The sequence below is a fragment of the Uranotaenia lowii genome, chromosome 1, assembly GCF_029784155.1.
Source record: "Uranotaenia lowii strain MFRU-FL chromosome 1, ASM2978415v1, whole genome shotgun sequence".
In the NCBI taxonomy this organism is placed as follows: Eukaryota; Metazoa; Arthropoda; class Insecta; order Diptera; family Culicidae; genus Uranotaenia; species Uranotaenia lowii.
In genome coordinates, this window is record NC_073691.1 from 116913312 (window position 1) to 117057490 (window position 144179).

At 37.3% G+C, this 144179-nt stretch overlaps 5 protein-coding genes and 5 long non-coding RNA genes across 14 annotated transcripts; 6 read left to right on the top strand and 4 right to left on the bottom strand.

Moving 5' to 3' along the window:
* The first annotated feature begins 3021 nt into the window (after positions 1 to 3021).
* Positions 3022 to 40361, top strand: LOC129739302 (MOB kinase activator-like 1). The gene is made up of 3 exons (XM_055730710.1): positions 3022 to 3416; positions 38780 to 38940; positions 39008 to 40361. The coding sequence occupies exons 1-3, from the start codon at positions 3403 to 3405 to the stop codon at positions 39478 to 39480; spliced, it is 648 nt and encodes a 215-aa protein (XP_055586685.1). The 5' UTR covers positions 3022 to 3402; the 3' UTR covers positions 39481 to 40361.
* LOC129739303 (uncharacterized) lies at positions 4558 to 11974 on the bottom strand. 2 transcript variants are annotated; one of them, XR_008735813.1, is made up of 6 exons: positions 11722 to 11974; positions 11545 to 11616; positions 11373 to 11473; positions 11220 to 11305; positions 10844 to 11160; positions 4558 to 5379 (listed from the first exon to the last, which is right to left on the bottom strand). It is a non-coding gene; the product is annotated as an uncharacterized LOC129739303 (long non-coding RNA). The 2 variants fall into 2 exon arrangements; XR_008735812.1 differs by lacking the exon at positions 4558 to 5379 and having other exon boundaries at positions 10132 to 11160.
* LOC129739300 (retinol-binding protein pinta) lies at positions 40203 to 41890 on the bottom strand. The gene is made up of 4 exons (XM_055730709.1): positions 41341 to 41890; positions 40827 to 41153; positions 40664 to 40759; positions 40203 to 40600 (listed from the first exon to the last, which is right to left on the bottom strand). The coding sequence occupies exons 1-4, from the start codon at positions 41562 to 41564 to the stop codon at positions 40405 to 40407; spliced, it is 843 nt and encodes a 280-aa protein (XP_055586684.1). The 5' UTR covers positions 41565 to 41890; the 3' UTR covers positions 40203 to 40404.
* A 4964-nt stretch (positions 41891 to 46854) lies between these two features.
* LOC129739310 (uncharacterized) lies at positions 46855 to 54304 on the top strand. The gene is made up of 3 exons (XR_008735816.1): positions 46855 to 47235; positions 53572 to 53714; positions 53774 to 54304. It is a non-coding gene; the product is annotated as an uncharacterized LOC129739310 (long non-coding RNA).
* A 6071-nt stretch (positions 54305 to 60375) lies between these two features.
* LOC129739305 (FAST kinase domain-containing protein 4) lies at positions 60376 to 62782 on the top strand. Of its 2 annotated transcripts, none has more exons than XM_055730715.1 (6): positions 60376 to 60567; positions 60696 to 60930; positions 60986 to 61164; positions 61260 to 62310; positions 62375 to 62444; positions 62504 to 62782. In XM_055730715.1, exons 2-6 carry the CDS (start codon positions 60696 to 60698, stop codon positions 62715 to 62717), a joined length of 1749 nt encoding a protein of 582 aa, XP_055586690.1. In that variant the 5' UTR covers positions 60376 to 60567; the 3' UTR covers positions 62718 to 62782. The 2 variants fall into 2 exon arrangements, with proteins under 2 accessions (XP_055586690.1, XP_055586691.1); XM_055730716.1 differs by having other exon boundaries at positions 60376 to 60541.
* A 696-nt stretch (positions 62783 to 63478) lies between these two features.
* Positions 63479 to 91534, bottom strand: LOC129739304 (uncharacterized). Of its 3 annotated transcripts, XM_055730711.1 has the most exons (5): positions 91216 to 91534; positions 91067 to 91151; positions 84531 to 91006; positions 84382 to 84466; positions 84266 to 84321 (listed from the first exon to the last, which is right to left on the bottom strand). In XM_055730711.1, the coding sequence occupies exon 3, from the start codon at positions 90912 to 90914 to the stop codon at positions 84849 to 84851; it is 6066 nt and encodes a 2021-aa protein (XP_055586686.1). In that variant the 5' UTR covers positions 90915 to 91006; positions 91067 to 91151; positions 91216 to 91534; the 3' UTR covers positions 84266 to 84321; positions 84382 to 84466; positions 84531 to 84848. The 3 variants fall into 3 exon arrangements, with proteins under 3 accessions (XP_055586689.1, XP_055586686.1, XP_055586688.1); XM_055730714.1 differs by lacking the exons at positions 84266 to 84321; positions 84382 to 84466 and adding an exon at positions 63479 to 63536; XM_055730713.1 differs by having other exon boundaries at positions 84531 to 91151.
* On the top strand, positions 81844 to 83866 carry LOC129739308 (uncharacterized). The gene is made up of 4 exons (XR_008735815.1): positions 81844 to 82428; positions 82499 to 82837; positions 82899 to 83213; positions 83263 to 83866. It is a non-coding gene; the product is annotated as an uncharacterized LOC129739308 (long non-coding RNA).
* Positions 91535 to 96222: 4688 nt separating the features above from the next.
* LOC129739306 (IQ and ubiquitin-like domain-containing protein) lies at positions 96223 to 124959 on the bottom strand. Its single transcript, XM_055730717.1, has 7 exons — positions 124098 to 124959; positions 115549 to 115694; positions 114741 to 114803; positions 108097 to 108364; positions 97629 to 97975; positions 97400 to 97563; positions 96223 to 97317 (listed from the first exon to the last, which is right to left on the bottom strand). The coding sequence occupies exons 1-7, from the start codon at positions 124541 to 124543 to the stop codon at positions 97279 to 97281; spliced, it is 1473 nt and encodes a 490-aa protein (XP_055586692.1). The 5' UTR covers positions 124544 to 124959; the 3' UTR covers positions 96223 to 97278.
* On the top strand, positions 109369 to 110068 carry LOC129739313 (uncharacterized). Its single transcript, XR_008735819.1, has 3 exons — positions 109369 to 109442; positions 109540 to 109787; positions 109876 to 110068. It is a non-coding gene; the product is annotated as an uncharacterized LOC129739313 (long non-coding RNA).
* LOC129739311 (uncharacterized) lies at positions 120189 to 121155 on the top strand. Its single transcript, XR_008735817.1, has 3 exons — positions 120189 to 120688; positions 120753 to 120848; positions 120906 to 121155. It is a non-coding gene; the product is annotated as an uncharacterized LOC129739311 (long non-coding RNA).
* Positions 124960 to 144179: the final 19220 nt, after the last annotated feature.

A 144179-nucleotide genomic window follows, 5' to 3' on the forward strand; every position in this document is an offset into this window, starting at 1 on the left:
TATTTTTTAATTTTAGTAATAGTTATTCATATTTTCCCACAGTTTTGTATTATTTTTGTCAATATTACTTAAGTTTTATAACACTTGTTATATTTTTGTTTATTCTTTTCAGTGCTTTTTTGCAGTTCTCTCAAAATTTTTGTTAAATTTTTGTCAGTAATTTTTCATCTACTTTTTTATCCCTTTTACTGATTTCTTATATTGTGGATGGACCTTACGATTTTCAGTTATTTATTGCATTTTGAATTAAGCGGAAACCGCCATCTTGTATTTCAAAATGGCGTCGGACAGCCAAATTCGACTTCTACTTATTGAGTACTTTCATCCAATACCCATATTGTGGGTCAGTCACTTCCAGCATTTTAAAGTTGAGTGAAAGGGGCCATATTGGATTTCAAGATGGCGTCGGATAACAAATTCCAACTTCTATCCGTTCAGCCCCTTCACCCTATACACATATTGTGGGGCTTTCATGCCACCGGTCGTTTATTGCCAGTTATAATTTGTTTCAATAGAAAAAGACTGAAACCGCGTTTGTTTCGAAAATCCGCGCTAAAAAACCGTGCATTTTTCATTACCAAAACAGAAACGGCAATGATAATTAAATAAATAAACTTTTGAAAAAAAAATTTTTGATAAATCATTTTACGATAAAAAATATCCGAGAGAATATTTTCAGTGTATGTCCGGATGAACAGGATGAATTCGCGCGATCCAGCCAGGTGTTCGCACGAAAATTCGCTTGCACTGTGGCCGGTCGATGTTTTTTTCAACGTGTTTCAATGAGAAGCGGTTTTTCGCGCGAATTGGAAATTCGCTTCGCACTTCGCACCGCGCTCACTGTGAATTCGACCTAAGTGGATGACTTACAGTACATTTTCTCAAGTGTGTGTTATTAAATTCTAATTAGAATAGAAGCTGCCTTCAGTCAGCAACTTTTATTTACTATTTCGAAAAATCGTGTTAAACGTTGTGTTTGTTTTTTTGGTAATCTCGTGGATTCACGGAAACCTGGAACCGTGGCCTTAATTTCTGGCACTCAAAGTTTCAGTTAATAATAGAATAAATTCTGCCTCAGTCCGTGAGGTGGTTCTTCAGATTGAAAAGTTCCGGCAACTCGAGAAGGATGCCATAATCGGTAGACCACCGTTTAATAGCTTCAAAAAAGCGTTTGCATTTTGGTGAGTTCGATTAAAGATATCTTTTCAAATCTGTTTCAGTATCTGAGTATTCAATATTTTTCAGGCAAGTCAACTGTACTAAATTGGAAACAAACCCAATAGAAATGAAGGCCAGTTTCGTGTACTCCATCCATAAATTTCACAATAATTGTGATAGTGATAAGTGGTAGTGGTTGTGTTGAATAATTTGGGTGCACGTATCTGGTCGCTTCGATGCTGTATGTTTTTTTATTGGTCCTGAAGCGGTGTCCGTTCGGTGCCCTGGAATTTGTTTTTTGTTGGTGATTATTGAGATTATTTTTGTAACGAAAATTTAAACAAACCCTTTACTTTCCATGATCTCTCACGGATTTGATATGTTCACTCGACAACTTGATTGAGTTACGTGGAATATAATCAATTTTTTTAAACGCGTTCGACTCCGATGACTACCGTCGTTTTTAAAATGGCGACGAAAAAACGCCAAATTTTTCAACCATTTTGTGGTTTATACTCGAGAAGTACCAAAATGGTTGAAATTCATCTTGAGAAAATTAATAAAAAATAACCATATTGGCAGTTTTAAGGCAAATGTCATAAAATGGTTATTTTTGAACAGAATATGGTTAAATGGAAACGAGCGTGTGATGTTTGACGAAACCACCTGGCACCCCTGATTGCAGGGATGCCAGGTGGCGAGGAGTACACGCTCCTTTTTTTAAATTCAAAATTAAGTATGACCGAGGTTCAAAACATAGTTCGATTCTATGAACTTAAAGTTAAGTACCCTTTTTCCTCCTCGCGATTGTTCAAAATGGAGTTCGAACTGCGAACTCAAAACTAATCCCATTCGTACCATTTTTGCCGAGCCGCATTTCAGGTAGCTACGAACAAGGGCATAAAAAACGGTTCAAAAAATGGTACTCGCTTTTGAACTTAGTTTTGAGTATGCTTGTCAGAACTTAGTTTCGCTATTGCCCAATCAAACTCAAAGCTGAGGGCTGCCACTGAACTGCTGTTTGACCGTGGTCAAATCATAGTTCGATTGTATGAACTAAAGTTGAGTTCCTTTTTTCCTCCTTGCGATGGTTCAAAAGGAAGTTCGAACTAATCCCATTTTTCCTTCGGCGAAGGAGCAAAACTGAGATCGATCTAATGAACTAAAAATTGAACCCTCCTCGCGTGTGTTGAACTGAAAGCACTTAGCGAGTTCGGCTGCGAGAACTGCATTTTGGGTAGCTACGAATAAAGGCATAAAGAAAGTTCAAAAAATGGAACTCGCTTTCGAACTTAGGTTTGAGTATGCCAGTCAGAACTTAGTTTCTGCGTTTGCTCAGTCTTACTCAAAGTTGAGGGCTGCAACTGAAGTGCTGTTTTGAACCAAAACTACTTAATTTTGAGTTTAAAACAAGGAGCGTGTAAAAATCTGGGCAATTTTGAAAAAAGTCTGTGTTTGTCTGTGCACAGGGAAGATCACAAATTTGGTATTAAACAAGACATTTGACGGTGCGTGTGGGCGGGGGGATGGGGGGTTGTCCTGTGGTATTGAGGTTATTTTCGAACTGAGAACACTGTTTCCTACCACGTACCACGTTGATCTTATTTAAAAAAAAGAATTGGTAATGAATGCTTGGTGAAATACCAATGAATACAAGCGAGATTTCAGTCTAATCTGGCACTTACGGATCAAATCCGATCCATAAATATTGGTTTCATCACTCAATTTTGAAAATCTGTAAAATCTGGGCACTCTCAGCAAAAATCTGGGCAAAATCTGTGTCTGACCAATATCTGGACGAAGGGTCAAAAGTCTTGGTTTTACAGACAAATCTGGGCACCTGGCAACCCAGCCTGATTGTCAACCATCGACGATAGAGAAGAACAAGACGTGAAAGAAGTCAGAGAACCTGAGAAAAAAGTTTGATATTTTCCTCACATTTTTGGAATTTGTCAAAGTGCGATTGTTATTTAAGTTTTTTTCTGGTAATTTTACCTTTGAACGTCAGTTTTTTTGTGTTCGTCGGGTAGTTTTCTAATAGTCCATAGGTTCGTCGACGAGGATCGCCAGGAGCGGTTCTCCGAAAGGTGGAAAGCGGATATTATTTTTGCCGAGCTGGTTTCATTTGCCCTTTTCCTACCTGAGTTTGCTGTTCGTTTTTTTTTTGTTGACGGAACAGTAGTTCTCAACCTGTGCAGCTACAAACATCGAGCTTCCGCCGCACCCGCGCCGAGATCAACAAGAATGAGTTTTCTATTGTAAGTAATTCTCACATCTATTAACTTTAAAATATAAGGTACACCGGGGCAAGTGCAAACTGCTGTTAATTTTTTTTCTAGAAATGGTTGTTTTGGTCTAAACGAACAAATTGACATAGATAAACCAGGGTGTCCACTCATTGGGTAAAAAGTCGGGATTTGAAATCCATCGGGAAAAAGTCGGAAATCGGAAATTTTTGACTAAGTTCACGCAGCGAAAAGATTTTTATTTCAAAGGAAAGTGCCGCAAAAACAAAGGATTTTTTCCTTTGATTTTGGGATAAATAAAAATTCCTTTGATTCAAATGCAATTTCCTTTGTTCCAAAAAATGTTTCTTTTGAATAATCTTAGAATCAAAATATTAATGTTTTGAAACAAAAAACAGTTCCATTTGATGCAAAGTTTTCTCGTTTGCTGCAATGTAATTTAGATTTAGATTTGAAAGGATTGCTTCATTGAACCATTTTCCTTTTTTGTTCCAGTTGGAAGAAATATTTTCTGTTGTCTGAAGTTCCTATAAGTAATTTTGAATAATAAAAAGAAAGAATTTACATTTTAAATTCATTTTTATTAACAGAATTAACACTAACACTGGTTCACTATAATTGAATCATCCGGTCCTAATTTTGGCCTGAGGGCATTCTTTTAGGGCCGCTTAATAGAATTCAAAAACGCTTACTCAGCTCCATCATTGATATAAAGTCCGTTCTATGCAGCTCAAAATTTAAGTTCTTATTGATACTTTCAAGTTCCAAAACTAGTGAACCTTCATAAAAAAGAAGCGACATGTGATCCCTCTTAATCTAAAATATCTGGCCACATCGCCGAAAGCTGGGACAAAGAAATCTTCAGCACCGTTTTGTTGCTCAATGTTCAGGCTCCAAAGTGAACGCTCAGTAAATCCCACAAAACAATATTGAAATTTGATGCCCCTTAGATCGCGATAAACGGTATGAATGACTTGAATTTTGTCAACAAACACATAGGCCGATGACATAGTGAGAGCGATGCGATGCGAATTTGCGAACGCGGCCAATGCGAACTTGAGTGGCGGAACAAATTGACATCTGCTTCGCCGCGTTGAGTATGTCAGGTTTAAGCGATTCACATACATTTTCATCAAATGTGGTTCGCCGCATTGAATCGCATTCGCCGGTTCGCATCGCATCGCACTCACTATGTCACCGGCTATAGTTTTCAAACTACGAACACGAACCACCAGTGGAAAAAATTGCTCCTAAACATAAATTCATATGACGAGTTTAAAAATTATTTGCTTGAACCACAACAGCAATCACAATACTCTTCTTGGTTGAGTTTTCAATTAGAAAGCTAAAGCTCCACGACAAAAGCTCGGATCGATTGGAATCGCTTTTGACAGTTCTTTTGTATCCATTGGAATTTTGTGTTTCAGCCGTCGCTTCTCTTACATATAGGTTCACTATTTGTTATTTATTTCTGATCAACGGATCACATGTTGATCCAAATGATATCTTAAAATTAAAGTTAAAAACAAAACATTTCAATCTAACTATGGGGTTCTCAAGGCCCTAATCACTTTTCTTCGGAAAACATCCCTCGAAATGTCGAAGTCAAAATGCTCCGAAAAACGGTTGAACGATTTCATTGCACCGCTGTTAGCTCCGTAATTGTTCATTCGAAAGGGAATGTACAATTGAAGATCCTGATTCCTAAATCCACAGGGTCGTACACTAAGCGGAATATCCTCCAGAAGCGTGGGACAGTCGATTCGCGATGTCAGGAGGTCGGCGACAATTGAGGCATGTGTTGCTTGTCTGCGGGCTTGAAGAGTGTCGATATCTATGAGGCGGCATCGATTTTCGTAGCTGGGCAAGCGAAAGGGGTCTTGCCAGTACAGGTGTCTAAGGGCATATCGCAAGAATCGCCGCTGAATGGCCTCGAGCCGATCGACACCGTTCTGGTAGTAGGGACACCAAACAGCTGAAGCGTATTCAAGGATGGAAAATCTGAATTAGTTTTTTTTTTCTGTAACCGTAGATTTGTTACTTCATCAGTTATCAACGATTGATTTCGCTGAAAACTGATACATTTTAAAGCTTATAAACTCCATACCACCAAAACGGAAGGTGATAGTCAAAATTTGACACAAAATATTCGAGTTCAGGACGCTTAAATCTACCAAATCAATCATTCAATTATAGGCATCGAAATGCAGTTCCTTTAAGTCATCAATTAAATTCTTTTTTTAAATCTTCTTAGAATGGTTGAACGAGTTTAATGAAAAAAAAAATCCTTCTAAAATTAAAAAAAAAACTAATCTTTTTCTTTTTCATATTTTGTTTAAATCAAAAAACAGAATTTTCTAGTAAAAAGTTTGTCTTCGTTTTTCAAATCTGAATTTTTGAGTTCTGAAAACATAATCTTCTGCCTTTGAAACTGAATTTTCAATAAGAAAAACTTAATTTCCACTTTCTGTCATTTTCAGGACCCAATTTTCCAATTGATAGCGACAAAATATTCAGATCTTAAAATTTTAAACTTCAAAACTGTCGATTAAAAATTTATAAAAGTTTTTCTTATTTTTATTATATTAAATAATGTTTTTTTAATCGACCATGATTTTTAATTTATCTTATCTAAAGTTGATTTGATTCAAAGTACCAACTTCAAAGTTAAATTTTAATGCGCAATTTTAACCAAATTTTTATCATCTTTGTTCTTTGAATATTTACAACAAAACTTGGAATTCATTATTTTTATTTCATCAGTTTCAATTGATAATTTCTCAATCTGTAATTTGTGAATAATTGAACATGTTTTATTATGAATATACGAATAAAGTTATTATTTTGAACTTCATTAGTTTGTTTGCCTTTTATTACTGGACAAATTTTTATATAGAAAAGGGATTTATCTTTGACTTTGATCACTGGCAGTCTTGAAAAAAATTTAAATATATTCTTCTTTTTATCAAATAAAATTTAATTATGTTTTTCCTAATCGGGATTTCACATTTCTAATCGTGATAATTTTTCCAAATTCAAGATACAGTGGTTTTTTTTAAATCAATCCTTCCATTGAAAATGAAGAAATATTGATTTCAAATTTGATATCTAGACTGCTTAGAATTTATTTTCAGACAAATTTCTAGTTCAGAATAAGGAACATAATTTTGAATGATTTATCAATAACTTACGGGAAATAGCATTGGTTTGGTTTGGAACATTCATCTTGATTCGTTTTGAAAATGTTGATTAATTTTATTAGTAAAATGTATTATTTTTTGAGTTTGTGTGATAATTATTAGCAAAAAAAAGGTTTAGAAATCAATTTACTTATTTCTTGTGTATTTTTGGAATTGTTATTATTTTCGGCTAAATTTAAATTTCGAAAACCCCCCCCATGGACGGGTCGTTCGCACGGGCCTGGGAAGGTGGCTCTAACTAGCGAAGCTTGAAAAAATGAGCCGAATAGGGGTCAGCAAAACATTCATAAAACTTTTTAAAAAAGCAGCTGGTATCCCGTCTGGGCCCGTAGAAAAGGAGTTCTTAAGCTTCGCTGCTGCTCTAGAGATGACTGCTTCCTCGATTTCAATACCATTTATTGAAAAGCCCAATGGCAAAACGTTCCTGAAAGCGCTAGTCAAATGTTCTGGGGATGTTGAAGCTGATGTGAAAATACTGGAAAATTTTTGAGCGAAGAGATCGCAGATTCCACGGCCAGAGTTCGCCGTCATGCCGTCCAAAAACATGTTTGAAGGTATACCAGGTTCTTTCCGCTGACTATTTACGTGTTTCCAAAAGGATTTTGGGCAAGACTTGAGGTTACGTTGTACGCGACGTAGATAGTTATGGTAACAACGTTCACTGGCTTTTTTTTATAAACGGAGTTAAGTTTACGATATATATCCCTAGTGTAGGATGATTTTTGCTTCTTGGAGTTTCGAAGAGCACATCTTTTTGCCGTCTTCAGTTGTCGCAGTTCAGTCGTGATCCAGGGGATTCGCGTGTTTCCACCGCTAGAGCGTTTTGGAACGTGGCGATCGATGACATAATTCAGAATGTGTGAAAAGGTATCAGCTGCAGCGTTGGGATTTGAAAGGTCAAGCTCAGATACCCAGTCGATAGTGCCCAGAATGTTCAAGATGTCGTCGAAGTTAGCGTTCTTGAAGTCAAGGGAAGGTCGCTGGTTTCTCTACTGTAGCGTTCAGCCTAGTTACTTCAAGCCAATAGAGCAGGGTGATGTGGGACTACTTTAACAAGCGGTGCAGGAGCGAAGAAGAAGAAGTCGTTTGTTTATGTTTGCATTTCATAGTCCTTAATTTATCAATACTGATGTTATGAAATCGCTTGGTACATCTTTGTACCTGAAAATGATCACATTTTCATATGTGATGAAAGAAATTAGAGAAACATGAACTATCAAAGAACGAAAGAACATAAGCCGTAAATATCATGAAAATTTCGAAAAAGATACAACGGCTCACCGACAGGACTTGAACCTGCAATCTCCGCTTCGGTACAACGGCGCGTTAGCCAATTCCACCACGGTGAACGTGATGGAACCGGCGAACACGAGCAATCGAGCTCTGCCGATCAACTGCTGGACCTTCTATCGAAACACCATGTATATCCCGCATGTGATCTTTCCCTCTATTGATCTCTCTTGTTTCTCTAACCCCACCCATCGACTCGGGATTTTAGCCGAACGAGCACATGGTCGATTGCTTCGGGTTTGCCGCAACTTACGGTCAGATGAAGAAGCAATCAGTGCCGCTCAAGGTTCCGAGCAGACCAGTTACACAGGGAGGTGTTGCTCTGTTGAAATCAATACTGATGTTATGAAATCGCTTGGTACATCTTTGTACCTGAAAATGATCACATTTTCATATGTGATGAAAGAAATTAGAGAAACATGAACTATCAAAGAACGAAAGAACATAAGCCGTAAATATCATGAAAATTTCGAAAAAGATACAACGGCTCACCGACAGGACTTGAACCTGCAATCTCCGCTTCGGTACAACGGCGCGTTAGCCAATTCCACCACGGTGAACGTGATGGAACCGGCGAACACGAGCAATCGAGCTCTGCCGATCAACTGCTGGACCTTCTATCGAAACACCATGTATATCCCGCATGTGATCTTTCCCTCTATTAATCTCTCTTGTTTCTCTAACCCCACCCATCGACTCGGGATTTTAGCCGAACGAGCACATGGTCGATTGCTTCGGGTTTGCCGCAACTTACGGTCAGATGAAGAAGCAATCAGTGCCGCTCAAGGTTCCGAGCAGACCAGTTACACAGGGAGGTGTTGCTCTGTTGAAATCAATACTGATGTTATGAAATCGCTTGGTACATCTTTGTACCTGAAAATGATCACATTTTCATATGTGATGAAAGAAATTAGAGAAACATGAACTATCAAAGAACGAAAGAACATAAGCCGTAAATATCATGAAAATTTCGAAAAAGATACAACGGCTCACCGACAGGACTTGAACCTGCAATCTCCGCTTCGGTACAACGGCGCGTTAGCCAATTCCACCACGGTGAACGTGATGGAACCGGCGAACACGAGCAATCGAGCTCTGCCGATCAACTGCTGGACCTTCTATCGAAACACCATGTATATCCCGCATGTGATCTTTCCCTCTATTAGGTTCAAGTCCTGTCGGTGAGCCGTTGTATCTTTTTCGAAATTTTCATGATATTTACGGCTTATGTTCTTTCGTTCTTTGATAGTTCACACACAAAATTTTCGAGGCCGGAATTTAGCAAAATTTTGCTCAAATTTGACCAGCTAGAAATTTAGCAATCAATTTAGCAATATTTTTTCACTAAAATTTTAGCAAACCAGAGAAAAAGTTAGCCGCCGCAATTTTTACTCAAATTTCTAGCAAAATCCGAAGAAAAAAACCGCCAAGAATTTTTATTTACAAAATTTATAATTTTTCCTTTAGAAACGCAGGGAGGCTATCAAATTTAAAATAAAAAAAACACTGATGCTTTCACCTTTTACTTTAATTTATTTTCTGGATTTACACTTGTCCACCAGCGTTGTGAAAACTTTTTCGAACTTTGCCAATAATTACTTTTTTCTGGCGCCTGGATCGGGTTGTTCCGGATGTGGGTAGGTTGACCGTTCGTTTCCGGATGTTTCCATCGTCGGCCAACATTAAGCATGTTCCTTTTTCGGAGACTTGGCAACCTCTTAGGTGAATCCCCGGCTTTGGTGTTGTATTCGCTGGGAGCGCCATCCTGGTAAAAATGGAAAATTTACATATGAAAAACTTAAAAAGTTTGTTTGCGTCTAGATTGGTCTTTACCTGTTTGCTTTCCAGTATAGATCCGCTTGGTCGTCGTCCGCTTGGTCATCAAAATCACCGCTGGCACCGAATTTCCGTAACCGAACTTATGTTTTCTTTTCGGCGGTAAAGGCGGCTGTTATTCAAAAGAAAAGCGGCCAGAAAAATTAGTTTTTACTCAAATCAAGCAAATTTAGCTTTTTGCTAACTCTAAAGTAAAAAAATAGTTTTGCTAACGGGAAGTAACAGCGAATTTTTGCTAAGTGGAGCCCCGAAAGTTTTGTGTGCATGTTTCTCTAATTTCTTTCATCACATATGAAAATGTGATCTTAATTTATCGTTTTTTTAATGTTTCTATAAGTTTAAAAATTTTAAATTTGTAACGATTGTCCTTCTAAAACGTAGCCTACTAGAAAAAGCTTGAAGTGTTCCGGTAAAAAGATACGCTAGAGCAGAATACTGCTTCGTCGAAATAATTGTAATCCCGCCTTAGCGAAAATGGTTGACTGCTGCAATTTATGTGCAACATCCGTTCCTCGAGAGCTAGCCATCACCTGTAAAGGGTTTTGTAAGTCTACGTTCCATTTAAAATGCGTTAAAATTTCCACTGAACTGCACGAAGCTATCAAGCAAAACACCCAGATTCGTTGGATGTGTGTTGCTTGTAACAAAGTGATGCAAAACGCAACTTTCACAGCCGCATTAGCATCCACCAATGCTGCTGTGCTGCAAGTGGAAGTACAACACAATCGGATCCTGGAAGAGCTAAGAAATGAAATAAAAATAAATAGCGAAAAAATAAATGCAATTCTCGATATAACTAACCCTCGTACACCGAAGCGCCCGGGAAGCTTCACAATGCCGCCTCCCAGCGCAAAACGTAATCGTACGATTCATAATTCGAACCCTTTCCAATCAACTCCAAGAGTACAAACCGAAGGTAGTAAAGTTGATTCGGGAGGTTTGATCAAAATTGTTAAAGACAATCCGAAATTCTGGCTGCATCTGTCTAAGTTCGACCCTCAAAAAACAGTTGATGATATAATTAATCTGGTCAAATCGAATTTGGGTATTGATTCCGAAATAGAAGCTGTTAAATTGGTACCTAAGGGAGCGCGTTTAGATGATTTAACTTACGTGTCATTCAAAGTTGGAATAAATATCGAAAACAAGGAAAAGGCCCTTTCCGCCTCGACTTGGCAGAAAGGAATTTATTTCCGTGAATTTGAATTCAAATTCACTCGCAGAACAGATATTTTTCGATTCGGTCCACAAAATGCCACCAACGTCACCACCGCCGCTGTTTCCATCGCTCAACCAACAGTCAGCGATAAACAGCCAATCGTCGATTCCTTTTTGCCACGGCGCACGGATCAAACAATGCAGCTATCGTTCTGCCAGCAATAACGTTTCAGCTGATAGTTCCTCTCGGTTTCGGGCTCGCATTAATCCGCCTGTAATTAGAGAAAACAATTGCTCGCTGACCAAACAGAATAGTTTGAGTATATATTACCAAAACATGAACAGCATTCGCAGTAGAAAGAGACTCGAGGCTGTTTTTTTGTCTGCGCTTGAAAACGATTATGATGTATACGCATTCTGTGAAACAAATTTGGATGAAACTATCAATGAACGAATGATTTTTCCTGGAACGTTTTCAACTTACCGCTGTGACCGCACATCTGCGAATTCAGATAAGATTTCCGGAGGAGGAGTATTGATTGCTGTGAACAATCGTTTCTCCAGCACAGTGATTAATGAATCGATCTGCAACGAAGAAGTTACCGTGAAAATACTTTTGAGCGGAACTGAAATTTTTATCTGCTGCATCTACTTACCTCCTGGCTCAAGCTGTGATCGTTACTGTGCTCATACGGCAAGTATAAATGCGCTAGTTAATTATGCACCGGCTGAAAGTAAAGTGATGGTCATTGGAGATTTCAATTTGAAAAACACAACTTGGTATAGAGATAAAGAAACTGATCTTCATCTTTTGCCGAATAATGTTCGCTTACCGGAAGAAGTCGTCCTTGTTGATGATATGGCTGCATCGGATCTGCTTCAAGTATGTGGAATACCTAATCAAAACAATCGGTTTCTTGACTTGTTATTTACAAACGACGAGGAAAGCTGCCAATTAGAGAAATGCGTACCGCTGATACAAAACGAATTGCACCATACTGCAATGGTTGTAAGTGTCAATGTTGACAAACTGCATTACGCGGACACAGGATCGGATCAGGAAAACAAGGTAATGATTGATTTGAAGCATTTCGATGATGTAGCCGTTTCTCAATCACTGCTGGAGATTGAATGGAATAACGTGTTTATGTCGAATGAAGATTTTTGCGATGATAGCGCTAAACAGCGTGCTCAAAATATGTTCGAATTTTTAAGCAGTCTGGATGTCTTCGATAACGTTGCTGAAAGTTCACGCTCCGTTGAAAGTTCTATTGATTTTAACGTCTTGTCATTCTACTATGTTGTTTACGGCATATTGCTAAAACACTGTAGAACATTCATAGAGAAACCGAATCGAACCAAATATCCGGAATGGTTCAACGCCGAAACAATTCGTCTTCATAAAGATAAGAAAAAGAAATATAATAAGTATCGTAGAAGTAAAACTCAGCCGGATAAAACTGCTTACCGATTTGCGGCCAATGCTTTCAACACTATGCATAGAGCCCAACGTATCACGTATTTAAACGAACTTCAAAGAGATATTCAAACAGAACCGAAACGGTTTTGGAAGTACGTCAACTCCAAACGTAAGACGAATTTAATCCCGAAAAATATTTCTTTCAACAACAAAAAGGCAAATACTTTGGATGAGGCTTCAGAATTATTCGCCGAATATTTTCGCTGTATTTACAGCGTTAACGATATAAATACAGAACTACGATTCCAAGCCGCAACCGAAATTATTCCTGAATTGACAGTATCGATCACCGACATTCAACGAAAAATTTTATTGCTCGATGAGTCCAAAGGAAGTGGACCTGATGGAATTCCAAATTCATTTCTCAAAAAGTGCGTAACCGGCATCGAAGTGCCTTTGCAATTGTTATTCTCAGCTTCAATTCGTGAAGGTCAGTTTCCAAAACTATGGAAGATCTCACATATTTTACCGATTCATAAGAATGGTTCTAAACTGCCTGCTGAAAACTACCGTGGGATAGCAATTCTCTCTGCTATTCCCAAACTGTTCGAAAGCATAATTTACGACCAAATGTACCCATGGTTAGAAAGAAAGATGTCAGATTTTCAACACGGCTTTTTGAAAAAGCGTTCAACAGTAACGAACTTGGCGGAATTCGTTTCTCGCACTACTCAATGGATGATGCAAGGATTACAAGTTGATACCATATATACCGACATGTCAAAGGCTTTTGACGTGATCGACATTAATGCTCTCCTGTCTGTCCTATGTAAAAATGGAATTACCGGTACTTGCCTGCAGTGGATTGGTTCATACCTAACAGAAAGAGTACAATTTGTAAAGCTTGGAAATGCGAGATCCAGCGTATTCTCGGTTAACAGTGGTGTACCACAAGGAAGTCACTTGGGACCCCTTCTTTTCATCACTGTTATGAACGAGTTTCCCGGAGTGTTGCGTGACGTGTTTGTTTTGATATACGCAGATGATCTGAAAATGTACCTTCCAGTTCGAGATCCCAAGGATTGCTTGACTCTTCAAAACGCTGTATATAGATTTTCTGAGTGCTGCAGCACGTTTGGATTGAAAATTAATGCCTCAAAATGTAGCACGATAACCTTCTCTCGAAAGATGAATAACATCTTGCATGAATATCGTCTCGAAAACAGCAGTATCATTGCTAGAAAATCTTCGGTGAAGGACCTAGGCGTTGAGTTGGATGCGGAACTCAATTTTTCAAAACATATTGAACAAGTCGTTGCCAAAGCAAACTCCATGTACGGTATGGTAAGTAGGATTTGTCACGAGCTGGACAACCCTTACACCATTGTTTCGATTTACGTCGGCCTTATCCGAACTGCTATCGAATACGCCAGTATAGTGTGGCAGCCATACTACAATGTACATAAAAACAGAATTGAACGAGTCCAAAAACGATTTCTGAGATACGCCCTAAGGAACCTTGGTTGGCATGACGAAATGCCGGAATATCGCGCATTATGTATGCTGGTAGGATTGGATGCACTGGAAAATCGTAGGAAATCAATCGACGTGTTGTTTTTTAAAGATCTTAACAGTGGAAAATATTTTTCACCCTATTTGTTGTCACAAATCTCACCCAACGAAGGACGTAGCAGTTTGCGCAGTATAAGACCGTTTCAGCTTACAAACCGTATCCAGAACTACGCTCGGAATGAACCTATTTATCGAATGATGGCGCTCTACAACGCTCATGCTAATGTGATAAAGCTAGAAATGTCCAGAGAACAAATCAAAAATAGATTTAAGTTAGTGTATTCTTAAATAATTAGTTAAAACTAGTAAAGATTAAAGGCTGAAGCCTAGGATCAAATAAATAAATAATGATTTTAACATAAAAATAAACACGCAAATTTTTAAATAATCATGGTTCTTACGCGTTTTTTTAGTAACGTGCTTTTTTGCGCGAATTTTTTTTATTAAAATGGATTTTTACGTGGATTCTCGAATTTTGGGGTTTTTTTACGTGGATTTTCGAATTAACGAGTTTTTTTTACGCGGATTTTCGAATAAACGCGGTTTTTTTTACGCGGATTTTCGAATTAACGCGGTTTTTTTACGCGGATTTTCGAATTAATGAGGATTTTTTTACGTGGATTTTTTTATGCGGGGCGAAATACCGCGTAAAAAAAACTCAGTGTACATGGTTTCGCCATGATGCCACGCACCGGATTCCAAACTCGACAAATTGCTCAATTGCTTCTTTCCTACATTTCCTACATATATCGCATCAGAATGGTCACTCAATTACCAAATTACTTATTGAAAAAAAAGTAGCCCAGCTTGGGGGTCGAATGGTGAGATGGGAACACGCTACAACAGACCACGCCTAGATGTTGTTCTAACAAGAACTAAAACTCGATGTGGTGATTTGAATTTGAAAGCACCCCAACACGGAGAAAAAAGTATACACTCAGAAAAATACTATTATGTCTATAATAAGATTCTCTTATAAAGTGGCGCCATAAGAAAAATCTATGAAATTCATAAGATTGTCTTATGAAGCGAATGAATTCTTCAGATGAACACCTGCTTCAATGAGAGGTTGTTGCTTTTCATAAGAGGGTCTTATGGAAACTGAAAATGTTAGCTTTAATGAGAAAATATCGAGATAATTGATGTAAAAACATTCAATTTATTTTCTGGGTTATTTTTTACATATTACTTCATGATAACCATGAGCAGCACATCAATGCCCGATTCTAACAGTCATTCTGCCGCACCCCGTCCCCTTATCCTTTCCGCCGGCGAACATGCTGAAAGAAAACAAAAAAAAACCTCTATAAGTTTATAAATAATTTAACGCTCACTAAAAATAAACTTACCCTTTAAAATAACAAAATCACTTTTAACTTAAAAAAAAACTGGTGGCTCCACAACAGGTTAGTACTTAGTATGTTGACGAAAAAATGACTGATGGAATGAATTTGTTCATTGTATTTTCACAATGCCACTTCTTCTATTTTTCATAAGAACTTCGTATGAAAATTGAAAGAATTTCATAAGACTCTTATGAAAAATTATTTTGGACGCAAAAAAGTGGTTCATAAGACGCCTCTTATGAAATTTATAATAAGATTTCCTCTGAGTGTAGTATTTCCAACAATAATCCACTTATATTCAATATAATTATAGTTAGCCGAGAAGCAATCAGTTATATGATTAATCATATATCTGATTGATTCTCGGCTAACTATAATTATTCAAATTTCAGCAATACATATAATAGACAATCTGATTGATTTCGTACATTTAACAATGTATATAATACATTCTACTATAGTTGTATGATAAATTTTGTGCAATTAAACTATAAATATAATAGATTCAACACGATTGATGTTATACATTCATCAATAATTATATTTGAATCAACTATAATTGATATGATTGATTTAATTATAAATATGATAGATTCAACTATAATAATATAATTGATTGAATTATAAATATGATAGATTCCATTATAATAAGATGATTGATTTAATTATAAATATGATAGATTTTTTTTGTCTTTATTATAGAGATTTTCAACTTTTGTTGGTTCGTCTCTTTAATATGATAGATTAAATTTTATTTCTATGATTGATTCACTAAGGTATATGTATGTATGTATGTTGGTTATCCACCATGGGTGCACGGATTCACCGTTTCTGCCTAAGTATGTGCTCACATGCATTCTTTAGATTATTAAGTTCGACAAATTTTAGAGGGAGGATCCACACCGATTTGCGAGCAGTGCAACACGAGACTTACGGTAGAACACATCATCACAGAATGTCCCGGTTTCCATGGCACCAGAAAAACATACGATATTGACCAATCTATCCGCAACGCACTTTCCAATGACCCAGTGAATGAAGAAAAATTGCTAGAATTTCTCAAAGAATCAAGTTTGTATAACGACCTGTAGGGGGAAGTGTTCCTAAATGCGCATGTTGGGTAATATGCGCATACAGCTGATTGACGATATGGCTAGAGATTCATCATATCTAATCAGTGGAGTTTGAGGGTAATACGCTTTTAACACATGGCATGAAAAAATTAAATTGTTATATAAAGTCGAAAAAATTTAAAAATTCAAACAAGATTTTTGCCAGTTTTATTATAATATATTGAACTTTAATTATTGGGCGTACAGATTCTGTGAACAAAAATTTTAATGGTTTTTCTTCCTTATTCGTCTGGAGATCGGAAATTCAACAAATTGAAGCTTTTGGCAAAGTTGTAGATGATAAAATATTGGAATAAGAGACAGGTTCTGAATGCCCATATCAAGGCAGGTTAAATGCCTATATCAAGAAAAATAGATTATTCTTATAAATTTTTTACTCTCTATCATTTAAACATTGAATCTACGCTCAAATCACGATCTTATAGCGAAAAAAGAAGAACTTCATACTGATCCGATATAAATACAATATGAACAAAATATTACCATGAAATATGACCATATGGCATACTTAACTATGTTTCATGCAAAAGAACTAGTGATGTAAAAAATTTCACCAAAATTTCAGCCTTGACGTATGCTTAACATCCGTTTCTACCATTTTCAACTAAATAATTTCAAAATATTGCAAGTGTAAATGAAATATAGCTTAAAACATAAATATGCGCATTTAGCCCGCCGGTTTTGGAAATTGGCTATTTTGACTTCTTTTATTATAAAATTATTTTCACAAAAACTGTAAGAGATTTTAAAAGAAAAATTGCTCTTACGTATAGAAAACAGATGTCCGCTCATGTGCATATAGTTTTTAGACTCCTATCTATCGGAGTATAGGAGAAAATGAGTGTTTTCCTTAATATGCGCATATAGCCCGCCTCTCCCCTAATTCTTAAGTATATAATACAACTTTTACAGAGGCGAACCAGCCTGCGGCTGAAAACCTCTTAAATAAAGACAAAAAAAAAAGTTCGACAAATCTCCAATGCAAAGGGGGACATCATACCCGGACCCCATGGCTTCGTATGAACTGTTATGGATGAATGTATTGTGTTGATGTAGGTGTATTTTGGAAGAACGAGTCAATCAGGTGGGCTAGTTTACTTACAGGTATACCGGCATCCGTGTATATACCTGGCCAGCTGGCAACTGATTGAACATTCTTATCATATAGTCAGTTTTATAAGAGTAAACACATCTTACCTGTCGGCCATTCGAACCCAAAAGTTTTCTTGCCGATACCGGGAATCGAACCCAGTACGCCTGGCATACCAACACTAGACTCGCGCCAGCCTATCCACTAGACCACATTGGCGCTCGCTATGATTGATTCACTGAGGTCAACTATAAATATTGTACATTTAATTTCGGTTTATATTGGAAGTTATCATATCTGAAGCACTTTTTCGGAATAATTTTATGGCTACGTTTTATTTTCTATTAATTTATTATTTCAGCATTCTGCATCTAGTTCGTTTTAGCCGCCATGATGCTATAAAACCTGACCGGAAATCCCGATATCCACGTCCTGGTGCCTCCGCTGTTGTTCTTTTTGCACCTTGATGCATGGTTGCCCAGGAGATTGTGCGTCTTAACTAATCGGTGCGGAAGACGTCCGTGCTTCTGCACCCGGCGAAGATTGACCTTGTGGGGGGAAAATTTACTCAATAAAGCATGGATCACTACAAATCTGGACGCATTAAAACGGGTCTATCTCGGAGCTATGTAAACGAAATAAAAATGTTTTGTACTTGAAATGTAGGGTTTTTATTGCACTTTAAAGGAAAAACAATAAAAAAATTATTCCGATGCTGTTTTGATGAATTTTCGAACTTTTGGTTGAGTATCACTCATTATAGTTTGAACACCCTATTCGCTGACCTCAGCGGCCATTTTGTCCCACAATCTCTTCATCTCTGTTGCTTCCCGAGTCGTCCTACCATTCTTCTTCATCTTCTGCTTGACAATTGCCCAAAATTTTTCGATAGGGCGGAATTAAGGCAGTTGGGTGGGTTGATGTCCTTTTCGACAAAATCCGCCCGTTGGCCCAATACCACTGTAGAACCTCCTAGCTGTGGTGGCAGCTTGCCAAATCTGGCGGAAACTTAACTAGTCCTTTGTGAGATCTAATGTACGAAAAAAAAAAGTTTTTCAGGCATTCCTCCTTGTAAATTTCGGAGTCCATGGTCTTGTTTTTCACAAAAACCGGAATTTTTCGTCCGCAGCTGCAAATACCTTGCCAGATCAAACACTTTCTTGCACACTTATCAGCAAAAACGAATTTGAAGTTGCCGGGGACATCACCATGACCAGTGTAGTGCACCAGTGCAGTGGCTTTACATAATTTTTGGCCAGAAAGCTGCCCAAAATCCATCTTCACGTACGTTTCGTCATCCATGAGGATGCATCCGTCGAACTTCGTTGGAATCTTCTTGTATAACTTGCGGGCACGTCCTTTGGCTACTAAATTCTGCTTCAATGTCCGGTTTGGTTGCTTACTGGTCCGATAGGATCGTATTTCTTCGCGTAGACGAATTCTGCTGACGGTGCACCGGTCGGCGTTGAATTTCTTGGCAATGTCATAGTCCGACTACCCTGTGTTTTCCTTGATCGTTCTCAACACCTTCAAATGCAGTTTCTGATTCTTAGGTCCACTATAACGCTTGGTATGAACCTGCTGATCTATAGTACGCATCTCACGGAAACGTTTGAGAACGCTATACACGGTTGATATGACAATTTTTAACGATTTCGCGATTTTTGAACCCGACCACGTCGGGTTTTTGACGTGGGTGTTCAAAATTTATTTTCATCTCGCGGCTTCCATCACGTGTAACTTTTTTGAAACAAAGCGAATCGTAATGAAATTTTCAGCACTGGTAGAAGAAACATTCCTCTACAAAGTGCTGCCAAGAAATTCCAGATCCGACAACTAGGAGCACTATGGTAAAATAAATAGTGCGTCCAGATTTGTAGTGATCCATGCTTTATCATGACATAAATCTATCATACGCTGACTTACCATAATGCTAGTTTCCTGTGGGATCCTGCCAGGATTATGTAAAAGAACGTTGAGACCTACGTCGGTTTCCCGGGCAGCTAGAGTAGGTGTACTTTTCCCAATTCCAGGAACTGGTAGAGGAAAATGTTTCCCCATCATCGGAGAGCGCTTGCGTTTTGCCACCGATGTCAGGAACTATCGGCTAAGCCCCAAAACAGCGATACGATCGCTACAGGGAACACCTATTGGGTCCCACACTTACTATTTTTTTTTTGCTGATGAACACTATAGTATTCAAGTAACACACAATCTATCATAACAATATAGTTTTATTTACTATATTTATGGTTCAATACCTAGAATCAATGATACAATTGTAGTTGAATCTATCATATTGACAATTAAATCAATTATACCACTACAGTTGAATCTATCATATTTACAGTTGAATCAATTTTACCACTACTGTTGAATCTATTATATTTATAGTTGAATGCCTAAAATCAATCATACCATTGTAGTTGAATCTATCATATCTACAGTTGAATCAATTATACCATTACAATTGAATCAATTATATCATTACAATTGAATCTACTATATTCATAGTTGATTGCATAAGGTCAATCAGCAGTTTGTAGTTGAATCTATTGTATTTAAAGTTGAATGCATAAAATAAATCATACAGTTGAATGCATTATATTGATAGTTGATTGCGTAAGGACAATTAGAAGTTTGTAGTTGAATCTATTATATAAGAAGTTGAATGCGAAAAAATCAACGTAATTCATATTTGAAGATTTAATTTATCGGCCTAGCGGTGAAAAGTGATGTCCTTTTTAGTAGGGACATCTAAAGATTATGATTTTTTATATAGGTGGATAGAAGGTTAGATGAAATGAAAGATGTTGAAAATGAGCGGGTAGAGTTTATTTAGAAGCATATCATCACATATCAAATTTTTGTTCCTCACGGGCTTACTACTATGAAGCGGTAGATACAGATAGAGTTGCATCTACCACCACACATTGGTAGGCCAAGCGTGGTCCGCCCCACAAGGGAAAACTTGCAGTTTGTCCGCACTGCAAGTTTTTCATAATCTTTAGATGTCCCTACTAAAAAGGACATCACTTTTCACCGCTATGCCGATAAATTAAATCTACAAATATAAATTACGGTGATTAATCCTTCATAAAATTGAAATAACTTTGGCCAAAAAGAAATAAAAATCAACTGCATTTCGATTATTGGCATAACAAGCTGAAATAATTGGAACAACTGTCGTCTTTTTTCTCCGTGAATACACTTTTTGTGACTTAGTAAATCCCGTTTTGAGCACTTTTGTGTCCATTATGTGACTTAAGTCCCATACAAAGTACATATAAATCACTTTTGCAGCTTTCAAGTTCATTAATGAGTACATATAGTTCACTCATGGGAATTAGGCAAAATAAGTCACATACAACGTACATATAAATCACTTTTGCAGCTCTCAAGTTCATTAATCAGTACATAAAGTTCACTTAAGGGAATTGGGCAGTTGATTCTCTTTGTCAGCCAATATGTAACTTTCAAAGCCTTCATTGGATTAAATGTGTGACTTTTGGTTGCTTGGGTAGTATTTCAAATATTACTGTTATTTTTTTTTTATTAATTCTTAAAATATATATTTATTAAGGCCGTTTACTTTCACAGTATTTTTGTGCCGAGGGTTTCCACTTAATACTAAATGAGGAGTAAGGTAAAGGGTAAAGGGCAAGGATATTGGGGAAGGATAGGAAGAACAAAATCACTTTTTGATGTCGATGCGCGATCGACTTCGAGTTGCTCGAGCTCCTCCTGCAGGGATAGAATTGGGCTCAGTGTTAAGCTCATCATCATGTGCACATTCACGAGTTGAAGGTACTTGAGATGAGGGCTGAAGCAAGGCGGGGTTTCGTTTCCTAGGGGGCGATTCGAGCTCCAAATTGCTCGTTGCCTTTGGAGCTTCGGCTGATGGTCGTTGATGTGATGCAGTGTTTTCTATTCTCGTGCGTTTCTGTTGACTGATCTGCTGTTGGTTTTCTTCTCGTTGTTGCTGCTGTTGGTTTGATTGTTGCGGTGGTAGATGTTCGGTTCGGAGTGTTTTATCATTCGGCTGGGCAACGTTTAGCTACTTGTGCGTAGCTCGTGCTGCTGCTGTTGGTTTGGATCATTTGTCGAGCTGTGACTATAGGTACATTTTGGTTGGTGCTTATTTTTATCGCTGCCGTTTCAGCTGCCCACAAAGGGCAAGATCTGTCGATAGGACCATGATTTCCTTTGCAATTGTGGCAATAGCTTGGAGATGTACAGTTTTCTTCTTCGTTCTCGTAGATCTTGGAGCATTTTTTACAAGTACGTGTCTTTTGTTGGCATTTATTTTTTGGATGACCATATTTTAAGCATTTCTGTCGTCAATGCAGGGGTTGTGAGTAGTAAGGACGAGTACGAACTCTTAGCAAACCAAAGTTAATAAACTCTGGAATAATTGTGCTGTTTATTGATAGTATCAGTGTAGGTGTGTCTACGAACCCTGAAGCTGATTTCTTGGTGATACGTCTAACGTCTATGATTTTTTGTGGTGCTAATTCGGTTTGTAATTCCTGGTTTTTCATACCATCCACTTCTCTACAAGTTACTACACATTTTCTTTGGTTCAAATGAGGATAACACCCAATAAAAATCGGGGTACCACCCAAATGGGTTAATTTAGCAAGTAGCCTTATTTGGTCCTTATTCCTTACTTTCAACCCGTACCAGTTATTCTTGCGCTCAACAAAACCTCCTTCAATAGTCCCAACATGATCCGCGATAAATCGAGATATCACAAAGGGATTTTTGGGCAGCTCGTGTCCTTCCGCAGCTTTAAGGATTAGGTAGTACAGTCGACCGTGTAGGTTCTGGCGGTCTAACCATTCCGGAACAGTTCAACCGGGATAATCCCCGGGCGATGGGCTCATCGCGAGCAAATTGGTAGTCTAACACCAGTTAGAAAAAAACTTATCATTTGCCTTTAGTCTCAATATCGAGAGAAAGAAAAAGCCGTCCGATACCGACGAAGGCGGAAATAAAACTGTGAATATTACTGTTATTCGTTATATATATTTTTTTCTTTTTTGATAGGAGTTTAACCCGTTAAGGTCATTCTTCCTCGACGGTTATTCGTTATATGAAAATGAAAACTAGAACAAAATTTCGAATAGTTTTCGTACCAGTCAATCTCGATCCTTTGACGTGTTGCCCGCACAAGCGTATTTAAGTGCCGCTTAAATTCCGCAATCAACGGAAGGATTTCTGGCAACCCTGCCGTAGTGATTGTGTTTACATTTTCATCGGAAGAAAATGTTGTATTTTTTTTGAAATTTTCGAGTATTTCAATGTGATTTTGTATTCGTTCCATTCTTTTAAGTGTTTTGCATCAAATGCAATAGATAGTTTATTCGCGTTGTGATTGTAAAGTGCAGAAATTGTATGCAAAAATAAGAAAACCATTTCTCTTGTTCCACTTTCCATTTTGTCCCCCGGTGATGAAAGCGTGAGCCTTTTCGTCATTCGAGCTTCGTCAGTTTGTGCAAATGATGGTGTGAGTCTTAGATACAGGGTAGGTTCCCCGCGATGCGTTATCAGTAGTGCATGAAATGAAACGCTTCCAGAGATTAAAAATTCATGAGGTTAATTTTCATGGTTATGAAAATTGAAAATCTACAGCTGATTTCTAAATATTCGAAATCTGATCGATCAAACAACGAATTGCAAGATAAGTATACATTTCATTATTATTATGTTATCTGAGTGAACTTGTGGAAGATGTCGGTAATGAAGCCTTTTTGCTAACCGTTGGTAAAAAAGCAAATGTAGATAGCGCTAGTAAAGCTCGAAACTGCTGACATCTGGTGAATAAAAGTTTTCATTATTCACCGACATCTAATGAGTAAATTTTTCTGTTATTGACGTCTGGTGGAAGATTCGAAAAACATAACTGATTCATAGTTGAAAATTAAGATATAAACTTAACTTTTAAAGTCTGGTTTCTGCAAGGAATAGCGATATTATACAGATACAACAAAATAAGTAAAAAATTGCACTCAAACATGTGATTTTTAAATGACTAGGAATACTAGGATAACTCTCAGATTGCCATGGAGCATATGATGTAAATGTGATATGGTGCTACTGTAATATTTGCAATGAAATTGAAAAGACTCGTCATTTTGTCTTATAACAGATCAGTTACAGTAAGCCTGAGGTAAGATTGAGCGAATAAACTGTGAATATCTGTGGTTATTTTATCTTCAACAATTGTAACTATGTTCATAATATTTATAATATTATTTTTTCAGCTCCATCGATCAATATTAAATCCTTTTTATTTGTTATTTTTACCCATCATATTTATCTATTAGTTCATAGTTTAGTAAAAGACATATTTTTTTTTACCATCCACTAAATACACGTCTATCTTGTATTGGGTTTTTTAGGGTACTAATTAGAAATAGTTGCAATTATATCTATTTAGTACTTGGATGTGCCAACAATATAAGATGGAAAGTCTAATCATAATCGCATGACCCATTTGGACATGTGGCTGTGATTGGGCGGGGCTTATTGACAAGGAAAGTTACCTCGGAATGCGCAGCTAGGTCTCTGTCATTCTGAAATGGGTTCCTGGAATTGCAATAGAGCTAACACCACCAGCACGCGCAACTGAACAAGTTTAATCAAGTGGATTAAAATTGATTCTTTTGTATAACATACCTGCCAGCTCAGGGGGTCGTTGGTTGGATCATACACACACACACACACGCTTAAATTCCGCAATCAACGACAAGAATATGGAAATATCCGAACTCAAACAATTGGTAGCCTTTCTCATCACCCTAATTGAGAAACTCACAAGCCAAGTGAAAAACAAAAAACAACAGGACCCAAGATCACACGAGGAATCTGATAGCGACACCGACATGACCAGTAACAGCTCTACAGTTAGCACAATCTCTACACCCAAGCGCTTTTGGAAGTCATCCTCCGAAGACTCCCCCACCGGAGGAGACCCCATAAAAAGCCAAACAAAGGAACGACCCAAGAAAAAACGATCGCGCGGTCCGAAAAATCAAACTCTTCCATCCACTCCGCAACCCACCCAGCCAGGTAAAGGTAAACCACCAGACCCCTTCAAGCAGTCCGGTAAGTCACAAAACCAAAACCGTTAAAATAAACCTATCCCAAACAAATATGCATACACCGTCAAGCACACTAAATAGAATGCAGAACCAATCTTACAATACCACCATGACTAACAGACCCGCTCAAAAAAATCTTAAAATTTTGCCATCCAATGGAACACTAGAGGCCTCACAAAAAGACTTCCCGATATTCAAGTCCTCCTTTCAAATGCTTCACCAACTATTTTTGGCATCCAAGACATACTAACGAACTTCAAAATCCCACAAAACATCATAAAAGGATACAATCTACATACGACATCCGACACATCATCGCGCCAAGGCACCGGTCTAGCCGTAAAAATCAACACCCCCTACAAACTTCTCAATATCAACACCACTTTAAACGCAGTCTGTGTCAGGCTGATGACATAGTAGGTGATATGAAAAAAACCTAGCAATTGCTTTTGCTAAACTAAATCGAGCAGTCGCTTAAAGCAATTGCTTCGGTTGATATGAATAAAGTTTTTTTTGACAGCTGTTTTCTCTGTCAGGAGCTTTCACTTTTAGAACAAGCTAATTTGGTATGAATAAAGCCCAAATTTAAAGTAATCGCTCGACAAATCTCCTAGCAATTGCTTTATTTTCTAAGCATGCTCGGTAGCAGACTTTTCCAATAAAAAATTCTTTAGCAATGTCATGAATTTATTAAATTAGCAATATTACACTTCAATACAATTCAAAACAGCATTTTCAACATAGATAAAGAAAAGTCGAAGTGATAACCTAGCTTTTTGCATATTCCTGTCGTTGTATGAAATGATTCGTCTAAGATGAAACTAAACAAATCAATTAGTAAATATTCCAAATTAAAAAAAATCCGGCTATAGTGGAAGAAGTCGCAATCGGCTCGAAGTTGGAAGAAAATTGTTATAATTTAAAACATATTTCAGACTTCCATATTTACGTGATTTTTTTCTTTCTAAGATTTAAAAAAAATATTTAAATTAAGATGCGCGCCTATTGCCTATTTTTTATACATCGGATTATCGCGATCCGAATACGTGTGGGAGAGCTATGATAAATGTTAAAGTTAGGCCATTTGTTGTTTGACTATATTCGAATATGTATTCATTTTTCTTTAAACATCAACATACGAGCACGCATTAACCAAAAACTTTCCGGTCGTTCTTACACCCACCATCCGCACCGTCGACTTCATGGCTATTTTAGCCGTACTTTTCAATTTTCTGATCGTCTTCTTTCATTTAACTTTAGAAAACTTCAGATTCTGCTGGTTGGATAGCTCTATTTTTCGAAGCAAAAGCTATGTTCTAAGACTTTAGTACACATCCGCTAAGCAAATGTTTATTCATACCAAACTAAGCAAATGCTTTGGGCTTTTACTTTGCTTGATTTCGAGCTAAGTAAAAGCTACCGAAGCAATTGCTAAACCTTATTCATACCACTAAGTGAGAGCGATGCGATGCGAATTGGCGAAAGCGGCCAATGCGAACTCGAGCGACGGAACAAATTGACATCTGCTTTGCCGCGTTGAGTATGTCAGGTTTAAGCGATTCACATACATTTTCATCAAATGTGGTTCGCCACATTGAATCGCATTCGCCGGTTCGCATCGCATCGCACTCACTATGTCATCGGCCTCAGAGTCCACACACCGATAGACATAACCGTCGTGTCTCTCTACATTGCTCCTCAACTGCCCTACCATCAGTTCACAAGTGAAATAGAGTATCTCTTATCCGAGCTTCCACCCCCTTCATCATCATGGGTGACCTAAACGTCCACTCCTCTAGATGGGGCAGTTCCCAGACCACCAATAAAGGCTCTTTTTTGGAAGACCTAGCCTTAAGTCGAAACTTGACTATATTGAACAACTTGCAACCAACCAGAATGGATCCTGCCTCCGGCAATATGTCCGCTATCGGCATCACACTGGGCTCATGGGAGCTCGGACTAAAGATTGGTTGGCAAATTTTTGATTAAGCTCGAACACCCTACACCTAAATCCGCGACCAGACCACGCTGGAAGTACGACGAAGCAGACTGGATAGGATACCAAATGGAAGTCGATAAATCCCTAGCCCTTGAAACATCGTTATGCATTCCCTACTTCACAAAAATACTTTTGGAAGCAGGAACTAAAACATCCCGCGGACCAGCGGCGTCCCCGGCAAGACTGCAGTCCCTTAGTGGGGTCCAAAAGTCCGCTCTGCCATCAAAAAAGGTGGAAATTTATTTATTTATTTATTGTCGTCAATCAATTGTAGACCGTTTCATTTACAAATACGTTTATAACTAGTTATATACTATGGCTAATTAATCCGGAAGAAATGTTTTTTAAGTTTATTTCTGTTCATTGTAACATCTAGATTTTCATAATACATATTATAGCAGGATATCATTCTGTTAATTGGTACATTTTTGGCATAATTTGTTCTGTGACTATTGATATAAAATAAATTCCGGTTTCTTAAAGATCTAGTGGGAGCATAAAAGTTAAGATTTTCTAAAATTTCAGGAGCATTTACTTTTTGAGTCACAGTATCATTTATGAAGGCTATCATTGCAAACTCTCTTCGTTTTTTCATTGTATTTAAATTAATAAGCATGCATCGAGATTCATATGATGGAAGGGGTAAAGTCGTCCAGCCTAATTTACGCAAGGCAAACAACAAGAATTGCTTTTGTACTGACTCAATACGATTTATGTGAACTTCTTGGTATGGAGACCACACTACACTGCAGTATTCAAGGAGGGGCCTAACATAAGTTACATACAAAGTTTTTATTGTGTAAGGATCATTAAATTGTAGACTAAATCTTTTGATAAAACCAAGCATATTACTTGCCTTGTAGATAATATTATTAAAATGGACAACGAAGGTTAGTTTAGAGTCCAATAAGATTCCTAAGTCTCTCACTTGACTACACCTTTCAACTTTATTTTGACCTAATTTTACTGATTCTTGTCTCATTAGTTGCTTTCTCGAAAATGATATTGAGTTACATTTTTTTACATTAAGCTCTAGTAAACATTTTGAACACCAGGTATAAAAACAATTTAGTCCACGTTGAAACACTTCAATATCCGATGGTTTACGTATTTCCAGAAAAATTTTCATATCGTCTGCGTAAATTGAAACATTTAAATCTTTTAAGATGTAGTCAACATCGTTAACAAATAAAATAAACAGTAACGGGCCAAGATGAGAACCTTGAGGAACACCTGATGTTACATTTACAACTGGTGACAGACTTCCTTCAAATCGTACTCTTTGTGTTCTACCAGTTAAATATGACTGGATCCATTGCAAAAGTCTATGATTAAACCCAAGCTTAGCTAACTTGAAAAGTAACAAAGGAATGTCGACCCTATCGAATGCTTTACTAAAATCAGTATACAATGTTTCAACATAATTGCCGTTTTCCATCGCTTTTATAGTAAATGTTACAAAATGTAGTAAATTAGTGGTCGTAGAACGGCCTTTGAAAAAACCATGTTGTTTATTTGAGATTAATTTTTTTACTTGTGAGAATATATTTCTATTAATAATGGATTCGAACAATTTAGGAATGCAGGATAATATAGCAACTCCACGATAATTTCGTACATCGGATTTGATGCCACTTTTAAATATTGGAACCAAAAAAGATTCTTTCCATATTGCAGGAAATTTCTTTTGACAGCAACTTTAAAAATTTTGGGGGCAAACCATCTGCACCTGGCCCTTTTGATGAATCTAATGCATCCAAAGAAGCAAGTATTTCACTGAGCAATATGTTATTGACATCAACATTTAGTAACGGATCACCAAGATATGAGAAATAATCAAAATCTCGATCATTGTCGTCATGTGTAGTATAAACTTCTTGAAAAAAATTTGCAAATAGATTACTGATTTCGTTTTTAGTATTCCCTATTTTGCTTTCAAATTTCATTTGAGATTTTTGCTTTTCTTTGACAAAGTTGAAAAATTTTTTAGTGTCCTTCTTTATATTATTTTCTATCAAATTGTTGTAATGCTCGAACGAATTTTTGATTTCAATGTTCAACTGCTCGCAAATGGCCAAATAATTTAAGCGATTCACATCACAATTATCTTTTTTGTAGGCTTTATGAGCTTTCTGCTTTCTATTTTTGAGATTTATTATTGTTCTATTGTACCATGCTGGAATTTTAGATCTTTTCTTTATACTTCTTTGTTTTTTTTGGTACTGTCGATTCTAAAATATCATATATAATTTTGTAGAAATCATCCACTGCTTGTTCTGGGTTTTGGTTTCGAATTAATGATTGCCAATCTACAGCATTTAATTTGTTCTTAATACCTACGTAATTGGCTTGTTCAAAATCATAGTATTGCTCAGATAAACCACTATCCAACACTGTGGAGTTTTCATGTATAAATATGGAATATTCTATTGCAGTGTGGAACACTTCGTTTTTCCACAGCGCAGTAAGTGACTCAGTCACACAGAAATCTTCAGTCATATTAGTAAAAAGTAAATCTAAATAGCAGTTATTTTGATTTCTGATATGATTAACTTGATTAAGACCTAACTCTGCGCATTTGCCAAAAAGGGTTTGAAGCGTTTCATTTTCTCCTACAATTGGGATTAAAAGTGATTCATTTTCTTCATCATTAATAAAATTTGCCGCTCGTTGATTGAAGTCCCCATAAATGTGTACATTAGTTTCAGGTTCAAATTTTGATAATATGTTTTTAGCAAATTCAAAGAATAGTTCATACGAGTCTTTTTTAGCGCTTTCTGGAGGGAAGTAGACTGAGGCAAAAATATGTATTTGATTTTCGATTACTGATTTGACCCACACATGATCAAACTCTCTAAATTTACTTGATGAAATTGGTACTGAATTATAATCTGTAGAGACAGCAATTAACACTCCTCCACCAGACTTTTTCTCAGATAGTGATTTATCTCGATCACCTCTGAACACATTAAATCTATCAACAAAAATTTCTTCACTACTCACGCTTTCGTCCCAACTAGTTTCAGTGCCTAAAATAACAGGGAAAAAACAACCGGACACCTTTTTGAAAATTTCATTCATCTTAACGGCACTTCTCATCCTATTAAAATTTTGACAATATATAACTAACTCTTTAAACTTGTTGCTGTCATTTTGGCCCGAAGAAGACGTAACATTGAAATTATTCAAACTTCTATCAATCTCTACAATGTTATTGGTATCGAAATTTGATACTTCCTGTATGTTATTGGATTGGTTGGAATCCTCCGAGGGGTTCGTCCGAGAGTTTAAAAACACGAATGGCCACAGGAACAGGAACACGCTCGGCATGGTATAGTTGATGAGGTCCCCGGTGCCATCCAATTGGGTTGATGTACTACTGGAGGTGATCGAGCGTCGTGCCTTGGAGGGTTTAGTATTTCACCCCGTTGAAAGTTGGTCCAATTTTTTCTGGTAGGTGGCTGGGAGAAAATATTTTTAGCAGCGGCTAGGAGTTCACGATCCGGCGGTAGCGAGTAGTTATTGTTGTATTTGTTGTGATTAAAATTGTAGGAGTTCTTGGGGTAGTTGGAGTGGTCCCGATTATTGAATATTTTTATGTTTGAATTCCTGTTGATGTTTTTGTTATAATTGTTGCGGGTGAAGTAGTGTGAGTCTTTGTTATGGTTGTTGTTGTTTTTTGTAGTTTTTATTATTAGTACTGATGATATTTTGATTGCGTTGTACCTTCCGTTGACGGTTTCTTCGTTTTTTCGCTTTGTCTGCGATTTTTTGTTGTTCTTTGCGACGTAACTGACGGGCATCAAACTCTGTCCAGTCAGCTTTCCAAACCTTCTTTTTACCCAGAATTCGCCAGCCTGAGTCATTTAACTTTCGGTTGAGCTCCACTTCTAAACTTGGGTAATCAGGTGTCGGAGGTGAGGGAGTAGGGCAACGGGCAGAGGCTATGTTAGCCGACAGTGACTTCAATTCGTCAAGTATGTCGAGTTCCAACATTGGATTTGACGTAATCGTGCAACTTGATGCGATTTCCATGGACAACTGTTGCAATTGAAGCAGTTCCTCATTGATGTTGCGCAGGTCATTGGATAAACCTGACGTCACCGAATTTACCGACTTCGACAGGCATTCTTTCGAAGCAAACATAGCCGAGTCGAACAGAGATGTCGCATGGTTTTTTAGCGCCGCGACTGATCCAGCTAAGGTGCTGTCTTTACTGATGGTCACAAGCTCTTGTTTCATTGCTTGTAACGTTGATTCCATACCCTCGATCGCTTCTAGGATCATGTTCGGCTGATCATGACTAAGCGCAAAGCGGTGCGCCACTTCCGTATTTTGGTGAATTTGTTCCGCAAGTTTTTTCTGTTGCTCGACTAAAAATTTGAAATCAAGTTTAGCCTGTACAAACTCCTGGCATGATTCGCAACACGGTAAGATATATGTACCGGGATCTGCTTTTTTTGCTCCGCAAAGAGTTCCTTTGGGTAATGATTCCCACGCAGGATGCATGAAAACTTCGCGGGCAACCGATACACTTCCACATTATCGAATCCGTAGCAGAGTCCAAGGTGCAAATATCACACTTTATGCTGTTCATTTTGTAAGCAAAAGTAATAATCGGCAAAAAGTAATAATCGTCGCGGGTCGCAGACAAATAAAAACACGTACGCGAAAACAAAAAAAAAACAAATGAACACAAAGTGTAGAGGAGCGATTAAAACACGTCCGAACTGATTGATGATCGATTAGCGAAAGCACTACGATACCTGAAAAAAATTCCAAACGATGATCCTAGAAAACAACAAGCACTCTCAGAATTCAAGACAGCCCGTTCACAAGCCAGAGCCGTAGTTCGCACTGTCAAAGCCAACAGCTGGCAGAAATTCACAGAAGAGATTCATCCAAACACCATGTGCTCTGGAACAAAATAAAAATACTCAACGGCGAAACCGAAGCAATCCCTTCCATCTTCTCCTGAACCAGAAATACACAAACGACCCTTTCACCACTCATTTTAGTGGATTGTGCCAACGTAAGAACTTTTAACTACACAAATAACACACGACGTATTAAAGGACACGACACTTAACGTTCTTACTAACGGAAAAAAGGAACTAAAATTACCTTTTTGTCGACTGGTTTCGGGCTCGGTGTTGCCCATCTACAGGATGATGTCCGACCGTCGTGTGTCGTGTCCTGTAATACGTCGTGTGTTATTTGTGTAGTTGACCCTTTCACCCTAGCCAACTCTTTCTGCTCCCATTTTGCATCCATATCGTCTCCTTCAAACACCACTATGCAACTTTTGCCAACAAATCCATCCCTGAACGGAAGGATCTATAACACCAACTTCTCTTTCGACGAACTTGAGACAGCTTTGAGGAAAGTCGAGGGCCTCTTAGCTGGCCCAGACGATATCGGCTACCCCTTTTTTAAAAATTTATCATGATTTCTCAGGAAATTTTCAACAAATTTGTGTTTTCTTGGTTGAATACGTTACTTTATTGCTCAAACCGTCCAAAATTTTGAAAAAAGTTTATGGTAGTGATTATTGTGGGTAATTTATGTTGCAACACACGAGATCCGATTTTATCGTAAATATATACTTATTCCAGAAAACACAATTACTTTTCCCAACTTTTCATGATCTGAATGCTAAATAAAGCTAAATTGTATTGAATGAAGGATAGAAAATTTAATAAATATCTAAACATCAAGTATGTATAAAGCCGTCCCCACTTACCCCAGGTAGGGTTTGGAGACAAAATTTTAGATTTTTGCAAATAAACCCTTTTTTCTCAATTTTTAACCTTCGTTTCTTTTCCTAACTGGTTGTTTCGAATGTTAGGACTGTTTCAATGTAGAGTTTTTCGTCAAGAGCTAGCTAGTTCACGAGAAATTTGCGATTGGAAAGATGCATATCAACTCCACATCGTAGTTAAAAAAATCCGTAGTAAACATCCTTTATTGTCGGAACCGCATCTATTTTACAGTTATTGGATAGATGTCAAGTAAATTTAACATTATGCATTAAAAGTTTGAAAAAATAGTTAACAGTATTGTTTTAATAGCTACCGTCCCCAATTACTCCGTGTCCCCATTTACCCCGGTGTACCTTAAATTAATGTTTTTGGTATCAAATTATTGATTTAAGTAAATACATTTACTACATTTTCTATCTACAGTTTCCTACTCTAGCGCTGAATTTTGGTAATGGGACTCATATTCGAATATGTTTCACATGAGACACATCACTGCCGTGCCCTAATGCCACTAATGCCAGATAATAAGAATGATAATATAATAAGAATGATAAGAAAAGCTCGATAAAAAATAGTTTTTAGAGGAGTTTTAATGTATGATTATTTTTTTTTCTTTTTGATAATTTTCTTACCAAATAAATATTTGAATTTTTGAAAATCTTCTTCTCATTTTTGAAAGTGGAATTATTCTCGTTAACATGAAATAATAAAACTCAAGTGCATAGCTTTAAAAATAAATAATACTATAGATTTCACCCTAAAAACAAATGTATATGTAATACAATTTGAAATTCATGAAAAACAAGTTTTATTCTACAAATGATAAATAATTTCTTTAGTTTTTAAATTAATGTAGATGTTGCAGGGCGGTAGGAAGAAGCGACTCATGGGGGTGTTTTGGTGACAATGTTTTTTCTATATCATTTTTGCTTGAACAATGCATACATAATTTATAGTAAAACATTACAAAATTTTTATTCAGGTTTGAGTCAGGTTACATTAAAGGTTACATTAAAGTATTCATTTTAAACACTAACTTTTTAAAAAATAAGTCCTAAAAATTACAAATTATTTTAATGAAGTTTAAAGAAGTAAACAAGACATTTGAAGGTATCATTTAGAAGAAAACTTTATTATTTACTCAAATTATAATACAGCAAGTTATAAGCTTATACTTTTAACCACAAAAATAAACATTTTGCGGTTCAATTGAGATTTATTTTCTACACTTGAAAACTCGATTTAAATTCAAGATTTCAGTATGAAACTTTTTTATTCTCATGAAACCCATAGAATATATTTTCAGCTGAATTTTCACTTAAATATGTACAAGTTCTTTCACCAACAAAACTTTATAATTAATATTTTTTTTTATAATAAGAATCTTGTAAATATTTTTGGTAATTGAAATCTAGATTTTTCAATGAACTTAATTTTAAAAAATGAATTCAAACTTAATTTTATATTTGAGATTTCTTTTGGTTTGTGGATCAAAACTGACTCTGATTGAATATAAATTTAATTTTGAATCCTGAATGAAAATTATGAAACAACAAACTCATGCTATTTGAATCCGTAATAAAATTTTGACATTGATATTTCAATCATGATTATAAAACTTATCTTCAAGTTGAATCTGAATCTGAGCTGTTATTTTTTTCCGAGTCTGAACCTCACCTCTTGAACCTTAGTTCAAATCTGAATACCGAATTTGAAAACGATTTTTGAATCTAAGTTCCAGATAACATTTCCTAAATAATAAGAATGAACCAAAATGCGTATATTGTCTCAGAAGTCAGAACCCTTATACGAAATCTCTTATTTGGATTATGAATTTCTAGATTTCAATATGATTCATTCTTCAGTTATTTATTCGAAATTCAACTTGTGAGTTTAAATTAAAATTGCGAATAATATCACCGCTTCAATTCTGGATCACCATTATGAAACTTTCTGAACTTCCGATTCTGCATAAGAGTTAGATAAAAAATTTGAATCCAAATCTCTTTTATATTCCAAATTGATGAATTTTATTTGAATAATGAAAATACAACTAATTTAAGTTTGAAATGCAAAACCAAGATTCGAATCATGATTTTGTGTCGATGATAAAAAACTGAAATTTTAAAAAGACATACACCGTCTAAGCCGATTTGGGCTTACAGACTGAATAAATGACGCGGACAACTTAAGATTAACATTTAACACCCAGTACCGAGATGGGAATCGAGCCCATGCCATCAATAGACCAGCAATTACCGTCTTACCACGCTAACCACTCAACCACCGAGACGTACTGTAGAAGAATTGTAGACCTAGGATAAGATTTCAAGGTTATTGTTTAAATTCTGAGTCGAGATTGTTACCTATTATTCATTTTGGTCGTTCATCTAGATTTGATAAAAAAATTTAAATTCGAAAAGAGCACTCTCCTGTAAAAGTTTAACATCAACCCCCATGTTGACAATTGAATTCAAATTTTATTTACACGGAAAATAAAAAAAGGTAAAAATTACCTTTTTGCTAGGTGATTTTTTTCCACCCAGCTTTCTCGGTAAATTTTACCTTATTTTCATTCACCTAGCAAAAAGGTGAATTTTACCTTTTTTCAATTCACCTAGCAGAAAGGTGAATTTTACCTTTTTTGCATTCACCTAGCAAAAATAGTAAATAATACCGTTACCCCACCCTCTGATTTCAAAGGTAAATGTTAACTGGTTTGGTTGGTTGCAAAACAAAACGAAATTCGTTCAAGAATTGGTATTTATTTAAGATAATAGGGACCTTTACCTTTATAGTTAATGTTGGAATGCAGAGAATTATTGTTGTTTCACGGTCACCTTCTTCGAGTTCTTCCGAGGAACCTTGGCCACTGAATCCTCTTGCATTGCGTTGACATTCATATCCTTCCCCTTCGATTGATCCGGTTAGGTCCCGTTTTCCCGGAATGATCTGTGGGATGTTCCGGAATGTTGGCCAATCTGTAACAAAAGCAAAGTATTATGACGAGAACCCGCACTACCATCAAGTCACCATTCACCGCCCAGACACCATTTACCGCCCAAAATCACCCTTTTGTGTGTATTTCGAAAAAACTGGAATTTTTTCTCCAAAAAAAAGACCTGTGTTCTGTGTCGGCATCATTGTTCGACCATTTCACTGAAAAATCATCACTTAATTATGCTAACTATAGCCAGAAATAAAATATTTGGTTTTTCGTTTCCGGTCAAATTATTGAATTCGACGCCTGTTAGCGAACTAAGCATAACTGTGCTCCTAGGGAAAAAAGGGGTTTTGTTTACTAAATAGTACCTATTTGTCCTACAATCGACTTGAAACGATAGTTTGATTTTTGTAGAATAGATTTGCGTCGGAAAATTTTCGATTTTTTCAATAGTTGGTGTTTTTTGAAGCGTTTAATGATGGGCGGTAATTGGTGTATAAATAAAAGTGTGGGTTCCTAATTACCGGTCACGCACAATTTCTTTGTTTTTAACGCATGTATTGTGTCAAAAGTGTAAATTGTAAGAAGCATATAGTTTGATTACGTTAGAAAATGATGTTTTATCGCTGAAAGTAACCGATTACTTGAGGCTGTTTGCCGGGAATCATCATTTTGTCAGTCAACGCACTTTGTTAAAATTTGTACAAAATTTGCGGGAAAGATTTCACAAAATGTATTCTCTTAAGATCCAAAATATGGTTTTGACAGCTCGTTACATGGACAATATTAAAAAGAACAGTTTCCGTGTTGTTAGATAGTTTTTCCTTAAGAAAACATTATCGATACCCGAAAAAGTCGAGTGGGCGGTAATAGGGCCAGTTGAACACCTCAACGTTTAGTTAATTATTTTTAAAAGCGTACATTTTTCGGATTCCACTAAATTTTTTATTTAAAGTAGAGCAGTTTTGAGATGTATTGGAAAAGAAAGCGAATAAAAATCTGCCGTCGTTTTTTTATTACACATGTTAGAAGTTGAAAAACCGCTTAACTGGGCGGTAGATGGTGACATGATGGTACTAAAGAAATATAAGAAAACATTTACCGTTCTGTTCCGATTTTCACATATTGGGCACAAAGCAAAACTTGTTCCTGAATGACAAAACAGCTTAACCTCAATAAACGAGTTCGGCAAATTGTTACTTTTTTCAAGATGAACTGTACCTTTTTATTCAGCTCAATTCACCTCACTACGAGGTAAGATTTACCTTTTTGAATTCACCTTTTTTCTCGGTGAATTTTATCTTTTTTACAAGCTCGATTCAGGTAAACTTTATCTCGCTGTGAGGTGAGTTTCACCTCGAAGAGGTACACCCAAAATAATTTGCACGTAGGGACTACGTGAAGAACTACATAATTTTTATCCACTTGATTTTCACGTAGATGCTACGAAATCAATATGTAAACGTGTCCCTATAAGAATTTGTGCTTCATGGAACGCACCTAAATTTTACGTGAATTTTTAGTGAGTTCAACGCGGTATGTTTATGAAAGTCACGGGGAATGTTTTTATTATCGGAATGAAAATAAGGGTGGTTTTTTTACTTCTTATTTTTCATGATGATAAAAAAACGAAATTTTGTTATGAATAATCTTTATTTTTACATTCTTTGCACAATATAACACTAACACTACACTTTTTAAGCACTAAAAACACTTTTATTTTTGGACATCCTGAAAAAAAAAAATGAAAAGTATGCATTAATATAAAAAGTTGTATTCGAATAAAAAATATTTTACCTTGTCCGTTGTTCCGTGAATGGTGGTCCGTTGATCATCTTATTCGGAAGTCCCACCAAAGAACGAGAGTTCCAACAAGCACCGCATCCAGAGCCATCGCTATCAGAAAAATGAAAAAAAAAAACAAAAATTAGCTGATTACAATTAAGGAGATCATTATCACTTACCAAAACGACAATTCCAAAACAAATGAATATCCGAACAAATCCTCCTTGCTAACATGTTTAGCTGATGACAACAGACACAACGGCTTAAAAAAAAATCACATCAGCTAAAAAAAGTAAGCCGACGGAACACAATTTCATTTTCTAATATGAATTAGCCACCACACACTGGAGAAAAATGCACAAAACGGATTTGAAATCATCCACTTAGACTTGACGGGAAATTCATGAGTCAGTTATGTGGAAGTAAAGTAGTTGCTACTGGGGCGTTCTTGCTGCACTGGGGTTACTACAAAATTCACGTAGAATCGATATGATGCATCAAAATCTTAGTTTACGGGAAAAATACCGTAGAAATAATTTTCAAATTATTTTGGGTGTAGAAGTTACCTTTTTGGCTTTCACGGGCGTTCATCTTTTTATCTCGGTAAATTTTAACTTTTTATTATTTTCCGGGTAGCAAACAGGCTCGACAACTTCGTTGTTAGGGACCCCTGTTTTGAGGAAGGGGGGGGGGGGCTTCTCTATTTAGTTTTAAACAGATCGTCATGTTCAAAAATGAGTTTTTTTTCTAAATCTGAGGAATGTCGCTGAAAATTATATGGGTTATTGAAATTGTTCTGTATCAATTCCAAGAGCGCTTGGATATGCGTCACTTCGGCGTATAAATCGCACTTTTGGCGATTTGTTTTTCTCGATTTTCTTTAGATTTGTTGAAAGCATTTGAAAGCTCATAGGAAAACACACAAAATGGCGTCAAAAAGTCAACATCGAAACAAATGGATATGCGTTACTTCGTCATATCACGGCAGACCAGGGGTCATATTTTTTTGGAAATTTTGCGAACAAACTTCGAACAAAAATCTGTTTTCTAGGTAAATTGGACCTCAAGAATCCGTTTTCCATCGAAAACTCAAAAACGATGAAAATACATATGGGACTCATATGCGAATAGGGCCAGTAGAATATTTCTTAGCGTATTACCAACACCGTAACCTAGCCCTAAAATAAAAGTGCGACAGACTGTCACCGCGGAGTTCCAATCGAACTGTCAAAAGTCGTTACAATAACGAGCATAACCATTTTTACCATTTCAAATTCGTGGGAGGTATTGTAATCTGTGTGACTGTGACTTTCAATTTTTTAATTGAAATTAATCAAAAATGCAGAGAAAATTCATTGGAGCAAAACGGAAAGAAGCACTTCATTTTTATTTTAACAATTGACACAACGGAGAGCAAATTAAATAATATTCACTAAACGAAAATCAACTTCACAATCTGCAACACAGCTGCACATCTTCAAGAAGTCATGCGAATGTTTAAGTTATTGGCAGTGTTGAAAGATTATAGAAGCTTTTTCAGTGCTGCCAAGTCGGTGAGAAATTCAGTCATAAAAATATCTTTTTCTATTGTAAAAAACTCGATAAGCATATTTATTTGCATATTTTGGAACACTGAAAATCATAAAATATCAATCTGGATTTGGAATTTTCACAACATTCAACGTAATTAAATTGTAATTAAAATGAAGCAACACATTTTTCCTTCTATTACAGTCGGTCCAGCAAAACCTTCAAGCCCAAGAAAAACATACCAGAAGGCACACATCAGTATGACTTGATGAAACATGCAGCTGCCACTTTGGGATCAGGCAATTTACGCAACGCAGTACAGCTACCCGATGGGGAAGATTTGAATGAATGGGTCGCTGTCAATAGTAAGTAACAACGGCTACAACACTATTCTGGATACATGTTAAAATAGATGTTTTTTTGTTATTCCAGCTGTAGACTTTTTTAATCAAATCAATATGCTGTACGGCACAATAACGGAATTTTGCACTGAGGACTCGTGCAGCATCATGTCTGCTGGACCGAAATACGAATACCATTGGGCTGATGGACAAACGGTGAAAAAGCCCATCAAGTGTAGTGCTCCCAAATATATAGATTATCTTATGACTTGGGTGCAGGATCAACTAGACGATGAAACGCTGTTCCCTTCGAAGATAGGAGTACCCTTTCCTAAAAATTTCATTCAAATAGCCAAAACAATACTAAAGAGGTTATTCAGGGTGTATGCCCACATTTACCATCAGCACTTTTCGGAAGTTGTACGACTTAGCGAGGAAGCTCATTTGAATACTTCGTTCAAACATTTTATCTACTTTGTACAGGAGTTCAATCTCATAGATCGACGAGAACTCGCTCCATTGCAAGACCTTATTGACAAACTTATCACTAAAGACGGTCGATAAGTCGCCACTGTGGCTCAGAATACAGATAACTAGGGTTGACGGTATTGTGAATAACGGATAGTGATGGCAAGCCATGAACACCTACCTGCAAACTTCACTACAGATAACCATCTACAAATGATACAAAAACACCTAAAAATTATGATTTTTACAATCATCCACTCAATATGCTAGCCAAAACAAACAGCCTTATTTAAGCATTTTTGGCAAAGCGTAGTATTTTGCCGATCCTCTGTCCACATTTTCACAATTTAGTTTTTTAATGAACTATTTTATATCACACTTTATTTTTAGGTTGAATTTATTTTTGTGAGTGATTAATCACTCGTCATTCAAACATTCTGAAAGAACTGTTTGACTCGAACGCGTTTATTTGAAGGAAAAGTGTACATGTAAATATTTATTTTCCAACACAAAAAGCAACTTGATTTTACTTAAAAAGTAAATCTCATTGAACGTAAAGAGCATTCTTACCGTCTATCCGATTTACGGTCAAGCTCATATTGTCATACAAAGAAATTATAGTTCTAATTTAATCGTTACGCTTCTGAATGCAAAATATCCTTAAATTAGAAAAAACTAATCTCGGAGCGTCATATCTCAGAATGAACAGCAGTCCAAATAGATTTTTACTCAGTTGCAATCAATGGCCGTTTTCTTTCAGGAACAACAATTTTTTTTAAATTTTTAGAATATTAACAAACAAGTTTATTTTACATGCTTTTGATATGTCGAAAATTTATCACCACAGAGGCATTATTACAACTTATAAGAACTGCATACAAACAATAATGTGTAACGATCAAATAGCATGATTTGATGTACGACGACTGATACTGATATGTGAAATGAAAATATAAATTTGTATGGTAAAAATAACAACATAATCAACATCAAGTGAGAACAAAAAAAAGAAAGCCGTTACTACGCTTGTTGCTGATGTTCATTTTCTGCGAACCAAAATGCATGATCTTGAACCTTTTTTTTCCAATACACCGTTAGATCGTGATATGAATCTCCAGTGCCTTCTAGCTCCGGAGGCAGGTTGACTAGTTGACCAATTTGTGTACCCCGATTAGAAATTTTAATACGGGTCTTCATCTTTTCACTCATAAAACTCCTATTTTAACAGCAATAAAAACGGATTAGTAGATGGTTTGTAGAAATATTCTGCAGAACTTACCGGAAAATGTTGAGTACCACACTCACATGCATAGGAGCGTTTACAAACTCGAGTAATTTGGGACGGCAAGGGTAATTTTCCCAGCTAACGACCGTCCTACGAAATCAATCACAGATCATTCTGATTAGATTATTATACGACCTATTAACGTATTTCTGATCACCTTTTGATAAGTGCAGCATTCAACTGTAAAGCATGCGCAAGGCGAACGTTTTTCATATCAAATACTGCCACGATCCCGTAAATTGAGATGGTTTCATCCAAAAATAGAAGCAAATCCAGTATCATTTTATCTACCTTGAATACATTGTTCTGCGTATGATACTTCGGATTATGGGCAGCTGTGCGGATGATGACCACTTGGCGATTGTGTTGGTCCTTTTGCCTCAACGGTAGAAATATACCCAAATCAAGTAGTTCTAAGATGTCGGTCGCAAAAGGGTCGCGATTTTTGAACCATTCTACACGTTCGATACGTATTTTACAGTACCTAAGAATGAAACACGAATTACTAAATTTATCTTTGAAACTGGAAATGTCTTTCTTTTATTTCGAATAAACGAGATCCAGTTTCGTATTTTGTTATGATCCAAAAGCTCTATTAATCGCATTTTTCGAATTTCGAAAAACAAAGCAACAAGCGCCGAATTCAGTGTTATCTTTACATTTCTACTCACATCAATATCTTCTGTTTGGCCTTCTCGATATCATATTTGGTGGTACGCAAAAAGTAGACCAGATAGCGCACATCGTTGTTGATAGTGATCTGCTGATGTTCTTGGGCAAGCCAACTTTGCAACTCATTGACACTTTCATCCCGTTTCACGGTTGTTTCACCTAGGAGGTTTTCAGCATCTATGTAGCAGGCTTCAGGAAGAGTTTCAACGTACGACCGCTTCATTTTATTTCTTTTTTATTTGACTCCTCCAATAAATTATGATCTTATCAGCACAATTCCTGCTTGGTCAGATTCACAGTCAGAACGCTTGAAATGAACATTATTCAAGCTCATTGATAGGACGATTGGACTATGGTTTATATGATACTAATCCAATGATGTCGTTCGCCTTTCGAAGCCAGCGTTTAAGGTATACGTAGAGAATCACAGTTTTGATAAGTAACTGATAATCAAGATAGGTAGATGGAAGGTATAACATTGCGCTTTACCTCAATCGACAGAGCTGTGTAAAGGCAGGATCAAAAATAGTTATGAAATTTCGAACGATTTATATGGGATTTGAAATAAAATTACAATTTATGGAACATTGTAATCAGTAATCAGTCACATTCTTTGAAATAACATATGCAAGCAACGAAGTAATATACCTAGCATGTAGCTTTCCTGACTGATAATAGAGTTGTTTTTGACATTTCTTACGCACACTTGCTGAGCGTGTACAGATGAGACGGGATAATTAACCTCAAAAACTCTCGGTACAAAAAACGAACAGCCGGTCGACACACATGATCGTTTTTGAGGTTTATTGTCCCAAAACTGAACAGTAGACTGCCCCAAATTTGTATGGGAAATTCAAAACCTGTGAAATGTTATGCGCTACAGGCTAAAATTGATCCTTGGCCTAGTACAAGATCTCATGCCAAATTTGGGCCAGATCGGATCACGGGAAGGGGTCGCTCAACGAGCCTTAAGTTTGCATGGGATTTCGAGGCATTTTGTTCGGGAGAAACATGAAAAACCAGTTTTTCATCAATAACTTTGGTTCCCGTCTGCCGATTTCTTTCAAAAACGGTTTTTCTTAAAGCCTAAATTATGAAAAATATTTCATCTGAAGACTGCATTTCAATTAGAGTTAAGATAAGAAAGATATAAGGCTTCAAAAATGAGCTAACTTTTTTAAGGATGGTATTCATCACTGTTAATGAGTCGAGGCGGTCGAACATATTGACGCCTCATTAACAGTGCTGAATACCACCGTTAAAAAAGTTAGCCCATTTTTGAAGCTTGATAACTTTTTCATCTTAACTCTTATCGAAATGCAGTCTTCGGATGAAATATTTTTCATAATTTAGGTTTTAAGAAAACCCATTTTTGAAAGAAATCGGCAGACGGGAACCAACGTTATTGATGAAAAACTGGTTTTTCATGTTTCTCCCGAACAAAATGCCTCGAAATCCCATGCAAACTTAAGGCTCGTTGAGCGACCCCTTCCCGTGATCCGATCTGGCCCAAATTTGGCATGAGATCTTGTACTAGGCCAAGGATCAATTTTAGCCTGTAGCGCATAACTTTTTCAAAAGTCGGGTCATTTGGGGCACTCTACTGAACAGGCTTGGTGAAACAACCAGCATATTATCACGAACACTACCAGCGGCAAACAGCGTTACCACATATACAGATTTTTCTGTAATCATACAGATTTTTTAGCAATTTTGTCACCAAGAATCTGTATATACAGATTACAGATAATTGAAAATTTATACAGATTTTATACAGATTTTCTACAAATCAAAAAAATTCAAAATATTTTGATTAACATTCCAGGTAATTCACTCCAATGATCCAACGTCCAAGCCAGCTTCAATTGTCATACCCGCAAATTTAAAATATTTTCAAGACTAGACATCGGGACCGTAACAATACAGTGCTTACCACGACAAGCAAGGGTTTGCATGCAAACAGTTTTGAAACCTGTGTTGGAGAATCATATACCAGTGCATATACTAAGTCTTTACAATACACGAAATGTTACTTTCAATGCAAGTTAAATATCATTGACTTATTATAGCGGCTGTGTACATTTTCCTCCAACTTATTACAGAAATTGGCTTGCAACAGAAACCTTTGCCACAGTTTTCTTTCTAAACTGATTGTTAAATCGAGGAAGGACACAGGTTTATTTTATTTTATAGTTAAGGAAAAGTATCGAATTAAAACTTTTTATCACCGCATATTGCCCGGATTGAAAGATTGATTTCTTGAATTTTTGCGGATGCAGTAATTAGAACAAAGTTTAACCACAGAAAAGCGATTCGCGTGTATCAAAATAATATGATTAACACTTACTTGATAGTTCGCAGTTATCAGAAGCGCAGTTAAATTTAGTGTGCTATTAGAAAAAGGTTATCGTAGGGCAGCATTAGTACCCGGAATCAAAATTTTAGATACAGATTTCAATACAGATTTTTGAGATTTTAAACAGATTTAAAAGATTTTTTGCATCAAAAATACAGATATTAATGTGGCAACGCTGGCGGCAAATAGGACTATAGGGTCCGCAGCGTTCGCAGGGTTTGAGGACAGGCATCGACATTGAACTTTCATCTACTCAGTTCAGAGTGACGGTTACTCAGAGTTATCTGTGCTCACACACAAAATTTTCGAGGTCAGAATTTAGCAAAAATTTGCTCAAATTTGACCAGCTAGAAACTTAGCAAAAAAATTAGCAATATTTTTGAACTATAATTTTAGCAAACGAGAAAAAAAGATAGCCGCCGCAATTTTTACTCAATTTTTTAGCAAAAACCGGAAAAAAAGATCGCCCGGATCTGAAATTTCAAAATTTATTGTTTTTTCTCTGGAGAATCAGGGAGAACGTTTGATTATGAAATAGAACTCACAAATTTACTTCACTTTCAATTTATTTTTAATTTTTTTTTAAATTTAATTTCACGTTCGATCAACGGAAATTCCGGTTCCAGCGGGCGAAACTTCAAGCCATCTTCATCGACGAATGCACCAGAGTGTGTGCCGGATGCAGCTCGTTGAAATTCCAGCTGTGGTCCCCTTTATTTCTGGTCTGATGGGGGTTTTGTGTTGCAGTTGTAACCTGAAAGAAAAACAAACAATTTTGGATTTAAAAATCGGAAAATTTGTACAATTTATAATTCGCCCTTACCTGTACGCATCCGGTGTCGATTTGGTTAGTATTTTGTTGTTGACTTAGCCACCACTAGAACCACTAGCATCGAACTTTCGGAACCGCGCACAATCATGTCTGTTTGTTATTTTTCTTAAAACCCGCGGCGGCTGTTGTCTGTGCACAAAGCGGCTAGAAAACCTTTGTTTTGCTAAAGTCAAGCAAAATGAACTTTCTAATTGCTAAAATCAAGTAAATTTAGCTTTTTGCTAACTCAACAGTAAAAAAATATTTTTGCTAACGGAAAGTAACAGCGAAATTTTGCTAAGTGGAGCCCCGAAGGTTTTGTGTGCAGAGTCAGTTGTCGCCAAAACCGTACTTACTCAGTTCTGACTAAATGGCCTACACTGTAAATTTTTGCCTCGATTTCCAGCAAAAAAAATTGCTGGAAACGTTCAGCAATCCAAATTTTTGCTGGAAACCAGCAATCGGTTTTCGAATTGCTGGATTTTTCAGCATTCGGTTATGTGCTTGTCATTTTTTGCTGAAAAATCAGCAATCGGTTTTCAAATTGCTGGACTTTCCAGCAATTGACCTAGTTTGCTGGAAAATCAGCAATCGAGTTGTCAATTTGGAGTTTGTTTTTGTTTCGTACGCTGAAGTAAGGTGAGATTCTATTTTACGAATTAAGGTTAAATTAATATAATTATTTTATTTTCCTCTATATTCTAGCAACCAGGCATCAAGTCAAGGGTAAGTTTTTATTGTACAGGTAGATATTCCATAGAAGATACTCATCAAAACTATTTTTACAGGTGGCGGATGATCAACATTTTGGCACAAAGCGGCCACCCCAGAGCCGGTGTGAAAGTTGTGAAAAAAAAGTTTTTTTTTGGAAAATAAATTAATCCCTTATTGAAAATGGGAGAAAATAATTGTATTTATTGCTTATTATATGCACAGCCAATATTAAACTTTAATTTTGAATTGAATATAAATTTCATACTAAATACTGCCGGTTGTGTTGAAAGAAATAGCTGGTTTCCAGCAATCTGGATTACTGATTTTCCAGCAATTTGAATTGCTGGAAACCAGCATTAACGTTTGCTGTTTTTTCCAGCAATTTAAATTGCTGGAAATTTTGCTGGAAAGTCAGCGGGACAAAAACCAGCAAAATTTTGCTGGTTTCCAGCAAAAAAAAATTTGCTGTGTATATTGTATACTCAGATCTGATAGTGAACCTTCATATAAGAGAAGCGACATCTGATCCCTCTTAAAATGAAATATGTGGCAACATAGTCTAAGTCTTGGGCAAAAAAATCCTTAGCACTGTTTTCTGGCTCAAGCTCTAAAGTTAACGTTCCTTCAATCCAACAAAACAACATTGAACTCGATGCCCTAAGTATAGCGATAAACGGTATGAATGACTTGAATTTCGTAAACAATCAGATAGTTTTTTAACTAGGAACACGATTCACCAAAGCATTATATTGGTGCATATGGTGTGTATATATTCAGGAGGTGTTACCGAATATCGAATTCCCGATTCAGCCATTTTGGCTATGTAGGCTATGCAACTATGCGGAACTCATGAAGTTTGTTTACCAACAAACCACCGAAAAGCTGAGCAAAAAATAAACAAACTCATTGAGAGCCCCGCTCACTCCTCGCCTACATACTGTGAAAGTCGGAGAACCTAGTGTATCAAAAATCAAAAGACCTTGATACCTTCCTTGGTTGAGTTTTCAATAAGAAAGATAAAAGCTCTGCGACAAATGCTCGGATCGATTTTGACAGTTCTTTTGTATCGATTGGAATTTTGTGTTTGAGACGTCGCTTCTCTTACATGTAGGTTCACTAATACCGGAATTTTTTTCACGGAGGCAAACCAGAGGCAACCTAGGTTCGCTCTAAGGCCGATGACATAGTGAGTGCGATGCGATGCGAACCGGCGAATGCGATTCAATGCGGTGAACCACATTTGATGAAAATGTATGTGAATCGCTTAAACCTGACATACTCAACGCGGCGAAGCATATGTCAATTTGTTCCGCCGCACGAGTTCGCGTAGGCTGCGTCCGTAAATTTTCCGCCAATTCGCATCGCATCGCACTCACTATGTCATCGGCCTAACTGCTGCCATCGTGCTCATTTATTGCTCTAGAGGCAACCTATAGGTTCGCTCGAAAAACGGACGGAGTCGCCCTGAGAAGAAAGTCAGTTTTGCGAGAAGTTCACCAATACTCTCAACGTTGTTGTCAAAACATTAAACAGCTGTTTTTGGCTGAACGCAAAACAGTTGAAATAATGAACGGGAAAATAATTATTGCCGCGATTTTGAACCTCTCAGCCAAGCAAAATCGTAATATCTGCTGTCCAGTGCAATCCGGACTCGAAAAAAGACAATCCGGATGTGAAGAACCGAGTGAAGAAATCCAGAAGGGAGAATAAAATGACAGCTGCATGTAAACATTGCGCTCGTTCTCACGCACACCTACGTATGGAATAACTCGAAACCCGAAAGTCGTTTTTTTATTCGGACGGTTCCAGAGCCAAATCCGGAATAAAAAAAAAAAATACGCCATAAGATCTGACTAATCGCCCTGATCAACATTCACTCAATTGTCGACTTCAAGCACTCAAATTCGCTGAGTACCAACTTTCGTGTCGTCTGACGGCGTGTTCGTAAATTGATTTTTTCTATCGAAGTGATTTTTTTTTATCGATGCTGGCGTTCGTGAATTACAAACAAACGTATGCAAAAGCCAAGGGGCTGAAGAAAACAAAAATTCCCGTACCAAGTTTTCAGTCAAGAAACCCGCAGGAAGAAGAAAAACGAAACGAGTGAAACACGTATAGGGGCAACATGGCGCCCTCATTGCGAAAATTTCAACCAGAGGCAATTTTTTTAATAATCCTTAAAATGATATCTGCGGCTCGGGAATGTCAATCAATGGGATCTTTGGTAACATTAATAAACTATGGTTGGGCACAAAATGCAGAGTTTTCAGCATAATCCTCGTTAAAATTGATTCTTAATCTGCAGTATGACAACAACAGATGCGTTTGGCAACCAAAATGTTACCCTATTTCGAGTCTGTTATGGGGTGAAGTGTTTAATTTCGGGAACCACACTGACGTTCTGGTACCAAAAATTTGGTACGGGGTACGGAGTGTTTGTATGCGATTTGACAGCTGGTTCAGTCCTCTGGCAAAAGCATTGGGAAGTGATTTGACATCTACTTATCGACTGATGCATCACCCAAAAAAACATTTTAAGAACGCGCCGTGAGTAGCCGTTACTCGGAAAAACTGAGTCGTTTTAGATCAAGCAACGGCTGCGTCATTTAGTGGTATGAATAAGGTTTAGCAATTGCTTCGGAAGCTTTTACTTTGCTCGAAATCAAGCAAAGCAAAAGCCCAAAGCATTTGCTTAGTTTGGTATGAATAAACGTTTGCTTAGCAGATGTGTACTAAAGTCTTAGAACATAGCTTTTGCTTCGAAAAAAGAGCTATCCAACTAGCAGAATCCGAAATTTTCTAAAGTAAAATGAAAGAAGACGATCAAAAAATTGAAAAGTACGGCTAAAATAGCCATGAAATCGACGGTGCGGGTTGTGGGTGTAAGAACGATCGGAAAAATTTAAGTCAATACATGCTCGCATGTTGATGTTTAAAGAAAATTGAATATTATCAAACAAAAATTGGCCTAGCTTTTTAACATTTATCATAGCTCTCCCACACGTTTTCGGATCGGGATAATCCGATATATAAAAAAAATAGGCAATAGGCGCGCATCTTAACTTAGATGTTTTTTTTTTAATCTTTGAATTATAAAAAAAATCATATAAATTTGGGAGATCTGAATTATGTTTAAAATTATTACAACTTTCTTCCAACAAGCCGATTGGGACTTCTTCCACTGTAGCCGGATTTTTTTTTTAATTTGACATATTTACTAATTGATTTGTTTTGTTTCATCTTAGACGAATCATTTCATACAACAACAGGAATATGAAAAAAGTTGGGTTATCACTTCGACTGTTCTTTATCTATGTTGAAAATGCCTTTTTAAATTGTATTGAAGTGTAATATTGCTAATTTTATAAATTCATGACGTTGTTGAAGAATTTGTTTATTGGAAAAGTCTGCTACCAAGTATGCTTAGAAAATAAAGTAATTGCTAGGAGATTTCTCGAGCGATTGCTTCAGATTTGGGCTTTATTCATACCGAACTAGCTTGTTCTAAAAGTAAAAGCTCCTGACTGAGAAAACAGCTGTCAGAAAAAACTTTATTCATATCAACCGAAGCAATTGCTTTCTGCGACTGCTCGAATGCTCGATTTAGTTTAGCAAAAGCAATTGCTGGGGGTTTTTCATACCACCTATTAACCCTCATCCGCATTAGATTTCATTACCCTAATCAGCACTAGGAGTGTCATTTTGACACTCCAAGCTAAAATCGTCATAACTTTCTTAATATCTAACGGATTACAATGAAACTTATATCACTAGAAAGCTTGTAACGTCAGTAAAATATGTTTAGAACATTATATATAGCTAAAGCTTCTAGTTTTCTCGTTATTCAGCATGAAAGAAAAAAAATCCGAAAAAACATGCCTCACGAAAACTGCTGTAGTTCATATGTTACACGTCCAACAAAAAAATTTGCCTTTTACATATGAAAGCTGAAGTTAATGTCTACATCATGGAACAAAGAAATATTTTTTTAATTTATTTTGAATGAAATGGTCACAAAAAGTTCAAAAAAGTGGTCTGAAAAACCTACTTTTCATTCGATTGCTAGTAAATACTGTTTGAGCGATGGTAGAGTGTTTTAAAAAATATGACTACAAACTTTATTGAAATTCTAACATTTTGCTGTCTTTAGATTTCCGATGCAACAAAAATTAAATTTACTGGAATTTTTCAAAGTTGGCTACTTTGCGCGATTTTTTCAATAATTGAAATTTCATCTGTTTTTGTGGTCATCCGTCAGGTTGTACCCAGATTTGCAGTGCTTTTACTTTGTTTGGACCAATCAAAAGTATATTCATTGGAAAGCACATCTAAACTACATTCTAGTCAGGTGCAACAATTCACGCTGTAAGATTTCACAAAAATATGAAAATTATAAACGTAAAATCATTCCTGAATTTCTAGAACTACAAGCAGCGGTCCAGCAAAACGTGTTTGTTTGCTCTCCGAGAGGTACGGTGGGTGGTTATTCGGACAGAGAGCGAAGCCGACAGACCAAGAAATGCACGACACGCATCGTTATTTCGTCTGTCGGCTTCGCTCTCGGTCCGAATAACCACCCACCGTACCTCTCGGAGAGCAAACAAACACGTTTTGCTGGACCGCTGCTTGTAGTTCTAGAAATTCAGGAATGATTTTACGTTTATAATTTTCATATTTTTGTGAAATCTCACAGCGTAAATTGTTGCACCTCACTAGAAAGTAGATTAAATTCCCTTTTCAATGGATATAGTTTCAATTGCTTCAAACGGCGAGAAAGCACTGAAAATCCGGGAACAACCTGACGGAAGACCACAAAAACAGATGAAATTTCAATTAGGGAAAAATCGCGCAAAGTAGCCAACTTTGAAAAATTCCAGTAAATTATATTTTTGGTGCATCGAAAATCTAAAAAGAGCAAAATGTTAGAATTTCAATAAAGTTTGTAGTCATATTTTTTAAAACACTCTACCATCGCTCAAACAGTATTTACTAGCAATCGAATGAAAAGTAGGTTTTTCAGACCACTTTTTTGAACTTTTTGTGGCCATTTCATTCAAAATAAATTTAAAAAATATTTCTTTGTTCCATGATGTAGACATTAACTTCAGCTTTCATATGTATAAGGCAAATATTTTTTTGGACGTGTAACATATGAACTACAGCAGTTTTCGTGAGGCATGTTTTTTCGGATTTTTTTTCTTTCATGCTGAATAACGAGAAAACTAGAAGCTTCAGCTATATATAATGTTCTAAACATATTTTACTGACATTACAAGGTTTCTTTTGATATAAGTTTTATATGAAGTTCATAACAATTCAAACGACTTAAATGGATTTTACTTTTGGAGTGTCAAAATGACACTCTAAGTCGGAAAAGGGAGTTTTTTTGTCCAGGCTTCCAGGGTTCGTCTATAAATAAAGTAAAGATGCAAAATTAAAGAACTTTTGAATTCATTTAGGGTCCCCGAAGAAATTTTTGTTTTTTGATGCTTCTGAAAAAAGTTACAAGCATTCAAACTTGAAATAGTGTCAAAATGACACTCTAATGCGGATGAGGGTTAAAAGAGGCGATGTCTGATACCGTATTTTTTTTCACCTGGAGGCAAACTAGAGGCAACCTAGGTTCGCTCTAACTGCTGTCATCGTGCTCATTTATTGCTCGAGAGGCAACCTAGGTTCGCTCGAAAAAGGGACGGAGTCGCCCTGAGAAAAAAGGCAGTTTTGCGAGAAGTTCACCAATACTCTCAACGTTGTTGTCAAAACATTAAACAGCTGTTTTTGGCTGAAAGCAAAACAGTTGAAATAATAAACGGGCAAATGATTATTGCCGCGATTTTGAACCTCTCAGCCAAGCAAAATCGTACTATCTGCAGTCCAGTGCAATCCGGACACGAAAAACGGCAATCCGGATGTGAAGAACCGAATGAAGGAATCCAGAAGGGAGAACAAAATGACAGCTGCATGTAAACATTGCGCTCGTTCTCACGCACACCTACGTATGGAATAACTCGAAATCCGAAACTTGCTTTTTTATTCTGACGGTTCCAGAGCCAAATCCGGAATCAAAAAAAAATACGCCATGAGTAAAATGCAGTCGGGCTCTGGGTATTTCAAAATAAGCGATAACGCACACTCATTTTGCGGAACCCCTTAAACTTGTAAAATTGACCCGTTATTGGGAACGTCCATGATCTGTCAAATAATGGGTCATTTGTAAGGGTCAATATTACACATGTTTTGGAAAAAGCACGAGTACGCTTAAAAACGTGTAGTCTTTGATCTTATCAAAATTTCGTCAGTCATTCGATAAAAAATGGTGGATGAAACGAACGAGGCGCGATATATTGCAGCAAGTATTTCAATATTTGTAATTTATTCATAAAAATTCTTTATTTTAAATAGTGAAACATTTATAACTTTAGTTATTGTTTTGCAGGTCTGAAAAAAAAACAATGTGGCCGAACATTCCGGCATTCCGACGGCAACCTGCGGACGTGATTCTTAAGAAAAAAAGGACAGATCTTCATTGCAGCAAAAGAAAATTTCGTCTTCCAATGATTGAGGTGAGTTTATTTATAAAATACTTGAATATTCCTAAAATTCTTTATTATGATTAAATTGTCCTCCACTTATCAGGGATACAATAAGTTTAAAAAAATTAAACCATTACTAATCAGTTTCAATTTTTTTCAGATTCCTGCATTCCTTTACCCGCTGTGTTGCTATTTTTAATTTAAAAAATTAAAGGCCGACAAAATGTATTAATTTCCTTATATGTAATAAATAATTTTAATTTGGTGAAGTTGACTTGCTTTCTATTTTATTATTCTTGCACGCAACATTTCATATCATTCCAGCATCTGCTCACATCTCCACCGGGAGCAAGCGTTCGAAATAATGTGTAAGAGCAAACGCACCAATAAGTGAGTATACGCGGCCCGGTTTTGCTCATTTCAGCGGACCGGTTTTGGGATACACACTCTTTCGCGCACCGGGCAGTAGCATAATTATTTTTAAATTTAGCATTGCACTGAGAAAACTTTTGAAGAAAATCTTAATCTTAAATTAATACGGACCGAGTAAATTTTCGGAGTCGTCCACCAAACGGCTCTTCTTAGTTACATGATCATTTTTTGTCATAAAATACGATGCTTCGAGTTTGTTTATCTGAAATTGAGTGAGAAAGGAAAAAATGTTATCAAAATTTATAGATAGAAAAAAGTCATAAACAATATAAAATACAAAATAAATAACTCACCATCAGAACCAGCAATTGCACTTTCTCGTTCAATTCCTGGATAAACCCGAAAAATGTAACGAAATTGCGAATTCAACTGGTTATTCAAAAAAAAAATCCATCCACAATTTTAATCTCATACGATTTTTTTCTTAAAATGAATATCATCAAACATCCACGCGACGTCGTTTGTTTAATTCTGCTTAAATCTTCAACTCCTTTTTCTATCCAACGTGCTGACTGAAATAGTTGCTGCTCCGAAAAACTGGGCCCCATTAGTTCCAAACTTATTGAGAGACCTCGTTTCGAAAGCCGAATTCGGTAGGGACAGTAATGGAATGCCACCCATACGGTTGGATACAAAAATCCTGCATAGCACACTGGTCTCGATTATTATTACTCCGAGAAAAATCCTCGAAGCTTCACTCAAGGTTGTGGGAGTCAGTAAAATGTTGTCCACGTTTATTCAGTCTGTGAGCCTAAATCGGCTAAGACGGTGTATGTCTTTTAAAAAAAAATTCAGAAAGCAATCGTCGAACTTGAAGGGCTTTTCGGAAATATTTCATGGAATTAGTTTTTGCGCAATTAAAAAAGTTTCCGCTTTCCGTTCGTTTGTTTAATTCTGCTTAAAACGGTAGAATTTTTTCAGTGCATGTTTGATCTCGCCCCTTTCTAGTGAGCAAATTTGGTGATTTTGTCGGTCCCGACGGCAACGGCCCTATTTTGCTCACCTTCATACTAACCCCCGGTGCGGTATGGAAGTGATTAAACTCGTGAGCATTTTCACTATACTCGCGATTGCTGCGGATGCCCTAAATTTGACCCGACGATATGACGTACAGCCTATGTACCCTATAAAGGGTACAAGGCCTGTACACCAAAAAGGAGTTAACCCAGTCTTATTCGATAACGGATCAAAACTACACTATAAGGGGTTGCGCCAGATGAGTGTGCGTCAACCGGCACGCAAACAACCAGGGCTATTACATAGGGTGGTGTAAACTGTCAAAAAGGTCAATCGGCCATACTGAAATGACATTGTTTACAAATATAGCAGGGATCAATGCATCAAGCGCAGGTAGTGTTTTCCATATCTGGTTTGTTTATTTCAGCAATTCAAAGGTGAAAATTAGATAATTTAGATAATTTTCGAAAATGAGTGATTATCTTAGCTCGGTGGCTCTACCGCGCATAAAACAGCACCAGAATGAGTTGTCAGGTCAAGATGGAAGCCCGAGCGGAACCCGTATACAAGGTAAGTTAATCAAAATAATTTAAAACAACAAAACCTTAAGATGAGTTTTCAAATTTCAGCAACCTTGATGTTTGCATTTTGGACAAACTAGGCTGGGCCAAAGGCAAAGGCCTCGGAAAACGGAAGACAGAAGTTAACTTAAAGTTTTTCACTGTGGAATCCAGCACACTTCACTCGACCCGGAATTGTACTCTTAATTAGTCGACATTCCCTCACTTCCATCTGTACCGTTGAGCCGTCAACACGTACGCCGGAGCATCGTATCGTTGCTGTGTACCTGCAGGAACATTTTTACATTATTTATTTTTTCCTTACCTGTTTTTCAATCAGCACTTTTCAGTGCTAAAATTATTTCTATTTTCTTTTATTCATATTTTTTTCTTTTCTTTCCAGCATGGGGAAGTCTTCGGCCGGCTCAAGGGCCGGAAGAAAACGGATTGCTGAACCTAATCCAGGGCCATCTGCCAAAAAAGTTGAAATTTCCAATTCATTCGATGTCCTTCATAACATCGGTGATGAGGAAATATTCATATTTAATTCTGATAAGAGTAATAAGAAACCTTCTTCTTCTAATACTCTTAAAAATGAAAAGGTTCCACCAATTACGGTCACGATTTCTGACTTCAATGCCTTTCGAAAAGAAATCGTCACTTCCGTCAAGGATGTGAAGATTTCTTTTCAGATCGGTCGAAGGGGAACTGCTCGTATTTTGGCGGAATCTTTAAATGATTTTCAAAAAATTTTAAATTATTTGAATAATAAAAAACATCAATTTTTTACGTACGACACTAGAAGTGATCGTCCATTTAAAGTTGTACTTCGTGGTCTCACCGGCGATCAGACACCGGATGAGATCACATCTGAATTAAATTCTTTGTTAGGTTTTTCTCCAATTCAAGTAATTCAAATGAGGAAAAGAACCAACACGAATAATATCAGTAGTGTTGGTTTTGCTCCTGAGCTTTATTTGATCCATTTTAAAAAGGATCAAGTTAATAATTTGCAAATTCTTGAAAAGGCTCGTCTTATGTTTCATTGTCGAGTCAAATTCGAACCTTTTCGAAAATCTTCAACCAATTTCCTTCAAAATATTACGCAATGTCGTCGTTGTCAAGCTTTTTGTCACGGCACTAAAAATTGTAGAATGAATGCCAGATGCATGCTTTGCGGCTCATTCGATCATGAAAAATCTAAATGCCTTTATGGTGGTGATAAACCAAAAACAGAATTTTTCAAGTGTGCAAATTGCGCAGGTAATCATTCCTCGAATTCGCTAGACTGTCCCATCAGGGCAAAAATTATTGCTTCTAGGAAAAATCCCAAAGTTTCCAGAAAAGTTTCTTCTCCTCCTTCCTCTTTTTCGTCTTCACACGTCGGGCCGGCAAACAACCTGCCTGTTCGCATTCAGCCTCGGTCTACATTGGAATCACGGCTGGGTAATACCCGAAGCGATTTTAATGTTACCTGTGCTGAATCTGCGCCACAGACTCGTTGTTTATCGTTCTCAGAGGTGGTTGAAAATGGGTTGCCCTCTCCAGGCATAACTAATAAAAATGGGAAAAAACCAAGTCTCAACGTTCATGCAAAGGCTTGGGAAAATCCCCGAAATTCAAATACTTGTTCTTCTCCTTCATTTTCTGATCCTAACAATTTTGTTGATTTGGGTGAGATTACTGAGGAAAAATTAAAATTTTTGCATCAAAATTTAATGGAAATGATGCAACTTATGTTGAAAGCAAATTCGATGTTTGAAGCTTTCCAAACTTCTTTTAATTATGCTAACAAAATTATTATGACTTTGCGATTCCCTCATGGATCCAAATAGATGTTTAAATATTATGAATTGGAATGCTAGATCTTTGCTGGCTAACCAAGATGAATTCTTTTTATTTTTGAAAACTCAAAACATACATATTGCTGCCATCACTGAAACTTTTTTAAAGCCAGACATTAACTTGAAAAGCAATGCTTTCTTTAAAATTTTGCGAAATGATCGACTTGATCGACAAGGTGGGGGTGTAGCTATTGTCATCAATAGTCGTATTAAATTTAGACTTCTTCCTTCTTTCAATACAAGAGTCTTAGAAACAATTGGAATTGAATTAGAAACTTCTATGGGGAAAATTATAATTGTTGCCGCATATTTGCCTTATCAATGCAGCGGTGAACAGAAACATTTTTTGAAGGGAGATTTACAAAAACTCACCAGAAATAAATCTAAATTTTTTGTTATTGGTGACTTTAATGCAAAACACCGATCTTGGAATAATATTTCATCAAATTCCAATGGGAATATTTTATTTAATGACTGCTCTGCAGGTTATTACACTGTTGAATATCCTAATGGGCATACTTGTTTCTCTTCGATTAGAAATCCTTCCACAATTGATTTGGTTCTAACGGATTTAGGCGAGCATTGTAGTCAATTAGTTACTCATGCGGACCTCGATTCAGACCACCTTCCAGTAACTTTTTCTTTATCCCAAAGTCCCATTGAAAACCCTTTAAAATCAACTTTTAACTTTCAAAAAGCTGACTGGGAGCGATATAGGAATTTTATTGAACGTAATTTGAATGTAAACGTTCCACTGAATTCAATTGAAGATATTGATTTGGCTGTAGAAAATTTGACAACTTCAATAGTCAATGCTAAAGCCGCTTCAATACCCAAAGTTAAACATAAATTTAATCAACCTTTAATTGATGATGATCTTCAGTTTTTGATACGACTGAAAAACATTCGTCGACGCCAATATCAACGTACTAGGGATCCTTATTTGAAATTTATTTATTGCGACCTTCAAAAAGAGATCAAACGTCGTTTAAATTTCATTCGGAATGAAAATTTTGCCAAAGCAGTAGAGGACATAAAACCCTACTCAAAGCCATTTTGGAAATTAACTAAAATTCTGAAAAAGCCCCAGAAGCCAATTCCTACTTTGAAAGACGGGGATAAACTTCTTTTAACGAATGCAGAAAAAGCTCAAAAATTGGCCCAACAATTTGAGTCTGCTCATGATTTTAATTTAAACGTTGTAAGTCCAATCGATGCTCAAATTTCCCTTGAATTTGATGATATTCTTTCTAAACAAAATGTATTTGAAAGTTCTTGTGAGACAAGTATTGATGAACTTAAATTGATTTGCAAAAAATTTAAAAATATGAAAGCTCCGGGGGAAGATGGGATTTTCTATATTCTTATTAAAAAGTTGCCTGAAAGCACTTTAAATTTTTTAGTTAAAATCTTCAATAAATGTTTTCACTTGGCTTATTTTCCCAATAAATGGAAAAATGCCAAAGTAACTCCAATTTTAAAACCTGGAAAAAGTGCTTCAGAGCCTTCAAGTTATCGACCAATTAGTTTGCTTCCATCTTTAAGTAAACTATTTGAGAGAGTTATTTTGAATAGAATGATGATTCACATTAATCAGAATTCTATTTTCCCTGATGAACAATTTGGTTTTCGTCATGGACATTCTACTACACATCAACTTTTGAGTGTAACTAATATGATTAACGCTAGCAAATCTGATGGTTATTCAACTGGTGTTGCTCTTCTTGATATTGAAAAAGCTTTTGACAGTGTTTGGCACAAAGGTTTAGTAGCTAAATTAGCTCGATTTGATTTTCCTGTATATCTCACCAAAATTATTCAAAATTATTTGACTAGCCGAACCTTACAAGTAAGCTATCAAAATTCATGCTCTGAAAGGACTCCCATTAGAGCTGGGGTCCCTCAGGGTAGTATACTTGGGCCAATCTTATACAATATTTTTACTTCTGATCTTCCTGATGTACCAGAAGGAAAAGGTAGAAGATTATTTGCTGATGATACTTTGCTTTCAGCCAAAGGTCGAAATTTACGGGTGGTACGCAGTAGATTGCAACAAAATTTAAATTCCTTTTTGAATTACTTGAAAATGTGGAAAATTTCTCCTAACGCTTCCAAAACTCAACTTATTTTATTTCCCCATAAGCCAAGAGCTCAATTTTTAAAACCTAATGAAAATCATTCCATAACTTTTAATGGGGTTTCATTAGAATGGTCTGATCACGTGAAGTACTTGGGACTTACACTTGATCGGAATCTTACTTTTAAAAATCACATTGAAGATATTCAATCTAAGTGTAATAAATATACTAAATCTCTTTATTCTCTCATCAACAGGAAATCCCGGCTGTGCCTGAAGAATAAGATGCTTATTTATAAGCAAGTTTTCCGTCCAGCGATAATGTATGCAGTTCCGATTTGGTCTAGCTGCTGCGCGACGAGGAAGAAAGCCATCCAGAGGATTCAGAACAAGGTTCTGAAAATGATTTTGCGGCTTCCTCCTTGGCACAGCACCGAAGATCTTCATCGGATTGCGGGCATTGAATCGATCGAAGAGATGGCCAACAAAATCATCTCCAACTTCAGAGGCAAATCGATGCAGTCTTCCATCGCAGAGATTCGTTCTCTTTATAACTAGTTTAATTTTAGGATAGTGTTTAGTTTTAAGTTTCAAATATTTTTGCCATTACAGGATGTTCTCCTACATTAAATACTTAATTGCGCTAAGCAAATTTAATTCTTACAAATAAATTTTTAATATCTAGTTAACTATAGGGCTCTGAACAGTTCATTATTGAGCTGAACACCTTATTTAATGAAAAAATGTAATATAAATGTAATGATGAATTGATACAAATAAAGACATATTAAAATAAAAAAAAAAAAAAAAGTCGACATTCCCTCCAGATGGAATTTTTCGCCACTTGGGAAACCATCGCTGGAAATGGGGCCGTAAACGAGACGAGCTATATATTGACCCCTCAACCCTATGGAAACGTGTGCTGGCCGATGGCTTTGTCCACCTTCAGCCACTACTCACTGTTCCCTATCGCTGCGAGCATGTACATGTTGCATAGTTTCTCGCATGACGCCGTGGCCACTCTTCCCGGGAAACAGTTGCTGGGTATGTACCTGAGAGCCGGTGTGATACCTTCGTTTGCCAATCACACTATTGAAACTGTTACCCGGCAGACAGATCTCTCGCTGGAGCTTCCGGAGCCATCATGGCCGTTCTGAAATTCCTTTGCACCCTGTATCTGGGCATCAAGCTCAGCAATATTTTCCTACCGATGTTCATCTTTTCGGCTGAAGTGGTAAGACGTTCGATATTGCTAATTGTTACTGTTTGTTAGCATTCCTTTTATTTTTTTCAGGCCATCAAAATCATTATGGGTTTCGATTTGGCCAGCGTTATTCAGAGCGGAAGATATTTGACCACAGGCGCCAAGAGTACAGCAACAAAGCAAAGCCTGGAGAATCACAAGTTCAATCAGGATAGGCTCAACGGAAACGGCAATGCTGCAAAAAGTAATTGCATTTCTGGACATATCGTTGCTTTAACTTTTCGACAAACGAGTTCGTACGCAATATAGTAATAAATGGTAATCCTTAAATTCAGTGCAATACACTTTTCCTAAGAGTTGAGAAAGACTGTTTTTATACTACCATTGCATTTATTAAGGCTTATTCATTTTAAAGTGCTTTTTTCAGAACATCGATTATTTAAAAATTCATCGATTCAAAAATCGGCGGCAAAAAATTTTTATTAAAATAATTTTTTTACTGAATCGTGAAATGTGCCATAGTAAGAAATCCCTCATTTTAGTGATAAACTAAACATTCACAAGATAACTCCCGACTTTTTCCGAAATGAGTGGCACGTAGTGTGACCATTTCAATCGAATATTGGTCTGCTGTTTTTTCGATGCGCTCGGCTTTATGGTCGGGACCGCCGCTAGGGCAATACTCAGCAGCAGCAGCACCATGAGAAGAGAGCGGACTGGGTAATTTTGCCGATACCTTTCGTCAACAGCAACTGGATCTTCTTCATCTGGCTTATGAGATCATGATTTTGGCTCTGCAGGATTTTGATTCACTTAAGCAGGGTTTTATTCTCCTCAGTACATTGTAAGACCCTGGGGGAACAAAATTATAAAAAAAAAGATTAATATCGCATGCATATCAAGCTTCACTTCTAGTTTTTACCAAAAAGTATGAAAAAGTCATACCTTTCCTCGAGTCCGTCGACGTACTCCTTCTTGCACTTACGCGAATCCTGAGCTTAAATCTTGTTCCCGATCTTTCACCGGATCCGTTTTAGCTTCCGTTCTTCATGCATGGTCAGCAAATAACACGTCGGCACTGGCAGTCAAATACCTTCCTTGGCGAGCAGGTTTCTTCAATATCATCATCGCCTCCATCCTGCTCAACGTCGCTGTCGTTAATCAACTGCTGCTGCTGCTGGTGCCTCTTCAGTCTTGAGTATTACCTGTGTAATAGCCGAACTACTCTGCTGCATTATATCCCCAAACACGAAGCTCTCGTAATCCAATGAAGCTGGGTACCATCGCTCTGTCACCAGTTGATTTTGATCGTTATTTTTATCTAGTTGACGATAGTGACGTCATACAGTTCACTACTACCAAAGCATGACTGATTCATCGTTACTTGTTATTAATATTCTTTGCAACAAAACGTAAACAATGTCATAGCCTGTCAAAATTTCGGCTTCCGTGCCCCTTCTCCACCGCGCTTACTTTCTGTCAAAGTTGTTCCACCCTCATATAATCGCCCTGGCAAACAACAACGTCAAACTGCAACAGCAACAAAAACAACAACATCATGATGTTGACATTTCTAATTTTCTTCTGTTGAAAATGTGTTTCGCTGCGGTGAATATGAAAAAAATTTCGCTTTGAAATAGTGAAAAACACATTAAAATCTTATTTTATCTCGCATAATTTAAGTCTTTTACTGCCGGTCGATTAATACAAAGGTAGAAAACGATAAACGTTACTTACGGTATGTTCCATTATTTTGAAGCCAGATAGTTTTTAGATTGCATGAGGGGTTTAGGTTACATAAATTTTGCTTCTTATTACATTTCTGGATAACGATTGTATGGATCGTTAAAATTTGTTTGTTTATAGATGATTAACCTTCCGAGAATTGGTCAGCGACTAGGATTTAGTGTGTTCAAGCGGAATTTCAGTGCACCAGTGGCTCCATTCGCGTCCCGGGTTCCTTCCGACGAGTCTGGAAGCAATCGAAATTTGGACGCTGATCTTACTAAACCTAGTGTTACCAATAACAAGTCGCGGAATCAAGTGGTTGGCCTGAATCCTGGAACGAGTACATTATCACAAGAAGCAGCATCAAGCAAGAGTATGATTATGTTTTTAATGAATCACTAAGGTGTTAAAATGTTTTTTTTTTAAAGATCCCATAGTAGCTGCTGCGTTTGCTTCTCTTCTCCAGGAAGATAGTTCAGATGACCGGATTGTAAAATCAGGATCTGTAAACGCCGATGTAGATGAAAAAATAATAAACGCATCTACAGTAAACGATTTGTTGATTATTCCCAGCCAAGGACGGATTACCCGAAAACAAGCTCTAAAGGTAAACAAAAAAAACCAAAATTTGTCTGTTAAACCATATGTGAACCAATTATGAATATTGCTCTTATCTTAAAGATGTTTTTATTATTATTTTAGATTGTATCAATATTGGCCGAGTGGAGCTCGATCAAGAAGGTGAAATTGGCTGACTTTGAAAACGATAATAGATTTCTTCAACTGTGTAGTGTTCTTGGTCGTACTAACAATCGGAACAATGGCACAAGGGTCCCGTTACGTTCCTTGGCTAATGTTCAACAATCGTCGCTGCCAGTGGACGACCTTCAAACCGTATTGGGCGTAACGGCCAACGATGAAGCAGCTAAATTAATCGCCGGCCTTACGTTGCAGCAGATGATTAAAGTTATGACTTCGTTGTCGCAGAAGAAAAAACGAAGCACTCCTCTGCTACGAACACTAGCATTCAACATAAGCAGCAGTACCAGCAAACTGAACCTGAAAGAATGTGGTGATTTGCTATATGCAATGGCAACTCTCAATTTCCGCGATACTGTATTGACAGCACGTATTTGTGGTGACGTAGAGACAGAACTGGTCAAGAATGAAAACAAACCAGCTCCAGTAAGTTCGATCCTCACCAGCTTGAGTCTATTACGATATCGGGACTCAGCTATGTTAGATTCACTATCGGACTGGGTTGTGAAAAATAATAAAATCTGCAAACCGTCACATGTCAGTACTTTGTTACTTTCGCTTGCAACTCTGAGCTACGAACCTTCCAACATGGATCAATTGAAATCGGAGTTGATAGCTAGTTTATCGGAAAGTGACTTTATAAAACCAATTGATTGGCTCAATACAGTTTGGTCGTTAGCGGTTCTTGGGAGTGCATCTGAAAAAAATTTGGCTTCGGTTTTAAAAACTTCGTTTATTGCAAATCTAGAAAACGATCGTAACGGCGAATTATCGCCATCTATCAAGATGAAACTATTAAATTTGAATGGATGTTTATCAGTTACAAACCAGAAAACTGATCTGAATGTCAGTGATCCCAAATTTTTCGTTCCTTTAGACGCCTCCAAAGATAAGCGAATACTGATTGCTGGAATGTTGGACGCATTGAAAAGTTTAGTTCCTTCGGAAAGCCATGTTAAAATCAATACCAGGACAAAAATGGGGTTCTCAATAGGTAGCATTTTATTATGATAGTGATATTTTATGATTAATTTAATCATATCTTAATTTTTTCTCAGATGCTGAATGTGTGCTGGATTCTAAATGTTTACCTCTTGCTGTGGACAAAGATCATCCCGATGCTAAAAGGTGAAGTTTACTTGGTTTTTTTTATTAGTTAAAATAATGGAATGTTTCTTATACCTTAGAATCGCCCTTCTGGTACACGACTATCACGACATGTGTCAAGGACCACACCCAGCTTTGAATGGAGTTCAGACGCTAGTTTGTCGATTACTGCAACAAAGCGGTTATTCCGTGTTATCGATTCCATACACTGAGTTCAATACCAGTGATAAGCTATTGAAGCGAGTCGAGTATTTGCAGAAAAAATTTAAAACAATTGTAAATGTAAAGCCTTAGCGGTATAGGAGTTAGTAATTTGTTATCGCTCGCCGTTGTAGAATAAAATTGATCGGAACATTCAAGCTAAACTGCTTTTTTACACAACCCTGCGTTCCACCAGGTTCCCGATTCTACAAAGGCTTGATCGATTTCTCGCAGCTGTCTAAAACCTGACCGGGCCAGAGCGTGTTTGTTTTTTATATCCTTTATAATGCTCTCCTCGTAATAATTGGATAAATGAACAATTTTTAAATGAGCCCTCGCTTCACTTTCCGTCAAACATATACAGTTCCATGGTGTCCAATCTTTAGAAGCGTTCCAACGGGGCAGCCTCAGCTCGGCTCGAATCGTTTCATTTGAAATTGCCGAATGACCATGCCAGATGTTTTCAACAATATATTTGATATCAGTATCCTGGATAATAAATGCATAGGACGAAAGAGCTGCCCTTTTCCTCTCATCTCTGCGAATAGAACGAAGTATAGATCGATAAATGGAAATATCTACAGCAGGACCGTGTAGATCGGTACACCGTTCACAAACACTCGCTGACTTCTGGCGAGTGTCCAGAGGAAATCTTCTTATGGGTTGCACTGTGCTACATTTTTTACACAATCTGGTAGGTTGCTCTGAAATATAAAACAAAATACAATATCAAACTGTTTAATTCCACTATGCGTGTTAAAGAGGGTTACCATTCTTTTTTTCTTGCTTGAACTTGTCATACTGAATTATGTCCATCATCAGGATAAGTTGCCGTTTCCTCAACAAATCCATAGTGCTTTCGCCAACATTACATAACAGCAATTGTCTCTCACGGTGTAGAAGTGTTTCAAGCTGAAAAAAATTAAATAACGAGAGTATGAAAACTTAGAACTGAGTACGACGAAATTAAAAGATTTCTGCAATTTAACCTTCTCACGCCGTTCGCAATATTTGAAACAAATTATTTTTCGATCGTTTTGACTAGTAAATTGATTTCGTTCCCCTGGTTACATATCTCGCTCGACCGATATTTATGGTTTTAGATTCATTGTTTAGATAATTTACTCAAGATTTGAATCAATTTGACTTAGTCTCTATAATAAAGGAATAAAAAAAATTGACTTAGTTGATGACCTATAGAAAGCTTTGAACAGAAAACCTCCGAAAAAAGACATCATTTAAAAATTTACATATTTGCTGAGTATTTTGGCGTAAGTAAAAAAATTATTTTATAACTTTTGAAATTTTGAAAAATAAATTTTCTCAATTATGTAGGCGAGAGTGGGGTAACGTGGGCCATGGGGAAACGTGGGCCACTTTGAATATCTCAGCTGTGTGTTGAGATAAAAATATCAGTCCAACTGTCATCGTCGTCGCTTTGCGTAAGCATGTTTTTCTATATGTTGTTGACTTATGTACGTATCATATGCTTCTTTTATTTAACTAGCCTAGAAAAATATACTCACATAATTAAAAAAAAGCACCCGCAAAATTCCATCCGTTGGAGACCTAAACTGCCGCTGCTGGCAAGTCTGTCCCATTTGCAAAAACAACGAACCGAGAAAAACGGCTTTAGAGATTTTTATAAACTTTCGTGGATTTCTCGGTTGAAACTTTACCTATTCTATTTTTTTCTTCGCAGATATTAAGATAATTGTTGTAGAATTTCGTCCAATGTTTTTTTGCTTTGGAATTTGTTGATGCGGAGGAGAAAATAATGATGGGACAGCCTTGCGAGTATATTTCGTATGCGTATTAAATGTACCCGCAAAGCTGTCCCACATTTGGCTTTTCTTTTGTTAGTTGATCATTTGATTCTCTCTAACTGCGCTTTATTATTCATTTTACTGGTTGTTTACTGATGAAAATAAGTTTGAAATGATGTTTATGACATATTTTTATAAAAATAACGTAAGTTTACCGTAACAATTGAGTAGGTCTAAAATAAAATGAATAACAACGTTCCATTACTAAAACAACTTGTACCTTCGTCTTTTGGAAAGTTTTTCGGTCGATTATCTTTTTAGAAAGACAATACAAATTAAATTAATGCTGAATCAGAAACAGCAAAGCATCTTGGCTGCAAATATTTAATGAGAAAAATCAATACCATATGACTTACGCGTGTGCTACCAGGTACGCGTATTTTGGTTCATAGATTTTACGAAAGTCCAAGCAGCAAGTAAGTTAAAAAATGGCTTTGTAGCTAACTATTTTCCATCTTTTACAACAAACAATTCAATAAGACTCGTGCGAATTGAAAAAAAAAACAGTTTCAATGGTGGAATTTACCCATTAGGCTAAATTTAGCTTGTAAAAATTATGGAAATTGTTATTTTTGACTTTACTGTACCGTTTTAGCTAGTCTTACTCCCGTAATTTCAATGAATGCTTATTTTGTCGCACACATTTTATGAATATTTGTAAAATTATCGTAAATTAGAGGAGCAATTTAAAAGCATTCTGCAAAAAAAGGACATATGGGACAGCTTTGCGGGTACATTTCATATGGGACAGACATAACTTGGTATTTTTTTCATATATGTTGAGAACAAAGTTATGAAAGTTTTTAGTTTAAATTGAAGAACTAACTGTATTTGAACGATTTTTGAGATAAACTGAAAAATGACGAAAATGCATATGGGACAGTCTTGCGAATAGCGGCAGTAAAGTACATAAGAAAAAAATGCTCATACGCTTCTGATCTTAGTTTTGTCATGTTCTTTCACGTGGAAAAAGAGTTTTTGATGAAACATCAATAAATACCATGACATGAAATTGACAGACATTTTTGACATGTTGACCATGTTGACATGCTTAGAATATACAGTGGTGTTCGAAATAATAGCAGCGGCTCGGAAATTGTTTAAATAATTTAGGCATTTTTCAGTATTGTCACTTTTATTTCAATTCTCTCTTGGTTTAGTAAGCATATTAGTTATACATTAGAAATACAAAAGATTTAGGATCAGAATATCAATTGCAGGCTGAGAATAATAAAAAAAAAAAGATTTTGCCCTGTTCGAAATAATAGCAGCAAGAAATAAAATATTTTTTAAAAACAAATAATGAATTCATACCAAGTCTTTCTCTATGTGAAAGTCATATATGACATCAATACTTCGTAGTGTACCCGTTATTTCTGATCACTGCAGCGCAACGGCGTGACATAGAGTCCACAAGCTTTTGGCACCGTATGACAGGTATTTCTGACCATGCACGACGAACTACAACCCATAGTTGCTCTGCATTTGTCGGCTTTGCCTCGAAAACTGCCTTTTTTATGTCTCCCCACAAATTTTCGATAGGATTGAGGTCCGGCGATTGAGCCGGCCAATCCATCACATCAACGTTATTGTCCCTCAACCACGCTTTTGCTCGTCTGCTGGTATGTTTCGGGTCATTGTCCTGTTGGAAGATCCATTTCTCGGGCATTTCCTCTTCTGCGTATGGTAGCATGATATTCTGCAGAATTTCCACGTAACCAACTGCGTCCAAGATACCGTCTATACGATGGATGAGCCCAACACCGTGGTACGAAAACTCCCCCACACCATGATTTTGACAACACCATGTTTAACCGTTTTCACGGTGTACTGGGGTTGGAATTCTGCACCTGGAGGACGTCTGACGAACATTCGCCTACCGCTGGAACCAAACAACTCTACTTTGCTTTCATCAGTCCACAAAATGTTACGCCATTTTTGGATGGGCCAATTGACGTGAGAGTTGGCGAAGTTCAAGCGGTTATGAATATGTCGTGAAGTTAGTAGGGGCACTTTCCTCAGGCTTCTAGCTTGCAATTCAGCTTCAATCAGACGTTTTCTTACTGTTGAGGTACTGATGGGAAGATCCAACTCTTGTTTCAGTGCTCTTGATGATATGTGTGGTTGCATTTTCACCAACCGAATCATCTTCCGGTCGGTTCGTGAAGCTGTTGCTCGCTTTCTGCCACGAGTTTGACCCTTTTCCTTCCAGTGCAATGTTTTTCGCAGAACAGTTAAGCAGTTCCTGAACTTCACGATATGTTTTTCCGCTTGCAATCAGTCGTTTGATGTGATTTCGTTCTTCGAACGTACAATGCTTCGAGCGACCCATTTTGCTGAAATATTGCAGATTTTCGGTAAAGTCTAATCAACCAAAACTCATCATGGAACATTATGTCTCTTACCACAACAAATTCACATCGAAAACTATGAATTTCTTCAAAACTTCAGCGATTTAGTGCACTTTGTAATCTGTGCTGCTATTTTTTCGAACAGCCCAAGAACGATATGTTTTCAAAATGGCAACCGAATAAAGTAAACAAGTGCGTAGTCCATCGAAATAGTCGAGCGTTGCACTCATCACTCATCAATACACTAACATGCGTAATATATGTTAGCAGAGGACAACACTCATACAAGTACGCGGTATAATTTGATGCGCTTCACTTGCGCTGCTATAATTTCGAACACCACTGTAGGTTCTTTAAAACACCTTCAAGTATCTTAATGGTACGTATTAGAATGTTACGCGAACGTTATCGACCTTCTTGAAAGTAGTTCCATTGAATGCGCTTAGAAGTTCCGTTATCGATAGTTTATCCTTTCAAAGGGCGATAGAAGTTCCTGAGTAACTTTTACGCGACAAGAGTTACCTGAAGTTCCCGTAAAACATTTTCTCAGCCAAATGTGAACTTCGGAGTTCGCAGTTAAGTAAAAACGCGACTTTTGGTTGCTTGGGTAGTGCCTCTTTTCGCGACCATTACTCCTATATTATTAGTATTGGCCGTAGAAAGAACAACACGCAGCGAAAAGATTTTTTATTTCAAAGGAAAGTGCCGCAAAAACAAAGGATTTTTTCCTTTGATTTTGGGATAAATAAAAATTCCTTTGATTCAAAGGCATTTTCCTTTGTTTCAAAGAATTTTTCTTTTGAAAAATCTTTGGATCAAAATATTAATGCTTTGAAACAAAAAACAGTTCCATTTGATGCAATGTTGTTCTCGTTTGCTACAATGTAATTTAGATTTAGATTTTATTCCAATTGGAAGAAATATTTTCTGCTGTCCCGAAATTCCTATTAGGAATTTTGAATAATAAAAAGAAAGAATTTACATTTTAAATTAATTTTTATTCACAAAATTAACACTATAACTGGTTCACTATAATTTTGGTCCTAATTTTGGCCTGAGGGCATTCTTCTTGCGGGCCGCTCAATAGACTTCCGGAAGCAGCTCCGGTTGCTAGCTTTAGTAATCATCCAACTGGTGATTACCGCTGAAGATCGGGCCGAAGATAATCAGACCGCTGGATTTGGGGCGGAATCTGCGGTGGTCCTGTAATGCAAGAGTTTACATAAAATCTTAAACATTCACTTTTTGATTAATGAATTAACACACACTTACCATTCTTCATCCTGAATCCTCCTAAAGCTATCTCTGATTCACTAGTTTTGATTTTTAACACAACCGGACAAACTTTATTCGAAATTCGGTTCTTGCTCAATCCAAAATATCTTCTAAGTTTAAAATTTTAATTTAAAGAAATTATTCCTTCAGTTGAAAACAATTTTCTTTGGTTGAAAGAAAATTTACTTTGTTTTTAACGAAATGTGCAATTGCACAAATTTCTTTTGAATCAAAGAATTTGTTTAAAATCAAAGTCCAAAATTATTCAGTTCAAAAAAATAATTCTTTTTTTCAAAAATTATTCATTTGAATCAGAACGATAATTCATTGATTCAAAGAAAACAGGAGTTTGTTTCAAAAAACTGAATGTTTTGAATCAAAGTCAGTTTTGTTTTGTATCAAAATCCAAGTTTTCTCTGCGTGAACTACTTTGGTTTGATAGTTTACAAAGAATGAATTGAATTTTATTCTGCTCTTGTTTTTATACTACTAAAATCTATTAAACGATTGCTTTGATCAATTATAAAATATTTAAATGGAACAACACGCCTGCTACTTCCGACACTCCTCCTCGAGTTGATCCGATTTAATTCCGATCTCTCCACGCAGCTTCTCCAGACGAACTCGTTGCAATGGTTTTGTCAGGATATCAGCAAGCATGTTTTCGGTAGGACAATATTCCAAATTTATCAGCTTCTTTTCTTGCAGATCTCGAACGAAGAAAAATCGCGTTTCGATGTGCTTGGTTCTCCTCTCAAGGCGATCACTTCCAACCATCTTGATGGTACTCTGGTTGTCCTCGTATACGGTGGTTGGATCCTCAGTAGCCTCGCCGATTTCCCGTACAAGTCGCTGCAACCAGATGAGTTCTTGGCATCCTTCAGCCAACGCGATGAATTCAGCTTCTGTTGAACTCAAGGAAACGCAGGTTTGTTTCCGTGAGCCCCATGCAACTGCACCTCCACCGAAGAGAATCAGAAAGCCAGAATTCGACTTCCTGTCACGGCAATCTCCAGCCCAGTCGGCGTCGACGAACATCTTGAGATCAGCCTTCGATCCTCCGAGCTGAAGATGATGACCCTTTGTTGCGAACAAGTAACGCAAGACTCGCTTTGCTTCCGTCCAGTCTTGCTGAGAGGGACAACTTGATTTTTGGGCCAAGATTGAAACGCTTACCGCTATGTCAGGACGAGTATGAACGGCGATGTACAGTAGACCACCGATCAAACTTAAATACTGTTGATTGTTGTCCAGTTTGTCCTGCTCCTCCTTCTGCTGTAGATAGCCGACATCCAGGGGGACTTTGGACGGCTTGGCGCTTTCCAAACTGAAACGGTTCGTGAGGCTTCCTGGTTCAGTCTGTATCCGGTTTCAGTCTTCGTTACCTCGATCCCAAGGAATTGCCGAACTTCGCCGAGATCCACGACGACGAAATTACTTTGAAGTAATTTGAAGATGGTTTGGAATTCCTTTTCGGTTGGGGTGACGATAATCATATCATCCACGTAAACTAGGATGAATTCTCGATTACCATTGCGCATGTACAGGCACGGATCGGACTTGGACGGCTTGAACCCCATCGCCTTGAAGACTTCGTTGACCTTCTGGTTCCAGACACGTGCGGATTGCTTCAGGCTTACTCCTTAAACGGCATACGGAACGTTCGTCTCCGCTGTGATAACCTTCCGGCTGGCGCATGTAGATGGTTTCTTCCAGATGCCCGTTCAGGTACGCTGTCTTCACATCGACGTGACGAACTTGGAAACCGCGGCGGCTGGCCACAGTCAAAAGTGTGCGAAATGTCACCTGTTTCGCAACCGGCGCGAACATCTCGCCGTAGTCAACACCGAACTTTTGCGTGAAGCCCTGTGCAACTATTCTCGCTTTGTGCCGCACAATGTTGCCTTTTTCGTCCTCCTTGGTCTTGAACAGCAACTTCGAACCAATCGCCCTTTTGCCAGGGGGTAACTCGACAAGGTCCCACATCTGGTTGTCGAGTAAAGCTTGAAACTCTTCGTCCATCGCCTTCCGCCAGAGATGAGCATCGCTGCCACGCAATGCCTCCGCCGGGGTTCGCGGATCGCTCGATGTTTTCGGTTTCGCACGGCCGGTGCTAACCTTTAGACCTTGACGGCTGCTACTTGGACCATCATTGGGAGCGGGTGGTACTGAAAAATTGTGATGCGGAAAGCCATTGTTCGGTAACACAAAGTCATGGTACTTGCCTGGAATAGCGCGCTCCCTTCCGCTGCGCCTCGACACCTGTGACAAAGGTGGATATGAGTTTTGTTGCGGGGGGAGCGCCGTGATGGTCACGTCACCAACTGCTTCATCAGACAAATCGCTGCTGCTAATTTCATCCACCTCCGAAAAATACTGAGACACGTCTGACTCAGATTCGTTCTCCAGCTCGACCACGAAATTGTGTGCGGCCTCAACCACACTGTCTCCTGCATCAGGTATCGGTAAGCTGTCTTGGAAATCCAGACTGACATTGGCTGCTGATTTGAGTACTCCGGCTCGCTAATTATCGTCACATCTCGACACTTGAACACGTCGTTTGTCATCGGATTGTACAAACGGTATGCCTTGGTTTCCGTTTCGAATCCGACGAGAACTGCTTCAAACGCTTTCGGATCCCATTTTTGCCTTCGCTGCTTGGGCACGTGCGCCATCACTTTCGAACCAAAAACACGGACGTGGGACAAATTTGGCTTTCGCCCACTCCATACTTCCTCGGGTGTTACTGTTTGCCCCTTGGTTGACGAACGATTCGATAGGTACGTCGCTGCCCCAACTGCCTCAGCCCAGAACTGCTTCGGTAGGTTTGCCTCAAACAAGAGACATCTGGCCTTCTCGACGATTGTACGGTTGAGTCTCTCCGCCAGCCCATTCTGTTCGGGGGTGTAACTTGCTGTCGTCTGGTGCCTTATGCCGAGCTCTCTCAATCGCCCTTGGAACAACCTGTTGATACACTCTTTTCCGTTATCAGTACGAATTACCTTTATTTTCCGACCAGTTTGACGTTCAGCTTGGTTGCAGTAATCGTTGAATGCCCTCAGCACCTCGGAATCGGTTTTCTTCTCCAGGAAATAGATCACCGCCCGCCTCGTCTTGTCGTCGGTGAAAGATATGTAGTACCGATGTCCGCCAATGGATGGCACCTCCATCGGCCCGCAAATATCGGAGTGCATAATTTCCAGGACCTCATTGGCGCGACTCCCCTTCTTCGGAAAAGGTAATTGCTGTTGCTTACCCATACAGCAAACTTCGCGCGATTCAGCTTCTTCATCCGTGAAATGGATTCCGGATGCAAGACCACTTTTCAGCTGCTTCAGGCTGCTTATGTTGAGATGGCCCATCCTTCTGTGCCACGTTTTCTGGTCAGTTGAGGAAACTGCAACGGTTGCCATTTTTGTTCGCTCAGAAAATTTGAACAAACCACTTTGGACATCGTGCTCGCCGGTTGCTATGGTAACTCCCTCTGGATCGATGACTTTGACGCCTTCGTTTTGAAACGGAACCACGTGGCCGCGTCTCACAATTTGACTGACGGATAGCAAATTGCTCGACATTCCTGGGATGAATCTTACGTGATGTACGGATATTGGGGGACAATCCGGTGTACATTTTGCTGCTAGCTTCACTCTTCCGGTCGATACGATGTTCATGTTGGCGTTGTCGGCTGCCTTCACCGCACCGCTGGCTGGTCGCACGTCACTTAACACTTGCTGATCCTTGGTGAAATGTTCTGACGCACCGGAGTCAAAATACCAGCTGTTGTCGTTCACTCCGTCGTTGGTGGACAGCAATGTACAGAATGCTGAACTTTTCTTTGCGCGACATTCCCTCGCGACGTGACCGTACTTGTTGCAAAATTTGCACTTCGGTCTGCTGCTGGACTGCTGCTCTAGTTTGGATTCAGCCTGCGCTTGCTTCGATTTCTGGGGAAAATTTTTCCTACCAACGAACGCCGTCTTCTCGGAGGGGGAGTGAATTTCTTGCAGAAGCTTGGTTTTAATACTGTCGCCAGTTATCGGAGTCCCTGAATTCTCGAGTGCCATTATCATGGGTCGGAATTTTTCGGGTAAACCGGCTAGTAAAAGCGTTCCTATCCACTCCTCGGTGATGTCGAAACCAACTCCCCTGAGTTGATGAGCTGTGGACACGATTTTGTTGACGTAGGTTTCCATGGTAACGGAATTTTCGAGACTCGTAGTAATTAATTTTCTCAGGAGCCCTACTCGCCGCGCCAGACCGTTGTCCTCGAAAGCTGCCTCCAGTTTAGCCCAGACTTCTTGAGCTGTCCTCGCTTCCTTAACGTGGACGTAATTTTCTGGTTCCAGCAGAAGGATGATTTTTGCACGCGCCTTGCGATCCTTCGCCGGATTCACCACTGGTCGGACACCGTCAGCATCTGGTTCGGGCTTCACCACCTCCCAGAGTTCTTCCAACTCCAGGAACGTTTCAACCGCAAACCTCCACGTGGCCCAGTTGCTTCGCCCAGCCAAACGCTCGATGGATGGTAGGCTCGATAAATTCTGGACCGGACCGGTGTTGCTTCCTCCTGTGGTGGCCATTCTTCTAAACTTGCTGGGACCAAAACCTATTAGTATTGGCCGTAGAAAGAACAACTACTTTGGTTTGATAGTTTACAAAGAATGAATTGAATTTTATTCTGCTCTTGTTTTTATACTACTAAAATCTATTAAACGATTGCTTTGATCAATTAGAATATACTACTAAAATCTATTAAACGATTGCTTTGATCAATTATAAAATATTTAAATGGAACAACACGCCTGCTACTTCCGACATATATAATCTCGAAAGCAAACAGAAACCTAGGCTTTATGACAAGGCTCTCGAAAGAATTTCGAGACAGCTACTGTCTTCCTGGGGGAGGAAGACTGAAATTCGCTGTATCGTTTTCTGTATCGTTTTTTTACTGTTCGGCAAAAAGCCAACAATTGTTGAAAAGATTTGTAATCGTAAACTTTAAACTATATAAAAATTTTGTTCGATCAATGGGAACTACCCTGAATCTAAATCTGTTCTTTAAGCTATTTTTAAGAACGACCATTAATCAAACAATTTTTATTTATCAGCTTCAAAAACTTTAACAAAATTTGAGCAACTCAATACGCCTGATCTGCAGAATTCGTCAGAGCAAAAGAAAAACCTAATTAAATCATTGTTTCATGCAAAACAAGTGCTTTTCAGCATCAAAAAAGTTTTATTGAAATTCACTAAATATGAAAGTAAGATTTTGAACCTTCGCACTGGTCGGTAGATTGATGAGAGAAATTTGACGTTTGAAAGATTTTTTTCTTTTTTTATTCAGCCTTCCTCCCCCAGCTGTCTCCTATCTCTAAACTTCTCTCTAGTGAGATCAATTTTAGAAACTGCATCGATAGTCTGGAGCCCACATACCTTGTACTGGTACAAGAGAATTGAAGCCGTTCAGTCCAGATTTGTTAAATACGCCTTCCGTTTCCTCCCATGGAACTGCGATAAGATCATCAGAAAAACTTTCGAATCTAGTGAACCTCATAAATAGGCAAGCATTTTAACTGTTAGGAATTAGTTTTAAATTTCATGGAGACGAAAATATTGAACTAAGTAACCCGTTGTTATTAGTTATAGTTAGCAACCAAATAAATTTTCATTCCATTGTAAGACTTCCTACAAACCACACGTGTTTTATTAGCTCTGTCTATCAGGTTATGGGCCTGACCGTTTGGTAGGAAGATTTTTTTTTTCGGAATTCAGCAAGAATGTCTTCAAGCGTCTCAAGCACTTCAAGCATCCCCGGAATCGAACGACTCATAGGTCGCGAGAACTGGAGCACCTGGAAGTTTGCGGTGCAAACTCTTTTGGAACCCGAAGAGTTGTGGAGTACGGTCAAGCCGGAGCGCAAGCCGGATGGAACCTACGAAGCCGTCGACGGTGCAAAGGATAGGAAGGCACGAGCGAAGGTGATTTTGCTGATCGATCCCATCAATTATGTCCACGTCATGGACGCCAGGACTGCTCGAGAAGTATGGGAGAAATTGGAATCCGCATTCGAGGACCGTGGACTGGACAGAAAAGTTGGTCTTCTTCAACGATTCGCAAAAACCGATCTGTCAACCTGCGATTCCATGGCCGACTACGTGAACACCATCATTTCGGCTGGTCATCAACTGAACAACATCGGTTTTCAAATTTCCGAGGAGTGGATTGGTTCCATGCTCCTGGCAGGGCTTCCGACGGAGTACCGTCCCATGATAATGGCCCTGGAGAATTCCGGGCTCCCCATCACTGGAGACGCAATCAAGACAAAGTTGCTGCAAGAGCTCCAAATCCCGACGGTTGATGCGGCGCTTTCATCAAAAAAGCGATACGATGGCGGTGGTCGAGGCAGCGGTAGCAGCAAGCAGACGAAATCGGTTCCCCCCAAAGGTCCAAAGTGTCGAAAATGCCACAAGTACGGACATTTAGCGAAGGATTGTTGGAGCACCAAATCGGACAACGTTTTTTTCACTGGTTTCTCTACGCATCAAGATGTGAAAAACGACGAATGGATTTTCGATTCTGGAGCGAGTGTCCATATGACGAAAACTCGCGAGCTGCTGGAAAACATCAAGCCCTCAAGCGGAACGGTGGTGGCAGCAGACGGAAAAAGCATGGAAATCAAAGCAACAGGTTCAGTTGTTTTGCGTCCACGTTGCCATGGTGACGATACTCTTGTTAGAGAAGTTCAGTATCTACCGGAACTATCAGTCAATTTGCTTTCCGTCAACCAAATCGTCAAGAAAGGCCACCGAATGATTTTCGACAAATCAGGCTGCAAGGTACTGAATCAAGCCGGCGAAGTACTAGCGACTGGAAAACGTTCCAGCGATATTTTCAAATTGGAGCAACGTACAGGAAGCGTGCTAGCTTGTTCGTCAGTTGGCAGTTTGGATGTCTGGCATCGAAGGATGGGCCACCTACACCTTGATGGAGTCAAGAAACTTGGCAACGGTTTGGTCCACGGCGTCAAGATCACCAAGGAAACTGAAGGCAACTGTACGGTATGTCCGATGGGAAAACAGCATCGCCATTCATTTAACAACCCAGGCACAAGAGCGACGGACATCCTGGAGCTGGTCCATACTGACATCTGTGGGCCGATGGAGGTGAAGTCGTTGTCACGGGCACGTTACTATATCGTGTTTGTAGATGACAAAACTCGCAAGATGTGGGTGTATTTCCTGCAAAGCAAGTCAGCAGAAGAGGTTCTGAGAGCATTCAAGATTTTCCACGCTCTGGCGGAACGACAATCCGGAAGAAAGCTCAAGATTCTTCGCAGCGACAACGGCAAGGAGTACGTCAACGGACCAATGCAAGCGTACCTGAGAGAACACGGCATCCGGCACCAGAGGTCAAATGATTACACACCTGAGCAAAACGGCATGGCTGAGCGAGCGAATCGAACGATTGTCGAGCGTGCAAGGTGCATGCTGTTCGAAGCTGATATGGCAAAGCGTTTCTGGGCGGAAGCAGTGCAGACGGCGGTTTATCTGGTTAACCGTTCCCCCACGCATGGGCACAAAGTAACCCCAGAAGAAGCCTGGTCAGGTAAGAAACCTGATCTCTCCAACGTTCGAATTTTTGGGACCGTAGGTATGGTCCATGTTCCGAAGCAACAGCGAGCGAAGTGGGATGCAAAATCTCGGGAATGTCGGCTTCTCGGTTTCGACGAAGAAACAAAAGGCTACCGGATGTACGACATGAAGGCCAAACGTCTATTCAAGAGCATTTCGGTTGATTTCATCGATGAAGGTAAAGTGGTTCTCGATACGCCGAGCGACCGCAAACCAACCATGGTGCAGTTTGAAATCGAAGAGGTCCCCCGTACTGAATCAGCACCACATCGACGAGCATCTGAAGGCAGCAATCAGGTTCCGGAAACAGATGACGAATTTTTCACCGATTGCGAAAGTGTTGCCGAGGTATCAAGCGACGAAAACGGTAACTTATCTGATGCTACAATTGTTGATGTGACCCCCATCACTGTGCTCCCCCCGCGCAAAAATTATCAACCACCTCGGGCACAGGTGTTGAGGCGAAGCGGTCGGGAGCACAAGATTCCAGGCAAGTATGATGATTTTTCGATTACGTGCAAAGGTCTACCTCGTCGCAATATTTCACAGGCATCATCTACTACTGGGTCGTCCACTACCGCTGGTCCGTCTACTGAAGGTGGAAATTCGCAACAGCTGGGTGCTGTAGCAAAAATCGTTCCGAAGGCCGCGGATGTCATGCTTAATGACGATCCGACAACGCATGCTGAGGCTCTGGGTCGAGGCGATTCTGCGAAGTGGAAACAGGCGATGCAGGAGGAGTACAACGCACTCATCGAAAATGGCACGTGGTCCTTGACTGAACTTCCGAAGGGGCGGAAGGTCATCCGGTGCAAATGGGTCTACAAGACGAAGCACGACGCCGCAGGGAACGTTGACCGTTACAAAGCTCGCCTGGTCATCAAAGGATTCTCTCAGCGAAAGGGGGTGGACTACGACGAAACCTACTCACCCGTGGTTCGTCACAGTTCCCTGAGATACCTTTTCGCCCTGGCATCCAAGCACGATCTACACATCGACCAGATGGATGCAATCACCGCGTTCCTACAGGGTGATTTGGAAGAGGAAATCTTTATGGAACAACCGCCATGCTTCGAAGAACCTGGACGCTCTGGACAGCGGCCGCTAGTATGTCGCCTGAAAAAGGCGCTGTACGGGCTCAAGCAATCGAGCCGGGTATGGAACCGGAAATTGGATGCAGCTTTGAAAAAGCTCGGCTTGGTTCCATCGAAATACGATCCGTGTTTGTACCACCGCTGCAAAGGTGGCAAAATGCTGTTCGTTGCCATTTATGTTGACGATGTCATGATTTTCGCAAGCGACAAGACCGAAAAAGATGACATCAAAATGAAGCTAAGCAGTACGTTCCGAATGAAGGATTTGGGACCAGTGCGGAACTGCTTGGGCATCCGAGTCACCCGACTGGAGGACACCATTGCGTTGGACCAAGAGGCATACATCGAGACCGTTCTGGAAAGGTTCCAGATCCAGAATGCCAAGCCGGTAGCTACCCCGTTGAATCCTGTTATCAAGCTTACCAAGCAGATGTCAAGCGATGGACGTGATGGCGAGCGTATGGAAAAGGTTCCATACCAAGAGGCGGTTGGCTGCTTAATGTATTTGGCACAATGCACCCGACCCGACATCCTTTTTGCGGTCAATATGTTGAGTCGCTTCAACCAAAATCCATGCAGCGCTCACTGGGAAGCTGTGAAACACGTTCTGCGGTACCTGCGTGGAACATCTTCGATGAGGCTCGAGTATACGAAGAACGGCGAGTCAAAGTTGGTTGGATTTTCCGATGCGGACTGGGCGGCGGACATGGACGATCGCAGATCAACTAGTGGATACGTATTCCTATTCCAAGGTGGAGCAGTATCCTGGGCCTGCAAGAGGCAACCCACCGTGGCACTTTCGACATGTGAGGCGGAGTATATGGCTGTCTCCGCTGCAGTTCAAGAAGCGTCGTGGTGGAGAGGATTGTTATCCCAATTCGGCAAATCAGAATCCGTTCGTTTGTTTTGTGATAATCAAAGCACAATCTGTATCGCCAGAAACGGTGGATATACGGCACGCACGAAGCACATCGATATTCGCCACCACTACATTCATGAGGCGCTGGAAAGGAAAATCGTGGATCTGGATTACATTTGCACAGAAGAGCAAGTAGCTGATGGTCTTACGAAACCCCTGCAACGTGTGAAGCTGGAGAGAAACCGTGAAGCGATGGGGATCAAGAAACAACCGGTTAAGGAGGAGTATTGAACTAAGTAACCCGTTGTTATTAGTTATAGTTAGCAACCATATAAATTTTCATTCCATTGTAAGACTTCCTACAAACCACACGTGTTTTATTAGCTCTGTCTATCAGAAAAATGTCAAGCGTAGTCCACACTAGGCAACATGAACTGCGATTTTTGTTATGAGACGAACTTTGTTGTCTGTTGTTGTTGTTGGAAACCTGAGACGGTCTCAATGTCTCCCGAAGAAAATGGGAGACGCTGAGACCGTCTCGAGACGAACCGTCTCCTAGTGTGCCCAAGCAACATTTTAAACACCTCAAGGTTTTATTAATTAAAACGTAGGTTTTTTAATGGGATTGAAAAAGCGTCCTTGGTTGTGTAGCATATTTTCAGAAGAGCTCTATATAACTCATTTTAGTGGTTTGTGCCAACGTAAGAACTTTTAACTACACAAATAACACACGACGTATTACAGGACACGACACTTAACGTTCTTACTAACGGAAAAAAGGAACTAAAATTACCTTTTTGTCGACCGGTTTCGGGCTCGATGACATCTACAGGACGATGTCCGACTGATTCCGCAGAAGAAGGTGTTAGTGTTTTTCTTCTGCGGAATCAGTCGGACATCGTCCTGTAGATGGGCAACATCGAGCCCGAAACCGGTCGACAAAAAGGTAATTTTAGTTCCTTTTTTCCGTTAGTAAGAACGTTAAGTGTCGTGTCCTGTAATACGTCGTGTGTTATTTGTGTAGCTCTATATAAATTGGCTGCAGGATAGTTACAAAACCATAACACAACCTTCTAATAAAACTCAACATGAATTCAGCAAGAGTTCTATTAGTGATTTTTATTTGGGTTTACAAGACAACTATACAGCACTTACAAAACCTTTCGGTGCAACCTAAATTCGATCCATTTAAGACGTCAAAATTTTAAAGCAATTTGGTCGTATAAAAAGCTTCTGCAAGACCAAAACCAAAACGAAATGTCAAAAGTTTGTATACGATGGTAAGAACAAGAAGACATAATTTTGTTTTCTCATCCATTCGTAACACTTAGAAGGTAAATTTTTAAGATTTGATCATCTTAATCTTGTTAAAAATATACTTTTATCCATTTCTGTAGGTCATTTTCGGAGTTATGCAGCCAGTGCATCTGTTGTCTAAACTGGTCGTCCGCAATTCGGTGGTTCTGTCCCGGACATACAACCCATCCCACATTGTCCGGGAGTTCACTTTGATCGATTTGCCGGTTCCGGAGGATGGTTTTTCAAATTACACCGCCGGTTCAATGCTGTGTTGGCTGCCGGAATTGCCAGCTGAAATCTATGGCCGTTTGCAGTGATTATTAATAAAAAGTGATACATTTAAAAACCTTAAAGTGAAGCAAATAATAAATTAGTGTAAATGGTGTTCACTTTTATTTGAAGTTGTCGTGAATAATAAAATTATTTTTTTTATGTTGTGTAATATGTTTCAATTCACTGAGCTCTGAGAAAGATCAGGGAACAGTTTATTTGATCTTGTAAGGAGCAAAATTAAGAGATTCTGGACTCATAAATGTTTTCTCTAACGCAAAGTGGTATTTGTAATGAATCGCCATTTTTAATGGACAATTAAATCATTAATCGAATAAATTTTCTCATCAAACAATTATGTGCAATGAAATACTTGACGGAAGACCACTCAAACCTACAAAATTTATATAAAATACTGACGTAGGGGACACGAATCAGGTTATCCTAACGTAACTTTTTTTAATGACCAAAATTTTTAATAAACAGACCTTTCGTTTCACAAAATTCATGGGGCGCATGTTTTATTTGGCTGTATCTCGAAAATCTAATCGGTGAATTTTGAAGCGCAACATTTTTTTCCAGTCGTTTAGCGAAAAACAATTTACTTAACAAATTAATTTGATCGATAACACATATTTTTTGTTTTTTGAATTAATAGAACCATTTTATTTTATATGTCATTCAGTCAGAATATTTTTTCTCAATCAAATCAGTGTTAAAACCGCTGTTCGGAAAATAAACATTCACGCAGAAAATTATTTACTCAAACAAAAATTTGACATCTCACATCAGCTCTTGATGAGACCTCCAAGGTTTTATAAAGTACTTGAAATGTGTTCTTCAGAACCTCCTGTAGGTGGGCCTTTTTACACTGATAAGGGTTTTATAAATGTTTTAATGCAGTTTATATGACTTGACGTTGTTTTATAACAAAGTTTCATAGCCAGCTAGCAGATTAGTATAAAACTAAAATTGTTACTTGGGGTGGACTAGGCTTCAGATATTTATTCATCTTATTCATCAATAATGATAATAATAATAATAATAATAATAATAATAATAAGACCTGAGACTTGAGACCATGATGGAATCTAGATATGGTGGTCTCACTTTGGCAAAAAGTAGACGAGGGTTGGATGCGGAGGAGGGGGCGAAACGCAGCCGAAATTTGACAGTTGGCTGTTTGGCTGCTGGCTGGCTGGGATGCCAGGTGCTCTGATTTCTTGTAAAACACGAAGTTTTTCCAATCATCAACCCGCATAATCAAATATCATACACTAAATCTTTGATATTATTCTGTTCTGATTACATGTATCGTAACTATTCGTGTAATCATTCTATAATCTTCAAATGTTCACCAAACTTTTCCACTTTCGATGCGTCTTCGCTATAAATGACAAAAAAATATTTTTGAAAGATACGAGTAATCATCCTAAAAATTTACTCAGTATTGGTGCATTCGAGTGTGTCGTGTGTCCTAACTCAATGAAGAAAAAAAAACTCGTGGTGGTGGATTGGACTGGAGGTGCTTTTGTGAGGTGCGAAAATTCCCATGTTTTTCTAAAATTATCAGCTGAAATGTAAGTTTTTATTTACTTTCTTTTGCATGAAATATTTTTGAATAGTATCAACTTTCTTTTCCAGGGCTAAAAAACTAGCAATGCATACAGGACCTGCAAGCTGAAAGAAAAAGAAAGCAGTCCGGAAGGGAAACCAACTACCATTTGTTTTGTGGTTTTTGTGAAAGATCCGGATACGAATTCCCAAGATGCACCAGAAGCACTGCTAGAAGTGAAAGTTGGGGTTGTTCTCTGGCCAGGAGAAGGGAGGGCAAGTGGGAAACCAGGGCAGTTGAAATCCTATGTTGTATGTTGATCATCCACCATGGGTGCACGGATTCACCGCAGTTTTATCAAAGTATGATTTCTCTAGCATTTCTTATTAATCATACCCGACACCATGGCTTCGTGTATACTGTTGTGGAATGAATGTTTTTCGTGTATCTGTATGAGTTAATATTGGAAGAATGTTTCAATGAACTACAGAACTTGTTAAAAATTTATTAAATGGAGAGTTTTATAAATTTACTGCAGGTATTCCGGCATCCGTGTATATACCTACCTATTAAATTTTTCAAAACTGTTGAGTATCTTACCATCATATTACTTCTCCAGCCTTCTTACCTGAATTTATAAACCTACCCCACAAAGTGCACCTAAAACCATCCACCCCCATCTCCCCCACCCATTCAAACAATTTTCACGCTAAACTTCTTCTTATCGTCATATGGAACACTTTACCCCCGTACAACCAACCCAAGATAGCCTTTTCTCTAACAAATTAGTACTTATTCTCACTTTCTTCTTGTTATTTTTTCTTATTTTTCATTTCATTTTTACCTCATCCACCAAAAGTAGAAAATTGAATCGACTTGAAATCACCAAAGTAGGCCGCGCGACGCATACTTGAACATATCGAACTAGTACCGTCAGAACCCTTTTCGCATTTTCCCTCAGCGCACACTACGCAAGTGTGTGCGTGTCAGGCTGGAGAAGTAATTTTCCAAACGCTCCTCTTTGAAATAACCACCACTTCTCAGACATTTCAAATTGCATTCAGCACCTTCTTTGAAAAAAAAAACCATCGGCGTTGTAGCACATTTCTAGAAAAACCCTCTCTCATTTTTTACTGAGAGCAGGAGACACTACCCCAGACATGCATCTTTATCTTCACTGCCTTTTTTCGACGCCCATACACTCACACACACGACAGTAAGCACCGAGCAGCAACTTCCCCATCATTGATGCTTTTTTGCATTTATTTTAGCAACACTTCATCAACACTATTTTCCTATTCTCTTCTTTCTTCCACCCTCACACCATAATAAAATTGATCAATCTCACCACACGTATTGAAAATATAACCGCATTGGACGCATCTAGCCGCGTAAATTTGAGCGAGACACATCGCATCGCCACTTATTTTTTCTTTCCCATTCCAATAAATTTCCTCCGAAAACACTTGTGCGAAAAATGCCGCAATCCAAGATGGCAGCAATTTGTTTAATTAACTAGAACACCTCCATGCGCCGCGCAAATCAACATAAAATAATCGGAAATGTATATTCTTCGGCACTGAAGACTTTCCACCATTAAATATTAGAAACCACCGGAAACTTCCCGAATGTAGTCAACGATTGGTAAATCTTTCAATTCGCTCGCGAAGACGTCGCCAGCTTTATCCATTTCACGTTTTTCTTGATATTCTAGACTTCATTTGCAAATATAGCCACATCTTGTCACTTTAATTTTCAAAGTTAAGCTGGCCACTCAAGCATCGAATAAAAAACTTCAAACATTAAACGTTTGAGGAAAAATCAAACTCCCGCTCGACGCCGCGCCGACGAAAACGACCCGACTCTCTCGGTTGCTACTAAGGAACTGGAAACCAGGGCAGTTGAAATCCTCCGTATAAACTGCAACAGCGCAGAGTTGGTACCGGGGGAGATTGTGGTTAGGCAGAAAATTCGATTGCCTCAATCCTGGATCATATTAGCAAAGAGTTCCTGAGAACCTGAATCGAAAATCCGGATGATCAGCGCGTCTACCGTAAGTATATTATCTGTTTATTTTTATTTCCCTAGTTTATAACCTCATTTAATTTTAACAGTGCTGGTGCCCTTAATGATAAATTTGGCAACTGTTGACTGCTATTGCCAACCAAGACGGCCACAAACTTTGGCGTCACGCACAACATGCCGCAGGTTGATGTTTGATGCCGTTTTCTATCGGTAAGAATGGACCAAGGACAAGCAGGGAACCCTGAAAGTTGCAGCGAATCGTAACCAAATCTGGTCTCTGGGGTCTGGCTTCAAAGTCCGGAAAAGAATTTCCAGCATCGTTCCACGCAACTGAGCATCTGAATTCATAATGTTTATTGTCTCCAACCCGAAGGTGGCCAAACTAGCGGATTTTTATCGGATTGGTAAAAGAGTGTTCAAATTCACATTTATCGATTTGACCATTTTTTTTAGTTGTAGATCGATGGGTGGCACTGCGGAATACGAAACTGCCCACGATGGAAGTTTCACACGTCAACCAATTGTCTTTACTATTTGGTCATGGAACAACCTGAAACACCAAGCAGAGAGGAGGACGTTGCAATTCAGGCCAACGAAGAAACTTGAGCTGATTTGTTCGATACCACTTTAGAGAACTAGGAATTCAAGCACCCAAAATAATCTACACGTAGCGGCTACGTGAAAAACAACATAATTTTTATCCAAATGATTTTCACGTAAAAGCTACTAAATGAATATGTAAACGCATCCCTATAGGAATTGATGCTAAATGAAATTCACCTACAACTTACGTGAACTTGTAGTCAGTTCAACACAGTGTGATGGTGAAAGATGTTTTTTTTTTTTTTTTTTTTGTTTCGATTATAGTCGTTTTACCATCTTTATGGCATTCGCGACTTTATCAACGTTGCAGTTGGCGGATCGTTATTGAAAAACTATCCGGGTACAACTGTGTTCGATGTTTACTCTTGGGCTCGAACTCGTGGACATCGGCTCAGGAGGCAACAGACTTGCCAACTGAGCTATATCACAAGCCCCATGGTGAAAGATGTGTGAAATATTGGTCGATTTGATTTTTTCTTTCTCGTTTTTCTTGTTGTTAGAAATAATAATAAGAATAACAAACATGAAAATAAATATCAATTTATTTTATTAACAATCACAACCACTAAATTAATCACGTTCACTACAGCAATCAGTATCACTTGAATGAAAAAAAATATCTGGATTCCGGGAGGTTGATCAATGCAGGTTGGTTTTTACGATCCTATAAAATTTGAAAAATATGAATTATTTAAAATTAAAATACTTTCATGAAAGACAATTTACCTTGTACAACTTGTTCCTTGGGCCATGAATTTGTCGAACATCAATTCCGGGAGTTCCGCCAAAGTATGAGCGAACATAACAAGACTTCCAGAAGTTTTTCCGAATCTGGAAAAAAACACAAACAAACTGTTCGGAAAAAGAAATAATCCTCAAAGCAGCGTCTTAAGTTTTAGCAGCTTGAAGCTAAAATAGATTTTATTTTGTGAGTATTTTAAACTTTAAACTAGATTCAAACAAACTTACATTTAGTTTTCTTCTACTCGGGCACTCACGTATCTTATGATGGATCAGGAAACGAATGACTATTTCGCTTATTTAGTCTCGAAACCTTAGTTAACAAATTTTGTATTACAGCTAGGCAAACCAATTAATATTTTAAATAAATTACTTACGGTACAATATTGTAAATAACGATTGTTGATTTTAACGATCCGAGACTCGGAATTATGCCTTTGCAGGTTAGATTCACTTGAAGTGACGATTTGTCTTGTAGACTGTATAATATGGATGAATAGTAAATCACTTCCTGCCTTTTAATCGGTAAATACTTTAGAAAATTAACAATTTGAAAACTGCCCTTTGCTACACAAGCTATCCAGATCGATTCCCTGTTTTTGCCGGTCTTTTTTTCTATTTTGTTTACCCCGTTCTTGTTGATGTATTTAGCTCACTTTCCGACGGGGCTGCCGAGTCGCGCAGTTTTTACACGCTCAACAGTCCCCCACCCGTAAACCTGGTCCGGATTCACTCTCTGGAGCCACCGGATCAGCGTTACCACCAGTATCAGAAGTTGCATGATGAGCGGCACTCTCTGGACCCACCGTCTGGACTCTGTCAGCAATCTCTAGTACCGCCAGATTCGCCGTTCCACGTCGAAAAACACCACCAGTTGTGCGTACCAAAGCTTGACGGACTCTTCCGTCACCAGAAACGATCGGCTCCTCGATGACTCCTCGAACCCATGCTTTGCGTCGACTGCCTTCGACCACGTATACGAGATCCCCTTTCTTAAGAGGATTTGTTTCGGAGAACCACTTGGACCGTTGGTTGACTGTCGGCACGTACTCTCTAATCCACCGCTTCCATAACTCGTCGGACAGCTGCTGCGATCTCTTGTAAGCATCCCGAAGTGCTTCTGCAGGATGCGTAGGTTGAATGACTTCATGCGGCTCGTTGGGATCTGAACCTCGCAGGAAGACATTTGGACAAAGTGCACCCATCACTGAGTCCGTGGTTACAAGAGTTAGGGGCCGGCTGTTGATCATGTCCTCAGTTTCAGCAAGCGTAGTCAGGAGGATTTCGTCGTTCAATCGACGCCCGTCGTCCAAAGCGGCCATGACTTGCTTCACCGAGCGCACCATCCTTTCCCACGCCCCTCCCATGTGGGGTGTTCCAGGTGGGATGAAGTGCCAACTCGTGATAGCAGTCGTAAATTCATCGGCACAAACAGCATCAATTTCTCGTACCCGTTGGATTATCTCCTTACTCGCACCTCGGAAGTTCGTCCCGTTGTCTGTGAAGTATTCGGAGGCTGGACCTCGGCGGCTGATGAAACGGCGGATCGCCATGATGCATGATTGCGCGGTAAGACTGTGGACAACTTCCAAATGCACCGCTCTAACAACCATGCACGTGAACACCGCAACCCAGCGTTTTTCTCTGCGGCGGCCGACGACGACTTCAACAGGACCCAGGTAATCAATGCCCACGAAGTTAAATGGACGTTTAAATGGAGTTAATCTTTGTACAGGAAGTGCAGCCATTCGTGGATTCTTCGGCAGACATTTTCGGACCTTACACCACACGCAGCTTCGTTCGGTTCGTCTTATCAAATTGGTAAGACCGCTAATCAGAAAACGTTGCTTGATTTCATTCTTCACCGTCTCTCGAAATCCATGCCCAAACCTTTCATGGTATTGTTGAATTAAAAGATCTGTAACGTAGTGAGATCTTGGTAGAATTATTGGAAAGCGAAGGTCGAAAGGGAGGAACTCTGCCTTTTCAGAACGACCTTCCATCCTCAACACACCATCGGCGTCGATCAAGGGCACAAGCTTGTAGAGAGGGCTGGACTTTTCTAGTGGAAACCAATTTTGAAAAGGTAATTCTGCATTCTTCTTCAATATCTTGATTTCGTCGCTGTACGACTCGCTCTGAGCCAACCTGAAGAGAGTATTTTCGGCACATCGATGCTCGTCTTGCCGCAACGGAACCACTACAAAGGGAATTTCAACCTTGATGAGCTTTTTAAGCTTTGGAGTCGAAAGGACTGCTTCGATGGATTTGCCAGCGGCTCGGCGCCGGCAGTTGGAGATGAATCGGAAAATGCATGCCACGGTGCGAACTGCAACATTCCACTTCGAAAATCTAGTCACGTCGATAAAGCAACTTGGAAGCTCAACACCGTGAAAAAGGTGTATTGCCTTGATTTCCGTTCGTGTATTTGCAGCGGGAAGATTCTGTTGAGGCCATTCCGACGGCTGCTGGTACAGGAACTCCGGGCCACGAAACCATGAACCTTCGCTCGAAAGATCCGGAAGACGACCCCATTTGGTGAGCGAATCTGCTACATTTAGCTTGGTTGGAACGTAGCGCCAGTCTGTCAGCTTGGAGAGACTCAGAATTTCTCCGATACGGAAGCCGACGAACGGTTGATAACGACGTTGGTCGGATTGAATCCAGGAGAGAACAGTTCGAGAATCACTCCAGTAGAAAATTTGATGAATAGGAAGGGAATGGTTGTTCTTAACGGTGTGACTCAGGTGCGCTCCCAAGACTGCTGCTTTCAGTTCAAGCCGTGGAATGGAAAGAAGTTTTATCGGTGCTACTTTCGATCGAGCCATCACCAACGAACATTTTACGGTATTTTCCACACAAATCCGTAGATACGCAACGCTTCCGTACGCATTCTCCCCGGCATCACTAAAGATATGTAGCTGTATTTGGCCAAATCGGTCAGAAGGTGTCGAGCCAAAGTTACATCTTGGAATCCGAACACCCTCAACCAGAGAAAACATCGCGACCCACTGTCGCCACTTATCCAGGCACTCTCCGTCGATTCGCTGGTCCCAGTCGCAACCCGCTCGCCACAGGTCTTGCATGAGCATCTTTCCCAACACCGTAAATGGAGCCAACAGGCCGATTGGATCGAACAGCGACATGACCGTGCTCAGGACTCCCCTTTTCTTTGGTGGTTCTGCCTCTGTAGCTGCTGCGTTTATGGGTACCGCAAAGGAAAACACGTCGTTCTGTGTGTCCCACATGATGCCGAGAACTCGTTCGTAATCCGTCACCTTGTCTTGGTTCAAATGGATTGACTCTCTGGAGCCACCACCCACTCCCAAACTTCGAAGAACAGCTGTAGAGTTAGACGTCCAATTGGTGATCTCGAATCCACCTTTCGAGTGGATCCAACGTACCTCTCTGGTTCGCTCGATGGCTTCCTCTTCGGTGTCGAAGCTGTCGTAGTAGTCATCGACATAATGGCGATGAACGATGGCCTGTGCTGCTGCTGGATAACGAGTGGAAAACTGTTGGGCATTCAGGTTCTTGACGTATTGCGCCGAGCATGGAGAACTGGCAGCGCCGAAGGTGGCCACGTCCATGACGAAAACGGTAGGATGATCGTCTTCCGGGAACCGGAAAAGAAACCTTTGCGCCTGCTTGTCTGCCTCTCTAATCCTGAGCTGATGGTACATCTCTTTGATGTCACCTCCCACTGCAACTCGTCGCTCTCGAAACTTGCTGATGACCGCCGGAAGTGATGCCAATAGATCGGGGCCTTTGAGCAGGTAAGAATTGAGAGAAACTCCCTGCGATTTGGCCGCTGCATCCCACACCAAACGTACCTTATGCGGCTTCTTAGGATTCAGCACGACATTAAGAGGAAGATACCACACGGAAGAAGGATTGGTACTCTTCAGCTCTTCTGCTGTGGCCTTATGACAGTAGCCTTTGGCCAGGTAGTATTCAATCTGCTGGTTCACGTTCTGTTTCATATGCGGCTCTCGTTGAAAACGTCGTTCCAGGCTCTTCAGTCGGTTCAGCGCCATCGGATAGCTATCTGGAAAAACAGGCTCCTGCTTCCAAAGTAGCCCCGTTTCGAAGCGGTCTCCTACTCGGACAGTTGTCGATTCAAGGGTCTCACGGGCCCTCTGGATTTCCTCCGATTCTATGGGATTGCCTTGTGCTACATGAAGCTCTTCCTGAGCGTACTGCTCCGCCATCAGATCGTGAAGCTGACGATTGTTCAAGCTTTGAACAAGATGATGGTTCAAATAGTGATGCTGCTGCTGCTCAAGTCTCGAATCAGGACCGTAGATTGCCCAACCCAGCGCTGAACGCACGGCTATCGGTTCTCCCGGGGCACCAACCTTGGACTCCAGAGGGGCGAATAGATGTAGGTTGTCGAGGCCTATAAGAACTCTGGGAACTTCCATTTTGGTACTCGACAAAGGAACTCCATCTAAGTGGTGATATTTATCTACGATGCTTCTGTAACAGGCCTTATGTAGAGGCAGCTTCAATTCTCCGACAGTGTGGGCAGAAGACATCATGAACTTTCTACGAGAATCCACGGCAGATACCAGCAGGTCGATTTTCCTCGAACTATCTTCATTCCGCTTAACATTTCCTGTCCACACGATGACCAGGGGTTCCGGAGTTCCCTCGACGCCCAACGATTCTGCTAGAGAGCTCTCAACAAGTGTTGTTGAAGCTCCTTCGTCCAGGAACGCCAAGGTTTGAACCGCCTTTCCTCCATGATGCAAAGTAATCGGTATCATTCGGAAGATTACTGACCGATCGACATTATGATGTGGGTTGCATTCCGCCACGGTAACGTTAACTGCTTCCTCGTGCCTGTGCAGCAGCGTGTGGTGGTTTCCTTTGCAGCTCCGTATCTCGCACCGTACTTTGAAGGTGCACTTTATCTTCCCATGGTCACACAGACAAATGTTGCACAGCTTGAGTCTATCGACCAACCTTTGACGATCCGGTAATGACATCGACGAAAAATCGTCACAGAACCTTAGTTTGTGGTCTGTGCGATTGCACATCGGGCAGGGTTTTCTCGTTCTCGCCGGCATCGTATTCTGCACGACCGGAAACACTTTAGTGTCGTGGGTATTCACGCGCTCCTTCCTTTTGTACATTCGCCGTCCTTCCGCAACCGCAGTGTTCTGCTCCCCGTTGAAGTCAGCCACCTCAGAAACTTCCGACACGATTCCCTTCATGAAATCGGCAAACATACGAAGAGGAAGATCAGTCCTACCTCTCTTAAAGCGTACCCAATCCAATTGATAATCGGATGGCAGCTTATCGACGAGTTCCGCTACCAGCATGGGGTTGCTCAAGTGGTCGTGTAGCTTGGCCGCAACAAGGTGATCACACAACTGCTTTACCGTGATCCCGAAGTACAGGAACGACTCTAATTTGTCCACTCGAGGGGCTTGTACCTTCCGCACTTTCGCCATCAGTGACTTCAACAGCTTTTCCGGATTACCGAACAGTTGACGCAGATCTTCGATGACCTCAGGCACCGACTCAGGCATGAGCAATCGGCTTTGTACTGCTTCCTTGGCTAGTCCTTGAAGGCTGTCTTGAAGTCTCTTCAAATTGTCGGTATTGGTGTATCCACACGCCTCCGTGGTGTATTCGAAGCAACTGATGAATTGGGGCCACACCTCTGGCTCGCCTCGAAAAGTAGGAAGATGTTTGGACGCAGCTTGTCGTGCAGCCAACTGTTCTTTAGTCGGCCCTGAACTAACACTACAAGCTCGTCCTAACGTGTTACGTTCTAACAACTTCCTAATCAAAGCCTGTTCAAGCTTTTCCAGCTCAGACTCTTCCGGTTCGGATGCTTCCGGCTCCTGTTGCGACCCATTTGCCCTCAAATAATGCTCCAACAGCTCTTTGAAACGATGGTCGGAGTCTACGTTTTTCTTCTTCTCCGCTTGAGCCTCGCCTTTCGATGACGTCGCCAATGGTTCGTGCTTGCGTTGGCGCCCAATCCCGCTCTGTTCCGAATCTGTCTCGCCATGCCGTTCCTCCAACGCGTTACGCACAGTGAGAGGAAAACTCCTTGGCGCTGCTGCCGGCTTCTTGGGGTAAGCGCCGCGGGGATCTTCTTGCGTCTCTATCCACGCCTTCGTCTTCGTGGAACCAACATCCGGATCGCTGTCCTCTTCCTCGCTCTCAAACTCCTGACTCAGATCGGCTTTCATTTTCCGGAACTGGTCGCGCATCTGCTTCTGCCGGATCAAGAAGTCCTTGTGGTCCGCCAATTGCTGTTCTAGTTGCAGCTTCTCTTGGCGAAGTTTTTCCTCCTGCATCTTTTGTTGAAGCGCACGCCTTTTTTCGTTCACCGATCTCTCCAATTCCAAGCGTTTGTCGTGCAGTATTTTCTCCTCCTGCAATTGCTGCTCGATCGCAGCCGATTCTTGTTCGAGAAGGCTCAGAGATTCTTGAATCGATGGCCGACCTTCTCGAGGCTCCGTTCCGACATCGCTTTTGGCACTTCCCGTCCGTTTGGAAACGTTCTTTTTAACTGGTTTCCTTATTTTGGGAACGTGCAACAAATTACTGCATTTCGTGCAGTTCCATGGCACACTCTTCACTGCCTCGGTAACTCCCGCACATTGATAGTGGCTCCAAAAGCTACACATGTCGCATTGGACCATGTCATCTTCGCTATCAACTTCCTCGCAATACATGCAGTTGCGATTGTTGACCGATTTCTCCGCATTCCTGATCGTATCATTCGCCGGATCCGACATCTTGAGGTTATGTCCGGAAGATTATAAATCTTCAAGTGTTCGGAAAAAGAAATAATCCTCAAAGCAGCGTCTTAAGTTTTAGCAGCTTGAAGCTAAAATAGATTTTATTTTGTGAGTATTTTAAACTTTAAACTAGATTCAAACAAACTTACATTTAGTTTTCTTCTACTCGGGCACTCACGTATCTTATGATGGATCAGGAAACGAATGACTATTTCGCTTATTTAGTCTCGAAACCTTAGTTAACAAATTTTGTATTACAGCTAGGCAAACCAATTAATATTTTAAATAAATTACTTACGGTACAATATTGTAAATAACGATTGTTGATTTTAACGATCCGAGACTCGGAATTATGCCTTTGCAGGTTAGATTCACTTGAAGTGACGATTTGTCTTGTAGACTGTATAATATGGATGAATAGTAAATCACTTCCTGCCTTTTAATCGGTAAACACTTTAGAAAATTAACAATTTGAAAACTGCCCTTTGCTACACAAGCTATCCAGATCGATTCCCTGTTTTTGCCGGTCTTTTTTTCTATTTTGTTTACCCCGTTCTTGTTGATGTATTTAGCTCACTTTCCGACGGGGCTGCCGAGTCGCGCAGTTTTTACACGCTCAACACAAACCACAGATTAAATAAAAATAATTTTCGACGGGTTAATCAATGAACACTTACCTCCTTGGGTTCCTAGCACGATGTTGCGTGTGATCTACCGCTCGTCTTCAGACGTTGAACGCTCCGAGCTGCCATAACCGTTGCTGGAGTTTTTACATAAAAATATCAATAAACTCATTGACGACAAATCCCTTTTCCAATAAGAATTTACTACCACACGCTTGAGAAAATTGAAGACAACAGATTTCAAGCCACCCACTTAGATTTTACGTGAAATTCATGTGACAGTCATTTGAAATACAATAGTTACTACAAGGCACACGTAGAATCAATGTTATGCCACAAAAGCTTAGTTTACGTGAAAAATCCCGTATTTTAAATTTCTAAATTATTTTGGGTGAGCTATTCTGTTGGGGATGAATAAACCAACTGGTTTAAAATCCCAAAAAAAAAAGCTATTCTGTGAGCCATTGAGCAGAATGGTCGTTCCACATCGGCCAAAGCTTTAAAAATGATCTCCCAAAGGAAACGCGTCAACCAATATGAGTGGGAATGATCATGACAACGATAACGATAGAGAGGAAAAGCTTAGTTTGGCTGGTTTTCTGTTAAGCAATTTGAATGGCCAAAAGAAATCACACATTTTTCATCTTCATAAAGGTATTAATTATACACGCTTCTATTTATTTTTATGTGTGACCTTTTTTAAATTTTCACTAACCGTGTAACAGGTCAGTACGAAGACTCCGATACATGTGATGACGATTATAATGATAACGAGGCATCAATTCCCTTGAGCAAAGTGGACATGTAAAAGATTGCTGGAAGAACCGCGTTCTCGAAAAACAAGCTTCAGTCAATCTCCGGTTACGGTTTTTGCTCCAGAAATGCGATTGACAAAAGACACAATCACAGTCCAAAACAAAGTCGGCCTACCAAGAGTGAAAGGACACGAAAAATGCTTCAGAATTTATCGACTCAAGGAAAATCCACAATTCAACTGGAATCTAAGCTAGAATCTTCGAATGCTAAAATGATTCCGAAACACTCGGAAGAACGGTCCAAAACCAGATGTTCCCAGCTGGCTGGAAATGAAGTGGCGTCTCATATTCTTAAATCTCCCGAAATTAAATCATCGATCATGAAACTGACAAACTGATACCGGACGGTTCGAAGAAGGAAAATGAATACAATAGGTGCTTCAGCAGCAACCGTCAACGAGGTCTCTGAAGGTCTCTCGCAACACATAGGAGACCGGCGGGAAGTAATGCAGTAGGTATGAACCAACTGGAGGTGATCCATCAGCAAACGACTGGAGGTGCTGCAAAATTTTGAGGGAATATTTGTATTTTAGTGATACTTTCGTTCAACTTATGTATACTTTTTTCAAATATTTTGCAGAAAAGTAACCTGCACATGATATGAGATCCAACAATAAGAATTGCAATTTATAAGTTATGAAATAGTTATAACTATCGGATGCTTTAATTGATAAATAATATAATTTTAAACAAATGATTACATAAATCGTTTTCTTTTTTCTGTGAATCATAAAAAGATCTTTGGAAGATACAATGTAGCGTCAAAAACATATAAAACGGACGATATGATAACGATTACGTCTATATTTCAGGTGCTCTCTGCTAAATTTCCATCTAGAAAAAAGCAAAAAAAAAATGAATGCAAAAAACTCTACTTAACGACCCGTTCGCTGTATCGTAAAGTGCGTCCAAACGATTCCATGTCATGGAAAAAAGACTACCTTAATCGTACATTTATAATCCAAAACTATAAAGCTAATCTTTCGTGTGTCTTCGGAAGAAGATAATGGCAATCGTTATTTTGTAATACTGATTTATGCGGGAAGATATTGCTTCGACAAAGATTTCGCCTTGATTTTTGCAAATATAATTCATAGAATCGAAACAAAATCTTCCGGCTGAGTTCCGGTGAGTAACATTAATTTTGCATTACTTATGACAAATTTATGCTTATTCAACACTTTTTTCTTTAAAGAGCTATCTAGAAGCACCAGAACGTCATCGAATCGGATGGTAACATGGCGAGGCGTTACATTCCATCGTCCGAGAAGCGGCTGGGCCTCCTGCAGGAACATCCGATCTTCATCGAGATGAAGAAGTTGCTTCAGGAGGACCCCGTCTGTCGAGTAATCCGGTTCTGATGGTAAGCATTTGGGAAAACCAGATGAAGTTTTTGGATCTTTTGAACGAGGGAACCGATGAGCTGAAATAGGAAAATAGGCGCAACGTGACGATAAGTTCGATGAGTGGGTTGGGGAATCAGTTCGATCCACTGCCGACTGTTGATTGTCCGGAATGGAGTGAGCCCCTGAAGGATTCCTGCAGGTGATGCTGTCCAATTGCTAGTCATCCTCGAGTGCAGCAAAGCTCCAGCTCAGCGTTGCTCGTGGGTGGTGGTAAAGGTAGATTAACTGAATATGTTAATATTAAAAAAGGCTTGAGCATTATTTACATGGTGCAACAGTTATTTGAAAATAAAATTTCGAATCATAAAATCGTTTATCATTTGATCATGAAAATTATCAATAGTAGAATTTAAAGCATTCTTTTAGCAGAACCGATTTATTTTTATTTTCATCCAACACTTTTCGATTGGAGGGAAACAAAATAGCTCTTTGGATAAGGTAACTAGAATAAGGGGCAAGCAACATCCGGTTTAGGGTTTTGGTTGTTTGTTACACTCTTTAAGTGCTTTCTATCATAACGGTCAATGAAAAGTTTTTCTTTTTCGGAACATACGGAAAGACCGAACTGTATCGTAATTTTATTAAAAAAAGTGTTTAGAATACAAATTAATTCATTGAATATACTCATATCATTGCTTTTTTCCGAAAACTCAATTTAAATATAATAAAATAAACTAAACCCCAGTACGGTATTAAAGCTTTTGATCTTTCGTTTACGATTAGCTGTGCACATACACACACTTTTTTGCCATCTGATTTTTTTTATCTCTAACACAGCTGGCATCCCTGGGCCCTGGACCCTTTTTTAGTAAACACTACAGCCAGCTGTCAAAACTTTTTTCAATATGGCTGAATGGCGATACAGGATCCGCACTCATCTATACATTTTTATAAACAAAGAGGAACGTATTCCTCAATTACGGTTTAACTTGAGTTTTTGGGAAAAAAGAAACTACACGAGCTTTTAAAACGATAGAAAAATTGTAACCGTGTGACAGTTTTTCGTACACAGCAAGAAAAATTCGTGTAATTTTAGACCGAAAACGATGCACGAAAACGGAACATCGATTTTGATGTAAAATTTTATCACGATGTATTTTTTTCAAGAATGTAATTTTTGAGGCGTGTAAATTTAGATCGAAAACAATGCACGAAATCGGGCGACGAAAGCCGTCGTGTAAAAATACACGGGAATGTAAATTTTGAAATTTATTATCGTAAATATTAGAAATCTTTGCTAAATATTCAGGTTTTGCTGTTGTCTATGAATAAATACGCTGCTTTTAAAATTTTAATTTCGCATATATTTCCAAAAATAACCTTAAAAGATATACACCATCACGCACAGCGTCAGCCTGGAATTTTTGTTCCATCTGATGATTCCCAGCACGGTGATGTTATACAGATGGCAGTCACCACTCACCAGGATCCTCGATTCGTCCCAGAACACCATTATTTTTCGGTCAGCGTCACCTCCGCCTGACGAAAATTTCTCCGAAAAATCACAGCCGCTGCGAAAAATCTGATCTTGCTGCAATGGAGAGAAAACTGATTAATTTCAACAGCATTCTTTTTTCAATATGACTTAATTATGAACCTACCAGCTTTTGAAGGATTCTTGAAATGCTAGAGCTACGCCTACGACTCGTTTTCGAATAATTTTCTTACTTGTTTACTTTTTATCCGACGCGTGCCACACAAGTTGCACATTTCCATTTAATTTTAAATCAAACATACAATTTTACACTGTTTGTGATATAAAATTTATCGACCGCTTGATTTTTACATCACGGAATGTAAAATTATAGCAAAACAATGTATTTCTATTCACTTTTTGAAAAAAGACAAAAATTACATCAAAAGGAGTTGAAAATTACATCGTCTTCGATTTACACGTGTAAAAAATTAGACTACTCGTGGTTTAGATTTCGTATACTTTTAGAAATTTTTTGCTGTGTAGAACTAGCATCAGTATGCGTTCTGATTCTACGCAAAAGTGTCACACAGAGCATTTTTGGCTCTAATTTACTGTTTTTTTTTCTAGAAAAATGTAATTTTTTTTTGGCAGAAAACATTGTGCAATGATTAACTTCAAGTGTTCACTACGAAAATGCTATCGGTGAATTTTTAGTTTGAGAGAAAAATTGGAAATAAAACTGATATTTCAACCGCGTTTTTCTCGTTTGCACGTTTTTCGACATGGGACAATCTTGCTTGGAACGGCAGTTAAGAAAGTTAAAAAAAAACTTAATTTCATATTTCTTGAAACCTGCAAAAATATCTTAAATTCAGTTTGGTTTAAAACTTTTTAAAAATTAGATGAATGAGGAAAAGTAAACAAAACAACGTTAAACTTCTATAACTTTTCCCGCAGAACTCAAAATTTCTTTAAGTGTTGTGGAAAGTTGATAATTCATTTAAAAATTTTATTTTTAAATTATTCAAATGCTTTAAACTTCTTTTCAAAAGTCAACTGATAGCTGATAGAAATATTGCATATTTAGATTCAGGGTACCCAAATTAGGCGAAATTATCTTTTAAATTCATTGCACCTCAGAAAAATGTAAATTTTGTAGTCTTCCATGCGGGCGATTCCTTCAGTTTGCTGTAGGAAGGAAGGCAGATTTCGAGAGCACGACCGGGAGAGTAATCGATTTTGTTCGATTCAAGTTCTCCCGGGGGTTTTGAAACTGCTGACTTGCTTGCTACAAAACATTTGAAAATTTTGTCGAATTCCGACATCTTTTAGTAAATTCTGAAAACGTTGCTACAAATTTCGCAAAAACCACATTAATAGCATATCAATCGATTGTAGAGATTTGAATCTATCATTGGTTTTATAAAAAGTTGGCAGGATTATTAATTTTTTTTAATGAAATCAAGATAACAAAATGAGAAATGCGCGCATCATAACAGCTGGGTACGAAAACTGCGGTTTTTTTCTTCTTGTTTTTATTCTCATATTAAAAATAACAGTAATATTTGAGATACTTTGTGTATTCAGTGGAAATGATTATCATGATTCATAATAAAACTTAAATTTGAATTATGAAAATCGGCTCAATTACGAATGAGATACAATGCTTCAAAGCAAAAATTAAAAAATTGAAGTTTTTTTTCGGAAATCCCGGGTTGACGGCCGAAACTTCCATAAGACAAGACCCCCAATTTGTATATATGTTTGAAAAGATTTATTTTTCACAATGTCAAAACTTAAAAAATAATTCCGAGATGACATAATTCGAAAACTAGAATAAATTTCCTAAACAATGAATCTAAAATCATCAAAATCGGTTAACATATTTCATCAAGGGAACGCGCGAAAACTCTCGGGTCAAATTGACCCGAACGGTAAATGTGTAACGGTTTTTTCGGCATGCCAGTTGGAGCACCGGAAGTTCCTTTTTCTACAGATATAGATTATGTATCTCTTGGTTTTAGTGTTATGTTCCAAATTTCATATTTTTCTATTTTTTTTTTTCAAAAGAGTTATGACGAGTTTAAAGTTTGCTTCGGGTCATATTGACCCGAACGGCGTGGTAAGGTTAAACTGGTCCTATTGGTGGATAAAAAATAAGAAAAATTGTTAAACATATTATCGTTTCTGCAACAAGTTGCTTTCAAGGAGTCAGTGTTACCTCTCCGATGGCTGGATGATCTTCGTTGGTCAATACTTCAGAAACTTGGTTTAACAATTCTATTCGATCGTGATTTTTTAGATCCTCGTCCGATAATTTTTGATAATAATTTCCCAAATACCGGGCTCGCTGATTTCGCAAAGTATCCATTTGGATAACAAGTTCTAAAAATAAGATTTAACATAGTTATTAACAGGTTTTACAAGTCGTTGGCGATTCGGTCAGCTACCCTTGTAACCAATCCATTTAATGGGATCTCCCATATTTTTCAATTTTTGTTCGTTGCGCTGTTTCTTAATTTCTTGTGTTAATAATTGACGTTGGCGTTCGATCCCGTTTAAAAGTTGAACCTCCTTATCCAACAGCATGTTCATTTCGGCAATCTTAGGAGCGCCGGAATATTTTTCGCAAATCAGCTTAAGTTCATTTTCCTTCCAGTGTTGAATCTGTGCGTATAGGGCATCGAAATCTTCTTTGGTTTTGGGAAACGTTTTGACGATGCACTCCTTCCGGTACTCATCCGAATGCACCTTTATGCGTTTGTCTTCTCGACGCATTTGCTCTTGCTGGAGTCGCCTTGTTTTGTTATTTGATGTAATAAAATTATAAAACAGTAGGTGCTAAGGGTCTTGTTATGATAGAATAAAAATATGAATTTTAAATGTTTAATGTAAAGGTACCGTAGACTGGGGGAACTTTGATCACTTACTTAGTACTTAATTTTAGTTTAGTTCTGAAACCTGATAATTTTCTAAAGCTTTTGGAAGCTTAGGAACAGAAATCTGGAGTCTTTGTAAGATCTGAACTTTTTATTAACCTTTTCTACTAACCTTTCAGAAACTTTCAAGAAAGTGCTCGTGTTGCGCAGTTTCCATATAGGTGAGTGTTTTTAGAAAAATAGTAGTTTTTATTCAAACGTAGAATCATAAAAAATAAAATAAAATATAGTGCATACAAATTATAAATTTACTTAACACAGTTTGAAATAAATATTGCTCAGAATTTGATCATTTGTGCATTTCAACCTTTTTGGCTACAAATGGCTAAGATATAGAAGCCAAATGCAGCGCTTCATTAAAACGATAAAAACATTTTTCAACTAGGGTCACCTAGAGCTGGGCTTACCAGACGCAGGGCTGCGGTTTGACAATGAAATAGTAGTGACTTTAGTGACCAAAATTTGAAAAAAAGTGACCAAATAGTGATTTTGAGGACCGAAAAAAGTGACCAAATTGTGACTATGTAGAACGAAAAAAGTAACTTTGAAGTACAAAAAATGTAACCAAATAGATTTTGAAGCAATTAAAGTAGTCAGCCAAATATAATTCTGTAGCTATCAAGTTTACTAAAGATGATTTTGATCTGCCAAGTGTTAAATGTTCATTGGATTACAAATTTATTCCTTTTTGTATCATGAAAAACGAATTTAAGTCCACCGTCTTCGGTAATTCTTCGGCTTTCCGGCGAAGAAGCCAGTTATCAAACGCCCTTTGTTCTTCTCTACGGTATCATGAACTTGTTCAGCAGCTCGTTTTTGTGAAGACTGCTGTTTCCTAACAGCAGGGTTGCTAGCGATTTTTCGTTTTGGAATTCCAGAGTTTTTCCCGGGTTTTCCCAGGTTTTTTTCCGGTTATAAATGATGATTTTTCCGATATTTTTTATACTCGTTTTTGATTTAAAATCATGGCGAATAAAAAAAAAATAATATAAAAGGCTTCAAATTTCTAATAATTGTACCCCAAAACTTGTTAACCGATTAGAAATCATGGCAAACACTTCGGCGTCTTGTAACACGTAGTCTTTTCGTTTCAAATTTACAGGCTTTCATGATTTTTTTAAAACAAATCTAACGAACTGGGCATATATTCCTTGGTTTGCTCCACAATTTGAAAAATTTTGCGAAAAAAAGTCCGGTTAAATTGATCTTGAAACTATGATGTAGTACTTTTCAGCCAATATAAATTTTCTAGAATTTCTATAGAGTTCTAGAAAAAAAGTATAATTTATATAGAAATATGTTAACAATACATCGAAACGTACTACAAAATCAACTTGAATGAGGATAACGAAACTTAAAATCATCATATTGCCGGAAAATATTTAGTTATTTATTAAATCCAGTTATATTTTTTTTATACATATCCAAAGACATGTTTTTGAAAAAAATGTTTTTTTAAAACAAAACAATAAATAACTAAATAAAATATAGAAACCGTGTATAAAACAAGGCTGAGGTTTAATTGTTTGAGTTTAAGATATTATTTTTTACCAGGCAGGGTTAAGACTTTAGATTTCGGAAACTATAAGCAACAGCTTAACGTAGAATGAATTAAAAACTTAACACTTGCGATGTAATGTTTCCTTTCTCAGACCAATTCAAACAAAATACACAACAACAACTACATTGAAATTTCTGATGAATTTCTAATAAAAAAGAGGTGTAACTCTGCTTAAAAACGTCTCACGCTGCCAAATTATTCGCTTTTTGCATAAAATTATTTTATGAAATATGTATATCGAATACTGAATAATTTTACGTCGAAACTGAAACTTGTACAGCCTCACCTGGATGTGCGAGAAACCTGTATAGTGAGAGAAAACAGGGGGGGGGGGATGGGTGAGGACTGAAATTCGCTGTATCGTTTTTTTTACTGTTTGGCAAAAAACCAGCAATTGTTGAAAAGATTTGTAATCGTTCAAATTTTAACTTCAGATGATCAGTTGTGTGTAGCGAGTCATGTAACTCAGTTGTTTGGGTGCAACATTAAAATCTTCTGAGTTAATTACTGCAGATTTAAAGGTAACATCGAAATCGAATACACCAGCTAGATTATTCAATACCAGTCTGTCAACTCTGTCGTAAATATAAACTTTAAACTATATAAAAATGTTGTTCGGTCCATGGGAACAACCCAAACTCTAAATCTGTTATTTAAGCTATTTTTAAGAACAACCATCGATCAAACAATTTTTATTTATGAGCTTCAAAAACTTCAACGAAATTTGAGCGACTTAATACGCCTGAACATGCAAGAATTTGCCAGAGTGAAACAAAACCTAATTAAATAATTGTTTAATACAAAACGTGCTTTTCAGCATCAAGAAAGTTTTATTGAAAATCTTTAAATAAGAAAGTAAAATTTTGAACCTTCGCACTGGTCGGTAGATTGATGAGAAAAATTTGACGTTTGAAAGATTTTTTCCTATTTTTATTCAGTCTTCCTCCCCCAGAAAACAACGAGTCTCAAGATTTGCAAAACACAAAACCTCTTCAAGTGAGAGTGTAATACCTCCATAAACTAGAATCGTTTTCCTGACTAGACCAAGGAAGTTAGAGAAAATAACACTTTTGAACCATATTGAAACTTACTCAGAAAACTTCGAACTGATACATCAACTGGTGTCAGGTGGATTTTTATCAAATACAGTTGAATTTCTAGATCACTTTAATTCATTTGTATGTTGCGGACTCTCTATGGAAGAGAACCTGGTTAAGTTAGAAACCTCTTTAAGAGAGGAGAAAAGTTCAGTTTTGTGTTTAGTTTTGTCGTTAATCGTTTCATTATTAAATTAATATCATTTGAGTAATGCTTGTAAGTGTAGCACACTTGCGGAGACCGAAAAAATGAGATAACTCGTATTTCTCCGCAATTAGTTAAGGGGGGGGGGTAGGGTCTAACGGGTATAAAAAAAACACCATTTTCACGATTTTTTTCTAGAGCTATCATTCAAACAAATGTATTCATTTTTTTTGCATTATACAACGCATTGTTAAAAGAACATTTAGTAATTTTTTCGTAGAAAAATATTGAAAAATGAGCCGTTGACGGAGCATTTTCGAGGATGCCTTTTAGAAAACAGGATTTGCGGTGGACACTGTATCTCAGCACAGAATCGTCTGAAGTCAAAAAATCAGAGCAAAATATTTTTAATAGATGTTTTTCTGGACCCCAACGTTTTTATTTAACTTAAAAATATTTTTATGAAATTTTTGTGGCTGTTTGAAGTAAAAACTACGATTTTTCACTTAAAAATCCGCCATTTTTCACCTATAAAATCTCCCCAAAGTAAAAAAATCAAAAAAGAAAAACGTTGGGGTCCGGTATTTTATATGTAGGAAATATGTTCCAAATTTGAAAAGAATCGGATAAGTAGTTTTCAAATGACGATGTCCACGGACTTGAAAAATGTGCTTTCGAGAAAAACGCGTTTGAAGTTTCTGCTCTTGCTTTCTTGCAGTATAAGATAGGAGGAGATAAAGGCCTATAACTTCTACAGTTTTGCTTCAATTGACTTGAAAATTTGACACAACATTCTTGAAATGTTTTACAGTAAGAAAATAAAAAAAATAAAAAAATCGATTTTTTGAAAGTGTTAGACCCTACCCCCCCCTTAAAAAAAGTGATAACATAAACGCTTATTTTACTAATGAATGAAAATAAGCGATTATGAGATAAATCTTTATCGAGACTTTCACAAATACTCTTAAATTTTGAAATAATTCTAAAAATATTTTTGAAACTTCGTGAAAAAAAATCCAAAAATGTCAATTTTCCCGGTGGGATGCCGAAATTCCCGGTTTCTTCCCGTTTTCCCGGTGACGTGATAAAATTCCAAAGTTTTACCCGGTTTCCCGGTTAGTTAGCAACGCTGTAACAGTCAAAACTACCTCTAGCATCGCTTGAGCTAACTCGACTTCTGCCATATTACGGGTTTCGATGGCCTTTTTTAGTCGTGCGTTTGCTTCCAAAAAAAATCTAAAGAATATAGAAATATCAAAGTTATTCTATTTGGGTACAATTTTCGAACAACGATGTTTTCAGGTGAAAGAAGGTTCTCAAGGTTATCAAAAATATCCTGAGGTAGTATCGCATCGGCAGGCCAAACATCCTATTTGCACACTCTGGTTACTACAGTACGGACTAACCTCTCGAGTTCTGAATACATTAGGTCAGGGGTTTTCAGATCATTTGCTCGGCGGAGCACTTTTTGAAGCCAAAAATTTTGGCGGAGCACCTGCATTTTTGAAAGAATGAAAAACCCAAGTTTTGAAAACTTGATAGTATTTAACTTTTAAATAAGATGTGTCTTGTCATCGTAATCATTCAAATATTGGGCAAGCCAGCTCAGAAATGGAAAAAAAATGTTTCAATTACTCGTTAATTTCTCTGATATTAATATCCAGAAATATTGAAAAATGACTATTAAAGTTACAGACCCCGTTCATTTCTGGTAACGTTCGATTTTGGCAACATCCGATTTTGGCACATGTGCCAAAATCGAACGGTTTTTAGAAACAACCTTACCTTTTAGTTTTCGTTATTTCAGGACCAATTTAATTTAGACAAACACCATAAATACTTTTTTTATGTTCTGAAATGGTGATGAAATGTAACAATAAAATCGAAAGTTTTTTTTAATTATAAAGTACTCAAAAATGACAAAAGGATGAAAAATTCAAAAAGTTAAAAAACAAATGCAAACAAAAGACTGAAAACGGCACATAAAAACTTTATAAGTAAAATGCCTTAATAAAACAACTTGTAAATTAAAAAAAAAAGACTGAAAATGACAAAAAACAACTAAAAAATGATGACAATGACAAATGAAAACAAAAATTATAAACAAAAAAAGGAAAGTGCAAAATGCATCAAAAACATGATGAAAAAATTAGAAATAACTATAAATGATCGGAAATTGACTAAAAATAACGTTTATGATAATTATAATAGTTATTTTGTAAAGATAACTGAAAAAAAGTTGACAGTTATACTTGCCATAGTTACAAAAATACAGTTGCACATCATCGGCAAATATATGGATGGAGCAATGAGAAAGTATACGTGAGGATCGTTCATGAACATTGAGAATAAGATAGGTCCCAGAACAGAACCTTGCGAAACTCCCGATTTGATATTTACTAATCTCGATCATTTTTGGCTTTCTTACAGAAAGGCATAGCGAACGGTCAGTTGGGGATATCATTAAGGGTCCAAGACCCCACTTTATATATACCAATCGATTCACGCTCGACGAGTTACGATGATGTCCGTGAATGTGTATGTTCCATTAAAACGTTCTTACAACATTAACTCCTATTCTAGGTTTCACGATTTTGATAAATTTAGTATCAAAAAGTTGGATTTTTTTTTCTGTATATTTTAAAAACAAACAAAAAACAAAATTGTTTGAAATTGTTCTATTCCATGGTAAATATCATGCTTATGTTGGCTCCAAAAAAGGTAACCATTTGCTCAGCAGCAGTAGCCAGCAATCGCTAAATTAATTACGAAGGCGATCGAAAATTTGACAAAAAGTTCATCAAACAGCAGAGAATCGATCCCACGCCATCTAGCATAAGAGTTTAGGAGGCTAACCCCTTGACCACTAGTGAGCGTCAAGAAATGTGGCTCTCAAACTTGAACAGTTTGAATTTTTTGATAGTAAATGAACTCGATGAATATCAGTTCGCTTATCCTCCAAAAAACGTACTGGCCACCTTTTTGGCTTTCTTACAGAAAGGCATAGCGAACGGTCAGTTGGGGATATCATTAATTAAGGGTCCAAGACCCCACTTTATATATACCAATCGACTCAGCTCGACGAGTTACGATGATGTCCGTGAATTTGTATGTTCCATTAAAAACGATCTTACCACATTAACTCCTATTCAGGTTGCACGATATTTTTTATATTGAGTTTAGTAATTTTTGCTATCGATTTTTTTATTCATAATATTTATTATAGATTAACTAACTTCGTCTTACCATGTTCAATTTGGCGTCCATTTTCCTAGTTTTCTTTACATTTCCCTTCTTTCCCTTTACTCGAGTCGTCCCGCTCAATTCTATCAAAATTAAACCAAAGAATTTAAACTCAACTGGTCTTTTCAAATTCAATTTTTGTAACTTGTTCAATGAATAACTGTATGTTGATAATATGTATGTTTCATTTGCTGTATTCCATTCAGTAGATTTATTCCGTTTTGTTATATTGTTTTTAATATCGGGACAATTTTTGGAGTGTTTGCCGAATATTTTGCCTAACGCAGCGCTTTCAGCTCCCAATTAGCTTTGTATGGTGTATTTTTTAGAGCTTAAGAAATTAAAAAAACATAAGAAAAGATTTTTTACTAACCATTTTCAAACAGCTTTTTATTCACCATCCCCATCCTTCGAAGCAGTTTTAATTGAAATTAAATTTAATTGAAAAGCAAATTTTTTTTAAATTTAATAGATCGAAAAGAAATTATCTGTCCAGGCTTCGATGGTTTCATGAGTTCATTTTGTTTCCTGAAAATTATCATATAAACAAAACCTTTATAAAAATTATGTGTCTTTTTTACTGTAAATCTTAATTTTCGAAAATGAAACACCGGTCAAATCCTAACGAATATCACCACAGTTCAACTTTCATATTCTCTGAATAAAGCAATATTTTCAAAAAAAAAAAAAATAGTAGTTTTGTTGACAAAAGGAAATATCTATGTATACATTTGTCCCATTTATTGGAGCAAGTGAAAACACATAGGTCTTTTTCAGATGCGGCAGGGGAAAGACTTTAAAATGAATTTAATACTTGTTCTTGTTTGTCTGTTTTATCAACTTTCATTGCTATATCCTTAATAAGTTTTTCTCCGGAATAAATCAATGCTTGGTACTTCAATTTCACTGAACGCTGTTTAACCAAAAGACCTCGATTTACAAAGACATTTACAATAATTTTGAATATCCGCTTCAGATTCAACACTTTCTGGCCACTTTCTGGCCATTTTGGAGATTAAATTCTTAAATTGTAGATGTTTCATAGCTAAATGGCGCGTTTTCACTTATTCCACCTAAGAAATTACAGGAATTAATATTATTTTTAACACTATCAGGTCATATTATTAGTGAATCAGAAGTCTCTTCTATATAGCCAAAATATGTAAAACAAAAACACACTTTTCATGTTAAGTTTGTACTTGAATTGTGTGTGCAAACAAACAGTAAACGTGTAAACAGTTTTTTGGTGAATGATTTTAAAAAAAGAGTTAAGTTTATTTAATCAAATTTTTTTTGGGCCCAACAATTTTTAGATGAAGAAATAATTTATACCTATTTTGTAAAAGTTGATAGTTTGCACTTGCTCTAGTCTACTTTCTCAATTGAAAATTCTTCCGGAAATGCATATCCTCACTTTTTGTTATTAAAAGTAGATTATTTTATTGATAACTTCAATTTACGTTTGCAAAAAATCAAATAGTTCAATCCTATCTAATTTATTTCAAAGAACAGACTCTTGATGAGAGGACGAATGACCAAGTTGGTTAAAATCCTCTATAAATAAACAAAATAGAATAGAATTGACTCTTGTTCAGTTAATGTGTCTAGCGTTCTAGGCGTATTGGATTATACGAAATTGAATGTAAAGCTTCCCAATTTCTTATTTTCAAACGTCCGCAAAGTGTCATAACATTATTTCATATTTATCTTTACCAAATTCATATTTTTGGACAACAATTTACTACTTAAATTAACACGAATTAAAAATGGTTTTAATATTTGAAATCGTTTACACTGGATTCTTTTTTTAAACGATTGTTGTGTTCGTGCAAAAAAAGAAATCGTGTAAAAAAAGTTCGAAATAACCGGGCAAAATTCATCGCTCATGTTGAGTAAAGTGGCCAACTTGGACTGTAAATCGATCATTTCCAACCAGGTAGACCATTCTGAAGTGATTTGAGTGAAACCGGGAAGCTCAAAGATTTTTTTGGATTGCTTTGTTTTAGGTTTTAAGCCACGGTTGTTCCGGAACTTCCGCAGAGTCTCTAAGTGGCCATTCCGGCAAATGTTTCTGTCGGGGAGCAACGTCCGAATCCATTTACCACCCAAGAGTGGTTCGAACAAAAAGCGGGAATGAGTAGAACCTGTTTTTGACATGTTCAAAAATCGTCTTATTTCGAGAAAATCGTTTAAAAAAAGTCGTTTAAAATAAAACCGTGTAAAATAAGATCGTTTAAAAAAAGAGTCCAGTGTATATATGGTTTTGATTCGATCGATAAAATATCAATCCGTGTCACATCTAGGCGTCATTTATTACCATGTGCTGTGTACAAATAAGCAAAAAAAAACACATCTAGGTTGCATATCGACCCCACGTGCATAAGAAATATAGGTACTTGGTTGAGAAATAGGCGCCTAATTTTTATTTTTTTCCAGCGATCAATGAACAGTATGCTTTGGTTACTATTATCTTGCAACGACGTTTGCTAGCGACGCCTCGCCCATGGAGACGAAAAACAAACCCCTCGAAGAAATGAAAATCTCTAAAAATGGATGCCTGACTTTTCAATTTCAGATTTTGGCAAAACAAATATTATATGTTTTATTCGATCAGCAAAATGTCAACCTGAGTCACAGCTAGGCGTCATTCATAACCATGTGCTGTAGAAATGAGCTAGGAATCAAGAACAAAACAAATTACATCAAAGCTTCATATCGCCACCACTTGCATTGAAAATATGCTTTGTTGAGAAATACGCGCCAAAATATTCCCACTGATCAGTATGTTATGCCATGGTTACTATCTTCTACCGACGTCTGCTCGCGACGCCTCGACCTTGGAGACGAAAAACAAACCGCCCAAAGGAAAAAAAAAAATCTCGAAAAAATGGAAGCCATGACTTTTATTTCATTCAAAAAACTACGAATTTAATTATTACGGACAATTGATGCGACTTTGTGTCGTTTTTATTCGATATAAACCGATTCGCATGGCTACAGAATATTCTAAAAATAATTTCATTCGAACCTTTTGGGTAATTTCGGAGGAGTAGTACTACAAACACCGTTACAAGAGTATTTTATATAATAGAAGATAATATATAATTCAGAAATAAGGAATCCATTATTGTGTCATTTATTTCCAAAGATAATTTACACTCTGTAAGAAAGCCTCCACTGATTAGTGTATTAAATCGGGTTTTTCTAGTAAGAGACCGCTTGTTACCGATCTGCCAAGTATGATTTGATGAGGTTTGCTGCGGATGAACTAAAGAAAAAGGAGGAAACTAGTTCTTTATACAATGCGAAACCCGATCGAAAGCCTTCGAAAAATCAATCAAAAGAAGTGTGACAATTCCTTTCTTGTCAATGCATTTGGCAATATCATCGTGTAATTTTATCAAAGCACTTTCAGTACTATGATTTTTACGAAAACTAGACTGGAAATCATGTAAAAGCTCGTTTCGGTTTATAGGCAGAGATATTTGTCCCTTAAAAATCTTTTCAAAAACTTTGGACAACGCGCAGAGCCGGCTTATGGGTCGTAAATTAGAAATATAATCACAGTGCGATTTTTTAGGCAAAGGTTATATTTTCGAAACTTTCCAATCAACAGAATATTTAGAGAAAGTGATGATACAATTGAAAAAATGTTCGAGAACAACGATAAAAACAAGTCAAAAATTGTTCCTCAGAACAAATCATTAATGTTAGTCAGAAGTTCTATGTTCTCAGTTAGACTCAGAGCAAAACACTAATTGTTCCTCAGAAAAAGAAAACCATTCTTCAGAACATATTATTACAGTGTCGCGTTTTTTGAGTTATTGACAAAATAAAATTTTTCACGTTCATTTTCACTTGAACTGTAAACCAGGCTTTAGATGATAGGGTTGCCATTATCAAGAACTTATCGGTCTATTATTAAATGCTCACCTCCACTCAGCAGCGCTTTCCCTGATGAGTTTCTGCCATCGATATCGTCGAAAGTTTCGCTGAATCATTGTGACCTTTCCTACGAAATTAATCCGTTTGCTCATCTCTTCGTAGGTTTCATAGGGTCCGGGCTGTAAAACGCGATCGGTGAACCGAGTCGCAAAAGTTTTCTCAACTGCTCCTCCATAGACAGCCGTGGCCTGATCCAACGGAGTGTCAACGTCCACAGTTTTTTCCTCGACCGTTTGCGTGTCTCGACTAAGGATTCCTGAGAAATATATGGAAAATCGATCGAATCTATTTATTGCTTTGTTTGAGAATATTAATTTTAGAATAATTAAAACGTGAATATGGAATAGGTTCGGTTTGCTGGAAATTTTCAAACGATCGACTAGAGATGTACCGAAAAGTGGTATTCGGCAAACGGCCGAATACCGAATATTGATCTTTTCAACTATTCGGCCGAATAATCGGTTGAATATTTTATTGAGTTTTTAATAAAAATACAAAATCGATTATTTAAATTTCTACAATTTCTTCCATCTTAATGCCCCTCATGTTTTTTAGTCGATTTTTCAAGTCGAGGTCTCCCTGATTTAAAAAAAAATACCAATAAATAACCAAGTTTTGAGCAAGATATCTTCAAAATAGTTGTTTAAAAGAACGATGATCCTTAACCTTAACCATACACGCGGAAAAATAAAAATTAGCTTCAAAGTAAAGTGCCGAAAAAACAAAGGATTTTTCCTTTGATTTTGGGACAAATAAAAATGACTTAGATTCAATTACATTTTACTTTGCGTCGAAGAAATGTTTTCCTTTGAATAAAAAAAAAAACGTTTTTTGATTCGAAATCTCAAATCCGTTATATCTATAGCATTTTCAGTTGATGCCATAACATTTTCCTTTATTTTCAAGTTATTTTGATTTTAATTTGAAATAATTTTCTCTTTGATCTATTTTTTTTTCTTTTCTATAAAATCTAGTACCACCAAAAGTTTTTTTCGAGAATAAATTTATTTTCACATATTTCTATTCACACGCTCATTTTTTTTCAACCATTAATGACTTTTCTTGAACCATTTTTTGAGATTTCTGTTAGAACTGCCATAATTGTTGTTTTTCAACCGTAGTGTACGGTTCAATTTTAGGCATTTTATGAGTTCTATTGAAATAGTTGAAAAATGGTTAAATTTCAACCGTAAAACGTATGAAAACTGGCAGCCATCTTTGCGAAGGAACTTGTTTGTTTTTTTTATAGCTTGGCGATGAGTTCAACAATTCAGCTATTCAAAATCAGCGGTTTTACAACTTTTGATAAGAATATTTGGAAATTCAATGAATGCGTAAGTATTTCTTGAATAAAAACATAGTGTTATGAATAAAATTGAGGGGTTCTTCAAAAAATAACTCTAACCTTGTTTTTTTTCTTGTAATTGATAGGTAGAGTCGGTGTGCTAGCTGTGGCTCTAGTCTAAATACAAGAGGAACCGCATCAGGAGCTTTTGCTGAATGATCTGCAAGAACAGACAACATCATCCGCGATAGTTATGTGGAAAAAAAGAATCAGATTTCGACGGTGGAAAAATTTCATACCTCATCTGATTGGCCGGGACAGACTTCTCGGAGACTGGCGGTGGTTCTAGGAATGGAACCACTTTGCTTTGCCATGGTATAGATTCTTTTTAAAGGTAAGCTAACGTTTTTTGAACTATTTCAATCATTGGATTATTTTTTTTTAATTCACCATACTAACAGTTTTCTGTATCTTTATTGCAGAAATGATTTAAGAGCACTTCCCGTTGTTCAGCGAATGTTCCGATTGAAAAGCTGCGATTAGAAACCACTGGAGGAACGGCTACTGGATTTGGTGCTGTACAATCACCGGGGAGGAGGCAGCCGCGCTTGCGAAAATGATTATGACATCGGTCCTTATTCGCCCTGCAATTGTTGCATTTAGTGCATCTTCATTGCCAGCATCCAATTGTGAAGCTAACCAGAATAATGCTCATGATTTTTTTTCTTTCTCTGGGATTTTCATCCTGTGCGGATGATTTATCCCTTCGCATGTATTTTATAATAAAAACTCTTTTTACAACACACGGTTACTCGTTCTTCATTCATTCAAATGATTTCCCCCTGAATTTTTGCTCATTTTCACTTTTTCGACCATGTTTAAAAAATAACCATTATCCAAGTTCTCCTTGAAATCTCATTTTATGAGTTTTCACTGAAAACTCATAAAACGACTTGATCCACAAAACTTCGATTATGGTTATTTTTCAAGCATTTATGGTTCAATATGGCCGAGCGTGCACCTTTTGCCACTCCGTTTTCTTCCTGGTCTAGATTTTAGGTAGTCTAGCTTTTCTGGCCAAAAAGGGAACCATTTAAACCGCGTGAATTCATGGCACCTGCCGGTTGGGTGTCTGTCGCCGTATCGGATTGTCTTAAAATTCCGCAGCTTCCAACTGATAAATTCCTTGGTACCAATCGTCGTCGGCTGAATACTTGTCCATAAACAAATTTAAAACTTAACCCTTTAATGCATGACTTTTTTTTCGCGAAGGGAAAAAATTTTTGACTTATCAAATTGTCTTCATTCAATTCAAAAACATAATTTGAAACGATTTCATGATAAATTATATTTTTTTGTATATCTTTATAGTATGTTGTTTTAAAACAACATTGTGCACTCCATGGAGATTGATGGTTCCTTTCAAAAAATGTATTTAAAATAAAACAAATTGATTTTATATTATTAAATTGAACATTTATTTGATGGTTCTTATATTATGGATTATGATAACGATAAAAACAGTTGTTGGTGGTTGTGTCGCAAAGTGATACTTGGCATTTCTCGCAAAATCGTTTTGTAAACCCTTTGCAATCGGCATATTTGCATCTTGCTTGCTTGTTTTTCCAAATTGCCCAATGAGAAGTTTGATCAAATTTTACGTTTTGAGGTGGACCAGATTGGAATGGATCACGACGTACTCGTTTGAGAGGTTGATCCTTCCGTGGGCGTCCTTTTTTTGGAGAGTTTTCACCGATCTTACACAAAACTTCTGCCAACTGAAACCTGAATTCCCGTAGCATCAGTATTTTGGTATTTTTCGGATCACGACGAATAACTTTCTTGTAGACCAGCCAAGAATTGATGATTGCCATATCCAAAAAATGATAAAAAAGTCGAGTGGTCCATTTGCGACTCTTAAATGAAATTTTGTATCTGCCAATCAAACTGTCGAGTAGGTCTACACCGCCCATGTGCGCATTGTACTCCTGAACTGCTTTAGGACAAGGAATGGAAACTCTAATATGCTGTTTCTTATCAAATCGGCTTATAGTACCAACTGGCTCTGCTCCAACGTAAGAAGACAGCAAAGTGACCGGTTTGTTGTCCTTCCATCCAACAACACTGATATCGATTCCATCAATGTTACACGTTCTTTCTTCGAAATATCCTCTAGGAATCTCCTTTTTCGTCAATTTTTGCTTATCCATAAGCTGACAATTTCGTAAACGATTAGTGCGCACTGTACCTAATGAATAAATACCTTCTTTCGCAAGGTATGATATCAGTGGGATAGACGTGTAGTAGTTATCGAAATACATTATATGGTTCATATCTCTTGGAACATTCCGACACAATCGCACTACTACGTTTCCAGCTTCACCCAAATTTGGTTCTAAAGAGGGCGACGATTTTGACCCAGATCCAGTAAAAATTTCGAATTTGTGGGCGAATCCATCCATTCCACAAAGAACGAATAATTTGAACCCCCATTTGTGGGGTTTATTTGGTAAATATTGCTTCATATATGAGCTCATTTTCGTGGCGCACATTTGCTCATCTACTGAAAGCTTCTGCTCGAAAGGTAAATGACCGTAACGTTCGTTAAAATGGTGAATCAATGGTCGAACTTTGGCTAGTCGATCGAATTGTGGATGATCTTTCGGTAAAATTTCATCATTATTCGTAAAATGAAGATTTGATCGAATGCGTTCAAAATCATTCAAACACATGGCTGACCTTATTGGTTCATATCCAAAAGACGCATTCCAATAAGAACGTACATTTGAGCAATTCATGACTGAACTATAAACGAGAATACCAACAAATTTATCTAAATCAGATGTGTGCATAGAAAATGTGTTGGCAATATTCTTTTGCATGGCATACAAATTGCTTTCATCAACAATTTTTTGTTTAATTTCGGGTCCAAAAAAATAGGAAAAAAACTCGTAGGGGGTTTTACATCCCAATAATTCAACGGGAATACTACCTTGAGGGCCAAATTTTAGATCACTTTGGTTGAGCATAAGATTTTTTTTGAGCCACTCTACATTCAAAGGTTTCTTCCGACTTGACTTAGAGCTACCTGATGTCTTGTGTCCATCGATGACTTGTATGTCTATCTCGTCCTCTTCAGTATCATCATCCGTAGAACAATGATTTGCGTCGTGACATGCCTGAAGTTGCTCATAGTCTGGATCAGAGTCCGAATCATCGAATCCATCTTCCGAATCTGATAAGTTCTCTAAATATTTCTGCAGTTCTGTATCACGCATCCTTTAAATAGAGAACAAGAAAAGCATATATGACACGTTTTAGACATTTGTCAATGAATCTCAATGGAATGCATAATGTTGTTTTAAAACAACATCATGATTTCTGCTTATAAAATCGACATATGGAGTTTTTCGTTCAAATCATCTACCAAAACACGTTTTTGATATTAAAACAAACCATTTAATATATTTTTTGCAATTCTTACCTGGTGAATTGAACAAATACGTTGCACTTTACGAGCGGGAAAAAAATGTTTACTACGGAGCTCAATTTTTCGGCACTTGAAGTGAAATTTCTCTGATGTAAACAACAAATAAGTGCTGCCAGTACCTCAGCTAAGCGTGTTTTAATCTCAGAAATAAGTTTTAAGAATAAATGATATGAAAATTTTCAATATTTTCAGAGATATTTGAGTTTTTATTAGTGTTGTTTTAAAACAACACTATGCATTAAAGGGTTAAATAATTTAGATTATTCAAACAAACTCACCAATAATCCTTCACGTTATTGAGCCGGCACAATGTTATCCATCACTGGATGTTTCAATGAAAATTTAATCAAAATCAAAGAATTTATTCATTGGTTCTGGCACAAATAATTTTCTTTTGATTCAAAGTACGGTACAGGAGTTCGAATTTCTCTTACATTAACTTGAAATACCTAATTTTCTCTCGTTTCGATCGAAAAATTATTTTATTTAAAAAAATAAAATTTAGAAACGTTAGCACCTGGCACCTTGATTCAAAAATGTATTTCTTTTGATTCAATGCACTAGTTTTCTCTGCATGTATGTACCAATGTACTATACTTGCAGAGACTACCAACCACACAGTCGGACAATTCAAGACAATTTTTGGAAAAAAATGTGAAAAAGGGCAAATCTGAGCAAAATCTTGGCCAAAAACATATAAAAGAAAAAAGAAAGATAATAACTTGAAATTTAAAGTTTTCATTGAATCACAGCAGCAGTATTAAAATCGTATCTAAGGGTTAAACATAAATTTAGGTTCATTTCAAAATTGTATAAAAATCGATTTTTCGAACACAAATTTGCAAAGAGAAATATGAGTGTTTTATATGATTTAGCAAATAATTTTTTTGAAACCGGGTCAAATCCGGAATGTTTTGAACAATAACTGGCCCGGTCAGATTTGTCTTATCTCGAATACTTGATTGGATTTAGCCTTTAGATATTTCAAGAAAATTAAACGATAATTAAAGTATAAAGCGATACTTGTCAGCATTCACTGTACGATCTACAGTAAAACAATAAGTTTTTGATGATTGTGTAGCATTTTCAATATTAGTTTTAAATATTTTATAAATTATCAGGAATCAATTGAAAAATTGGACAATAATGTTATTGTATAAATTTGAAAAATAAATATTCGGAATATTCGGCCGAATACTTAGCTCAACTATTCGGTGAGCCGAATATTCGGTCTAACAGTTTTTGGGCGATATTCAGCGCTAAATATTCGGCCGACGGAATATTCGATACATCTCTACTACATATATTGTCAATGCAGTTGAAATCCGAAGTTTTCGCGATAGTGATTGGCAACTTTGCCAACAAGCGACGTTCTTTTGTTTGGTTCCGACTATAGACACTATAATTTCATATAGCCTGGCAAAGAGACTGACAGGAGCCAATCGAACTGTCATTAGCGGGAGCCAATCGAGCAAACTTTCTAAATATTGGAAAATCATGGTTGAAGTATTGTGATTCACTAAGCTTTTTTAGCTTTTTAGTGACATTAACAAAAGTTATTTAGCAGAATTTTCACTATTTTTTCACCTATACATTATAATATATATTTTTAAAAGCAATTTCACGTTGAAGTAACAAACATAGCAATTAATATAAGAATCTAAGAAACTATTTTTTATTTTGCAACTGGAGAGAGCTATGAAGAGCTTGAACATTTTTATAGGATGCTCGATTGGCTCCGCGCGAATGATCGTTCGATTGGTTTCCGTCATTCTCTTTGCCAGACTATATGAAATTATAGTGTCTATAGTTCCGACACTCGGAAGATTTTTGAAAGATGTCTGGTCAACAACTTACCATCAAATTTGATCCTTTCAAGCGGTGGTCCGGTTTGGGTGTAAGCATCGTGATATTCAAGCTCTGTAAAATCCCAAGTAACACATATTAAGCTAATAGCATTAGGAAGTTATTATTATGGTTTTACTATGGTATTTATGATATGTTTTATTATAGTCATGGAAAATGCTTGTATTCTTGTTCCAACTATTTGTTTTAAGGTAGTTTAACTACACGGATAAAAAATGTAACTACTGGTTGTTATTAAAATTCACATGGTCAGGACAACCATGTCACTGATATAGAATAAGATCTCACATATTGTTAGCTGAACATTGAAATTAAACAACAAGTCAACTTACATGTAAGTTAAATTTAGCTATACAGCATTTCTCAAAAGTCAAAGGCTATAATAGAGAGATAGCTGTTAATTTAGGCTATTTTAATTAAGTTATTTAAAAACATACAGATAGCGGTCTATTATGTTTGATTGGGCATCAATTTTTTTTCAATTAGCAGCATTATCTACACAGTAAACGAAAATTACCGAGTTCGGTAATTTTTTTTACCGAAATCATAACATGTGTAAATCGTTAAACTGTTCGGTAATTTTTTCGGTAAAAAATAAACGAACATCGGTAAATAAAGAATCGATTTACCGATGTTCGTTTATTTTTTACCGAAAAAAATACCGAACAGTTTAACGATTTACACATGTTAGGATTTCGGTAAAAAAAATACCGAACTCGGTAATTTTCGTTTACTGTGTAATATATAAAGATGAGTTTATGTACCTACTACATATACTCATTCTGAAGTTTGTACTCACTGGTGACTTTGTCTATGTATCCACCTAGAAAAGGTTTAACGATCGCCAGGTTTTCGATTTCTACTACAAGGTCACGGCTAGTGTTTCCCTCCAGGGAACCGTCGGCAGGAACTCGTACCGTAATAATGTCCGGAAGGCTGAGGTTGCTAAAAACGAGTAATCCAAAAGGTCATACATTAGTTTGGAGCACTGAAGATCGTGTTGCGTCGTTATTTGATGAACTGATTAAGGCCTATGGCATAGTGAGAGCGATGCGATGCGAATTTACGGACGCAGCCTGTGCGAACTCGAGATGAGGAACAAATTGACATATGCTTTGCAGCGTTGAGTATGTCAGATTTAAGGCATTGAATCGCATTAGCCGCATCGCATCGCATCGTATTCACTATGTCATCGGCCTAAGACGAGTAGGGGAAAGCCGGGTAAGACGGACGGTCACCCTGCGATAAAATAGCATTAGAAAATTAGATTTTTTTTTCATTGCAATCTTTGTGCAAATTGGCAGTTTAGGTTGTTTGCTATCGCATTTACCATTAGAGCAAACGCACCAATAAGTGAGTATACGAGGCCCGATTTTGCTCATTTCAGAGGACCGGTTTTGGTATACACACTCTTTCGCGCACCGGGCGGTAGTATTCAAAGTATGCATTTAGCATTGCACTGAAAAATAAGAGTTACAAAAAATCTTGATAAAATTATTTCGGACCGAGTAATCTGAGTCTTAAGATTGTTTTTGGCGGTGATTCGAATGGTTAGCTTCTTTCCGCAGCAGGTTCAAGCAGTATCTATCGACCAGCAACCGGATCCAATGGCGGGAGCAGCAGGAATTTCCGGGCAGCAGCAGCTGGAATCATTTGAAAGTTAGCGGAACCTGCGCGAAATATGCCAGCTGCTGCGGAGTTCCGCTGGTTCCACTATCATGCAGAAGGTCTTCCGCCGCTGGTCCCAAGTTCCGGCTCCAGTGAGTCAGAACCGCCCACCCTGTTGCAGCGAGATTGAGGACCGTGTTGAGCCTCAATGGAATTTATGATCGTTGGAGATACCAGACATGTTCCAACAGCTTCTGCTGCTGCGGTTGGTTGGGACTCCGGGGAAATCTGCAATGATGACCACTAACCGGATAGTCGGCACCGAACCGATCCGTCATTGAAAAGCCGTTCACCTCCAGCATCAGGTTCTAATTATTTCTCCTGCTCTTCTTCTGCAGCAGCCGATTAGCGTTGAGTATGTTGCGGGGAAAAGCTCAAAAGAAAGTACACCACTTATTCCTCCTGTTTGGAAAAAAAAACTCGGAACGACTCGCAAATTTCTCTGCGCATAATGAAATGTAAACAAACTCTACACGCTGAACGTCGTTTGTTTAACTCCAGCATAAACGGCAGAAATTTTTCAGTGCATGTTTGCTCTCGCCCCTTTCTTGTGAGCAAATTTGGTGATTTTATCGGTCCCGACGGCAAGGGCCCTATTTTGCTCACCTTCATACTAACCCCCGGTGCGGTATAAAAGTGATTAAACTCGTGAGCATTTTCACTTTGCTCGCGATTGCTGCGGATGCCCTTAGTATTAATAAATTTCCTTCATCAACACTGTTCTTAGAGCAATTTAAAAGATGCTAGCAAATTAAACTTAAAAATGGTCGGGTAAAACGGACATTGCATAGAAATGTTAGATATTGCCGGAATAATTGCTGTTCAAGTAGGTACATATTTTTGTGAATTGAGCATTTAAGAATGGAAATGGAATGAAAAAAGTTGACTTATCTCCAAATGATGAAACGCCCGATCCTCAGCTCAGCCTCACTTTAGTTCAGGTTTTGCTAAGTGTGTTGTGGCCTTGGGGATGTTGACATTTATTTCAAGTCATCAGATGACTGAGAATCGTACGCCAAGGTACATAAAAATATATATAAAAAGAGAAGAAAAACGGGAGAAATAAAATAAGGAAAAAGTTTTCGCACGGATTAAGTGAAATGTGATGTGCTTAATGCTATTTTCCCTAAACGTTGGAATAATCCTAGCTCAAACTAATTGTGTAGCAGATGATTGTAAGTGTCGTAACCCTAGGTCAGAATCATCAGCTATCAGGTTGTCGATTTCAACATTTAGAAACAGACTTTTCCTGATAGGTACATATTCTCGACCAACATTGCTACCATTCCCATACCATTTTTCTTTTTCAATTCTAAATTGACACATGAGTCTTGTCGCCATTTTGATCCAGCCGCATTGGAATAATTTTCGGCAATTTTCTTTAAATCCCCCAACAAAATTTTGATCACCTCCCGAATTCGTCGCCACTTTAATTAAAATATTTTTTTCGGCAATTTTCTATGAATCCCCCCAAAAAAAAATTGGATGATTTACCGAATTATGGGAACACAAGAAAACATTAAACAACTGCACTGTTTCGGTATACGCACGAAAACATAAAAACTGAAAAAATACACCAAGTGAGCGTTTCCCGGTCCGTCATGTTGTTAGCAAAAAAATCAATGTCCTGAATAGGTCGCCAATTGTGGAGGTTATCCTGGTTCGGTGACTGAGTAGACGTCCACTTAATGCTTAATGCTCGATTTAAAAATAAGCCTTCGCAATTCATAAACCACAAATACACATCCACTGGAGCATAGGGGAGGAGAATGATATGGAGATATTTTAGCCTCCTTTACTCTATCTGTTTGAAAAGAGTTTAGTTCATTTAGAAATGGGACAGTTACGAATGCGTGCATCTCAAAAACCATTCGTTTGATCTTTGATCAAAATACTTTCTATGAAGGAAATGAAAATTCATGAAAAAATTGTGCTACTGAATTGATATTCATTACGGTGAGTATCAACTTCAAATGATCATCTGAAAACTTGCAACTCTGATTCCAGATGAGGAAATGGAAAAGAGAGTTGTGTATGATCGAATAATTCCCTAAACCTGGCTCGCGAACGTTTCGGCAAAATTCCTTATATAGGAAGGACAAAATATTTTTCATAATTATTCATTTTTCATAAGAAAACTTTATTTTTATTTATTTTCGTAGTATTCCGTCTCACGACATAACTTGGTAAACAATATTTCTCCAATTAACTCGGTACAGGGCAACCGTTCTCCAATTTCTCGAACGTCCCACATTCGCCAGAGTACACCCACTTGGTCTAACCACCTCGCAGGTTGCGCCCCTGCTCGTCTTGTTCCTACCGGATTCGTAGCAAACAGCGGTGCGTAAACTCGCTTCAGAAAGAATCATTCGGCTGATTTCTTCCGAGTTTAACTTGTTGTGTGCAGATTGATTTTATCTTCGTTACGTGATCATTACGTGAATGCTCACAAAACGAAAAAACAGTTCTGCATTGATGTTTTCCATGCCTCGCAGGAATAAAATCCCACCAACGAAACAACAGAACGAAGCTTACCGTACACGAATGCACACGAGCGATCGTAGCCCGACGAACCGAGTGAACATTGCCTCACACCCTTCTCCCGCTCGTTTCCCGTTCCCTTGTATCTATCACTTTTTGCCATGCCCCCCAAGCATGGAAAAAATCGCATCGATGCATCATTCATCGGTGGTGAATTCGTTCAGTTTTAACTGCCAATCAAAGCTATCAGAAATGGAAAAATTTCACACACCAAAATGAACGCTTACGATTGCAATCCCGAACGAATGAACTTTGACAAGCTTCGGATAAACGAACCGGAGCACAAAGCATTCACCGCAGTAAACTGGATCGCTTTTTATTTTCACCACGGACATTCGAACACCCAAAATAATTTAGAAATTATTTTTACGGTATTTTTCACGTAAACTAAGATTTTGATGCATCATATCGATTCTACGTGAATTTTGTAGTAACCCCAGTGTAGCGAGAACGCCCCGGTAGCAACTACTTTACTTCCACATAACTGACTCATGAATTTCACGTAAAGTCTATGTGGATGATTTCAAAACCGTTTTGTGCATTTTTCTCCAGCGTGTGGTGGTAAATTCAAATAAGAATATGGAATTGTGGTCCGTCAGCTTTTTTCCATGTTTTGATTTTTTTTCGAAGCCGTTATGCCTGTTGTCATCATGATCGGATATTCAACTGTTTTGGATTTGTCGTTTTGGTAAGTGATAATAATTCTTAATTGTAATCAGCTAATTTTTGTTTTTCATTTTTCTGATAGCAATGGCTCTGGATACAAAGTGCTCTGGATGTTGAACGGAACACATTTACGGAACCACAGACAAGGTAAAATATTTTTTATTCAAATAATACTTTTTTTTTTTATTAATGTACTTTTCAATTTTTACAGGATTTCAAAAAGAAAGCTGCGTTGTAGGATGTCCAGGAATAAGACTTATTATACTTAAAAAGTGTAGTGTTAAAGATGTGCAATAATAGTAAAATAAAGTTCATTCACAACAAAATTTAGTTTTTTAATCATCATGAAAAATAACAAAAACATTTAGAAAAAAAAAACACCTTTACTTTCATTCGGATATTAAAAACATTCCTCGTGGCTTTCATAAACAAACCGCATTGATCTGACAAAAAATTCACGTAAAATGTAGGTGAGTTCCATGAAGCACAAATTCTTATAGGGACGCGTTCACATATCGATTTCGTAGCATCTACACTGAACCGAATTGGGCGATTAAATTTATAGTGTCATTTTAATAAATCTTATTATTCACAGTCAAATTTTAGCTACTAAATTACCCTTTCAAAAATATAAGAAAATCCAATAAATTATATCTGGCTCACTCACTTGGTGAAATGTATAGGACAATCCAATAATTATTAAACTAAATAGGGTTATAAAATTTAAAGGGTCAATCTGATAAATCTTATCATTCAGTGTGTGATAGAAGTTAACGATAAATCCATTACGAAATATAGACAAATCCAATGAATATCAAAAGCTGTTATACCTAGGAAAACATATATAAAATTCTAATACATTTCATCATTCTGAAGTTAGTACACATGCTGGCGTGCCTGAGTCGTGATCCGTATCCGTAATTTGTTTGGGAAACATAATCCCAGAAGAACGATTGTTTGTGTTTTAGCCAGTAGTAATTTTTCGCCGGAGGATTTTACCAGTTGAGTGGCAGCAAAAATAACTTAAATTTCATCGCTGTGATATAAGCCAATCATTTATAAGCGTAAGTTAGAAAAGTGGAATGGCTGAACTTCTTGGTGTTAATATTTTCATATTTATTCTAACAGGTAAAACACGGGTCTTAAAATGAGGGACAGCAGCGAAGGAAAACAGATCCGGACTTCAGCGAGAACGTGCACGGTTCCATTCTTCGCCATGCATAGGTAGTTCATTTTTTAAAACATAATTCGTTTGAAACTTAATGCGGATTTTTTTTCCAGGAAACTCCAATCCACCAGAACAACAGCACCCAATCCGCTGAATCTGGATTCATGTACCAGCCAGGATCAACATGCATCAGGCATGAAACTGTGTCCCACCATCCATGAAAAGTGTTTGAAGTGCAGTGCAGTGTTACTTTTCAAATATCTTGATTTTTTAATAAATGTTTAAATAAAATAATTTTGGTTAAATTTGTTTATTTGAATAAATAAGATGAGAAATAGAAATTAAATTTCAGGTATATTTGATTTCAATGATGGAACCATTCATTACACTAGTTTAAATAATAAATCGTAATAATTCTGCTCTCTATTAACATTCATTGAAAATTCTGATAGAATAAATCATTTTTCTTCTGATAAAAAGTATTGGATTTTCTTTTAGTGCGAAAACACTAAAATTCCTAATAAACCTTATAGCCGGATTTTGTTCAGTGTACGTGAAAATCAATTGGATAAAAATAATGTAGTTTTTCACGTAGCCCCTACGTGAGGATTATTTTGGGTGAACTGATTCGCAAACACAATCACCAAACGATTGCAATCGCGATTGTATCGACGAATGTTTCGCAAAGGAATTTCCCGGTAAAGGATTAAGCCATCGGGTGTTTATTTTGCGGCTAAATTTGTGTGTTACGGCAACCGCGCTAGCCATTTGCTCTGGTATTGCATATCATCCAGGCGCATAGCTCACATGGATTTTATTTTTCTATTTAATCGACGTTTCTGCAAGTTTAGATTTTAAATTTGCCTGAGACGTCAATTTAATAGCTTAAAGATATATCGCAATGATAAAAAACATTTTTACATGGATTTTGGACAAAAATAGTGGCTCGAATAAAGCGGAGGATCGGATAACCGGATAACTATTTGCATACTCAAAGGCGCTTATCGGGCTCACTGTTTTCAAGGACTAAAATGAATGTTTTTTTAGACCAAAATTTGAAAGTAATTTATTGTTAGCTGTATTGCTTTCGTAGCTTTTGCTTAAGATGTGAAACAACTTCAAATGGAAAAAATACCTTCACTCAGGCAAATTCTTATTCTAATTTTCATAAGAACCGCTTTTTAGAGTGTAAAATTGTTTTTCATAAGAGTCTTATGAAATTCTTTCAGTTTTCATAATAATATCGTATGAAAAATAGAAGAAACGGCATTGTAAAAAAATAATGAACACATTTACTCATCCTATCATTCTATCTCATTCTATCTATTCATCTATTTTTCCATAGTCGCGTCGTACGGAGTTATGGAGTTTTTTTTGATAGTTCGAAGTGATTTTCTAAATGGTAAGTTTGAGTAATAGTTTATTTATTATGACGCTGAAAACTTTTTCATTCACTTATACTTTTCAGAAAATCACCGGCAAAATGCACAAGGTCAAAGGACCGGATGAGGAAGAAGAATTGTGTTGGAGGGAACCGGGTGATTTTGTGCTTATGTGTGTGACCATGGTATAGTTTCGATCAAATATGCCGAAAAAATAAAATTAAAAGTTTTATCCATCAAATTTCTTGAACCATTTACATGACATTTCCTGTTTTCATAAGACTCTCTTATGAAAAACAACAAAAGCTCATTGGAGAAGGTGTTCATCTGAAGAATTCATTCGCGTCATAAGACAATCTTATGAATTTCAATGATTTCTCTTAAGGCGCCACTTCATAAGAGAATCTTATGGCATACTTAATAGTATTTTTCTGAGTGTTGGTTTTTCAGATCAAATGTCTTTCAACAAAAAAGAGTACATTTGGTAAAATTTCACAAAGAAAAGAGTACGCTCATTTCTCGATCGAAAAAGAGTACATATACTCTTTTCGAGTTGCCGGGTGTGGACTAGGCTTAACACAAGTCATAATAACATCATAACAAAACACAACGTTGACGAGCGCGGGAGTCGTAACGCACAAATTTAGCCAAAAAATAAACACCCGATGGCTTAATTCTTTACCGGAAAATTCCATTGTGAAACATTCGCCAATACAATCGCGATTGCAATCGTTTGGTGATTGTGTTTGTCAATCATTTGCGAATCAATTCGCCCAATGAACGTCGTGGTGAAAATAAAAAGCGATTCAATTTACTGTGGTGAATGTGTCGTGTTCGGTTCGTTTACACGAAGCTTGTCAAAGTTCATTCGTTCGGGATTTCCAATCCGACCAATCAGCGTTCTACTGGTCACATAAGCATCGCCGATGCTACAATCGTAAAAGAAGCGGCGATTGAGAATCATTAGCGTTCATGCTGGTGAATAATTTTTTCCATCTTTGATGCCCCCATGCGTTGTCCGATTGATGTGTTCGGCTGCCGAACGAAAGCGATTTGAATTTTGAATTCGCAGAACTGAACGTTCGCTTCGCTGACGTTTCCCCCGATTGATGTTTACTTCTGCCGAGTTTACCCGAAGCTTACTTCCTGATGTTTTCCGAGTTGAACTATCGATAGCATCATTGCAGTTTGAGTTTAACGAAATAAAATCGTTCTGCAAAGAAGGGCATAGTGCGAGTATGTAGACTCGCGATTTTAACATCTCTGGTAGCGAACACCTGTTTTGCAGGACAGTCGTCCGGCATTCTTGCAACATGTCCTGCCCAGCGTATCCGTTCAGCCTTCACTACCTCCGTTCTCCTGCACGCCGCTAAAGGTGGTTCTTAACACTCGTCGCTAGAATAATCCGAGTGTGCGCAAGTCTTCCTCGAGTAATATCCACGTCTCGTGGCCGTAGAGGACAACCGATCAATTTTGCAAAATCAAAAAAAAACTTATGATACCTTAAAAATGTAGAAAATCTTTCCATTTATTTTTTTTTTCTTTTTATCTTTAACAATAAAGAAGTTATGAAGGAAAGAAAAAAAGTGGCCCATGATACCCCATTCTCCCTATTTTATTAGTCGCAGTTAAAAAAAATTGAAAAAGGAAAATGAAATTTTTATTCAAGTACGCCAAATAAGAGTTGTTGTTAAGATTGGTGCAAAGAAGAATTCTTTATATTTAAAAATAAATTTTGATATGTCTAATCAAATTTTCAAACCGGCCTTTTTTTTTATCAAATCATATTCTTAAAAGAGTCTCTTGATTCAATATACTTGAACCAAATTTCATAGTTTTCTTCTTCAAATGTAAAATATGATAGGTGTCAAGAATGTGATTTTTCATTCTTTAAAATAAATAAATAAATAGCGATTGACATACTTGTAGTAAACCTGTGGCTCCAGGCGAATGTTCTCCCGTGACGCATTCTCCGTCAATTCCAGATCCATATCAATAACCCCGTAGTCGTTATCGCATAATCCATACAGCCGCTGATCGTCGTCGAGCTGCCGGGCGCTTCCGGCTTTCTTCAGCACAACAAACGCCGGGTGGATTTGAAACTTTTCGGAAACGTCTTTTTTGACTTCTTCGATGGAGTAAATATTCGGATACGCATCGGTTACTATTTGAGATTTCAATATGCGGAACTTGACTGTGATGTCTTTGAGAAGGAGCATCTCTTCTTCTTCTTCTTCGACAGCAGCTTCTTCCTCTTCTGCTGCTTTTTCTTGCTGTTGTTCTTCGGCACCTTCGTCGACGCCTACTTGAATACCGCGTCCATTACTATCCGTCGCGATCGGTTTTTGCGGTTTTGGTTTGGGCGGCATGCTTGGATGGAAATTCGCGCGAACAAAGTACGAAACCCCAAAAGCAAAACGGAAGGATATTGCTTTTTTACCCTAATTATTAACTGACCACCAATTATAGTGTTTTCGTTATCTCCACTGGCACAGGGGAAAACTTTCTGAATAAACAAACAAAATCGTCACCCGGGACGATGCAAATATATGGTTGCTACATTCACCTCATGCTTACCCCCAACACTGACAACTTTTACAAGTTGCAACCGCCTGCTTGAGGTTCACCTCTTGCAAAACTGGTGGACTTCTGAATCAATAAACGAACACATTGCCAGCAGTTAGGGCAACACTCGTGGACAAAGTTGCTAATCTTTGTTCAAAATGATTTTTCACCCCCATCCTAATCACCGACGATTTAACTCCTCAATATAGAAAAGAAAGTCTGTTTTTTTTTTTACAAACGCCGCTTTTCAGCATCGAACGACGCATACCTAGTTTGTTTTTCTTCCCCTCTTTAGTGATCAGTTATTTTATCGGTAACCATTAAACAATCATCATTCGTTCTTAATGAAAACATTGCGCATAGACTGCGTCGAATCATTCGCATCTTCTCGACTCGCTGACGATCATGCTTCGCCACGAATGCTTCATGCAGCAAAACGATTTATAGGAACTCAAGAGGTGCCCAAAAACCAAATCTATGCCAATATTTGTTTATTTTCCTCTCAAGTTGTGTAAATTGTTTATCACGAATGGGTCTTCGTTTTTATCCCGGGAATTGTCCGACAGCATCGTCATCAACTCGCGCCAAATCAACTCTCGAACGAAAGGATTCAGTTGCGATACGAATGATTGCTGGAGTAAACAAGGTTAACAATGACTGAAAATCGGGAGAAGAAAATCAACAAGGAACGCTAGGCAACAAACCTGAGCTGAGACTCCCTAATAAAATGAGAGGTATAAAAAATGAGCAGCCGGTCGACGAACATGGTTGTTTTTAGAGTTTATTTTCCCAAAACAGAAAAGAGCTGGCGAAACAACCAGCATAATATCACGAACTAAATTTGGGGGAAATATGCATTTCGACAAGCAACTTGTAAAAAAAATCGCCAGAAACTTGGTGGATGAAGCACAGAAACTTCGATTCGACGATATTTTTTTTTTGAAAAAAAAACGGAAGAAAATAATTGTTATTCACTGCTTATCATATGCACAGCCAGTATTCAATATTTAATTTCGAATTAAATTTGATCCTGATTACAGCCGAATGTTTTGAAAAAAAAAATCTGGATTCCAGCTATCTGGATTGCTGGTTTCCAGCAATTTGAATTGCTGGAAAACAGCATTGCTAGTAAAATTGTGTTAGTTTCCAGCAAAAAAAAAAATGCTGTGTACTCAACGTGGCGAAGCAGATGTCAGTATGTTCCGCATCGCTCTCATCTTATGTCATCGGCCTATCGGCCTTACTATAAATTTTCTTTCGGCGTTTCCTTTGACTTGTATTCAACGTTGAACAAAACTACAGTAGAAGCCGGATGAATTCCATTTTTCTGTTTTTGGTGTCAGTTTGTTAACGTTCGAAAATCATAACAAAAGATTGATATTTTCAAACACAGCACTTCGGCTCAAGTATGTATTTTCTCATTGACGCCCAGTTCAGCAAGAATCCTTGGAGTGATAGTTGACGATCAACTTAACTTTATTGGACACGCAAATCGGGTTCGAAAGAACTGTCCGAACAAACTGAACATAATGAAAATCCTTAGCCAAAACTGTGGTTCCGCATCGCGTCCCGTCCTTCAAAGATTTCTACGCGCTTGGTTGCTACTGCTACAATTTTGTACGGGCGATGGAAGCGCTGCCAAATGTGGGTTAAGGTTTTGCGCTCGTACAAGTCTAGGTGAGGCAAATAGAAATTAGCTGCAGCATTTTTGCAGCATTTCTTCGCTTTTCGACAAAAAATTGAACAGTTTTGTAAAGAGTTGTAATCGATTAAGATAAAAATTCATGCCAGAATTCAACAAAATCAACAAAACTAATGTTTTATGTATAAGCACGGGAAATAATAAAATGGTAAAATTTACCGAAATAAAAAGGTGAATGCTTGTGAAATCCTAAAATGCAACTTTTTTCTCAACGAGGTGAGGTTTTTTTCTTTCTAAATTAACTAGAAATCGAAAAAAAAAACAAATTGAAGCTTTTGGCAAAGTTGTAAGTGATAAGATATTGGATAAGAGACAGGTTTTGAATGCCCATATCAGGCAGGTTAAATGCCTGTATCGAGTGAAATGACATTAGTCTTATAATTTTTTTTAACTTTTTATCATTGAAACATTAAATCTACGCTCTAATCACAATCTTATGGTGAAAACAGAAAAGCTTTATACTGATCCGATAAAAATACGATATGAACAATGTAATACTATCAAAGATGGTCATATGGCATGCCTAAATATGTTGAATGCAAAAGAATTAGTGATAACTATGATTTCGCCAAAATTTCAGCCTTGGCTTATGCTCAACATCCGTTTCTACCATTTTCAATTAAAACAAAATTCAAAATATTGCAAGCGTAAATAGAATATAAGTAAAAACATAAATATGCGCGCGCATATAGCTCGCCCAGTTTCGGAAATCGGCTATTTTGACTACTTTTATTATAAAGTTATGTTAACAAAAACTGTAAGAGAGGCTCTAACTTATATAAAACAGATGTCCGCTCATGTGCATATAGTTTTCAGACCCCTATCTATTGGAATATGGGAGAAAATGAGTACTTTCCTTAATATGCGCATTTAGCCCTCCTCTCCCCTACTAGTAAAATTTCGCGAAAACGCCAAATCAAAGAGCTTTACGCAAGGTTTGTTAAACTGAATGTTGGAATAATCTAACAACTAGTAATAGTTACCAGCACTAGCAACTATGAAAACCAGATATTTAAGTTCCTTCTCCTTGAACGAATTTTGAAAATTTTGAGAATAAGCGCTTGGCTGAAATAAGACAAGGATATATTTTATCACCGCTACTATTTCTCATCATAATGGATGAGATACTGACTGGATCTCAGGTGAAGGATTGCCGTGGAATTCTTCTAAAGCTTAGTACTTTTAGAAATGGGACACTTTCTTTTGCTGATAGCTCATTTACTAGTCATCCGACATTCAAAATTTTGACAGCATTTTGCTGCCTGTAAAAAGTACTATCTGACCTATTTTTTTTTCAATATTTAAAATGAATGCGTTTTGAAAATATTTAAGATGCAAGAGAAAAAGAAAAAAAAAAATGTTTTGCACAGTTTCCTTCAAATCCATCATTATTAAATTGATAGCTGACAAAACCGTTGATTATTCAAAGAATAACTGTGTATGAGTGGTAGAAAAGTAAGCCAACGCTGTCAAAAATGTCCACAAAGTTCAAATCAAGCATTTGAGTGAAGCACATGATCGGCAACTACGGTTAAGGGTCATCAGGGAATTTTCAATTTTGACCGAGCGAAAAACTAAGTGTAGATCGTTGAAATGTAAAAAAAACGATAAGCTGAAAGTGCTGCCTAGTTATGAGACATTCAAACCTAACCTAAAAAAAATTTTTGCTAGCTCCAGAGCTCGTAAGCTGTATAGCAGGTACCGAGGCTATGAGATTTTTGATGACAAAACTTATGAAAAATCCTATTTAAAACCAACTGCAGCGTTTTAATCCTATAACATGTCTGCACGTGGTTTCGAAATAAACAAAACTTGATTATTTTTGATCAACTTAAGCGTTTTTAATGTCTGACAGAGATTGAACATACACATACCAGATTACTCTTTTTAGGCTTTTAAAAAAAGTGGAAACCATAGTTTTCATTTTGAAAATTGTTGTTTTTACAGCTTGAATAGAACAGAACCATGACAATCATTATCCAATGAATTTAAATGTGACCATATAATTCATGGTAAAAAGTACATCCGAGCGTGAATAATTCAAGAATTTTAAACATTCCAAGTTTTTCGTGTACGAATGATTTGACGGCCGCGGTACTGTTTTTTCCTCTACACAATCGTCGGTCGGTAATTTTTAGAGGCATTAATTCGAAGTGTTCTGAGGTGGACCCAATGCATGGTGAGTTTAAAGCGAAATTAATAAGAAGAAACTATGTTTATTTTTATCAATTCTAGCAAAAAACCATCACGCACTGCGAGTGAGTGGATGCCTCGAGCGGCTAAGGAAAGCCGGAAAGTGAAAGACGGATCCAGCGAATAGCCGCAATCAATTAGTGTGAGTGAAGTGTTATTTTTTTTTGTTAAATAAATAAATGTGTATAAATCCATCCGTTTTAATATAATAAAATTGAAAATGATGACAAAACCAAAAATAAGTACAAAAACCCCACCATGAGCAAATATTTTTATTACAGAGGGTAAAGAATGAAAATCATCGGATTTTCATGGTTTTACTATGAAAAATTGGAAGCTGTTACAACCATGAACTTTATATTTTTGGGCTTCTCAATGTATGAAAAATCGCTATTTTTTACATTGTCACGCTGCATAACAATATCTACCCCTTTTCGTCAAAACGATGAAATGTATGGTCAAAAACTATGAATTCTAATGTGCATTCACGGTATCTAGGACGATGATGATCATTGTGTAAACCATACAATATATGGTCTGTGGAGCTGGCTTACTAGTGGCTAGAATATTTCTGACATTCATTTTAACAATCCTTGTGTAAAGCTCTTTGATTTGGCGTTTTTTGCGAAATTTTACTATTGCATGGTAAATTTTTCATAGTTACTAGTGCTGGTAGCTATTACTAGTGGCTAGAATATTTTCAACATTCATTTTAACAATCATTGTGTAAAGCTCTTTGATTTGGCGTTTTTTTGCGAAATTTTACTAGTTCATGGTAAATTTTTCATAGTTGCTAGTACTGGTAACTATTACTAGTGGCGAGAATATTTTTAACATTTATTTTAACAATCCTAGCGTGAGGCTCTTTGATTTGGCGTTTTCCGCGCAATTTTACTTTTGCATGGTAAATTTTTCATAGTTACTAGTGCTGGTAACTATTACCTACCTACTAGTGGCTAGAGTATTTTTAACATTCATTTTAACAATCCTTGTGTAAAGCTTTCTCATTAGGCGTTTTTTGCGAAATTTTACTATTGCATGGCAAATTTTTCATAGTTACTAGTGCTGGTAACTGTTACTAATGGGAACGTAACCTCCTACATTAATTCTTATAACCCTCTGCCAAATCCCATTGCGCGCTTACATATGTTTCAACTATCCTGTTGATAAAATCATACACACAGATTTCTTAATCGGCACTGCAAACAGAAACATGAACGAAACACAAGGCCCTCACTCGAGCCCGTGCGCGCCGCCCGGTGACAAAAAGAGGGCCGCCTCGGACCATTCGGAGAGCCGCCGCGCGCTGCATTGCTGTTCTTTGAGCCAAAGGAGAGGCCTCACACGCCGCTCGATTAGGACGCGCGAGAGCTATAGCTATATAGAGGCTATAGCCGTGCCTGTTTGACTCGGCCGCTCGCGCAGATTTCGCACCGCTCTTTTTTTTTAACTCAAAATTAAGTATGACCGAGGTTCAAAACATAGTTCGATTCTATGAACTTAAAGTTAAGTACCCTTTTTTCCTCCTTGCGATGGATCAAAACGGAGTTCGAACTGCGAACTCAAAATTGATCCCTTTTTTTCCTTCGGCGAGGGATCAAAACTGAGTTCGACCTTATGAACTAAAAATTGAACTCTCTTTGTTGGACTGAAAACACTTAGCGAGTTCAGTCCGAACCGGAACAGCAACCAACGAACACGTCGCAAAATTATGTCGTTCCGGAATAATTACCGGAAGACTATGAAGGAACTTCATAATGAAATGAAATGAATTGTCATCATATGGTGAGCGGCTTGGAATGTCCGGAAACTTCCGGATGTTGTTTACTTCCCGTGGGAAGTAACATCCGGAAGTTTTCATTGACCGGGAATGTCAAAACTTTCCACCGCTCTGTAATTGCAATGCAATGTACCGGAACAGCAACATCCGGGTACAACAAATTTTAATCATCCTTTAATTCCCTGAAAATCAGCTACCCTCGAAAAAAAAGGATAAATCCGAGTTCGGCTGCCGAACTTAGTATTGAGTATGCCTATCAGAACTTAGTTTTGCTATTGCCCAGTCAAACTCAAAGTTGAGGGAAGCCACCGAACTGCTGTTTTGAACCAAAAATACTTAATTTTGAGTTTAAAAAAAAGAGCGTGCGGATAGTGCATCGACGAGAACGAGGGGAAAAGATTGAGCGAGCGTGTTTTTGTTTCGAGCGAGAGCGCGTCAACGGCCAAAACGCAAACGAAGAAGTGTTTCGCTTGAGAGAAATGGTTTGCGTGTGCCGCGCGTGGCTAAAAGAGTGCGTTTTGTTGAACTCTGGCCTTCTTTAAAAAGAGAAGTAAAGGACCGAAAAGTAACAGAAATTGAAGGAGGAGTAAGCAGCCACCTAAAATACAGATTAAACAAAGTAAAACTTGGAAATACTGATAAATATCATGACTGGAAAAAGTGTGCGCCGGTCAATGAGAGATACCAAGAATAAAGCAGAAATTTTTCTAACAAAAAACAATAAATAATTTTTATTAACTTTTTCATGAATTATCATAAGATTACATTCATTTCCTCCTTAGAAAGTATTTCGATCAAACGAATGGTTTTCGAGATACACGCATTCGTAACTGTCCCATTTCTAAATGCACTAAGCTTTAATTACACCACTAGAATCTGTATCAAATTGTATTTCTTTGTCGAGACCGACCGACCTATCTTGAATCGATTTTCACCATATTTTCCTAACTTCAAACATTCCCTATCGGTTCCATCATTTTCTTCCACTAAAATTTCAACCTTTTTTTTCGCACGAAACATAACTCGATACCTACGTCGCTTACGAAATTAGTCTGTTAACTGATTTGTCGTTTCCCTTTGGTTCCCGTATAACTCTCTTCTTCTAAAACTCTATACAGTCTTTCTCTCAAATTGAAACGAACGCACTTGACTCCAAAATCTCCTGAGTACATGAACGGGTATTTGCCCTCTCACATATAAGGGTTGCCAATCTTCAAGTTGTTCATTTTTGGTCTATTCTAGCACAGATATTTTATCTCATATTATTCCCTACATTCGCCTCCGCCTCTATACTCCTGATTTAGTTCAAAATCTCGGAAGGTTGCCAATCCATTATCCACATTCATTTTCTTATCGGTTTACTAATCTTCCAAATTTTACTGAATATCTGAAGTTTGCGCTTTCATTTTTTAGTACTTAGGCTACCCGTCCAAGGGGTTTGCCTTTCTTCTTCATTTTTATGTTTAGCAGCTCCTCACAGGATTTGCATTCCCGTTTTCATTTTATTTCCTTTTCAGAATTAAGTTTTATTCCAATAGAGCTGCTTATCTCAGAGGTTTTCATTTCCTTTACCTTAAAAAAATTGTCTGTCACTCCAATGGGTTTTGTTTTCTGAAACTATTTTCTATTTTTTTTATTACATCATTACTTATAAGCATTTTCCCTTCTTCCATTTTTCGTTCTCCTATAATCACCTCTATTTTCCACTTTCAGTCAAACTCTTTCTGTATTTCTTCCTCTGTTTGCATTGTTATTTTCATTATGTTTTTTGCAACTTCCATTATCATTTCCCTTTTTTTATCATTTTCACTTTGTATTCCATTCTTAAACCATATTTTTTATTTCTTATCATTCTTTTTTTATAATCTTTTTGTCCTCTATTTTCCTTCTTACTTTACAATCATTATTTATAATTTTCACTTCACCTGCAATTTCATTTTCAATTCTTTCATTCTTCTATCAGCAGTTTACCAAGATTTTAGTTATACATTTTTTTTAAACGTCTTCAGTTTAGAGTACCTGTTATTTCTTAACTCAGATTTCAATTTAATTTTTTATTCACCCTCTTTTATGTACACATTTTTTTTTCCATTCTGTCTTTTCAGGAAATGTATATCTTCATTGTTCAATTGAAATTCCTCCATATTATCAATACTTGAGTATTTAATCCTCCGACTTTTATTATTCAGTTATCATTTTACATTTACAGATCATGGCATCGTTTCTTAATTTTAAGAGTATTTGTACCATATTTTTCATTCACTAACTTTAAATTTTCTATCTATTATTTATTTTCCTTCCTTTTTCTGTTTAAAATTTTGCTTCACATTTCATTGTTTTTCTTTCTTTATTTTCTAACCTCTCTCTTAAAAAAACTATTATTCTTTTTTTTAATTCTACAGAACCTATTTTGTTTTACTCTTTCTAATTCATTTCTTCCTTTAACTTGCTCTACTTTTGTGAAACTCTGTTCCATTATTCTTAATTCGATTCTCTTTTATGTTTCTCCTTTAACAATTATTTGTTTCATTCTTCTTTTTTTCATCATCCGTTTTCCATTCCCAGTTTTTTCACTTCCCGTACCTTCAAATTTGTTTCTATTTTCTAATATTGTTTGGTTCTCCATTCTCTCATTCTACATTTCTCTTATCATGTTTTCTTTTTCTTTGTACGGACTCCTTTTATTATCTTAGTTTTGTTCTCCATTTTTTGTTCTCTTCTATTTTTCATCCATTTTTTCCTTCTCTTTCATTCTTCTCTTTTTTGGGATCCATCTTTCTTTTTTTATTTACCGCTATTTTCTGCATTTCTAACCAATTAGTTTTTTTTATCCACCTGTCTCACTGTTCATTTTTCGTTCTCAATTTACAACTCCCAGCATCGTTTCTTAATTATTTTTCCACATTATTCTTCATCCTCTAGCTACCGTTTCCGTTTTTTACTTCCAACTGTTGTGTCTCATTGTCATGTCTGTCTTCAATTTTATTCACATTTTTTCTTTCTCTTTTTTTTCATGCTATCCTATCAATTATTCTTTTAGTTCTCCCTGAAACAAAATAAATTTTTCTTAACTCTTTCTACTGGAATTCTTCATTTTTTCCTGCTCAACTTGTGTGCAACTACCTTGCATTATTTCATCTACTATTTTCAATTTTGTGTAATTTTCCCATTTTCTTCATTCATTGCTGTACAAAATTTTTCAAAGAGATGTTCGGTCATGGTACAGCTCATTCTAGTTGTTTGTTCATTTCCATTCATATAATTTTCCTTTTTTGGGTTCTGTACCTTCCATTTCATGGTTCTGAAATGATTAAATTATCTATTCTCCCTCTCGTTCATTTCCTTTTCTGTATACGATTTTTCATCATCGGCTTTTTTTATTCTCGAAATACATTATCCTTCTACTAAAAATCTTTTATTTTTTCATTCTCTTTTTGTCCATTCACCACTTTTTTGTGATCAATTTTTCAATAACCATTCACCCATTTCAATAAATAAATACTTGTTTCTCTTATCGTCCGCGTTTCGTGGCTAATTTTCCATTCTTAATTTTTCTTTATTATTATTTTTTTGATATATCTCGATTGTCTAACATCCAATACTTTGTACGTCCTATATTCTCTTTTTTCAATATTCTATGATTCTTTATTTTCCTATCGCATTTTTCAATCATTTCTTATCTCTTTTCTACATATCCTCAAATTTTCATACATCATACATCATATCTCTCTTTTTCCACTCTTAATTTCTTCTTTGATTCTTCCTTTTTTCACTTATGTTATGTTATTTTCGCTGCCGCCTTTTTAAAAAATTAATTTTATTATTAACTTTGTACCTCCCATCTTTTGGCACTGCCCCTCTCAGGGATTTGTACCTTTCATTGTTTTTGTACTGCCCCTCTCAGGGGTTCCCTTTCACGGACTTGTAATGTCAAGCTCTTGTCCAAAGTATTTAATCCTCACGGACAATATTTTCCAAAATTAATCCAAAATTTATTTAATTAATAATTTTATTCATTTGGATGCGCCCGAATAAAGGTACCAGCAAACAAATTAGGGTTAATTATTAACAATTACAAGTTTCTAGCGGGTTCGATTAATCCTTCTGTTTCTTAGAATTAAAGAACTTTTCACGTAAGAAATAAAAGAAAAGCTTGTTTGCCAAAATAACAATTAAGAAAAACATCATTCGAAGCCAAAGGTTAGCGCATTTTTGGAAAATAATAACGTTGACCATCTTACCCTCCTGGTGTGTCTTGTACAGATTTCCCGTACTCATAAAATCACTCTCGCTCGTTTTGGCTCATATAAGTTCGAGCACAGGCAAACTTTTGCGTTGTCCTACGAATACTTGAAAAAGGAACTGTTGCGAAACGCTATCGGTGGTTGCGAGCCACTGGATAATGACGTCACCAAATTTCCAGACTGCGATCCACAACTGACGCAAACCGAGAGAGAGAACCGAAAGATCCCTTGAGATTGGCTTTAGCATCCTAATCTTCTCTTAAGCGGGCCATAGACTACAGAACATTTGAGCAAGTGCGATGAAATTCGATGAAATTCTGTCGCTGTGAACACGATTTGCACCGTGTATGGTACTGCTCAAATGAGCGCGCAAACGGTATAAGTAAAATCGGTTGGGATCGAAATATTTTGTACAAACAACCTTCTGTGGCATATTGTGTGGTGCTGTTTGTACAAAATCCGGGCCATTTACTCAGCCCCAGCCGGGTCGGAGGTGGTTTCTTGTTATTGCTGTTTTCGCCAGCAATTGCAAGGAATATTGAAATAAGGTAGTGTCGAGGGCCATATTGGATTTTTTTGTGACGTCACAAAAACGATTGTATCGAAAATTTATGTGAGAATGGTAGGAATTTCAAAGAAAAACACGTTTTAGATCGAAATCGAATTCCGATTTCATTTTAATTTTTTTTTGTAAGGTCTCTATTTCACTATGTTATGAAGTTTTTTGGTCCTTAGAAGATTGCATAATGTTTTTTTTTCTTAATTTATTAATCAATGCAATGTCGCCTTGAAGCTAAAACGTGCAAAAATGAAGAAAATATCAGCTTCGAAAAGGTCTAGCTGGTTATTGAGTGTTCAACTGATTGTTATGATTTTAGTCCAACCGGTTTAACATATACAATTCTTATGTAGAACAATTAATATCAATTCATGATTGTTAACTCAGTTTACTAAAATGCCAATAAAAGTTTGTGGTTTTGTAAAAAAAATTATGTTTTGATCACTTTATTGTAATGAGGAGCTTAAACTGCACCTATTTGAACATTTTCATGGAAGACTTCGAACTAATTTTAAAGTTTTGCAAAATTCAGTGGTGAAAATCCACAATTTTTTCGAACTTCGAAGGCCTTTTTTAAAGCAACATTATTCGGAAATGTCGTGCACGACGTGAATAAAGGAAACAGTTAGGAAAATATTATTCAATAAACAGATAGATAAATTAAGATATAACAATGTACACAAAATAACATGCGTGTGAAAACTGATGAATATAGGAAAATAGTTCCAAACCAGTTTAACGTGTAGGAACTTGACGAAGATTTGATTGAAGTGAGAAAACAATTGAAAGAATGAGAGCGATGATATCTCTTGTGAATGATCAAAAAGGATAGCATATGATTAGTCAGTCTATTAGCTAATCTTGTGATGATAGGTTGTGTTCCGTTCGAGTAAAGAAAAAAATAGAAAATTTGAAATGTGTCTGAAATGTTAATTTCAAGCACGACAATGGCGCAGTTGGCAGGACCTTATTATTGGTAAGAAAACAAAATTGTTTTGATAAATGCTGGAGAGAAAATTAAACCGATCTAAGGCTCGGACAAAATTTGAACAGTTCATGAAAACCCGATGAAAGACTCGGTAAAGAAGTTTGGAAAAGAACTCCGATGAAAGACTCGGCTTTCATGAAAATTAAACCCGATGAAAGACTCGAGGAAAATGTTGTCCGACGAAAGATTCGGAAAAGAAATTTGCCAAAGAACCCGATGAAAGACTCGGTTGATTATGGATCTGGTAATTCTAGAAGCAAAATTGATTCATGGCTTCATAAGAATAGACATAACGATGAATGACTCGTAAGATACCATGATCTTAAGTCCGATGAAAGACTCGGCTGGAAAGAGAAAGTTATTCGATGAAAGACTCGAAATCTCTTTGCACTCAAGTTCGAAGCACTTATCGATTTTCCGATGAAAGACTCGGAAGTAAGTTTGAAAAAAAAGGATATTTCAAACTTCAATATCGATTATTTCGAATGATGAATTTAATAGAGAAGCTTAGAAATATTAAGATATTCCAATTAAGACCTTGGACATCGTGGATTTCAGATGAAAGGCTATTTCATTGATTGATTGAAAGATTTTATTTGAATGCAAGCGTTGAATAAGCTATGGCAGAATGTTCAAATCTTAGTTGATATGGAAAATAAAAAAAAATGTAAGGAAATAAAATAAAATGAACCTAATGAAGAAAAGAAATTAAAAGAAGTTATTTGAGTTAAAAAAGTGAAGAAGATGAGGAATGAAATTTGATAATAAGAAAAAAACTAGCTAAAGATGAAACATAGTTGAGAAGAGTTGATAAAACAAAAGGCAAGAGAATAAGAGAATACGATAGAAATTTGTACGTTGAAAGAGTCAAAATTTAATTTTCCTATTGAAGACTCGGGTAGTAATTTTGCATCTCGGAATATTGTTATGCTTATTTCACCGATCAAAGACGACAATATTCATTATTTTATATGAGGAATTCCATTGAGAGACTTGGACAAGCGAAAATATCCCGATGAAGACCCACATCTGAACTTTTCAATTACAGTTTAAATACTCAGATATTTTTTGTTATTTCTGTCTCAAATTGAATTTGATTTGAGAAAAATGTGCTAATAGTCTATGGATTAGCAATATTCACTAATGTTATCAAGAGAAGAAAAAAAGAAAGTGACTGAATATTATAAAACCGTTCATGAAAACATTATGGAAAAATAGACTAAAGAAAAAAAAGAGAGTAGAAGATAGAAATGAGATTATCAGAACAAAAAAAATATATATATAAAAATAGAGAGAGGAAATAATTTTTGAAGAGTGAAAACAATAAGATAAGAAAATAAGAGAAACGGTATAGGAATTCTCAAAGAACAGAACACAAGTTAATAAAGCAATGGAATAGGCGGAGAAAAGAGAAAAGAAAAGCAAAACTGAAATTATGAGTTACAGTAGAAGATCAAACGAAAAAAAATCGAATAAAATAAGGATAAGTGAAAAAAACGGAAAAGACAAGATATTATGAGAAACGGTTTAAGAATTTAGAGTTGAGAACACACAAAGAAAAGTAAGAAGAGGAGGAAATAAAAGTGAAAGACAGGAAAGTAGGAAAAACGGTAAAGAAGCGTAAAGATACATAGATACGCAATACGCATACGCAAGATTCAAAAGAAATCAATAATAAGGCCGAAAATATAAAAAAAGAAAATATGTGAAAACACCCAGTTTAAAACTATCGAAGAGTAGAGGCGGGTGGTAATGTAGTGAATAAAGGAAACAGTTAGGAAAATATTATTCAATAAACAGATAGATAAATTAAGATATAACAATGTACACAAAATAACATGCGTGTGAAAACTGATGAATATAGGAAAATAGTTCCAAACCAGTTTAACGTGTAGGAACTTACCGAAGATTTGATTGAAGTGAGAAAACAATTGAAAGAATGAGAGCGATGATATCGCTTGTGAATGATCGAAAAGGATAGCATATGATTAGTCAGTCTATTAGTTAATCTTGTGATGATAGGTTGTGTTCCGTTCGAGTAAAGAAAAAAATAGAAAATTTGAAATGTGTCTGAAATGTTAATTTCAAGCACGACACTCGTCACGGTCGATCGTGTCGTGTGCGGCTTTGAAGTTGACGAATGAGTGTTCACGGCATTTTTGGAGGATTTGCTTTAGTGTGAAGATCTGGTCCGTCGTGAACTGTCCCTCCGGCCTGATGACTTCCCCCGAATCTGTTTGCTTTTGACGTTAGGCGGCGGAGTAGGATTCGGGACAACACTTTGTGGGCGGCATTGAGGACAGTGATCGCCAAGTAGTTGTTCATAACGGAGAGTTTTGGGGGCATCTTCACCATCACCAAATAGTGGTCTTACTAAACATTAGCGCCTCGATAGGATCTGACGTCGATGATGTCCGAGAAGTGCCGGCTGTCTATTGTCGTGCTTGAAATTAACATTTCAGACACATTTCAAATTTTCTATTTTTTTCTTTACTCGAACGGAACACAACCTATCATCACAAGATTAGCTAATAGACTGACTAATCATATGCTATCCTTTTCGATCATTCACAAGCGATATCATCGCTCTCATTCTTTCAATTGTTTTCTCACTTCAATCAAATCTTCGTCAAGTTCCTACATGTTAAACTGGTTTGGAACTATTTTCCTATATTCATCAGTTTTCACACGCATGTTATTTTGTGTACATTGTTATATCTTAATTTATCTATCTGTTTATTGAATAATATTTTCCTAACTGTTTCCTTTATTCACTACATTACCACCCGCCTCTACTCTTCGATAGTTTTAAACTGGGTGTTTTCACATATTTTCTTTTTTTATATTTTCGGCCTTATTATTGATTTCTTTTGAATCTTGCGTATGCGTATTGCGTATCTATGTATCTTTACGCTTCTTTACCGTTTTTCCTACTTTCCTGTCTTTCACTTTTATTTCCTCCTCTTCTTACTTTTCTTTGTGTGTTCTCAACTCTAAATTCTTAAACCGTTTCTCATAATATCTTGTCTTTTCCGTTTTTTTCACTTATCCTTATTTTATTCGATTTTTTTTCGTTTGATCTTCTACTGTAACTCATAATTTCAGTTTTGCTTTTCTTTTCTCTTTTCTCCGCCTATTCCATTGCTTTATTAACTTGTGTTCTGTTCTTTGAGAATTCCTATACCGTTTCTCTTATTTTCTTATCTTATTGTTTTCACTCTTCAAAAATTATTTCCTCTCTCTATTTTTATATATATATTTTTTTTGTTCTGATAATCTCATTTCTATCTTCTACTCTCTTTTTTTTTTTCTTTAGTCTATTTTTCCATAATGTTTTCATGAACGGTTTTATAATATTCAGTCACTTTCTTTTTTTCTTCTCTTGATAACATTAGTGAATATTGCTAATCCATAGACTATTAGCACATCTTTCTCAAATCAAATTCAATTTGAGACAGAAATAACAAAAAATATCTGAGTATTTAAACTGTAATTGAAAAGTTCAGATGTGGGTCTTCATCGGGATATTTTCGCTTGTCCAAGTCTCTCAATGGAATTCCTCATATAAAATAATGAATATTGTCGTCTTTGATCGGTGAAATAAGCATAACAATATTCCGAGATGCAAAATTACTACCCGAGTCTTCAATAGGAAAATTAAATTTTGACTCTTTCAACGTACAAATTTCTATCGTATTCTCTTATTCTCTTGCCTTTTGTTTTATCAACTCTTCTCAACTATGTTTCATCTTTAGTTAGTTTTTTTTCTTATTATCAAATTTCATTCCTCATCTTCTTCACTTTTTTAACTCAAATAACTTCTTTTAATTTCTTTTCTTCATTAGTTTCATTTTATTTTATTTCCTTACATTTTTTTTTATTTTCCATATCAACTAAGATTTGAACATTCTGCCATAGCTTATTCAACGCTTGCATTCAAATAAAATCTTTCAATCAATCAATGAAATAGCCTTTCATCTGAAATCCACGATGTCCAAGGTCTTAATTGGAATATCTTAACATTTCTAAGCTTCTCTATTAAATTCATCATTCGAAATAATCGATATTGAAGTTTGAAATATCCTTTTTTTCAAACTTACTTCCGAGTCTTTCATCGGAAAATCGATAAGTGCTTCGAACTTGAGTGCAAAGAGATTTCGAGTCTTTCATCGAATAACTTTCTCTTTCCAGCCGAGTCTTTCATCGGACTTAAGATCATGGTATCTTACGAGTCATTCATCGTTATGTCTATTCTTATGAAGCCATGAATCAATTTTGCTTCTAGAATTACCAGATCCATAATCAACCGAGTCTTTCATCGGGTTCTTTGGCAAATTTCTTTTCCGAATCTTTCATCGGACAACATTTTCCTCGAGTCTTTCATCGGGTTTAATTTTCATGAAAGCCGAGTCTTTCATCGGAGTTCTTTTCCAAACTTCTTTTCCGAGTCTTTCATCGGGTTTTCATGAACTGTTCAAATTTTGTCCGAGCCTTAGATCGGTTTAATTTTCTCTCCAGCATTTATCAAAACAATTTTGTTTTCTTACCAATAATAAGGTCCTGCCAACTGCGCCATTGTCGTGCTTGAAATTAACATTTCAGACACATTTCAAATTTTCTATTTTTTTCTTTACTCGAACGGAACACAACCTATCATCACAAGATTAGCTAATAGACTGACTAATCATATGCTATCCTTTTCGATCATTCACAAGCGATATCATCGCTCTCATTCTTTCAATTGTTTTCTCACTTCAATCAAATCTTCGTCAAGTTCCTACACGTTAAACTGGTTTGGAACTATTTTCCTATATTCATCAGTTTTCACACGCATGTTATTTTGTGTACATTGTTATATCTTAATTTATCTATCTGTTTATTGAATAATATTTTCCTAACTGTTTCCTTTATTCACTACAGGAAATGCAACTTTTTTTGCACCCATCTTGAAGAGCCAGAATCCTTCTACAATAACATGTTTTAAAAGTGGAAAATTTCCAGCAGATTCTTCGAATTATCATCGAAAAAGAAAAGTTTCCTAATTAATTAACAGATTTTTCGTGATTGTGACGTCTCAGCCTGTACCAATACTAGAGCAGGGCTGCCTTGGCACTACCTTCTTTAAATATTCCTTGCAGCAATTGTTTATATCGTTTGTGGGCGAGCATAGAACCATCATCATGGAATCATCGAATTGCGAGTCTATGGCCCGCTTTAGAACCAGAGCCACCAGAGCCACACAGCATCATCATCCCAATCGCTCCCATGGGAGTTTTTCTAATGATCAGAAAAGGCGCACAAAATTGGTTTAGAGATCAGAATTCAGCTTGGCTTGAATGAAAAGAGATCGTTGGCAATCACGTCAAAATTGTAGTTAGCTAAAAAATAATTAGATATAATGTTTAAATGCTAGGTAGTAATAAAAGTAGTTTTGCTAGTTAAGTAAATGTAGTTAAATAAACTGTGTGTGATTCCAAATTCGTGCGTTAATTATTGCCAAGATTAATCGAAAATCTTATCCGAAACCTGCACTTGGAGAACGACCAAGGAGGTTGATTTTGGTACCTTATCCAGCTTACAGTTCACTGGATATTCGAAGGACCGAGGGCCACTTTATTTTTCGGCCAAGAAGGAACGTTTTGGCCACGGAGGAACAATAACAAAGGCTTACATCAATTCGAATTTCGAAAAACTTCTATTTTAAATGAATATTTTAAAAATTAACGAAATATTATGAATCTTATTTAAATAAACAAAAAAAAAAAAAACATACAATAAACAATGCATCATCCATGAAATTTTAATCTTACTCTTATCAATTTCACTAATTAACAACCCTCATCCGTCCCTGAAGTTTTTTCTTGTAGTTGAATTTATCATATTTACAGTTGAATCAATTATACCACTACAATTGAATCTTTCGTATTTATAGTTAAATGTGTGACGTCAATTAGGAATGTATAGTTGATTCTATTATATTCATAGTTGATTGCGTAAAGTCAATCATCAGTTTGTAGTTGAGTCTGTTATATGTATAGTTGGATGCGAAAATATCAACTACACTTTGATGATTGGTATAATCAGCTGAAATAATCAGAACAACTGTGGTCTTTTTTCTCCATGTAGATCGGCTACGGATTGCTAAAGAAAATTCACTTAGTGTCCAAGAATGTTGAAGTTAGAAGCTATACGTTGCACATAAGGATATATTTTTTTGGAATTTTTCAAATCCTGACCACAAAAAATTATAAAAAGTGTGTACAAACCCTACTTTTCAATCAATGAACCGTCAAAATTGTTGAAGTAACACCAGATAAATTTTGAAAAGTGGATTGAAAAGTTGACGTAATATGGCACATTTTTGCATTTTTAGATTGTCCAAATACGAAACACAGAGTTTTAGACAAATTTTCAAGCGTAGCTTCGTAAGTGTTTTTCGAAATTTTTGTCAATTTGCAATTTCTCATATTTTCTTGCGCTTAAATTCAATTTTGCACGATGCATGATTCTTTTAACTCAAGATCTCCGTGATAAATTTATAGTCACCAGAAAGCTTTCCAAAACTTTAAATTTTGTAAAAATCGGTTAAGAAACAAAAGAGATATAGCGGTTTTAAGCGAGGAGTGTCAAGTTGACACTCAAGGTCTGAAAAGCGAGTTTTTTTTCTGAGCTTCCAGGGTGCGTCCATAAGAAAAGGGAGCAATTGTATATTTCAAGGATTCATTGAGGGTCTTAGAAGAAATTGTTTCATTTTTTTTCCCAATAGTGTAATATTGACACTCAGAGCGGATTAGGGTTAAATGGAAAATGTGAAAAATTCATGTCTACACTGCTGCTCAGCGTATGATTTATTACATTGTCAACAGTTGTTTTACTCAATCAAATGAAATTCAATAGCAGAAATGACTGACCATAAAGCGTGAATCAGTTTGAGCTGAAACGATGATTAGTTATTCGCACGTTAACTAAAAATTTTGCCTTACTCGCATAAACAGCTGAGATAACGTCAAAGTCATGTGCATTTTCTGTAGGTAGATACATACTTTTATGAATGGGCAATACTCATAAACCATGGTTCACTTTTATATACGCTTCTACTCGCTCTCTCTACGGGTTAATTTAAGGTTGGCTTTATATCCGGAATTTCGCACGTGTTTGACGTAGTGAAAAAAAAGTTTCAAAATTTCATTACCGTTCATGTTTTGTTTGTTCGTTGTACCAAATCACAGCTTACAAGTGCTGTTCCACATCTCACTTGTTACGAATTCATATACCTAAGCGCAGCACGAAATGAGTAATTGAAAGTAACGAAAAGTGATCACTATGAATGACACATGAATCGCTACGTGTGATCCCTTGATTAACGTTACTTTCTTTCCTTTGGATGTGGTTACTGCATAGGTAATCGAACAAACTTACTCAAAAAGTTGCTGATTTTATTTTCGGGAAGCCTTTCGAAAATTTCGAATGACTCATGAGTTGAAAGCAGTTTAAGGAAATAAAATAAATGAATTGGTTTTTCCGCATGAGCTTTATAATTAGTAATTATTAATTACTTGTAAGTATGCGGTAAGGCTTAATTTTTTTATTTGTTTATTTGAATTAAAATCATCCGACATAGCGGCACGTTATCCAAACAAACGGGAAATAGTGCTTAGCCTTTTTTAATCCAAGATTTCATCATTTACCTGAGAATTCTGAGAACCCAAAAAAGGAAACAATAAATTCAACTTATTTAAGATGGCATAAGCTTATCAACTTAGGGATTTTCGGCATTAAAGCTCTTTTCCACACTTGGTAAGGAATGATAGTATGTCTTTAAAGTTTCATTTCGTAAACTCAGACTCGCTTATAGCGAGTACGAAAACGTAGTCTGGCAAATGAGAGACAATTACAGTTGCGTTAAAAAAAGAACGTAATGGCGTAAAGCTGCGCACTCTCTTCGCCCTTTGACAAGCTGCGTCTGCCATTAAT

Excerpts from the sequence above, each read along its gene's own strand:
- LOC129739302 (XM_055730710.1), top strand. Across the intron at positions 38,941-39,007 it reads TGAATGGGTCGCTGTCAATA|CTGTAGACTTTTTTAATCAA; the intron begins GTAAGTAACAAC and ends TTGTTATTCCAG.
- LOC129739300 (XM_055730709.1), bottom strand. The coding sequence starts at position 41,564 with ATGAAGCGGTCGTACGTTGAAACTCTTCCTGAAGCCTGCTACATAGAT. Across the intron at positions 41,154-41,340 it reads GCCAAACAGAAGATATTGAT|GTACTGTAAAATACGTATCG; the intron begins GTGAGTAGAAAT and ends TTTCATTCTTAG. Across the intron at positions 40,760-40,826 it reads AATGCTGCACTTATCAAAAG|GACGGTCGTTAGCTGGGAAA; the intron begins GTGATCAGAAAT and ends TTGATTTCGTAG.
- LOC129739305 (XM_055730715.1), top strand. The coding sequence starts at position 60,696 with ATGATTAACCTTCCGAGAATTGGTCAGCGACTAGGATTTAGTGTGTTC. Across the intron at positions 62,311-62,374 it reads AAAAATGGGGTTCTCAATAG|ATGCTGAATGTGTGCTGGAT; the intron begins GTAGCATTTTAT and ends ATTTTTTCTCAG. Across the intron at positions 62,445-62,503 it reads GATCATCCCGATGCTAAAAG|AATCGCCCTTCTGGTACACG; the intron begins GTGAAGTTTACT and ends CTTATACCTTAG.
- LOC129739304 (XM_055730714.1), bottom strand. The coding sequence starts at position 90,914 with ATGTCGGATCCGGCGAATGATACGATCAGGAATGCGGAGAAATCGGTC.
- LOC129739306 (XM_055730717.1), bottom strand. The coding sequence starts at position 124,543 with ATGCCGCCCAAACCAAAACCGCAAAAACCGATCGCGACGGATAGTAAT. Across the intron at positions 114,804-115,548 it reads ATACATAGACAAAGTCACCA|AGCTTGAATATCACGATGCT; the intron begins GTGAGTACAAAC and ends GGGATTTTACAG. Across the intron at positions 97,976-108,096 it reads GAAAGCGCTGCTGAGTGGAG|GCGACTCCAGCAAGAGCAAA; the intron begins GTGAGCATTTAA and ends TAACAAAACAAG.